The sequence below is a fragment of the Pezoporus occidentalis genome, unplaced genomic scaffold (assembly GCF_034315485.1).
Source record: "Pezoporus occidentalis ecotype Australia unplaced genomic scaffold, CSIRO_AGI_Poc_V1 ctg12, whole genome shotgun sequence".
NCBI lineage: Eukaryota > Metazoa > Chordata > Aves > Psittaciformes > Psittacidae > Pezoporus > Pezoporus occidentalis.
The window spans coordinates 1,602,703-1,737,737 of NW_026912994.1; the positions used below are offsets into that span (position 1 = coordinate 1,602,703).

The 135,035-nt window shown below is 40.2% G+C and overlaps 4 protein-coding genes and 1 long non-coding RNA gene across 8 annotated transcripts; 3 read left to right on the forward strand and 2 right to left on the reverse strand.

Annotated features, from left to right (window-relative positions):
• Positions 1–21,353: 21,353 nt before the first annotated feature.
• DARS1 (aspartyl-tRNA synthetase 1) lies at positions 21,354–62,073 on the forward strand. Its single transcript, XM_062606157.1, has 16 exons — positions 21,354–21,488; positions 22,697–22,754; positions 28,896–28,988; positions 33,848–33,950; positions 41,577–41,679; positions 42,858–42,938; positions 43,467–43,526; positions 52,102–52,213; positions 54,178–54,312; positions 55,492–55,639; positions 56,542–56,688; positions 57,689–57,731; positions 58,404–58,484; positions 59,140–59,251; positions 60,072–60,143; positions 61,850–62,073. Exons 1-16 carry the CDS (start codon positions 21,417–21,419, stop codon positions 61,939–61,941), a joined length of 1,512 nt encoding a protein of 503 aa, XP_062462141.1. The 5' UTR covers positions 21,354–21,416; the 3' UTR covers positions 61,942–62,073.
• A 4,462-nt stretch (positions 62,074–66,535) lies between these two features.
• MCM6 (minichromosome maintenance complex component 6) lies at positions 66,536–80,663 on the forward strand. The gene is made up of 17 exons (XM_062605981.1): positions 66,536–66,697; positions 67,418–67,564; positions 68,103–68,213; positions 68,719–68,968; positions 69,658–69,823; positions 69,911–70,056; positions 70,848–70,998; positions 72,478–72,619; positions 73,545–73,686; positions 73,822–73,929; positions 74,534–74,689; positions 75,742–75,870; positions 76,940–77,101; positions 77,918–78,053; positions 78,308–78,475; positions 79,403–79,542; positions 80,167–80,663. Exons 1-17 carry the CDS (start codon positions 66,594–66,596, stop codon positions 80,278–80,280), a joined length of 2,472 nt encoding a protein of 823 aa, XP_062461965.1. The 5' UTR covers positions 66,536–66,593; the 3' UTR covers positions 80,281–80,663.
• Positions 80,664–85,794: 5,131 nt separating this feature from the next.
• LCT (lactase) lies at positions 85,795–108,242 on the forward strand. The gene is made up of 17 exons (XM_062606266.1): positions 85,795–86,642; positions 88,532–88,611; positions 89,813–89,896; positions 90,851–90,953; positions 91,540–91,615; positions 94,675–95,362; positions 95,735–96,380; positions 97,531–99,090; positions 99,433–99,701; positions 100,152–100,442; positions 100,964–101,162; positions 101,856–102,058; positions 102,413–102,522; positions 104,695–104,829; positions 105,814–106,037; positions 106,893–107,129; positions 107,859–108,242. The coding sequence occupies exons 1-17, from the start codon at positions 85,979–85,981 to the stop codon at positions 108,065–108,067; spliced, it is 5,778 nt and encodes a 1,925-aa protein (XP_062462250.1). The 5' UTR covers positions 85,795–85,978; the 3' UTR covers positions 108,068–108,242.
• Positions 103,547–104,741, reverse strand: LOC134157396 (uncharacterized). Its single transcript, XR_009962310.1, has 2 exons — positions 104,655–104,741; positions 103,547–104,541 (listed from the first exon to the last, which is right to left on the reverse strand). It is a non-coding gene; the product is annotated as an uncharacterized LOC134157396 (long non-coding RNA).
• A 414-nt stretch (positions 108,243–108,656) lies between the features above and the next one.
• UBXN4 (UBX domain protein 4) lies at positions 108,657–123,289 on the reverse strand. Of its 4 annotated transcripts, none has more exons than XM_062606129.1 (13): positions 123,135–123,289; positions 117,887–117,989; positions 116,982–117,010; positions 116,033–116,151; positions 115,264–115,432; positions 114,744–114,831; positions 113,174–113,228; positions 112,854–113,018; positions 111,961–112,088; positions 110,892–110,994; positions 110,431–110,562; positions 109,924–110,132; positions 108,657–109,288 (listed from the first exon to the last, which is right to left on the reverse strand). In XM_062606129.1, exons 1-13 carry the CDS (start codon positions 123,214–123,216, stop codon positions 109,150–109,152), a joined length of 1,521 nt encoding a protein of 506 aa, XP_062462113.1. In that variant the 5' UTR covers positions 123,217–123,289; the 3' UTR covers positions 108,657–109,149. The 4 variants fall into 4 exon arrangements, with proteins under 4 accessions (XP_062462113.1, XP_062462105.1, XP_062462127.1 ...); XM_062606121.1 differs by having other exon boundaries at positions 114,744–114,846; XM_062606143.1 differs by having other exon boundaries at positions 114,744–114,846; positions 117,940–117,989; positions 123,135–123,288.
• Between the last annotated feature and the right edge of the window lie 11,746 nt (positions 123,290–135,035).

The window sequence follows — 135,035 nt, forward strand, 5'->3', positions numbered from 1 at the left end:
TGCGGCTGCTTTTAATGCACTAAAGGATAGGTTGTTAACTTCATCTTTTATTTTACTTTTGAATACATTATTTTTTACTATACCTTTTTCTTTTTTAATATTTCTGCTACTTGAATAGTTCAGGCTCTTTCCTTTGCTAAGCCTATTATCAGTGGTAACATGTTAATTCAAGTATATGTTTTAACAGGATTCCCAAGCCCTAACAACCATTACTTCCTGCATTCATAATAAAATCAGTGTGAGATGGCTATGTTCTCACATATCAAACAAAACTTCAGGACAGCACAGTTAAATGATTTGCCAACATACAACTTGATACAACACTAATACTTTCCAAGTCTTTCTCAATTATCCACATAGCTGTTCAGGACATACCAGGTTAAATGCTTATCAGCACTACTAGTGTTTAAATTAAATAAGTTGTTCCACGTTTTGAAATAACTTTAGTATCTTAACTTAAGATAAGAGGTTGAATGATAGGAAGCATTTTTTTTAAACAGTTTACCAAACCTTAATGTGTTTCTTTACAACAACATATGGTATAGTCATTGTTTAAAGGCAGGTTCTTAGCAGTACACATCTTTCACTATAGGGATTGAAACTGGGAACCCATCTGCTCATATCTATTACATTCTCAACACAATTTCAAACATTTGCTGAACTGATGACACTTTCAAATATGGTAAATTTTGATAACACAGGTAAATAACATGAACACGATTTCACTCTAACCAAAATAATCTTAAATTGTTGTTGGAGAAAAGAAAAAAGGGAATAAACAGCTGCAGTACTGAATCACATTAAACACAATGACAGGGCTGTGTAATACAGGCTCCATGTTATAAAGCTTTCTTTTTTCCTTTAAACTGAGGAACGTATAAATGGTAATCACACTAGCTCAACAGAAAAGCACTTTATAGCACAGGCAAAAATGTGGAGGTGATCTCTTTTATTGGGGAGCTAAAAATATAAAGAAGAGGTCTTTGAGAAATTTTATTTTCATTTGTTTTATCAGAGCTTGTAAGCAGTAAAAAAGAAAATCAAAGGGCTGCCTGTGTGGTGCCTCTTGGTAAAATAATCAGCTTTGAAGTTATTCTTTGGATAACACAAGACACTGGGTTAAGTAAGGGGCACCTCCTTAGGATTTACTTCCATTTGACACAGCATTGCCAAACATATGTAAATTTTATACCAAACTAAATGTGAAAACATGTATTATACTAAACAACCTTATAAGCACCATGATTGTTCCCTACATAACTGTGTGTCTGGGAAAAATACGGAGGAAAACACAGGAGAGTAAAATCAAGGAAAATCGGGGGGGGGGGATGGAATATAAAATGAAAGAAAAACGGAATCATTGATCCATCAATACTCCTACACCAGCCAGTCCCAAGCTGGAGTAACACATTGCAGCTCAACAAGTCATCAGCTATGACAACTTAGACAGTAAAGGATCTGTATGCATAATTAGATAATGAGATTTGTTCTTAATCTGATAGCCATCATATTTTGATAGTTCATTATGCTCATTTATAGAAACACATCCCAATTCACAATAAGTAAAATGCTCACAATGACCGAAAATCTGTTAATATTTAACCTTTTACGTTTATTTTCTGTTAATTTACTGATGTTATTGTCTAATATGAGGAAGAAAAAATTTAAAACAGTGGGAAAAAGAAAAGGAAACAAACAGAAAATAAGAACAGCAAAATGAGAAAAAATACAGACCTCCTCAAGGCAGCAGTATCTTGAGTACAGGATTATAAATACACATACAAACTCAGTCTTTTCTACAGAATTTTTAAATTGAATATATTCTACCTGGTACCATAATTTCCCATAGCAACTTGCAATAAAAACCTGCATATACTGGAATTGCCACCTTGATAAAAGCTAAGGCCTGGCCTAAACTTCCTCATAGAAATAAGATAGATGTTCAAAGCAGAACAATTACTTAAAAATTCCAGAAATACAAACCCTCTATGTATAAACATTCCAGAATAAACCTACCCAAGAATGGCAGTAGAAATCAAATCCTCAGAAATTGTTTTAATACAGTTAATAGTTTGTCTCCTGCATAGAATCATAGAATCATGGAATGGTTTGGATTCAAAGGCACCTTAAAGATCATCTAGTTCCAATCTCCCTACCATAAGCATGGATACCTTCCACTGGACCAGGTTGCTCAAGGCCCTGTCCAGCCCGGCCTTGAACACTTCCAGGGAAGGGACATCCACAACTTCCCAGGGCAACCTGTTCCAGTACCCCACCATGCTCACAGTGAATGTCTTTCTAATCTAAATCTACCCTCTTTCAGTTTAAAGTAACCCCCCCCCTTGTTCTCTCTCTACATGCCCTTGTAAAAGTCCTTCTTGGCTTTTTTGTAGGCCCCTTTCTGGAAGGCTGTCCTAAGGTCTCCCAGAGCCTTCTGTTTTCCAGGCTGAATAACCCCAGCTCTCTCAGCCTGTCTTTGTAGACACTTCACAGCTCTCTGATCATATTCATGGCCCTCCTCTGGACTCACTCCAACAGGTCCATGTCCTTCTTATGTTGGGAGCCCCAGGGCTGGATGCAGTGCTCCAGGTGGGGTCTCAGGAGAGCAGAGTGCTCCCTCAACCTGCTGACCATGCTCATTTCTGATGCAGCCCAGCATAGAATTGGCTTTCTGGGCTGCAAGCACACACTGCCGGATCATGTTGAGCTTCTCATCAACCAACACCCCCAAGTCCTTCTCCTCAGGGCTGTCCTCAATCCATTCTCCGCCCAGCCTGTATTTGTGTTTGGAATTACCCCAACCCACATGCAGGACCTTGCACTTTGCCTTGTTGAACTTTATAGGGTTCACACAGACCCACCTCTCCAGCCTCTCAAGACCCTCCTGGATGGCATCTCTTCCCTCCAGCAGGTCGACTGCACCACACAACTGGTGTTGGCAAACTTCCTGAGGGTGCACTCAACCTCAATGTCCATGTCACCGAGAAAGATTATTTAACAGCACTGGTCCCAGTGATGACCCCTGAGGAACACCACTCGTCACTGGTCTCCGCTTGGACCATGAGCTGTTGACTGTAACTCCTTGAGTGTAAACATCCAGCCAATTCCAATCCACCAAGTTGTCCATCAAATTTATGCCTCCCCAGTTTAGAGACCAGGATGTAATGCAGCACAGTGTCAATGCTTTGCACATGCACAGGTATATGACCTGAGCTGCCTTTCCTTTATCCATCAATGCTGTAACCCCAGTGTATAAAGCCACCAAATTTATCAAGCACCATTTTCCCCTAATGAAGCTACGTTGACTGTCACCTCCTTATTTTCCATGTGCCTTAGCACAGTTTCCAAGAGGATCTGCTCCATGATCTTGCCGAGCACCAATATGAGACTGACCAGACTGTAGTTCCCCAAGTCGTTTTTTTTCCCTTTTAAAAATGGGTGTTAAGTTTCCAGTCAGTGGGAATACCACTGGGCTGCCACAACTTCTCAAACATAATGGTCAGTTGCTTAGCCATTTTCATACGTCAGTTCCCTCAGGACCCACAGATGCATCTCCTCAGGTCCCATATACTTGTGCACCTTCAGGTTCCTTAGTGGTCTCAAACCTGATCTCCTACAGCAGGCAGTTCTTCATTCAGTCCCTGCCTTTGTCTTTGTGACTTAGGTGGTGTGGCTGGAGCACTTCGCAGTGAAGACCAACACAAAATGGTCATTGAGTACCTCAGCCTCTTCCATGTCTCAGGTAACCAGGTCTCCCATATGTGTGAACCTTCTGAAAAAAAAAAAAATTACAGCTTCTCCCACACTGTTCAGGTAGCTCAACAAACACCATCTGTTTTTGTTCACTGTTCATTTGGAGGCACTGAACATTTGCAAAAGGTGTGACTTTTCAATGCTGGTATGGTCATAGTTTCCTCCCAATACTTCCATAATATCTCATTACTGAAATTAACAAAATGTAGCTTTTGCTTGACATGTCTTTATTACCAGTTGACTCTATTTATCATCACAATATAATTACTGGGTGATTATATTAAATTCATTGAAAAATTTTGTTTCTTGATAGCAAATACCATAGGAAAAATATATGGAAAATTATTATTTGCATTTCTGATGATATTTTGCCACTGGAATATGGTATAGTAGTTCAAATATACCATGGATTTCCAATAAAGTAATCTCAGAATAAAACAGCATGGAATTCCTCAAATTAATCTAGATGATTTTTAAATGCTATGTAGGAATGATACCATGCCAAAACGAAGGCAAGCATAAGAGGGAGTCAATAAAGAAAAAAAATCTAGGTGTCAAATCATATTTGTGGAATCTATGGAAACCTCATCAAAGTGAACAAGAGATGTACCAAAAGCATTTCTTGTGATGTCCAAGTGAAATTGAGTAAATGTGCTTGGAAATCTATGTCTTGACAAAACTAAATAGCTCAGTGTGGGTCTGTAAAAGTTAGACTAAAAATTGACAGCACAACCTCCAAAACTCCATCTGGCACTTCAGAGCTTAAAAGACATAACAGAACGATCAGAGGAGGTTTGTAAAAGATGGAGAATTTCAGAATTGAACACAGGCTCTCAGCTTTGAATGTTGTCTCTAGACATTGAAGAAGAAAACCACTGATGCACAAAAATATACAGCAGTTAAGTATTGCAACTAATCTATTGCAGTAACATTTCCTTCATTTTGGTAGTGGATGGGATTATTAAGCTGGGGCAGATCACTGAAGAATTATTTTGTACAATAAAGATCATATGTAATAGAAAAGTTTTCAGAATACTTTCAGTTCTCTGCCACAGACCCTTCATCTTTTGATAACATTCTGTTTGTTGAGTGAAGATTTTAATGAAAATAGTATTTCAGAACTTCCTTCCTATGTGAGTATATGTCCTCACCTTAACCTTATTTTAACATTGTTTTTTCTGTGGGCGTTTATTGTATTGTAGAGTATGGCAAATCTGATAAGAGAAAGGCAAAGACTGAGCCCAGTCTTATTGTATCAGAATGGATGAAATAATTACATATCCTGGAAAACCTGGGAATTTCTGATCCTACTTTCAGACACAGAATGGATACAGAAAATTCTCTTGCAGTCACACACAAAGCCAAACTTCAGTTGTATTCTCTGATGAACAATCAACATGGCTCATTTCCTGGGCTTTGGGAGAAAAACTGTTTCTTGTACAATCCAGTGAACTGAGAATAACAGGAATGATATGCTTGATGACAGCAGCAACACAGAATCTAAAAAATAACCCAGAAGACTGCACTTTTGAATTAAACTATGAATGTCATAGGGACATCTTACAGGATGTTTGATCCCAAAAGATTAGCTTCTTTCAGTGCCCTATAAGCTACAACTGTAACTGTCACAATCACCCATTACCTGGATAGTCAATTCTCTCCAGACCTTCTAACTTGTTTCCAAAAGATAACAAAACCCCACTAATTTACATTCTGGTTTCCAAAGGAAACAAAATTCTTTTCTTTACCTACATTTCATTTTACTGCAGCTCTTCTTCATGCCTTATGATGTAAAAACCCCCCAAAAAGTCTAACTGTCTGGGTTTGTTACCTCATAGGACAGAATTTGTCAGATATAACGAAAATACTATTCCCAGTTCTTTGGGTATTTTTTGCAAATAAAGTTTCCTCTGCACTCACCATAAAACATCAACCAATTACACAACTCAGAAAAGATGTGCTGTTTCCAGCTCAGTCGTTCATATAATTCCTCAAATTCAGAAGTGGTTGGCTGCTGCAGAACAGTGGCCTTCACACAAAAGGAATGTATAACAGCATATCCATATTCTTGGAGGGTACATTCAATCCCTAACATCTCATCATTCTCAAGTACAATAGTAACTGTCCAATTAATTTGGATATATTAAGCACATTCATACTACTATCCCTAAACGCACCTAGAGGACAACCAAAGAAGATTGAGTAACTTAGTGTGAGCAGGGTTCCTGGCAGCTTGCACCATAGAAATTGCTCACTGTAGAAAAATAATTCAAATTTATAATAGATGCATTTGTCTTTAGGAACTTACAGCTCTCCAGAGTTCTTATAATGACCGATCATACTGACATATATTTTCTTTAACCTTTACATTTAAAAAAATAGTCCTACCATCAATAGATTACAGTTTGAAAGAGACTCCCTTCACAGGCAATCCTTTTAAAAATTATTCATAATATACTTTCTTGTGCCTCTGGTAACTGTCAAAAATTGGCTTCATATCAGATGGAACATTGGTCTGATTTAATCCAGCATTTCCTGTTTGGGTATTTACCTAATTCCAGTATTTTCTCCAGGGCTTGAGTTTTCACTAAGAAAGCATACTGCAGTAGCCTCCAGTGAAGCCTGTTTCAGCACTCATTTCCTGCATGTGATCTTGACTTCTGCGAGGATTAACCATTTAGTTCAGTGAGATGCTAACACTTAAAGTGGCCAAGATATCAGTTTCACAACTATTTACTTCGCATCTCTGATGATAGAATTTAGTTAGAATCATTTGTAACCTTGTTCCATAAAAGGACTCCAAATTTCCAAACTGTTAATAACTGAAATTTCTGATAAATATTCCTGCATGTAAAATATGAATACTCCACAATTATAAATGAGGAGGAAAAGAGACTTGGACAACAAACAATACATTTAAGCTCCTTTGGAAACAGCAAGGCTCCTTAGACTCAGCTCATTAATTTTCCCTGGGAGATATGCAATTGAAATTCAGTGAGAGTTAAACACTTGACTCCCTTAGGTTTTTTAAAATCCCAGATGAAGTGATATTTAACTAATTCCCACACTAATAGAAATTAGTCATTTGGCACAATGATGCAATCTAATTGTTGGTCACTATAATAGATTCAGTCCCCACCACGGCATTTAATAGTGTCATTATAGGAGTTCACATGTCCTGTCCTGCCAGGCCTGAAAGCCCAGTCACCTGCAGCTGAACACAAGGGAATTAGTTGCAGTGAAGGACGCCTCTCCTTACCTGCAGCTAGATTGCGTATGCTCATTCAGCTTTCCACCAAGCACTTTTTGCTTTTAGAAGCATGCATATTCTACATATTAGAAGTAATATAATCTTTGGTTGTGACCATCCTCACATGTTCTATAAAATCTGTGAAATTAAATCCCTCTCTGATATGTACGAAATAAAATTAGACATCTCTGGAGAGATATGCTCTTGAATAGCAGGAGTTTTTCTCCCCTCTCCTACTTTGTTTTTCCTCTTTCATTCTTGGCGTCCTCGCTTTCCTGCCAGAAATTTCCAAACTGCTTAGCTCACTCTGCCCCCTCCTCCTCCCTGTCTGCTTTCTCTCCCCGTCTCTGCCGTGCCGGGTGTCAATGGGCTCCCGCAGCCGCTCGGGCGGACAGCATTCCGTTGCCGGGCAACTCCCTGAAAAGAAGCACATGCTGCTGCTCCACAGACAGAGCGTGCCCGTCTGCTTCAGTGATGCTGTGGCCTAATTTCTACCTCTCCTGTGTTAAGATACAAAAGGGAACATCTCAAGAGTAGAGGGTTAGGGAGTACTGAATTATCTGCACTTTTTTGTTGTTTTTTCCCCACTCTCCTGTTCTGGTGCATCCCTTTCCACCTCAGGGCCCCCAAAAGTCATGCGTGTCTAATGCATGTGTTTAGGACTGTTCACTTGGCTTTGTAGAACTCTGACAATTTTCTGTTAGCTTTTGGCTGACTTAATAGTACTTACACAGATCTGTTAAGCTTTCCTGTAGCTCTCCCATAAGGGCAGTTTTGCATGTAAATTCTCAAGGCCATTCATCTTTTCCTACCTGACTCTTTACTGCCTGGGTGTTTGGTTTGTATTTTTTTTTAAAAAGCCTCTTTAGGAATGCAAACATAGCCTTTCTTATTTTCCCTCCTTTCAATGTGGTTTCCTGAGAACAAAGAACAGCAAACTTAAGAAATTCCTTTGGTTTTTATACAGCCTGAAGAAAGATCAATGCTTTATCCATGGATTTAGTTTTGGAGTGCCTAATCTTCTCAAAAGGCAGACCCATAAGGATTCAGATTTTGTGGTTTGAACTCAGCTCTGCAACCACAATCCTTCACTGTCTATTACAAACCGAATTGTCATTAGGCAAAAAAACAGCAGTCAGAATCAGAAGCAAGCTTCCTTGCTTTTCTTTCTAGCTTCCTTAAATTCATTGTTAGCATGATTTTAATATGAAGGCTGCTTATGTCAGTTGCCTTCTGTCAGTTCTGGTACCAACTCAGAAGCTCATTTGGTCTACAGGCAAACCTGGACCTCAGGGAAAAGCTGCACTGTATTCAGCCTGACAGAGTCTAACACTGCTATGGTGCTCTGGGTATTCCGATGATCCTCCTCGCACTTCTGGACCAAGTCTGGAGTCCCAGTCCTCATCTACAAATCCCTAATTTGGTTAGTGTTCCTCTACTTTAAGGGCAGCCAAGAATCTTCATGCACTGATCCCTAGAGTCAGCACTACATTACAAATTCCTGTCAGCACAGCTATGTCAATGCAAACTGTGAAAAACATGCAAATTCCAGCTGACACTGTACCAGTAGATACCTGGTTCAGCTTCCTTTATGCCATCATGCCACCAGGACAGCACATTCATCAGCTTAGCTTGTGCCTTCAGTAATGTGCTGTAATTAAACAGGCAAAATCCACAGCAGCATTGGACAAACATGGAAATCACAGATGCCCTGTAACAGGTAAGACCAGGGCTGTGAACACATTACAGTAAAGACTTTGCAAGACACAAAGACCCGTAGCTCTGTAGAAGAAAGGTCCCACCTCAAATGTTTCAATTCTTCCCAGTGGCACAGTATGTAGGAGTTTTTTTGCTTATCTCCTACACAAAGGATCAGAATTGTTCAAATGTGTGGTAGCCATAGTTCTGCAACACTAAACACAAATGTGGTGAAGTCTCATCCTTTTGGAGCAAAAGGATATTTGGGTCCTTGTGTGTTTCGTTTGCTAGGCAATCACCACATTACTTGCAAAACATTTTGAGACCTTCTGGAAAGAAAGGTGCTCTATATGGGCAGAACAACAGTTAGTACTTGCACGAGTCACATATACATACAACTTTCAGTATTATACAACTCCTCAAACATTCCTCCTCCCCAAACACACCTTCTGTAAGATGAAACATGTGGGACTTTCCTCCCTCAAAACCACAACTTAAATAGCACTAAAAAAGCAACAGGATGTCTTAACATTGCATTAAAAATTCACACTCCCATTTGAAGTCAGTTTAAAAGAGAAAATAAGGCCCCATAACTGCTTATGGCCACGGCAAAGCTAATGGAAAAAAAAAATAAATTAGGTGATCCGTTGCCAAACAGGTAAAGAACTGAAGAATAACTACATGAGCCAATTCACCATACAGATACCAATTTCTTCTTGTCCAGAGGCAGTCTATGTGTTTATGTGGTTTTGGATCTTGCATGAGTTCAAGATGATACTATAGTTTGGCCCATAGCCAGAAAGTGGCAAGTGAAATAATGTTCCAGTACTTGCACTGTGAAAAGACAGCTGGCTTCAAAGGGAAATGGACTAATCCTACTTCATTTCCCTTCTTCAGTATGTGTTTAAAGAGCTTTGGTGCACTGAAGGAAATCAACCAGAATTCATTAGTTCCCTTCTGATTCAGCTCATTGCTATTGGGAAGGGAAACAGGTTGGGATTGCAGGATCCTACTCAATTTCCTTTTGAAGCAGTCTTGAAGCCAATTCTGCTCTCACTTGTACACACAGATCCTCACTAATGATGCATGTATTTAAATGCCATACCTCTACAAGCTGACTAAAACATAAAGATTACGAAGGGAAGAAGAAATATTAAATAATATATATATATTTTAAAGATACTCTATTTGACTTCATACCATTGAGAATTTTTGCCTGACAGCATTCCCAAGAAACAAGCTCAGAAAATCGAGAGGGGAACTTCTTGAAAGAGACACAGGAGAAAAGAAAGGAGGAAAAAATCACAACTGAGAATAGGAAAAGATCACAATGAAAGAAAAGAATAATTTTGTAAATAGATCAAAAACATTTTCTGCTATTCAATGAAAAATTACAAGAAACTAAAACACTGATGCAATAGCTAAAGCAAATCCTAGGGATCATTTTTATCTTATTTGGAGGTGGTTTTGGAAATGGAGACATGAAGCTTAATAACTTGTTCTGGACCAAAAATTTTTCTTCCCATTCATAATCACATCTCTCCATTTCTCCCTCTAGAGCTCATGACACACTTTTATGAGCCCTTTCAAGGTTACTGGAAGCAATAGGATCTCAACAATTCCAGGTAATACCCTGTTCAGTTTTGAGACCACTGCTTTTGAGACAATAAGCCAGAACAAACACTCTTCCAAAGCAAACCTACAATTAACCACCTAAGCAGAAAGTGGCTTGTGACAAAGCAAGCAAGCGAGTAGAACAGAAGAAAGCTATAGGATTCATGATGGGACCATGGCTTCGCTTGAATCGAATGAGCACAACACGTAAAAATCACTTTTTCATACTGTACTGAAGATAAAGAATTATTATTGCTGTAATGAACTCTTTTTTAAGCTTGAACTGTGATACTTTAAGTGGTGAACAGCCTTATGAATTTGGTTTCCATACTAATTACAAATCCACACACTTGAAGCAGTATATAGGATAGAAAATGTGTCATTAAGTTGGAATCAATAAAAAGCCTTTAAAATAGCAACACCCTCTGGAAAAAAAAAGAAAAAGAAAAAGAAAAAAGGAAAAAGAAACAAAAAACATGGTCAGTTCCAAACCCCTTTTGTTTTAGAATGTTTTATTGTCTGAAACTGTAGAGGTGACTGAGAAGTTCTATGGGACATTCTTAAAATTTGATTCCTCACCAGTTAACTGCAGAAATCTAGTACAGACACAATTTATATCCTGTACTAATAGCTTCTCAGCGCAAGAAAATGAAGGACAATTAGAGAGCAAGTAATGGCTCAGAGATTCTACAGAGCACTGGACCACCTACAGAGCAAGCTAAAATGAGATCATTTTCCTTTACTCTTCTACCATCAACCTCAGTTTACAGCTTTAACTTTTATCACTAGACCATAATTTGAAATGTTATTCAATGCAATCTAGAAAAAGTTATAAGCCATTTAAAACTTCCAAAGGCTGACAGCTTCATACAGAAGCACTGGGACAGACATAGCAATAATAGAGATAATCTGTTCTCTTTGCATGTTCAATTTATTTTCTCACTCCAAAGACAAAGGTTGAATGTCCCGTCACTCTTTAGTTGTAGTGAATGGATATTGTACAGGAAGAAATCAGTCACCGCTTGTAGATAACATCACAAACAAATAAATGCATGAAACAAAGGCATTTCACAGCTCAAACGTTCAAAGTCAAACTAGTTTACTAGATATTTTTCTCATTTTTGTTATTTAATGTTCTTCAGTTTCAAAGTGCAAGACAGTAGATCACACAAAGGCAATTTTAACCCAATCAGTTCAGCAAGTGTAACTACATTTTTTAATCCTTTCCTGTTTGCCACATTTAAGTCTCTGTTATTATTATTCATTTGCTACTCTGATTACACAAAAGGCTTTTCTTTCCTATTCCCTTTGCAAAATCTGCATTCTCCTTCTTCCTACCTGCACAGTTTTGCTCTCTTAAAGAACCTTTTCCTTTTTTTTCATGCTGTGCATAAATATGACTTAAACTTCACTTTTGTGTCATCTCAGGATTCAAATTTCCCTCCAATTTGAGATAAATTATTCTGGATAAAACTATATTCTAAATGTATCCAAGCATTTAACAGAGAAGAGAATTCTGGTTTTACTGTCAGAAACATTTCAGCTTGCAAAACATATTTCAGAAAAACTCTCCCTTGATTCTTAATGTAAAGAGCCATAGGTTGCTTTTCTGAAAATGAAGATGAAGTGCAGAATGAGGAGTGTAGCTCAACAACCTAGCCAACCATGGAGACAGAGTTACTATTTACAAGTGGGAGTTAACGTATGCAAGGAGAATTGCGCTTTTGAAGACATAACAGGAAAATAAAACATCCTTTGATTTACATTAGAGGTGTCTCTTGGACTTCAAATGGGAGTGTGAAATACTGAGGAAGAGAGATTAAATACTGTGGCAAGAGGTAGTACACAGTGACAGAGTGTGCCCTTACTGCCATTCTTTGACAGGTACCAAATGACCATGTTTGTCTGCAAGCAAGATTTAATACACTGTGGAGACCAACACAGGCTGCCCAGTGGAGGAATGAAAGGGAAAGGAAAGTGATTAGGGAACCAGGAAATACCAAGTCCTTCCACTATGCACTGCACATACTGCAGATGTTGTGCAGACCACCCTAGACAATAAAGTCACTAATATTGTTTGAACAACTCATCCTGTTACTGATGCACCATTACAGAAGGAGAGATAGGGATCATGGATGCCACATAATCTTCCAGTCACCTTGGTAATAGGTAGTCTGGAAATACATGATGGTTATTTCAAGTTAGAGACAGATATACCACCCGTGCTTGCCAAGAATACCTCCTGGTCCCAACACCTTTTTTAGACATCACAAATTAAGAAGAGATAAATTTTATATGTGCAAATTTATTCTAAGACATTTAACCTTTCACTTGTCAATATTATCCCATCTCTTTGATTCTTCAAATATAGAGTATCACAAGCCACGAGCAATTCAACATTCCCTCTAATACAGCCTCCTAAGCATGAGGTTCAGAATCCTGACATTACGTAAAAAAAAACACATATTTCTTACTTCATTGAAAAATATATTTGCTATAGTAATTGTGCCCCAACCAGGAAAAATGAGAGCACCTCTTTAACAGAAGCCCAGCAGCTAAACTCTAAGTGAAAAAAGGATGTGTCAAAACCTTCTTCTCTCCAACCTTGTATTAAGCAGTCGTCTATTTACCAGGGATTTAGAAAGACTACAGATAGAATGTGGCTTATTATTATGCATTGAAAAACGAACTTTCTGTATGAGAATGCCCTCACTTGCCTCACTGTACCAACTCAAAATATGTGATGTGTAGCTACTGAGAAATTGGGAGAAAACAATCCACTGCAGCTATTAGAAAATGTTGTGTTTAACACTAACCAGTCCAGCTGGCTGGCTTCTTTGCTTTCTCAACAGCCTTCGTGTAGCTTCCTTGAGCTGTTTTCTAAGGTCTTCCTTTGGCTAGTCATGTTTACAGCACTAGGAAAGGAAGAAATAAAGCAACTGTAAAGCTTGTTAAGAAGTAGTTCATGTGCTATTAAAGGTGATCTTCCCAATTCCAGTTCTATTTGGTATTCTTCCTCTCTGAAGTGGACCAAATCTTCCAATTTAAAATCTAAGCACTCTTCAACAGTCAGGCCTCTGAGAAAAGCATTCAAAGCTAAGTCCTGAGATGTTCTGAACTTCTATAAAGCCTATTGCCATATTCTAAGAAAGTGACAAAGGATGACTTCTATAGCAGGTTGAAATGCACCAATATATTAGAATACAACACAAGTCTAAACAGCCTTCATGCTGGATAAAAAAGTCATAGCAGTGCAGTAAGCATAGCGGTCTCCAGATGGAGAAAACCCAAGACGCACCTCTTCTCATAGTGATTTACAGTATAGACAAACATGCCTTTGAAACCTGCAGTACCATACTGCCCAGTGCATCTTCCTCAAATATTCATCAAGGAAAACATTAATCCTTGTCTATGCAGTCTGTCTAGAGAGCATTTCCCATTGTGTTTCAAGTAAAGTCAGGCAGGTTAGATTCACACAGAGTTCATGGATTACTTTGTCTGAAATGGACAGGGGTGCATTTACAGGAGTAGTTCAGTCTGAGGGTGTGGCTTCACTCTCAAGTTTGTGTAAATGCAGGTTACTGCAGAAGCTAACCTTTAAGACAATACTGTGGACAGCCAGCCTCTACTAGCTCACTGGTAGAAAAGACCATTGTCCCTGGTCATTGGGAAAAATTTGCAGATCCTCAGATTCTTCATCCACATGATCTCTGGGTTTGTTTTTTTCTTCTGTAGCTTGATCCTTCAAGCAGTAAAACCTTGCACCCAGTTCTTCAACCTAATGCTCAGCTTTGCCAACTCTACCTCCTCAAAGAAGGCAGCAGAGGTTTTGACCTTGTGCTAGTGTCTGTCTTCAATTGCCAACCAAAAAAAGGGCATGCCAGTCTTTATTAGCAGAATACCTACAACAAACGTGAAAACAATGAAAACCTAGATAACTGATACAGCAAATTGAAAGATGTACCTTTTAAGTGTATTTTGCAAGGTATAACATAGCATCTTTCATGTCTTATTTTCCAGTTAGGCAGGTTCAAGTCTACGGTTCATGGAATCTGGAATGTAACTACAAAACTATGAAAAACTAACAGACAGACCTGGACAGCCACATAGTTAAATCACATACAGCAGCCAAGCAAAATTAACAGGAATGCCTTCAATAATTAAAAAAAACCCCAAAAACGAGTAATGTATAAGGGTCTGAGAAAAAGAATCTTCAGGAAAAAAACACAAACCACCCTGCTGTCCAGTAATGCATTTAGTCATTCTGAATGAAGGACAGTTAAAACAAAAAAACTGTTACCATGTAGATTTGCATTTTCATTTGTAAAAAGGAGATGGGATATGCCAGGTTAATCACTCTGTTTATCCATTTCTCTGGTTCCAGCTGTGAACCATATACTCACCTTTTTAAGTCTCAAAAAAACAGCAAACTGTAGAGGGGAAGCTCCCATAGCAGGATAAAGAACTAAACTAGCAGTTGCACTCCCCACAATCTTGAACACCATAAAGTTTATAAATGCCTACAAGTTTTGCCCAACAGACAAAAGGAGAAAGAAGTACAACGGTGAAAACTAGCTGCAGTTTGCATAGCATGCAGGTCATACTGGTGTCCCCAGAATGGTACTGGGCTGTAAGTATGCATGTCATTTAATCACATTAGTTGCTCAGAGTTGAAAATTGGCATCATATTCTTCCTGCTCCCTCTAGAAGAAACGAATAAAACACATTTCTAGAACTCGAGACTGAATCACATCAAAACATGACATGTTAGGTTAAGCGAGGTTAAGTGAGGTGTTCAGAATGAAGGCCCACATCTTACAAAGACATGATAAACTTGGCATAGTATGTAATGCCACTACCTAAAAATTAAAGAAAATTTAATTTATAGGTATTTAGGCGTGTAGAAACTAAGTAACTTCAACCCAAAATGTTACATTTATCAATCTGTTTCTGATCAATTTTAAGACATTATTTCTTAAAGTGGGAGTCATCCATAAAGGACCATCAATACAGACATTTAAATTATAAACACATGCTTTGATTGTTTCCCCAAAATGAAAATGACCATCCTCCTCCTGTCCAAAAGTCAGGAAAAATACCTATAAGCTCAGAACAAATATAAGCAAAGAAAAAAGCCTCTCCAAATGAAATCTTAACAACGAAAATAAAATTAGAAAAAATGAGTACAATCTTTATAACAGATTTTGCTGAATATCTTTGTTGAAATCCCCTAAAAGTTAGCATTTGATTTTCCTTATGATGGTGAAGGCAAAGGCTGAAGTCATACCTAATTCAAATCACACCAATCTAGTGAGATGGAACTATCAGTTTACAGGAGAGGTTTGATCATAACAGTGTTTGCCCAGCAGACCTGGTAGAGAAAAGCTTATGCTATAAAGACAGAGTATGTAGGATGATCCCCATTACCTTTTGGCTAAGTACTACTGTAAGAAAGTTTTATTAATTTATAATTTTTATATGGTAGTGATGACTTTTTTTCTCAGACACAAGGAATTATGTTTTTTATCAATGGTTCATGCCAAATCCAAGTCCTTAAAAGAAATCAGCCCAAAGCAGGTGCACAGATCTGTCAGACCTTGAAATTTGTTTTGAAACCAACCACCTGTTAGTGTAATTGTGTAGCTGTTTTTCCTGGCTTATGGGATTTTAGTTCAGCTGTTGTTCTCATGCTAACGCTTATTTCCTCTAGGAATCAGTCTGTCCATTTATACTAAGCTACAAATTTCTATGTGACTATATTCACCATCTGATTCAAGGTATATATTCAGAATGTCTTGTGTAGCACCCTTAATTAATAACACATTTTGTTTGCAAAATAGTTCATCATTGCTGTAGAAAAATGTATGAAAAATAGTATTTAACATCTGCTGTGTCACATGTAATCATTTCGATGACTCATCTCTGTTTCTTGTTTATTTCAGACAGCAACAAAGAACATTTACTCTTAGAGGACAGTCTCAAAGATCAGATTTACTGTTGGTGCCTGAGTCACATTCTGCTGATAACAGAGCACTGTTCCTCTCACTGAAGTAAACTCTGAGTCAGGGTTCCCATTAAAACCTTCTATTTCTAAAGTTTTATAACTTCACCAGAAGTTGACTGTGGGTTAGAGTTTAGCAAAGACACTCTGAGTTCACAGGAACCTTTACGTGAAAGATCTGAAAGAAAAAAATCTGTCTACACATGAGATAAAAGTGTAAAAGTTACAATCAGAAGGACAATGGCTTAAGATGCTTTTTGCAAATGAGAAATGGCATGTAAGAAATAACAATGCGCTTGCGCTTCAGGGGCCAGTCAGAACTGCAGTCTCTTTAATCTCCAGGTTGCTGGTTTTGGCATCCTTTGGACATAAGCCACCCCAGTAAAAGAACTGGACACTTGGGTGAGAACAATAGTTGAGCTGTTCACAAAATGTCTCCTGCAACAGTCAGTCCCTGTCATCCTGCAGCTCCACACTGCCCTCCAGGGAGGCCTGACAACAAAGTTACAGTGTTTCCCTCAGTTTACCTCTGACAGGAGATAATTCCTTGGGAGTAAACACACAAACTGAGTAATATAGCTGATACAAACATAAAAATATTCATAAGATATTTCATGACATAAAACCAGTAAAAGATAAATTATAAAGATTAAATATTCCATGTGCTCTTATTCATGCAGAGATAACTGCTATCCAAATGACTTTTTCAAGCATCACATAAGGGAAACAATAAACAATTTATGGGTAACTGTTCATAAATATACGCAGCAGTGTATGTCCAATGTGCATAGATATTTCATTGTGTAAGACATGATTACTAGGTTTGTGCCTGATAGGAAATGTGAGTTGTTTGCAGCTATTTAAAATCATTTTGGAACACAATACACTGTTGACAAGATACATCCTGTTTAAATGTATTGCCCATCCCTGACTGTAGAGCATGTGGTCCTGAGATTATCAGAAGGAACACTTCTAAAATGCATTGAAAAACTCAATTGTTATCATTGTCATAACTTAAAAAGACTACACCTTTGTATAGAGATCTGTTAAAAGAAATCCTGCTGCTTATCATAAGCACGTACCAAAGTTCCTGTTTTTTTTAGAAGTTTTATTAATTGCAAATGTTGTTTACTAGAGAAAAACCATGACTGAAGCTCTAAAACAAAGAGAATAGTTGTAACTTTAATCCTTTCAATAAGCCTTTGTTTCCCATTGACTAAAAACTTCCTAAAGGAAGTAGAGCTGCGAAAATCCAGGAAGGAATTAGATTTGCCAAATTCTGTTCCTACTTGGATTTAGATGCAAAGGCTTTGTTACTCATTGTACAAATGTTTGAGTAAAAAAAAAAAAAAAAAAATTTAAAAAATGCATTTTTGCCAAGGTTGAAAATTATTACTTGAAGAGCATTCCTTATCAAGGAATGCACATTATGAACTTAAATAACTTAAAAAAATAAATAATATATTCATCTTTTGGCTGCTGCTTTTTGTTCAGTGGTGTTATCTTTTTTCTCTTTTTCTTATCTAAGGGGAACTTGGATACCAGGCTGATGATTGTACAAAAAACTAGGTAAGTAAACAAATATGGAAAGAAAAAATCAAACACAACTTCTTACTTAAATTAAGCATGGTTTGCAGCATCCAAAAAAAGAGAAATCTTCAAAGTCTCTTTCCATGACAACGAGTAATTGCACACTGGAAAGTGTACTATTGTGGCAATAAAGGTGAATTCCCTGAAGACCTTTCAGACACAACCAGATTGTTTTGTATTTTTTTCCATATGCTCCTTTTCACTCTGTACCACTTCATGCTCTCCAGGTTTTCACTAGCCAAATATGCGGAGACTAGGTAAATATATTCTTACTTATTCCTTAGGCCAGAGGTCCTTTTAATTTCTTATCCTAAAATACCTTAAAGACAACTGCCATCTCCTTCCCATCAACACTGTATATTTTAACCATTCATTTCTTCATCAACAGCACATTGGAAGATTGAAGAATATTTGAGCCACCATTTTTTTAAAGTGCTACATAAGAATAGATAATGGATGGTGATGACTGCTTTTAAAAACTCATGGTTTCAGTGGAAGTGTTGTTTAGCATGTTGTGGCACCCAGCTTTCAAGTAAAGCCAGCACTGTAATTTAACAAATGTCAAAGGTCTGGCCTAGCTTAGCTGGGCCACTGAGTTGGAAAAGGGTATGTTCTGAGTTCCAGCAGCCAACAGCAGGCAACAAAATGGTGTGGTAACATCATATTTAGTCCATATACTGCTAGCTCAAAACCATCCAGAAAAGAGGCTGACTGGGAGTGATCTTCAGCTGAAGCACAAGCAAATGCCTCTGGATTCCTAATGACACATATTTACGACTCTGCTGTGGAAATGCCCATATATTTGTAATACAAATAGACATATGACCAAATTCTGGAATAGCTTCGGTTTGGGGATATTACAGGTGCTAATGCCTCAGCTTCAAGGATATACAGATATCATTATTCATGGTGACTTAAAACTCCCCCTAAGATTTTCCTGTTAATAGAGATACATGGAGTACATCTCCAAAATCACTAAAAAGTGTTTTCATTAAACAGGAGAAAGGAGAAGAGAGGGAAAGGGAAAGGAGATACCCCACCCCCAAGATTTCTGCATTCTACTTTTGTTCACAACAACTGACAACCCCCTTCCTCCCTTTAAGATGGAAAAGCCAGTTTTAATTTAAATTACAAACTCTTGACCAGGCCTCAGCTTGGCTTTGCAATTCACTATATGCCTGAGGGATAAATTATTTAGCATTAGCACATGGTATGTCATGTCTTGTTACTTAAGTGGAATATGGCTTCCATCCAGCTGTACCCCCGGGGCCCCCCGATTGGCTGCGGGTGATGTCATTTCCATTTGGTAATCCTCCAGGAAGGCCCAGGGGACAGAGCTAGTTGCCCTCCCCCCAGCAGGTCCCTCAGCCCCTCTGCCTCCCACCCAGGCCCAGCGCTGGCTTTGCTCATACTTATCACTCTAAGGTTCACTGCAGGTACTGCCCCAATTACACTATTTTCAATAATAGTGCAATGAAACAGAAGGTGCAGCAGATGAGCTACATCATCTGCACACAGCATTTCATTTTCTTAACAGAAGATTTGTAATAATCTTTGTGAGATGGATATAGGAAAACGATTTTTTTTCTGCAGTCCCAAATTAAATGGAGACTTTTGAGAGGTTTATGTAACCAAATATGAAATAACTCGTCAGTAATTCTTTATAAAATTAATTTATTTTTCTATTTTCAGTGTATTGCAGAATTTTGTTCAAAAAACCTGTTTCTGCACTGCAAGACAAAGGGATACTGGACAAATGACCTGAGAGCATGAACACTGGAAAATTCCTCTTCTGAAAGTTTGGCAATGGAATAATTAGCTACATTGCCCTTTAAACGGCCATATTTTGTTTTCAGTTAACACCCTCATTATATTAAAAGGGGTTTTCCTGCAGAACCACCTTCAGGTCATTTGCCCCCGAGGAAAGAGTCATTATGCTACTCACAGTGGAAGGCTCCCAGCATAAAAATAGGAGTTACTGGGTTGGTTTGTTTTGATTGAATTTCACAGCAAAGTCAGTGAAATGGCGAGAATTACAGGGCATTCTGTTGTACAGATGGTACTGTCTACTCCGTGGTGAGGCACAAGATTTGCATATGCCTGTTAGATAAGGTTCAGCAGTGGTTCTGCTCAGCCTCGCGTTCAAAGTGACAGGTAACAGAAAAGACTTAACAGTATGAAATCCACGTGTTTTGTTACTGTTACATTACCAATTAAGTACGGTCTGACACCCGACTGCCAGAAATTTGTTTCATGTGGTGAGGAGGTATAAAAACTGTGATTTCCTTTCTCTGTTACTGGATCTTAGTTCTTTGCAAGTGTTTTGAATGAGAAGAAAGAATTTTGTGAGAGCTACGTGGTCTTACAGTGAAGCACACAATTCTCTGAGGCAGACGCAGAAGGGGAACTTCGCAAGGGGATTCCCACGAGAAGAGATGCTGAACCAATGCAGTACAAAGTGCAGCAAAATAAACAACTCTAAGACAGGAAATTAAGAACCCTAATTGGTACCGCAAGAGGGATTAGTCAAATGTGAAAATTCAAAACTGTTTAAATCAGGACAGCTAACTCCTTCTCATCCTGCACAAAATAACAATTTATAGTCATAGGACTCAACAGCTGCTTGCAACTTTGATTTCTGCCATTTGAATGCTGGCACCTGCAGCAAGCCCAGACCTCAATACCGTGGCATTGATTTAAGCACCCAGCTGGAGGGAAACACCTGGATTTGCACTAACGTTCATTTTCTGCCGGCTACCAGCTCTACTCTGGGCTTTAGCTAATAATAAACTCTGGAACTGGCAGGGGTACAGGAAACTAAACTGCTATCAGGCTGAGGACTGGCAAGCCAGATTTGCCAATAAAATAGAACAAAAGTGCACTCTGGTTCGGCTACCAAGCTATGCCGAGCACATTAGTTAGCCACCTCACAGTCCAGCACGTTACCTCGGGCTGTAACATGCCACGCTTAGAAGCAGGGCTAGCGAGAACTGCACTGCCCAGTCTCAGAACAGAGGCCAGCACATCTCCGCTTTTCCCCTCAGCATTAGAGCAGGCCTGGAGTCACCGAGCTCGTCAGGGCGGCCGTACTACCGTGGGAAAGACCGTTTCAATTGCCGCCCGCCTTCAAAGCAGAAGGGGCGGGGCGGCAAGCAGCAGCACTGCCCGCCGCAGGGAGGGAGGGAGGGAGGTAAGCAGGCAAGCAAGCAAGCAAGCGACATCTCCCGACCCTGAGGCACCTCCCGCCACACCCAGCACCGCTGCCCCAGGCGTTAGCAGTACGCAAGCTGCTTGCCGTCAGGCACAGGCCCAAAACGAAGGCTCAGCTCTCGCGATAGCAAGAGCTGACAGGCAGCGCGGCGGGGGGAAGGCCCGACTCTCTCACGCTGCTGCTTTCGCTCTCGCGAGAGGTGGATGCGCGGAAGCGGCGTGTTGGAGGGGGTTGTGCCGTGCCGTGCCGTGCTTTGATTTCCTGTACTGTGCTTGAAAGTCCGTGCCGGCTGCAGCAGGATGCCGAGTGCCGCCGGTCGCGGTCAGGGTCAGGACCGCCGCCCGGAGAGCGACGAGTCGTCGTCAGCTGATGTGGGTCTCCGCAGGGAGGGGGCGGGTGCGGCGCGGCGTCGAGGCTGTGCGCCCCGACAGAGGGAAGGGGTAGGGTTCGGCCTGTCGTGGGGCTGAGGCCGGCGCGGAGGCAGCAGACAGCAGCGTCCCCTGTGGGGTGGGGAGGCCTGGCCTTGGGGGGCCTGGCCCGGCCCGGCCCAGCCCGGCTCCAGGGCAGAGCTACATTTTGCTTTTGTCCCCCTGGCCGCCTTCCCCTTCCCAGGGCTCAGCCAGTTAGTGATCTACTGAAGTGTTCTGCCTCTCTCCGTCACACGGCGTTTGCAGAGTCTTGCTGGAATCTGGTCTCCGCGTGTGCGGGTGGAGGAGGCCCCGCCTGAGCACTGAGAAGCAGCACAGCCCTGTCCCTGTGCCCTTCCCCCTGAGGGACTGTGCTGCTGCTCCATAGCAGGCTACTGCTGCATGGGTACCGGTGGCGCCTGTTGGTCTCGCACGTGTTTCTGTCTTGCACTTGAAGATCGCAGATCAGTGCTGACCCCCCCCCCCCAAGCATCAGTTCATTTTGTTTCGATTTGCTTGCTGTTGAAAGGCCAAAAATGCATCAGCAGTAAGGAATTCTGAGTAAAGATAGCTTCTGTAAAATTATACATGGGCTGTAATTCAACAACAGCAGAGAAGTGAAGACCGCCCAAAATATTCAGAATTATCTTAGGTTCATATATTGAATAGAATAAAATAAATAAACTATAATGCCTTTTTGTTTTAACTGAGCGTGCCTAGTTGGAAAACAAAAATTGTGATATTTTTGATGAAAAGGCTGCATCTCTCCTACACCCTGTGTCTTAACCTAGCAGATTTTGTTAGCAGTCAGTCGAGTTTGCTTTGCCAGTCATAATGATATGATCAGCTGGATTTCTTAGTGTGCCTGGGTATGGGAAGGGAATACTTAGCAATGGACCTACTTCTGTAGGACTTGAATGTTTTTTCAGGGGGTAGGCTCTATATAGGACTATTCACACTAACTTCTGTGTAGAAAATCATGATCTTAATGTTTGCTGTTGGATTTTTTTTTTCCTTACATGGCACAATTCTGTTGCATATCTCAGAGTCTAAAGCACAATTTCTTTATTGTTACGGCTAATTGTTTTGTATTGCCTCAATTAACTTTGTAATGATTTTTTTCATCTTTTTGTGTATGCTTCTTTGATATATTTTTCTCACCTCCATTTTAGGATTATGCTAAGGAAAGATATGGAGTGTCCTCAATGATACAATCTCAAGAGAAACCAGGTCAGTTAAAAAACAAGAAAAGTTTTTTAAAAAGGGGGGAAGAGAGAAGGAAAGTTATATACTTGATATCTTCAGTACTTATTTAAGAAATAATTTATCATACATTTTCATTCAAACGTTGCTGGCATTTCTTTTATTTGAATGCATTTGGCTGTCTTTGCAGTGCTATGTCCAGTTTTGGGCTCTCTGGTGCCAGGAAACTGAACATTTTGGAGCCAGTCCAGTGGAGAGCTACCAAATTGTTCAAGGGACTAGGGCACAGAATCTCTGAGGCGAGGCTGAGGGAACTGGGCTTATTCAGCCTGCAGAAGAGTAGGTTGTGGGGTAATCTTATTACTGTTTAAAGCTTCTGAATGGAGGGTGTAGAGAAGACAAAGCCAGACTCTTTGAAGGTGTGTGGTAACCGGACAAGAGGTGATGGATACAGGTGGGAACACAGGAAATTCTAGTTACATAGAAGGAAAAAAAGTTGTGAGTGTGGTTGGATATTGAATCTGGGTCCAGAGAGGTTATGGAATTTCAGTCTTTGCTATGCCTGGATCATGCCCTACACAGCTTGTCAGCTGTTGTCTCTGTCCATTACTGCAGGCTTGACTCTTCTTGCTTTAGATTATAATTATTTGTAATGTAACGAGTCAGAGTTGTCATTTTTTTTCTTTGCTTGGGGTAAGTTCTGCTATGGCTTGCTGCAACAATGCTCTGAGTAGGATAGCTGTCTGCTTATGTCACCTTCATTAGTCCTGCATATGAGCACCTAACTATTCTATGATTCTATGATTATTCACACCACTATGAATTCAGGAAATCCTTATTTTCTACTGATGGGGAATTGGGATTCAGAAAGACTTGTTAGAGAACAATCTCATCCCAAGAAATATTAATCTTCTTATTATTCAGTGCATGAAACGGGCGAGGGAAGGTAATAGATTGGCTTCTTGTAACTTCTTCGTAATGAAATGTAAAAAAAGAGCATCATCTGTGATTGGGTGATTTTGTTCTTCCCCTCTGAATTGTTTTAGTTGACCTTCCTTAGGAAGGGAATTGCAGAATGTAGAGAAGAAGAGAAGCCACAAAAGCTATCATAGGTGGAAACCAGCTGAAGGGGAACATTATGTCAAGAGTGTAACAGGACAAGAAGATCACTAGAGACTGTATTCGTAGTCATTATTGAATAAAATACATATTAGCTGTCAAAGGGAACTAAAGTTGAAATCGCAGTGTAAGCCAGCCAAACTGCTGGCGTCTGTGGTCTCCCTGATGCTGGGTCTTCTGCTGATCTGTGTCAACATGCCCATAATGACAGTTTGTTTAGCCAGCCTAGCAAAGTGAAAGAGGCTGGCTGGGGGTATGATGACTGGTGGAAGAGGCAGGAATACAGCCATCCATAGTTACATGTAACCACATAACAGTCCATAAATTGGTGTGTAGTTGCAACCTAGAAGGTATTCTGTTAAGGAAAACTGGTAACTCTCAGTTGGCATCTGAGTGGTTAGCCTCCATTGCTGACTGCAAGCTGAAAAAATGTCCTATTGGATCTCTGTTCCCTGCACTCTTCTGTGATGGCGTTTGGATCACCAGAGTTTCAGCAAGCTGTTTACTCTGCCACTTTCACACCCTGTAGCAAACAACTATGTGAGAGACCAAAGCTGGCAGATTGAGATAATGGATCAAATCCTAGTCTCATGGAGAAAGTGCCCCTCCAGTTGTCTCACAGTCAAAAGAAACACTCAAAAATACTGTGGAGAAAAAAAGAATACGTTGAGAAGGAAAATTGGTGAAAGCTACAGGAAATGATACGAGAAGGGCAGAGTGCTGTGTTCAGATCTGTTATCCCCTTGACACTCGATCCTTATTTAAGAAAAAAAAAAGTCTTAGCCAGTGTATGGGTAAGATTGAATAGGTTTTCATTAAAATACAATAAAATTTCATTTTCGTTAAGGTACAACTTAAAACACTCTTGCTGTTCCATTTTTTAGAAGATTATTATCTAGAACACCAGAATTAGGTAACAGTGAACACCAAAATACTTCTAACAGAAAAGTTCAGGATCAGACTAGTCCCCTTCTTGATACTAATGCTCTCTTAGTTAAAGATTCAGTAGTTCCTGCCAGGGAGAGCTCTTATCAAAGGGCTCACGGGAGTGAGGTGAAGTCATCACTCATCATTAGTAGTGTGTATATGCTTTTCCCCCAAAGTATTCTGCTTGCATTGAGTGTCTTGGAGAACTACTGCCTGGGGCAGGAGGTTGCAGGGGAGCACAAATGTGAGTGTTCGTGCCTGTACTGTGTTTATTTTGTTTGTTTCTGAAGACTGTGGGTACATGCCATTTCTAAGTCAGAATAATGAATTGTGATATGACACATGCAGCTCCACATACCATGTGGTAACTGCAGCCAACAGACAATACCGCACAGTTGTGGGTAGGAGATCAGTTGTACTTCTACAGAACTGTTGCTTTTAGGCTTGCTGTGGTAATTGCACTCTCCTGAGGACACTGGCAGGACATGGGAAGTTGAAAAGCTTGGAGTGTTCAGAGCTAATAATTCTCTCTTCCCATGAGTAGGTTTATTGTCCTTCTATCATACTCGTAGATTCTTGTTCCTCTGCAAGCAAATTAAAACCCTTCACATGTTCACAGAGTTGTTGCATAGATGCTCCACCTTGCTCTACTGATCTCATGCACGCTTGTGCCTTCATTCTTCACCCACTTCAGCCTTTCTTCTGCTGATGCTGGCTGTGCTATGTGATGTTCTCACTTCCTGTTACATGATGTCTTCAAATCCTTCCTGCATGCTTGAGGCTATGATTGCTAGTAAAACTTCATTTGCCTTGCCCTTTTTCTCCCTTCAGTTCCATTACTTTCACCTCTACCTGGAAGCTGCTTTCATCTTATACTGCTTTTGGCTTTCAGGGTTTTTAATCAAATTTATATTCTCTTTTTCGAATTTATCCAACATTGTAAGGACGCTGGCACTTCACATAGACAGCAGAAATATTGATCATACTGTTCAAAACTCTGTGATGCAAGCTAAATGAGCAAACTGGGGTATGGGTCTGGGGGTGGTAAAGTGATTGTCTTGTATAACCCACACAGCTTTTTGGGGTTTTAGCCTCTTCTCTCATGTTTAGAAGAGGTTAGAGTTCTGAAAGTTAAGGATATTTAAATTGTTGAATAGAGGAGATTGTGCTATACCTGAAGAAAATAAAAAAATAAAGTTTCCCCATAAACATGATTCAATTTGGCAGTGAAGGTGAGGTAGCATGAATGTTGAATTGGGGCTGGAAGTGTAATTTCAGACTGAAGAGTGTTTTGTTTGAATTTTGTTTAAAGTCTTTGTTCCCTTCATGGCAACTATAGCATGGTTTAAACATCTATTTTTGCATTATTTAGTTGTCTGTGTTTATGTGGCAAGAAAATGTAAGTATAGCTTGCATTTCTGAAAGAACATGTAGGTGACAGGCTGAAGAGTATGGTTTTAATAGGACCTTAAAAGTGAGAGCAAGAAGCTGTCACTTTTTCATGGAAGAAATTTTTTTTCATGGGAGAAATTAACTGAAAGGAGTTCCAGGTGGATTGATACATGGGAGTAAAGAAGAAAGATTTGAGCTATAGCATGTTGGTTGGACAATAGAAAAATGAATGGCAAACAACTGCTTACCCTAAGAAATGCAGACATCATGAGCTACTGGCATTTTAGAAATGAGAGGAAAAGCAGAGTAGAGTGGAAAGTGTTGAAGGAGGGAAACAAAGTGACATAATAGTTGCTACATCTAGCTGTTTTCAGTGATGCCCAGTGGCAGGACCAGAGATGGGCACAAACAGAAACAGAGAAAGTTCTCTCTGAACACAGAATCATGGAATCATAGAAAGTTAGGGTTGGAAAGGACCTTAAGATCATCTAGTTCCAACCCCCCTCCCGTGGGCAGGGACACCTTACGCTAAATCATATCACTCAAGGCCTCATCCAACCTGGTCTTGAACACTGGGAACATCTTTTACTATGAGGGTGACCAAGCGCTGGCATAGGTTGTCCATGGTAATTGTGGAGTCTCCCTTCATGAAGATATTAAAAAAACATCAGAATGCAGTCTCGGACAGCTGGCTCTAGGTGGCCCTGCTTGAGCAGGAGGTTGGACCAGGTGACCTCCAGAGGCCCCTCCGAATCTCTGTCGTGCTGTGATTCTGCAATCTGCTTTTGGAAAAATGGTTTTATGATGTCTCTTTTGATACTGTTTTATTACCTGTATTATGAAAGGTGAAATAGCTTTTAATAATTCATACCAGGTAACATTTTCTGTGTTAAAGGTGTCTTGTTTAGTCTTGATGAAATATGAACCATTATGTATACAAAAGACTTAAAAAATATTTATCTAACACAGATGGTTCCTGAAACACTAAGGATCCATAAAAAAAGTAGCGCCTCATTCTGTCTTTATGCTCGTGCCTGGAAAATGTTTCTAACAATATAGTTTTAAGCTGACTGAGGTAATTTTAACTGTCTGAATATCAAACTCTTAGATATACTAAAGTGTATGGGTTCTACTGGTTGCTTGTTTCCTCTAGAACTGTGCTGTTAAAGTTAAATGTCAGAAGTTGCTGGCAAGTGATAACATCTTTATTCCCTTTTCTCCCTTCTGCAGTGCACTGGTGCATGTGCACACACACACATTATTAATATATTTGAATCAATTTCTCATCACATTTCTCTGTGCACTTCCATTCTATTTTGATGTTTGCCTGTGAAGGAGAAACTGCACTGCTCTGAGCATAAGTTAATAAACATTTTCAACCCCTTAAAATTTCTACTGCAGAATAATAGGCTTGGAGGGCAAGCTGTGACTGGTATTCAGAGACAGAGGGAAGGAGCAGATGGTAACCTAGGGTAGGCAAACTTTGGAAAAGTTCTGGCGGGAAAAGTCTAGAGTGGAAGTGTCTTGGGAAATTTAATGTTATTTTGAAACAATGGAGAAGTCTGTGATAAAACGAGAGTGAATTTGCTTGTGTTACATGTCATAGACTCATAGAATAATAGAATACCTCAAGTTGAAAGAGTCCCATAAGGATCAATATCTCCCTTAGAAATTTTTCTTTTGTCTACTAAGCAGTGTTTTTCCCACATGCGAACTGTAAATGAGTAAGTAAAGCTGCTAGAAATATGCTGTGTATACCCTCTAACTCATTTGTAGATACTGTAAGAAATAAGTGTTTGAGACCATGCAAAAATACATTTGACTAGAAAAATTACAATTAAACAAGTACTTCTCAAGGAATAGTGTTATGCAGCCAGCATATTGGCAGTTCATAACTGCCCTGATTTATTTAAAAATATTTTCCCTCATGACTTATTTTTCCTTTGCTATCCAAAATCCAACCTTTCCGGATCATGCCTTCCTATTGTTGTTTAGCTTTCTTGGGTGTATAGAATTTAAAGGGTTCTTTCTGGCTTGTACAATGATAGTAGTGCTTGATCAGGTTGTCAAAGAGATTCTCCCTGAAAATAAATTTTACTGGTTTTACACAGTTATACTCTTGTTGCTCCAAAACATTATTGTTTTTATCAAAATATTCTCATTTCTAATTCACATTTATTTATGGTTTCTTTCTCTTCTAAACAGTAATTACTGTGATACCTTTCTACTTACTAGATACAGAGAATAGTCATGTCACCTCTGAGCCTTTGATTTGCTGTGTTCAACATACCAACTTTTACATTGCACAGTGGAGTCAGGCAGGCATCACTTAGCTAGCAGAAGTTCAGATTAATAACTGCAGGCAGTACAGTTGCAGTACAGGGAAATCCTATCAAAAATACTGTAGTCAGGCTGGGTTCTTCCATCTGTGAACTACAGTAAGTCTTGCTTTTGGTTTAGTGCAGTTTGACCCTGCTGTATAAGTCAAACCATAAACTTGAACCGATTTAAAACTACTTGATCAAGTGCAATACACTGAGAAAGGAAATACCATCTTGTGTGTTTTCAGTGTGTCTATTATCCTGTAGATACAAAAAATATTTTCAATTTATTATGTATTTTAGCAATGATGGAAAATGTCTTTGGAATTTAAAGTGAAAGATGTTTTGCTTAAAATTTATTTTAAATTGTTTTTAAGATTGTGGTGTTGTTTTTTTTTCTGTAATTCAGATAGAGTTTTGATTCGAATAAAAGACTTGACAGTGGAGAAGGCTGATGAAGTAGTTTGGGTGCGTGGCAGAATTCATACAAGCAGAGCTAAAGGTGAGAAGCCTTCAGGCTTTTATTTCCTCATATTTTGGCTGAATGTTTATTTTGTTGTCATGACCTATTAGCTATGTCTTGCATACCAGAAAACTTTACTACCTGGTTACTACTCAGTGTTCACTTTGATTGGTTATTTTCTTTTTTTCCACCTCTCTTTTCCCAAGAAGGCAAAAGGAAATTTTGTTTTCAGCTGAGTGAAAGTAGGGTATTTTAGTAAAAGTGAATTTTAGTTTTATCATATTACTAAATAATGTGTAGGCAATTATGAAAGGAATTTTAAAATATAGTCATTCTCCTTTGGGTGTTAACAGTTGTGAGATGAAACAGTTAACAAACTTCTCCTGTAAAACGGACTTTTATTGTAAATGTATCAGTTGCCAGGCCATATTTATCCTGCTGCATATGAGTATTTTCACTATACCTATACAGGAAGCAAAAATCTGTGTTAAAATTTCAGAATTTTTACTTTTCAGTTACCAGTATCTGGTTATACCTATTTGAACTTCAAATAAGAAACATCATCTTTACAAGGCAAAGGGAAAATCCTTTTATAGGTTCTGAGTGGTATGGGCTGTCATACTTGGCTCTTTGACAGCCATATTTCTTTCCTGGAATCAGAAGTTCTCTCTGGAGATCAGTTTGCCATATGCAAACTTAAATAGGCTTTGGCCTTTTCAGTTGACATCAGAGGCTGACAACTGTTGTACTAGTTTCAGTTATGTTTGGCAGTTCTGTAATGAGATATAAATACCTTGTCTTCCTAAGAGTTGAATGAAAAGAGCATAAAGAAATTTTCTTCACAAGTGAAATTTAATGATAGTCTCAGAATTGAAAATAAAGCAAACTGGGGGCAAGAATCCATTACAGAATATTGTCACAGATACCAGATTAATTTTTATTTTTGAGGCTTCATTAGAAAAAAAAAAGTCCCTCTTAATGTGTCTGTACTGCAGTCAGTTAAGGAACTGCATGTAAATGTATACATATAATGCAAATTTTAGTTTGTATGAGTATCTTTACATTTGGGATGCCTTCTGTGATTTCCTCAGTAGTTTTGTAGTGGGGTCTTACATGGAAGTGTCTCTTTGCTATTTATAGAAGCCGTCAACCCTAAAAGGTGTGAAAGCCTTGGTCATTACAACTTTAAGTTGTTCAGACAGGAGAAACTCTCTAATTTTAATATTAACATCAATATATGAATAAGGGTATCCTTATGGCTTTTTCTTTTGTGGCTATAGGAAGAATTCAGATTATTAAGAGAATTTAGTATTATTAAACACAGATGTTGTGTCTGTGCAGACCTTTAAAACAACATAAAGCTCAGTAGTTGTTCATTACTCTCTCTGTATTGTGTTTATATACAGTACCTTGCATGATATATGCACTTCAATCAGAGTAATATATGTGTAACATGGCAATATTAGAAGAAGCTGGTTGTCATCCTTCACCTTTGACCTCAAGAAAGGCTATCATTTTTCATGAAATAAGTGCTTAATTTCAGAACTCTTTTCACACAGCCTGATGAATGAAAGCAAAGGAGTTAATGATGGGCATGAAGTGTTCTCAATTTATTGATTGTATTTCTTGTTCCCTCTTGGTCTGACAACACAGAACAATTCTGACATTCAGGAAATGCCATACCCTTGTTTACATAATCTTTGGGGGAAAGAGTCTTTCAAGAAAAGCAAATGTTTAAAAAGTAGTATTAGGCTTTCCCACACACATCATGGTGCTATTCCTACTATTACGGAAAGTCTTGCAGGAAAAAGGAAAATCTTATGCAAAAATAGCTTTAGTTTTTTTCAGAAGCTTGAATTTGACTCCTAAATAACCAGCATATCCTTTATTTAATTCTGTCCAGTTCTGACCAATAAAGCAAAACCATTGAATTTGAACAACTGCAGCATCCAGCTGTCTCATATAGCAAGTCACTCATGAAATCTGATGGAAATTAACTGAAGGATATGTAAAGAATGGGGTGTTGGGAATTTCTGTGGGTTGTACTGAAATTAAAGTGCTTGAGGCCCTGTGTTTTTCATAATAGATTGAATAAATGCTATTTCTGGCTTTATTTTAAAGCCAGCCTAAGCTACTGTTTGCTTTTATCATTGAAAAGCAGTTGGGAAATCAGCCTGGGTTCTGCCAGGCAGATGGCACTCGAGCAGTATGTTAGTCTGGAACTTGGTTCTGGTTTATGAACGCAGAGGTTTATAAAACATTGAAGTCGTATGTCTGAAAATAAGAGTTACCAGCAAGAGCAAATTTTATAATAAACCATATACCTTTTTCTCTTTGCTGGCAGATGTCTGTAACTAGCAATGTATTAATTTGTATGCCCAAACATTTTCTACTCTTTATACAAATTCCTTCCTTACATCCTTTTCTCTTGAAAGGTCTTGTGTCATTTGATACTCACATACAAGGAAGGAAATGGATTCCTTTTTGGTTTTATGTCTTTCTTTTGATGGGATTCTCTGTGTGGGGTTTTCTCTTATTTGTTCAGTGACTAAAAGTTCCTTGCATTAGACTGAGTCAGACCTTTTTAAGCAAATTTCTTTTGAAGCTTTTCATCTTTTTGAGCAGTCTTGCAGCTCAAAAAGTGTTGGTTTGTTTTATAGAAACTTAATTTACTGTTTAATGAGAGTAAATTTGGTCTTACACTTTTCACTTAAATGCCACATAAATATTCTGAAATACGTGGGAGAACATCCCATAATCCCTCTTTTTTTTCCATCTCTTGATCTGGAAAGGCATCTAATCATAAAGTAAATTTGATTATGGCTTGCCTTTTTGATACTTTATTTTGCATGCCTTTGGCCCTTTTGGGAAAAGTTCTGTTTCCTCCTATAATCTTTGTGGTATTTTCACTATCTCTGTCAGTGAGTGTTTGATCATTTATCTTCCGTTTGATTAGAAATAGTTATATTCTACAAAACATCCTTTTTCTTCATGAAAACAACTACTGTTACTCATGGCAAAAAGATTTGAGTCCTTTTATTATGCGGATACTGATCAGACTTCTGGCTTTTGGGATTAAGAGCAACTTCCAAACTTTTGCTTCTGATTATAGTATGATAGCAGGTCCCTCAATTTATTTCACTGTCTTCTCCTTAAATATTTAATAATTGAATGACGTTGTAGCTGTCTGCAGCTGCGTATTTTTTATTTGAACACCTAACACATCATTGTTGAAACTTACGTTTTGCTAAATTATTTGTGACAAAAACCATGGAGACAGATATTTTTTTTCTAGGAAACACTGTATCAAACTACATTGTAAGGAAGAAATACCGAGATGTCACTGATGTGAGATATGACTAGCTTCCCTGAAGAAACATAGTGTATTGTGTCCTATGGAAGAATTGTGTTTGATTTGTTGACTTGCTGGATCTGAAACACAGCCTGTGCTTTTCTAATTTAAATCTCTAGTTTAATGTTTGCCTGCAAGAAATACGTACATCCATACCACATTAGCTTCTTTACTTAGATATTGTAGCCTCTGGATTGCAGAAATAGCTGTACTCTGTTTTCTGAAAATAAGGAATTAATTTTTTTTGCATTTCTGAAATCACAGTCATAGGAAAAGGTTAGTTATTTTCAATACTTATAATCTTGGTTTTTAATAATATTTTGTACTAGTTTTATATGTTTGCTTTTATTTCCATCAGATTGTTTGCCAGATGTTCTGCATTTTATCTTCTGATACTGTTTAAATTCTCTGCAGCTATGTGTCAGCAATGGTGATCTACATAATTACAAATGAAAACTGCAACTGGCTTTTCAGTTTCAGTGTTCAAGTTAGATACATGTTGATTTTAATGTTTGATAATCTAAGTCAACAATAACTGGGAAATAGCTGTTTATAACAAAGCTTTGGCTTCTTCCTATTCTTGCCATTTAATGGAAATGTTACAATGTTATGAGTCAGAACATGGAATTAAAATTACATTGATACATTTTATCAGATACTGGTACCACAGTGAAGTGTTTGTTGTTAATTTCTCTCTCTGAGGAATAAGCATTTAAAATCACTGTATTTCCTTAAATCTGTGTTAAAGAGTAAATGGTTATTAGAGATGTGAAGAGTAATATTAAATTAGTAACTGTCAGCTAAATGAATTAGAAAGAGGTTTGTTGACTTGGAAATACACATTTTAGAAGTCAACAAAGTGTAATATGTTCTTTGTAAATTATTATTAATTCCTATTAACGTCTTTTTCCTTAAGATGTTCATGAATAAATTGCTTTTACAAGAATTTTTAATTGGATCTTTTAGGTTCTTGTCATTCACCGGAATCAATACTCCTTTTGTTCCCTTCATTCTGAATGTGTCGTGTATTACAGAATGAACATTGTTGGTTTAGTCTCTGTGGTGCAAAATGAAGCCTGTTTCTCTCAGAGGGGCTTTGTTTAATTTGGGAAGATGAGAAAAAAATTCTTTTAAAATAATGTTGAGTTGAAGTAGTTGTGAGCAAAGCAAAAAGGAAGAGTACGGTTTACTTCTTGCAGTTGAAGAACAATGGATATTTTAAAAGTCACGATTTCTAGTTTTTGTTTTGCCTAGATATTATTTCTCTTGGAAGGTTTATGTTATTTTTAGAAAATGTCCATTCACATGCTTATAGATGTAAGGCAGAATTATTTGGTTTATATCAATATTTGGTGTGTGTGTGTGTGTACACACACTGACTAGTTTGATGTAGCTACTGGGTGGGGAGAGTGATGAGAGGGATAGATAAAACCCCCTACTTAAAATTTCAGCTTACTAGTAAGGTAGTAAAGCATTTTTTTCTCATTCACAAAGACCTCGAGTAACTTGTCCTTAATACACCTGTGTTGTTTTCCTTTGTATTCAGGGAAGCAGTGTTTCTTAGTCCTGCGTCAGCAGCAGTTTAATATCCAGGCTCTTGTGGCTGTGGGACAGCATGCAAGCAAGCAGATGGTAAAGTTTGCTGCCAAGTAAGTAAGCAATTATATCCTGTTGTCAGAGTAAACAATGGTGGGAACCAGGACTCCCAGGGGTTGGGACCATTTTCACACATTAACATCAATGCTTCGTTTGTTTTAAAATGTAGTTATTTAAATTGTCAGCTCTCTACTGCATTGAATACATTACACTGACAAAAGCTAAAATAGAGAACAGGCTTGAAATTCATTCTGAACTGCTGAAGCAGCATTCTTTCACCATAGACAACCTACATTTACTTTCAAGCCAGCTAACAAAAAGTCTGGTGAACTGAGCTTAGTGGGACACTTCATTCTGTGCGTGGTCCTTGTGTATGTCTGCACATGTTCAGGGTTTTTCTTCTACAAAATGTGCAGCATAGTAGTAAGTTTTATAGCTAGAACTGACATGGAGAAGTTCCATATTGCAAGTTGAAGAACGAAGAGTAGCTTCTGTGCGCTGAATTAATCTTATTTACACCTTATTTTTTGGCACTATAATGTTTAAGGAAAGATATAAGTTATTTCTTTAAATATTGGGGGAGGGTAATAGGTAGGCTTGCCAGTTAAACAGGTGTTTGTTGCTGTAATTTAAATTCAGTTATTTGGTTTATTTTGCTCTTAAAGATAAAAAAATCACCTTCCCTAATGCTTGCCTCAAGATTGTGCTTTCAGTTTGTTCAGTACTGAATATGCTAGCATGATAAAGGTGTTCTTATAGTAGAGATTTTAATCATGTATGTCTGCTTGTTCATAAATAGAAATGTGGATCAGTTCAGTGCAATAATATGTTTAACACGTGGCACTTGAGTTGCTTCTGTGTAGTTCTTGGCATTACTCTCATGTCTGGGAAGGGAGCCCCCACTAATTAGCTGCGAAAGTGCTACAGCCTTCAACCTTCAATATGTCAGGGAGAGGGGGGATTCATTATAGTACAGACTTCCAGAAGCCAAGTTAAAAGGTTAGGATAATGCTTCTGCTGTTGAGATTCAAGGCAATGGGAAAACAGAGCCAGCAGTGTTTGTTGTTTGGCGATGCTTAGCATTGGTAGTGCCAGTGTGGAGCATGCTGTTTACAGGTGTTTGTGAGCCAGAGTGTAGTGTTTTGTTTCATGAAATAGTTTGTTCTCTCCAGTGCTTAGAATCTTTGACAAGAATTAAGTGTATAATCTACTTGTTCCCTAATTCATCTCCCTCTAACCTACCAACAGTCTGCCTGTACTCTCTCAACAAAGTTGTGTTACCAAACAGTGAAACAACTATTATAGTTCTGATGCTCACTCTCCTATTATCTAGTTCTCTCCAGCACCTCTCTTTTTCAGTTTTCTTTGGAGTTCTTTCCTCTACAGCTGAATTTCTTCATGAGTGGCAGAGCTCAGTGGTTACGAGCTCATGAAAGGGAAGAGTTGTAAGAGTTGTAGGAGTTCCATGATTATATATATTTTTGTGTGTGTGTGTGGATCAACTTATCTTTTTTTACTCCATTACTTTTTTTCTGTCAGGTTAGTGATTAAAAGTAGATCATGGAGGTCCAGAGCTAACAAGGAGTGGTAAATGGGGGAGACTCTGGAAAGAGTAGAGGGCAAAGCTCCTCTCTTCTGGCAGCAGTCAGCTGTTAAATCAGATGGAACCTCATCCTTTGGTTCTTTCCAATTCCCTGTCATCTCCCCACTTTTCTTGACAGACCTGAGTAGGCAGACTCATGTTTGTGCTCTATTTTGACTTTTCATTCTGCTCTTTTTTGTGACAGCATTTGCTAGCTAAATCCTGATACTTCAGCCTCTCTTAATTTATAGCATGCATGTCTTATGAATTACTTGTGCTTCTGAAATGCTTTTATGTTTATCATCACATTCTTTGAATGATAGGCTATTCTCTGCTGCAGCCCTCTGGGTTTTCTTTTGGGGGTTTTCTTTTGTTTTGACACCATTAATGCAATCATTTATCATGATTCCTTCCCACCAACAAACATATTTCATTAATATCCTGCCATGCTGTTACTTTTTCCAGTGTTTTAGCTTCTACAATTTTGTCTGATGTTGCCAATGGAGCTGCCTTGTCTCCTTCAGAGGCTGATGCTGTTCCCTGACTTGTGCACTGTGGTCTCTGTGCCAGTAACACCTGAAGCACAGCAACAGTACGTGCTTTGTCTTCAGGCACTTTCATGCTAGTTTTCACCTGTTGTAGAATAAAGCCATTGTTACTAGTAGATGAGACTGGTCTTAGATGTCTAAAAATAACTGTACTGTTTCTCTGCCTTTCTCAGTGTCTTTTTTCATCCTCTCCTTTTGTTTCTGATACATTAAATGAGGAGACACACATTTATTGATGAAAACATTTAACTTAAAAACCTTACATTTCATTAAATTTTTTTAACTAAACTTTTTCACTGGTAGTCCATAAATTTTATTTTTCATGTACTACTTTATCATATTTTGATATTGGGTCCAAAATGTTCTTTAAAATACTTTGTGAAATTCTGGATATTGAATTTTTAATGAGAACTGATTAAATCATGAGCATTTTTTCTACAAACTTTCATAAATAATAAACTAGTTCCTCTTTTAGATATTGGCACATGGAAACCAAGAACTTTCATAACCTTCTGTGGTCTAGCAACATTCTTATACTAATTATCTCCATTGTCATAAGTATGTGAGTTCTTTTTAGTAAAACATTCTTAATACTGGTTTAACTCAGTTTTAGAAAGAAATTTTTGTGAGTTAATCTATGAAAATTTTCTAGTTGAACTTCTAGAACATGCATAGTCAACACCATAGAGCCACTGGAGATACTGGATTGGCAGTTACGGAGTCTTTCATCAGAAAAAAAAACCCTGCCTAGTCCTGCAATGGATGCTGTATAAGAGAAAGAGTTGTCACCTCTACTGGCTGACAGAGACAAGTGATGCAATTAGTAATTCATCAGCCTGCTTTTTTTCTGCAGTGTATTGGGTGTGGTTGGTTTTAGTTTTCTTTTCTTTTTTTTAGATCAGCATTAAGCTTCCTCCTTTATCCCCCCTATCCATGTCATATGATTCAGCAGTTGTGAGAGGTGGTTAACAGATTCTAATTTAGCTGCCCAAATATTGTGCCCTCACTCAGGAAGTAACTTGATGGCTCTTTATAGAGGCTATAGAATGGAAATTCAGAAGAGAGATTTAAAGGGGGGGGGGAGAGGAAAGATAGGTAAGCATTTATGAAAATACTTCACAGTGTAGAAAAATACACATAAGTTCATCACCTAGATAAATTGGTAATACTAGGAAAACTGCTGCATGTTGCAGAAATATTTAAATATTTTCTTTATCCATTTCTGTTTAACTTTTATATCGGTGATCTGGAAGAAAATGTTAAATCGCAGCTGTTAAGTTTGCTGGCAACACAGAAATTGGAATGGTAAAGTGGGGGCTAAGAGTATATAGTAACCAGGGTTCATTTAGAATAATTGCTTTGTCTCTCCTCAGTATGCATTTTGTATCTTTGTGATCATTAGTTCAGATTCTATGTATGTTCAGGATTAATATGTAGGAAAGTAAGCGATGAGAAATGTAGGATAACTGACTTAACAGGAGCCCATGTGGTTCTCTTGGCTACTATACCAGGAGATTTGAGTTTTGAAAAAGAGGACTAAAATGCCATTAATGCAATATATGCCAGTTATTAGACTATTTCTGAAATATTTTGGCCACTTTTGTTATCTTGTATAGGAATATATGTCAAATTGGAAAAGGTTGATGGTGAAGCTGCAAGATGAAATGATATGCAGTCGGGCAGATCTGCCTTCCTGTGAGACTAAAGAAAACTCCCTATTCTATTGAAGGGATTTTAGTGATGCAAATTCCAGTCTGATGGTATCTATGCAAGAAGATTTTCTGCCTGTGGAGGGTTCTTTACATTGCAGATACAAAGGTATGACACGATGCAGTGAACAGAAGCTGAAGCTAGATAGGGAAAGGGAAATAAATTGCCTTTTTTTTTTTATTTTCCCTCAATACAAATCATTAAAAATGTGTAGTGAATTTTGCTGCTTAAGATCTTTAAAAGAAGATAGATTTTACAGTTGCTCTTAACTGAGTTGATATAAAATGTTTATACTTTCAGTTATTTACAAAGTGAACTAATTTTTCCAAAGTAAACTATTACCTTCAACTTTCACTGACATTCAGATAAAGAATAATTGATTATTGGTTTATGACAATTGTTTTAGTATTTTTAGGTTTAATAATGGATAAATACAATAATTTGTGTAATCTGCTTACAGAAACACACCATTAAAGAAAAAAAAAAACAAGAAAATTTCTGAACAAGTATAGATGCTTCCAAGAAGTAAAACATTTTCTATGTAAAGTCTATAAATAACCAAGTTTCTTTCAGTTCTTCAGACTTTTGATCAAGAAAATATGGATTGTGATTCACTTAGGGAGGCCCACAGGGGGTTCAGCTTGCAACATGGAGCTGTTGATGAAAGATGTTGTCATACAGACTACAATAATGCAATCCTGTGGTTAAAAGAGAAAGTCTTGGCTAATAGACCTGCAGATAATTAAGAGGGACATAAGGCATCTAGTGGACGTTCTAGTAACTATAGTCTTGATATTTTGAAAGAAACATTACATTTAAAGAAGCAGTTTGCTATACAGAGGAATCTTTTAGCATTGGACTTTATACTAAAACAGCTTTGTTAAGGATTATAAAATGTAAACGTCATCTGTTTTAGTGCATCATGCACCTAATTTAGTTGCTAGTCCTTTGTAATATTAATTACAGTTAGAAATATTGTTGTCTTGAATGGAAATGGTGATAGCTTTGGCATGCTTTCCTGGTACTTGTTCACTTTTTGTTTGTTTGGGGATTTTTTTTAGCCAGGGGATTTTCATCAAAAAAATCACTTAGATTACTTAGGCTGCTGCTGCTGTGAACAGCTTGCTATAGTTACTAGTATTCGATTAAAGCATCTTGTTTCTTCTTGTAACTTGAACTGAAATTATAATTTCAGTATAATTCTTGGAATTCCCTGTTGGGATCAAAGCAGCACCTTCTAGGTTTTCGTAGTTTTCATATGATGCACGAACATCTACTTCCGTACCAGGTTAAATATGTAGTCTGAAGAGGAAAGGCATATTTTCTAATTATCAAGTGAAAGTCCAGAGTAGATGATGAATATCTGTAAAAAACAAAGATGCCCATGTGCAGTAGAAAACTTGGTAGTGCTTTATGTGCCCAGGCTGTATGCATACTTGGATACAGGGATCTACATAGGTAGGAACTGAGTTGAAATACATCTTAAAATTATGTCAAATTTAATGACTGCAGGTTGTTACAGTTTTAAAGTGTGCTCCAGATGAAGATGCATACTGTTTTAAGTGCAACTCCAGTTTAGAGACAGAAAAAGCACATTTAATCACAAGTGAAATGTTTAAGGTTCTGCTATGCAAGTTTGCGAAGCAATATTACAGTTACAATGATGTGAAAGTCAGTTTCTGCCTGTATTTTTAAACCAGTACCATTTTACATGTCTTGCATTCCATGTATGTTCTGACCAAAGCTCTGTAATGACTTCACAAACACCAGTTCTTAGTCATGGGATTGGTAATCTGATGATGAATCCATCATACAACATAATTTAACTATTATTTTGTTTTTCATGGTGCAGAGAATTTGCTTCAGTAAGTTTAAAACTTTTTTTTTTTATTTGCTATTACTAGTGAGAGGGTTTTTACTCAGCAGATTAGAAACTTTTCTTTTCAGTGAAGACACTGCTATTCATGTCATTAGTAGTCTTTTCTGGGTATTTGCCAAAATGCCAACATGAAAAAGGAGGTGGGGAAAATAGAGGAGAACTGTTTAGGGAAAAAAAGTTAGCATAAGAGTAAAGCTTTAATTCTTTTAAACACCACTGTAACTTTAATATGATCAGATTTTTAAAAACTTTGAGCATTTAAATTCAAAACTTATGTTGAATAACTTAAATCTGAGCTCAGCTTTATAACATGAAAAAGTTTGTCCCAAGTTTGAACAAAGATCTATGTAGATTTTCTTAGGGCTGATATGGGTGCTTCAGGAATACTAGAAAGTCATGCAAATAAGCAGTTATAGTTGGCAACACTTGGTGATTTGTTCTCAGCTCCTTCTGGGTCACACCACTTGAGCTTTATCAGAGAAGAAAACTTAAAATTTCCCTTATCAACTAAAAGAATAAACTTTATTGTTTACCCAGGTAAATCCTACTTTAAAAATGTGAGAGGATGACTAATTCCAAACATAGATATTTCTAAAGAGAAACTTCTCAGTCCTAGAAAGTTTCTCATGTGGTTTTACTGTAGCTGTATGTACAAAAGGACTGTAGGGCTAGAATACAGAGGTTTTATTCCCAGCTCTTAGACTGGCTTACCCCAGGTGGTGCTAGACAAACTGATAGAGATACAAGTGGATTGTAGTTGCCATCAGCAGTAGCTTGTACCTGCTTGTATTCTGTCCTTACCTCCTTTAACTGGGAGTTATTGCCCCTCATTAACACCTGCTGTGCATATAAATCTTTTATTTCACCACCCTCCAACTTAGCTGTATGGGTTTTGTGGGTTGTTCTTTTTCAGGAGCATGGAGAAGGGTTTAACTGAAAAAAAAAATAAAGAAAAAAAAAATAAAGAAAAAAAATCCAGCCTTGTAAACTTGAAGATTGTTAATTGCTCTTTGCTTTACAAGATCAGTAGTGTCCAGTGACGCCCTTGCTCACCTCTTACTGTTTGCAGTTAAATTGTGGTTCTGCTACTGTCCTGCTTTCTAAGGGCTTATGTAGTCAAGTGACGTACATAAAGTGCTTTCCAGTCTTCTCAAGAAGGCCAGGGAAGTGAAAGGTGAAGTTAATGGTAATAGTTATTTTTCATAAAAAGGAAAGAAATATTTTCTAATACTTGGCTTTTTGTAACCAAGCTAGCAAAGAGACAATGAAAATGTATTTCCAGTGGGGTGAGATTATCTGTAGAAAATCACTGGTTTCAAGTCCAGTACCTTAAATACCTAAATAAAAGCTGCTTATCCAAATTATTTTCTTACCTATGACTCTTGAGACTTTTGTTATTGTTTGCTTATAGCACACTAACTTTATATCATATTTTTGGAAGACATTCAACAAGCAGTATAGTGTTTTAATGTTCTATTAGTGACTGTTAGCAGAGAGCAATTAAGATGTCTCCTGAAATGAGAGAAATGACTTACAAGCGTCTTGCATCTTTCAGTAACAAGCCCTGTATTTTAAACAAGCTCAGACTTCCTTTCAGTTTGTTGCTCTGCTGGCTAAGACATGTCTTTCAGATAACTGCATCAGCTGACACATAGAAGAATGTATTGTGGCCTAGAAGAACTATGCAACTTGTCAGTTTATGTATATACACACAAAAACTGAGTGAGCACTAATTCTTTCACTCCCAAGTTTTTTATCCTAGTTTGAATTTATCATGGCTGGGAGTATTTTAGCAAAGTCCTTAATTACTCAGTTATTATATATATAATAAGTAACTTTTCCTAAATCCTTAATTCTGTTTTGCTGTTCCAATAGTCCAGGCAGTACATGAACTCAGTACTGAGTCTGGTGCAGTGTGCAGTGAAATTTAGTAAACGTCCTATCCTATCTTTATTGACAGCATCAACAAAGAGAGCATTGTGGATGTAGAAGGCGTTGTGAGGAAAGCACATCAGAAAATTGGAGGTTGTACTCAGCAAGATGTTGAGCTTCACGTTCAAAAGGTAAATTTGAGCAAGTGGGGCACTGGTTGATTGTTTGAGAAATCATCTGTCTAGGTTGTCAATCTGCAGCCCCATACCAGAGAAACAAAACTGCTTAAAACTACAAATTCAAGTGTATCGTACATAAACAGGAAACATTTCTGGGTTTAAGACATTTGACTTTTAGAATTTTCTATTTTTATCTGCCATTTGAATTACAGTACAAAGTAAAATAAAGTATCTCACTGGAACAATTGGGCTAAGAATGCTTGTAATTCTGGATTTTTATTCATAACTGCAGCAGATCCTGTAAAAAAATGTCTGATTCTTTTTAAGTGCAAGTCAGAAGTTTCTTCTTTATCACAAAGTTTCAATCTTCCCCTTAGTACAATCGAATGGAATACCTATCTCAGCAAAAGTAGAGCACTGGCTGAACAGTATGGAAGCTCTTGAAATCTGAAATTCCTGTAGCTTGTGTTGTAGGGCTGGAGGAAGTGCAACTTTATAATTTGTTTAAATAGAAAGCATATTTAAACGTTTATGTAATATCCTTTCCTTCTGAAGGTTTTCAGCCAAACTGTATGCCTTCAACACAGCTGAAACAGTCACCTTAAGAGTTGAGTACAATGGCTATTATAGCAGTAAGGTAAATTTTAGGTAACAGTGTTGGGGAAAATCTGCAGATTTTGAAGAAACATGTTTTAATATATGTGCAGATTATCATATACTTGATTTCTCTGAAAGAATAGCAAATTTACTGCACTGTGACCACACTGTAAGGCAAGGTGGTTTTCATTCTCTGATTGTATTTTAGGTATCTCATGAACTTTCAGTATGAAATGGCTCTTTCAGATATTTTTTAGATGGTCTTGCTGTGATCGGAACCTGAAACTCTGTGAGATCTAATAGTTTCAGACCTGGCATTCATGCCAATAGGCTTGTCCCTCAGCGTGTACTTGCTCAACTCAGTGCTTCCCAGAAGAAAAAAAAATAATCTTTCAACAGGAAAACACCTAAACACTTCCAGTATTGTCATGAGAATGCACCCATGTATTTCAAGTATTTGAATAAAATCACTGTGTTACAGTTAACAGCCTATGCAAACACTGTTTCAAGTCTGTGCCAGAAATATTCTTCTGGAAATCACACCTCCTTTTGAGCTGATTCTTATGCTATTTCTGTTCCTGTCTCAATTTCAGATCTATGTGATCAGTTTAGCTGAACCCCGACTGCCCTTACAGCTGGATGATGCTGTTCGGCCAGAAGTTGAAGGAGAGGAGGTGAAACTTTGTATCCTCAGATACTTTTGTTGTCTTTGTAATTAAAAAGCATCATAAAATCCAGGCAACTTCCTTAATGCAGGGATTTGGGGGTTTTGTAAGGCTTGCATTTTAATTCCTTTTTGTTACTCAGAACTGGGTTAGAAATCTCCATAGCCTTGTTACCTGCTGAACTGCAGAAGGTCAAAACCAGAGAGTTTGTCGTCTTCTGTGTGTGTCTTCTAGACTGACACCCCCCACCCCCTCCGAACTCATAGCTGGGTTCTGCCTGTGACCTCTGGGAGAAGTTAGACCTTAAGGTTTGCTGCCAGTTTCTAGAATGATCTAGAAATTCTGCAGAACATAGAAGTAGCCCTTGTTTTTTAGCCAGAGGATGTTTTTCTATGTATTTTGTTTTGTTGTTCTTGATTTTGCTTTTGGGCTTGGGATTTTGATTTGGGTGGGTTGTTTGGGTTTGTTTTGTTTTTTGGTTGGTTGGTGTTTTTTAAGATGTGTGTATTCATTATGTATTTTTGCACAACTGTTCAGGATGGAAGAGCTACTGTAAACCAAGATACAAGACTGGACAACAGAGTCATTGATCTGAGGGTAAGAAACGTGCTGTGTTGCATGCTTGCCTGCAAGTGTTTATTCTTCATATTTCTAATCTGTAAAGCAGTGAAAGTCAAGGATTTGATGGAAGTGTATTGTTGGCCAGAGGAAAAATAGACAACATATTTTTTATTTGTTAGTGACATTGTGAAAACACAGGGGTTTTTAATCCTAAATGTTCACCTTTTGTGACATTAATCAAAGAACACATATTAGTAGTTTAAAGGTGAACATTCAGGATTTGGCATGTGACCATGTACATCTGGGCTTTTATATTTACAAAAGTTAAGGGTGATTGAATAAGGACAATTTAGAAATATTTCTTCTCAGATATACCTAAAATCTGTAGTAAGAGCTCAGTTTTGAAGTATAAGATGTAAGTTTTTAATTCAGTGTTTAACAGAGGTGCTGTAACACATGTCTCACAAGTGAAATTGTACCGGGCCGTGATACCAATCTCATTCTCCTTGTTTCTTCCTTATGTTTTGCTTTTTTCTTTTCTGAAACACCTTTCTTCATTCCGGTCATAGAGACACAGCGTTCTGTGAATTCATACACCTCCCAGATATTTACTCTTTCAGATCAGCAGCAAAAAAATATCTACTAAATCATAGAATCATAGAATCGTTAGGGTTGGAAAGAACCTTAAGATCATCTAGTTCCAACCCCCCTGCCGTGGGCAGGGACACCTTACGCTAAATCATATCACCGAAGGCCTCGTCCGACCTGGCCTTTAACACTGCCAGGGGTGGAGCATTCACAACCTGCCTGGGCAACCTATTCCAGTGCCTCACCACCCTAACAGGAAAGAATTTCCTTCTTATATCCAACCTAAACTTCCCCTGTTTAAGTTTTAACCCGTTACACCTTGTCCTGTCACTACAGTCCCTAATGAAGAGTCCCTCTCCAGCATCCCTATAGGCCCCCTTCAGATACTGGAAGGCTGCTATGAAGTCTCCACGCAGCCTTCTCTTCTCCAGGCTGAACAGCCCCAACTTTCTCAGCCTGTCTTCATATGGGAGGTGCTCCAGTCCCCGATCATCCTCGTGGCCCTTCTCTGGACTTGTTCCAACAGTTCCATGTCCTTTTTCATGTTGAGGACACCAGAACTGCACACAATACAATCACTTACAGAACTTTTTTTCTTGTTTTGAAATAGCAGCTAACACTAAGCATGTAAGTAACAAGCCGTTCTTACTGACATGAGGCTTTCTGGTCTTTTCCCATATTTGGCTCTCCACAGTAAATTTTGTATTAACTTTTCATTGAATGAAGAACTTTGCTCATTTTCACGGTGTATCTAGTACTGCATTCAAAGTTCTGCTAATGAACTCAGTGTATCAGTAGTAGTTCTCGTTATTTCAGTCTATGAACCTGGGAAATAAAAGTCATTTATTTACTGGAAAATTTATTTATTTGGAAAAATTGACACTAAGACGCTTAAAGCATTTGAATATCTGATCTGCATACTTCAGCAACTAAAACTACATGTGCAAATTGTTTTACCCGGACCAAAGTTGATTGCTTTTCACTAGACCTTATGTATAATATTGAGCAACTTCAATTTGTGATAACTTTGCAGGATACTCAGTATCTCATCATACTGGTCTCTTCATCTGTGTCTTAAATCAAGCCTTTGATGAAAAGAATTCTATATTAATGGTTGAAAGTGAAAATCATTTAAAGGATCAGCAGCTTATGGTAGTGGTAAGGCAGGATACTAAATTGAAGGGAGAACTCCATGATGCTTGGAAGTGAAAGTTTTAGTTGAACTTCTGGTGATAAAAATACTCAACAGCACTCCAGAGAAACTTAAGAAAATCCATTAAATTAATGACATACCTATATAATAAACTGTAAAGAGCCATGAACCCCAAAGAGAACAGAGAAATACTACAAAGGGAATGAGAGTTAAAAATACTAGCTGAAAATAATGGCATGAAAGTATCCTTGGCTGTAGTTAAGATGAGGGCATCTGCAGAGTAAAACCTAAGAAGGCATATAGTAATGGAAAAAGAAGTAAGACTGTAATGCCATAAGATGGAGCAAAAGGTGTGGGCTAAAATTCTGTCCCTGTACACAGTCAGTAGTCCAGCATGACTCTCCCAGTACTTCTTACAAATCTCTGCTGGTACAGTAATAGAAGATTAGTTAATCAGTATTCTGCCTGGAGGGTACAGCTGGTGAGCTAAGTGGATGCTGCTGTGGCCTTTTATAACTTGTATGTCCCAACCAGTGTCAGTACACTATCTATTCAGCAGTATTTGGCACCTTGTTTTGAGGTCTGAACCTTAACTCTGCCTTCTGCAGAGGCTGTTTTTCTCATTAGCTCCAACAATTGCCGCAGTGTGGTGTGAAACAGCTACTTCATGCTGAACAGGAATTCACGATAACTTTTTATGAAATTGAATGAAGGATGAAATGTCAAATCTCAGTACTTCAGTGCTTTATGTCTCATCCTCTGCATGCACCTGTGGCTGGGTGTAATCTGGCCACAGCTTTCCCTAAATTAGGTGAGGTATCTATCTTAACTTCCTCCTATGTACAGGAAAAGTTTCTGTCTCTGACTGAGGAACATTTCTGCATGTTTGTTTCACATTTCATTATTTGTTTCAGAACAAAAGCAGATTATTTTGGAACAGTAGGCTCATGCGTATTCATGCTTGCTTTGTTTTTTTTCTGCAGAAGGTTTGCTTATGCAAAAGAAGATTCTAAATAGTAATGTGTTACTTTGACCTGTGTTTTTAAAAGGGAGACCTGAATTAGTAGACAAAGTATTTAATGGAGAAAGGGGAAATTCCAGTGAGAACGTATGCTTATACTATTACCGTTTCAAGTGCACTGCATAAGTAGGCATGATCTAAGGAGAATTAGAAGACACAATATTTCAAAAGCTCAGAGATATCTGAAACCATTGGTAGCCACTGCTGTCCCATACTTCTTCCTTCTAGGAAAGCCAAATCATGGGTAGGAGGGAAGAAATGTTAACAGAGTGGTTCTGACATAGATACTGAAATGATCTGTTCCTACAAGTGCGGGAGGAAGTCCAGCCACAGGTACATGTACCATCTAGTTCTGATTTCCTCAGTGCCCCAGTTTCTTAAGGAAGAAGGAGGTAATCGAACATCAAAAATAGAGATACTTTTTTTGCTTGTTTTTTTAGAAAAATTTAGCAAAATAAATGCATAGATCTTGGCAAGACTTAGACTAAAGAAAGTCCTTAAAGAGAACTAAAATTATTGTCCATTTAAATACAGTATTTAAAGTAGTTAAGTAGTTTATAAAGAGTTCATTAGATAGGGCTAAATCGTGATAAAGTGGAGCTGTGACACTCATTGCATCAATGAAAGGGACTGGATTTCAGAAAACAGCATTACTCTATCCAGCTATGTTGTATAAAAAGGAGAGTGTGATTATGATGCAAAAGGAGTGCAATTAATAATAAGGAGATTGCATTAATGGAGATTTAATACGCAGAGTATTCTACAAAGATTGCAAGACTTTCATGCTTGTGTACATGTGAAAATAGACCAAGCTGTGCCCTGTATTTTAACAGTCTTGCATTTTGTTGCTGACAAAGGTCTCCCAGAGGTACCTGATAGTTTTCTTTGAGGTTAAGGATGGGAAGTACTTAAATGCCAAGATCCCAAGCTATTGCTGTAGTTGTTATTCTGATGGTGAGGTAAAACAGTGATTATTTAAGGTGGAGGGGCTTAAAAATCCTTTCCAAAGAATGATGACTGAGAAGGAATGAATTTGTTCCTGGTGGGGTAACTCATAAAATACGGATCACAAACTTGTGGAGTAGAAAAATCAGGGGTGTAGAGATAGGAGAGCTGGTAAGAAGAAAGAGTCCTTGTATAGACCAGATTTTCTTTCAAATAACCACAAGTGACCAACGAGGAAGCCACGACCTACGTATCTGTTTTTCATGATAGCTTAATAAAAGTCAAACCGGTTGATTCTAGAGCTGTTTGATTTACCATTCCTTTATTGAAACAATTAAAAAAGGCAAATTGGAACACTGGTTGTGTTTTTAGATCTTTCCTTCTATGATTCTGATGTTCTTAAGTATTCATTTCATGAAGATCTGTGGTAAGTGAAAAACAAGAAAAGATGAAAAGTGAAACACTGATTTTTGGGCTTAGCTTCTTAGTTTGTCTTCATCTGAAATAAAAATCAATTTGGGTTCATCCAGTTTTAACAATGGACCTGACTGATTTCCTTATTCTGTCTTATTTTTTATGTCCAGTAGGGTTTTTATCTTAACAGTATCAGTCCAGATTTGATTTGAATTATGCACGTTATGCAGTCCTGATTCTATAATTGTGTCTGCTAATGCACAGCTCATTGAGACCAAAGCATGGTCTTTATAGGGTCAACATTATCCTATTTAAACTGCTCAGGGCAAAGCATAAACATTAAACTCTATCTCTAGTTGTTATATGATAATCCAGCTGTACACTGATCTTAATGCAATTTTGCTTTCTTTTTTTTTTTTTTTTTTTTTCCAAAATACTTGATTACTTAAAGCTTGATTTCATTGTGTTGAATTCAGTTTACTAATTGCAAAAGCTGTGTTTTTCCTGACTGAATTCAAGCTGTAATGAACAAGCAGATGTACAGTTTATTTTATTGTGGGTAGTGATTTGGTACTGAAGACATAACACAGTCCCAGTCATTTAGACAACAGACTTCATGCTCATATCTTCTTCTTGTACTATAAGTAATATTGAAATTTGAATAAAGGTTTACGTCAGTCACTTTGGGGTTAAAAAAAAATGTTACTTAACAGAAATCCTATTTCCTAGCAAAACCTTCTTTTCTCATATATAGTAGAACTGCAAAAATATTTACATTATTTAAAACAATGTGTATTACTTAAAAGAATATAGCTTATATTATTTTTATTTAGCCTACTTAATGTATTTAGTAATTATTCAATGCAGAAGATAGCTAGCTAACAGCAGGCATGCACAAAAGCAAAACTGAGGTGAGAGTAGCTGACAGCTGACAGGAAAGTAAAAAGAAAAGTTCACAACTTTGCACGTATGTGCCTCAGTCACACCTCTTTGAGATAGGATCACGTAAGGTGTTAACTGTCCTCAATTCTGTTGAGCACATTTGTTGGTCTCTGGCAGCTTACATGGCAATTATTCTAACACTGCAGCTTGTGCCAAATGAAATGAGATAATTGTTTTCGTAATCTTGCTTTTAGTGTTAAAATACACTCTGTTCTATTATTATCAATATTTTCCTTTGTGATACTTAAATAACAAACACTGGTGAAATTGGAGTGAGATTATAACCAAAACTCCTATTTCAGGTTTGTTAATTACACTTTTTTTTTTCTGTCTGCAACAAAGGCGATTATTAGAAATAGTGAGTTTTCCTGTAAAATCATCTTCAGTTAAGTGACATAAGTTTATTTCTGTTTCTGCTTAAGTCTTGAAGGAATATTTACTGTATTTGACATAGTCTTAGATGAGATGGTTTGTCAATACGTATGTGAAAGAGTTCATTAGAGTAAACACTACAGGAAAAGAATAAACACTACAGGAAAAGAATGTCAAGGCAAAATCTTTTTAAGGCAAAGGTAAAAATGGATTCATTTTGACAGCTGTTTCTGTCTTACAACACAGTTTGCTGTGTTGTACCCAAGTGTGGTAGCTCACATGGTAACAGTGTTACTTACCATGGTACAAAACTTTGTAATACACATACCAGCATCTCATTTAAAGAGATCATTTAAAGAGATGCCGGATAGACGAGATAAAAGCTTGAATTATTTTCTTCGGATAAATTCACTCTCTTTTTGTCCTAAACATTACACCAGCGCAAAGGATTAAGTCTGAAAAATTTTGCTTCATGTGTAGATACAGAGCCATCTTTGGCAAGCTGTAGTGGCACATAAAACTTCTGAGGTCATGCATTTGGCTCCACTGCACACTGTGCAGTGCTTGTCTCACTTAGGAGCTTGTCTCAGACGTCTTATTGATGTGTTTCTTATCAGGAGACTGCAGTAGAATCATAGAATCAACTAGGTTGGAAAAGACCTTTAAGATAATCAAGTCCAACCATTACTGCCAAGCCCACCACTAAACTGTATGACTTAGGGCCTCGTCTACACATTTTTTGAATACTTCCAGGAATGGTGATTCCACTACTTCCCTGGGCAGCCTGTTCCAATATGTGGTCACCTTCTCTGTGAATAAATTCTTCCTAATATCCAATCTAAAAAATCCCCTAGTGCAGCTTGAGGCCATTACCTCTTGTCCTATCACTTGTTATGTGGGAGAAGAGATTGACACCCACCTCACTACAACTTCCTTTCTGTAGTTGTAGAGTGTGATAAGGTCCCCCCTGCGTCTTCTTTTTCTCCAGACTGAACAATTCTCTTAGCCATTCCTCGTAAGACTTGTTCTCCAGGCCCTTCACCAGCATCACAAATTCTCAAGTTGCCCTTGTTAGTCTTTGAATGAACAGACGCTGAAACTTAGCTACCTTGGGTAGAAAGCAGAGTCTAGACTTGTCAGGTCTAGTTTAAGGTATGGAGAATTGCTGCTTGTTCTTAGTCTATAGTTAGATGAAAGCTTCAGTGTCCAGATCTGTGAATTTGTCTGCCTTCATAAATCCTATTTTTTAAGCGTAATATATCATTATAGATGGGATTAGGAAGACAGAGTCTTTGCTCTGCATTCTCACTAAGCCAGGAGGAATTAACTACTGTTAGTAGGGAACTGTGTTCGTTATTGACTGGCTGTGCGCAGTTGTAGGTCAGACCAAGTAATTGCATTTAGATTGGGTATAGCAACCAGTTTTCTTTTTCCTAGGACTGTATGATTTAGGACTGCATTCTTACCTGCTCTGGCATAAAACTTGGTGTTGTTTTATCAGAAGGGGAGAGAAGAAAATATTACTATCCTACTTTAAATAAATGTGACACATTTTCTGAAATTCATCTAATTTATCAAAACCTGTATTGGTAAACCAAACAAGTTGTCATCTCTTGGAAAATGTCTTTCATCTTCTAAGTAGGAGATGGTTAAAAAAAGAATTAAAATAACCAAATAACCCTTTGAATCATTCCAGTGCTTCCATGTAGTACTAGCAAATTATGCTCAGAGCTCAGGCAAAGTCTTAGCATATGTTGGATTCTGGGAGAGCCATATAGAAAAGGTGAAAAAGTTTGAGGGTACTTTTGTAACTGCTGCTCAAAACCTCATTGCCTTCATTTTGAAAGTAGTGGGAGTAGTGGCTGTGGTTAATGCTATCAGACAGTGAGAGCTGCTAGCTGTTATTTACTAGTCTGAACCACTTATACTCCTGAGATATTTTATCAGTCAGCTAAAAGTGCAAATCCCTCCAAATTACTGCAGATCTGCAGCATTATTACAGTTTTCTCTTTTGGTTTTTCAGTGAAGCACTATCTTTATCTTGCAGAGACAACAGATGTAGCTTTATTTCAACATATCTGCTGACTGGCTGTCTAAATTTGGATGCTTATATAATTTGTTTTGGTTGGGGGTTTTTTGTTTTGTGGTTTTGTAGGAGTCATGTGAAAAAGCCCACAAGGCTCTTCTTACGCTAACTGAAAAGTCAGGTACCTTTCAGAAAGGAGAAGTAAACAGTGCTATGACGCAGATTGTCATGAAGAACTGCTCTTAGTTGTTTGCAAGAATTCGGTAGGTTTTATATACGCTCCTGGGTTGCTAACTGTCAGGTCTTAAATGCTGCAAGCACAAAATCAGATATGGGTTCAGTGTTGACATATTGCAGTGTTTTCAGCATTCATTAAGGGCTTTTTTTTTCTTCACGCTGAAGCCTAAGAACATTATAGGAACATTTAGTGTAGGCATTTATTAATGAGATTAAGTAGCTTAACTGTGTCATATACATAAACAAAAAGATGATGATCAATTCAGCTAAATCTACCTGTTTTTTTTCCCAGCTAAGTGTACTTTGGGAGTAAATTCTGAAAAGACAGAACTGCAGTTCACATGATCAGGTGTTTTGTGGACTGCTTTAGATGCTGAGAGTTTAGACCTTGGATTTGGGATGGTTTTGTGGAAGTGTTGTACATGGTTAACATGTGGCTGTTTTTTTACATGCAAAACGTTGTATTTGATAGCCTTTAATAGACACAAATGTTTCTACCTCATGTAAGTTACTGATGGCTTTGCCTTTATCGGATGCTGTATATTACTGCAGCTGCTCTAGTTCAGTGTGCTGAAAGCTTTTTAATAGGTTTAGTGGTTTTGTTCAATTTCTCACTATAAAACCTTTATTTGCAGAAGCACATAATAAGTGATTATATAAATGTAAAACTGTCCATAGTGTCTCCTTTATAACTGAATATGCCATAAATTGAAATGAGGGGTTTCTCTTGTTTCCTTTACTGTTTGTTTTTGTGTAACGAACAATTACCTGTTTGCACTTCTCTCTGTTTAGGCAAATATGTTAATCAAGTGTTCCTAAGACAAGAGATTCTTCCTCTTACTAGCTCTCCAGAAAAATTAACAGAGTCCAAAAAAACTAACTTAGGATTCATTATTTTATCTTCTTCTTATAGACCTCTACCAGTCAGGCAATCTTCTGCCTCCAGTCTGGAATTTGTCAGCTTTTCCGAGAAACTCTTATTCGCAAGGGATTTGTGGAAATTCAGACTCCCAAAATCATTTCAGGTAATGTATATGTGATCCAGAAGCTACAGGTCATCTTTTTTTAGAGTTGCTCAGCATACCTGTCAAAAATTTAGTAAGTTTTTATGTAAAGACCATAAAATTCTGTTTCTAATTTAGATGCAACATAGCAAACTTCTCCTAATAGGTATCAAAGTTGTTGTTTACTTTTCTGCTGACTTCAGATGTTAAAGGAATGACAAGACAAATATATATACCTGATTTATATACCTTGCAGTGCATTTAAAGTTTTAATTTGGTTAAATACAGATGTCTGATCATATGCATTGTTCTTCAAATCAGTGATCTCGATGTTGAATGCTGCCAGTTCCATACCCAGTATCAAAAAAAAAAAAACAACGCTCCACTCTAATTTAGATAAAAAGTAGCTTCCATCATAAAGAAGTTACAACAAACGTACCATGGTATAAAATACTTTACAATATGTCACTTCTTTAGCAATGAGCATATGGCTAAATAGAAGGTGGTAGATTATTTTTGTGAAAGTGTGGCATAACAGCTTCAGCCTGACCTAAAGTCTGGAAATGTAGATTCTGCTTTTAGTTCTAGTCCTAGAAATGTAGATTCTGCTTCTAGATGATCTGCTGTATTGTTTTAAAAAGTTAAATTACTTGATTTACTGATGCATTCTTTTTCCCATCTTACTGGTGTTCTTTGAGGTTTTGTTGATGTCGCTAAGACATGCATGGAAAACATAGGGGAGAATATTTGTATTTTTGTATGTGCATTCATTCTATGCATACGTTTTGCCTAATGAATTTTATACTGTATCTTTTTGAAGACATCTCTTGATTGAGGTAAAAAAAAAAGGCTTTTTAAAAAAACATAGGTAAGCAAGTATTCTTTCAATCTGGAAAGTATTGTTGAACTGTAAGATCAGATAACTTTTTTCCTGCAGACAGCTGAAACAGCATGAAATATTAAAGACTCCCAAGTAGTTTATTTACGTAGGATCTTTGAGGAAGTGTGCTATTCTCACTGTGCAGTGTACCATTGAAAGCAGGCAGGCAAGCATCCTATTGTTTGTATGAGGTCATGTTTTGTAAAAATAAGTTGGTGCAATCCTTACTAAACTTCCAATTTAAATATCATAGAAACATTTGTTCTAAGATTCAGTATTTTAAAAGTTACTTGTATTCAAATATAGCTGTAAATATTCACTGAAACCATTTCAATGGGAGTAGTGGTAATGACAGAAGCAGCATTAATCTCAATTGAATGGTACTTAGAGTTACCTTAACATTAGAACTTTCAAAGATATTGTTAGCAAGTTAGGCAACTATAACTCTTGTATCATGCACTGGGAAATGGAAACATAAAGTGACTCAGCTGATAGTTTGGGTAGGCAGTTTGCAGTAAGGGATTCAAATGTGTGTATTCTTGGTTCCTGTTCTCTAAAGGTAACCTTCTAGGAAAACTGCCTCATACTGAGAAAAAGCTTTATACCGTTGGCAGGTGTCCTCTGGTAAATCTAGTTCTGGGTCTGAGAGGTATTTATGCCTTCAGTTAGAGAGGATGATCCTGGCAAAACAGGATATGCGCTTTCATCTCGGCATCTGCAGCTAACCCCTGGAAGTCTACGTCACTGGTTTCCACAGAAATGTTGGGCTGCAAGTAGATGTGGTGATACAAGCATGCATTCTCTGCTGTTCTTACTCTAAGATGAAGGACAGCTGGGAATAGGTAACATTTTAAACTACATTTACCACATTTACATTTTACTACATTTTAATCTAAATTTGCAGTTTTGCAAGACAATGTGTGACAGTCCTGAGCTGCAAAACTTTCTTAGAACCAATGGATGCACTTATATCTTTTTCCTCTACTATGCTTTGGGGAAAATTCTCCTTTGATCTCTAAATGTAAGACCAGTAGTCAATCAGTCTATCTCAGATGCATTTTGTACATTTTTATTTTAATAATAACTGCAAGCATTTGCTTTTCAGCTGCCAGTGAAGGAGGAGCCAATGTGTTTACTGTATCGTACTTCAAAAGCAGTGCCTACCTGGCTCAGTCTCCACAGTTGTACAAGCAGATGTGTATATGTGCTGACTTTGAAAAGGTGTTTTGCGTTGGGCCAGGTAAGAAAAGCATTGATTTATCCAAAGCGTGAAGTGTGCAGTGATGGCTTTTAGCAGCTGGGGTACAAATAAGATAACACATGCTGAAAGCTTTGAATGGTTTCACTTAATACAGTTCACTTAAACATAAATTCAGCTGGGGCACCTAATAAGAGCAAAGTTGATAGAGAAGTTCCTGGAACAAAACTAAAATACTGGAGTAAATGTAGAGAACTCTTAACCAATGCCTGCTGTTCTGTGAGGATAAAGGCTATAGAGTTACATTGGAAATTGATAATATGATGAAATTAGTAAAACATGGAACAACACTGTGATCACTGAAGCCATAGTTTGCTATTAGTCATGCCCAGTAATAGCCTAGCTGGCTTTAGTTGCCCAGTAGTAAGCAGTTAAAACAAGCAAGCTAGGTTTTATGTGCTTTAGGTTGCATATTGACATATACTTATCCCTTGCTATTGTATATGTTCCAAACAGCTTTATTTAGAAGACATATTCTTTGTCTGGACTGTCAGTAAATAATAAAAAAATCAGTAATAGGTTCTCTCTTTCTGAAAAGCTGGTAGGACTTGGCCTTTTCAGGTGGTAATACAGCTTTTAAAATTATTTATTTATTTTTCCTAAGAATTCAAAGACCAGTTCAAAGATATGTAAGCAGGAAATGCTGGAAAACAAATCAATAATAACAGTTTATGCAATTTAGAAGAAAAAAAAAAAGGCAAGTAATTTGGATGATCTTAAATTTCTTGCTAATTGCTAACAAATGAGTCATGGTTTATAGGAAGACATGTTTATATTAGACTCGTACATCTGGGAAAACACACGTGTACAAGTCCGTTTCCTCTGAAAATGACAGTTTTCAAATCTGAAAGTCCTTCTGTACCTGAAAGCTTGTCTGTTTTTACCACTTCTGTCTGTTGGTCTAACAAGAGATACTGCCTTTCTACCAGTCTTGTCTGTCTCGTATCCTTTGAGCACCACAGCTACAATAATGTTGTCACTGTTGTTACAAATGGTGCTCCGAGGTAGCTAGTTTTCTTGTTGATTTTCAGTGAGAACTGTCATGTCTAAAGACAGCATTGTCTGTCTAATCCAAATGCTGATGTAATTGACAGTGTTATTTTTTTCAAAGTGGAATGATAATTTCAGGTCAGTTAGGATTTCCATTGTTTAATTTTACAGTATTTAGAGCTGAGGACTCCAATACACACAGACACCTGACTGAGTTTGTTGGTCTGGATATTGAAATGGCTTTTAACTATCACTATCATGAAGTGGTAGATGAGATTGCTGATACCTTGGTGCAGATATTCAAGGGACTTCAGGAAAGGTAATGAAAGCATTTCAATTTCATGAGCAACTTTGGGATCTCTTGCATTGTGGTATGAAATGGGTGAGTGTTTTATTCTGAGCTTGTCATGTAATCAGTAGTAACCTGATTTACAACAGAACTTCAAAACATTTTTGCTTTACGCTTAACTAATTGTTTGTGCCTGACTTAAAGTTCACTCCAGCCATAGGGCAGTAAACTATTTTTAGCCCAAGCTGCATCTCCTAGAATATGCTAACTTGCACTAAGAAAACTTGTTCACTGTTGGACTTCCTAACAGAAATGATCCATCATTAATTTAAAAGATCCTTCCTTTTGGGCCACTACAGGTAAACTGATTGTTAGATTTTTAAATTAATATTTGCTGTCTAAGAAAGTTTTTCTGATTTAAATTTATTGTAACAGCTTGCATCTCTTCCATAAAAGCAGCAAAGATTATTTTCCATTATTCACAGTCTAACTTATTGAAAAGTCAGGTCAGAAGTTTAGGAGGTGGTTTTCATTTGCTTACAAATAAGCCTATCTTGCAAGCAGAAGCGCATATCTTTTCATCTGTGTGGAAGGAATTTTCTTTTTTATATTTAAAACAGGATATTACTTAAAAGAGGACTTTACTGGGAAAATTTGACCTAGTCAGTTATTTCTTACAAAAGGTATAAAATGGAAGTAGTAGTAAAATATTAATGTGTATATCATTGCAGTAGATGCATTAATTTACATGAAGCATTTCATTAGGATTGTTTAGTTTCTCCAGAAGTGACTTTAAAACAGTTTTTTATGTTGCAAGAGGGACCTCTTGTGGCAAAATTGTATTGCCATTGCAAAATCATTATTGGATGCAAGGAGAGTACATTTCTTGACTGTTTTGTATTTTGCTTCTGTTCTTGTTTCCTTGTATATAGATTCCAAACTGAAATTCAGACAGTGAACAAACAGTTCCCCTGTGAGCCATTTAAGTTTCTGGAGCCAACTCTGAGGCTGGAATACCGTGAAGCTGTGGCCATGCTTAGAGAGGCTGGTATTGAGATGGGTGATGAAGAAGATCTCAGGTACTTTGGCAGTACACAAATGTGTCAGTCTTGTGAAAGTGTCAGTTTTGTACGGTTCAAGTGACAGCCCTCAAGAAGGAGTCACAAGCTTATAGAGGAATAAACAGTACTTGTATCCAACTCTCTTGACAAATAAATGAAAAGGATATGAAAATAGACCTTCTTTTTAACGTAGACTGTATGTACAAACTCTGAAATCCAAAATAAAGTAACTTAAAACATAAAGTGAGAGTAACTTGACCTTCTAAGGATAAGAAGCACTTGTTTTTCTAACAGTTGTGGTCCTTCGTGTGAGTTGTCACGTCTTTGAATAGAATTAAACAAAATGATTCTTCAGTCTTAAGGTCTTTCTTGTCAGTGACACATTCCCACTTCTTTCCACCTCTTAGGAAAAAGATTAAGCACGTATGATTGCATTCCCATTAGTTTACCAGAAGATGGGTTTAACTAACTGATTATATACAAACTTTTAAAAAGACACTTAATAAATGAAAACATTTCTGTTCTTCCCTGTAATATATCCAGTACCATTAGGATAATACATGATTTTACAGTTAAATGATCTGCATGTTGAAGAAGTTTCAATCATAAGAGTTTGATAGAGCAAAATAATTTCTTCGGCAACTGCCTATGGTATTTCTCAATTAATTGTGCCTAAGAAGAAATGGCTGCACAAGGTGTATGCCAATAGGAAATAGAGTACACAATTCTTCAGTAATCAGAATATTGGTGATTAGGAAGTAGTCATATTAAGAGCAAGAATATCTTTAGGTATCAGTTAATTTAAGGGTTTTCTAGGACTAATACAAAATATTTTGGAACAAAACAAATATCCTTTATTTCTGAAATTTTTCTGCACAATCCAAAGCATTCAGAAACAAGTACTAGAGTTTCTAAAAGGTAGGGTGCATAAAATCCGTAGCTTGAAATCTTTTTAGCTTTGTGGAGCATATAATCAGCCCAAGTTTAAATAATTTTAATGGTGATAAATCTTTTTCAGCACACCTAATGAAAAGCTCCTGGGACGCCTGGTAAAGGAAAAGGTAACAATTATTTTAGAATAAATAAATTTGTGATTTAATGTGAAACCTGACGTCTTGAAGTCATTGGGTTGGGATAAATGCCTGCGTCATGTAAAACAACTCTTTACACACTGATCGAGAATAAGGTATCTCAAAACACGTAGAAGTTGTGACGAGTTTGTGATTAGCATAAACATTTTTTAATTGTTGACTCATTCCCATTTTGTTGCTGCTTAGTTAATCTACAGACAGTTTTGTCTTAAACATAATAAGCTGTTTCAAACTATTTTCAATCTTTTATATTTATTTCTATCATCTTTTATACTGAATACACCAAACAGGATAGTATGTTCCAAACCCAGATCTCAACATAATTAAAACCAACCAACCAAGCAAACCATATTCTAACTAAGTTTACAGGAGATGGGCAAGTACATGTTACTACAGAAAAACATTTTACTGCTAAACATTTGTAAATTTACACAAGTAGTACTGGAAATCAGAAAAATAATATATGACTTCTATTGATAAGTATTATCTTTTTAAGGTAATAGTGTTAAATTTGTGGAAAGATATTGGAAGATCTTTTTTGCTCTGTTTCAAAGATTCACAACACTGGTTATGTCTTCCTCTTTTAATTTGTTCTTTACATCATTTTCTCTTGTACTAACTGTTTAAATTACATTCTTTCAGTATGACACGGACTTCTATATTCTTGACAAATATCCTCTTGCTGTGAGGCCTTTTTATACAATGCCAGACCCAGTACATCCTGTAAGTAACATTATTTGTTGTTGTCAGTGTTTTTTTTTCAGTTTAAATTATTCTGTGTGAATAATTGATGAAATTAAATAAATGATGAAATAAAGTATATTTCTGTGATCCACTGTTAAAGTTCTGATAACAAGATTAGATCAGTGTTATGTGATGTGTAAAATATTTATAGTTACTCTTCACTGGTGAAAACATACTGGAAAGAAACAAATCTGGCTAAAGCTAGGAGAGCTTTATGTAGAGATCTCCATGGTCAGAACAGTGCTGCCATCACTGAAAAGAGGCAAATACATTCTTCTAGGGTAATAGACACTTTAACAGAAAATATACTTTTTTTAAATTGTTAGGAATTCCCCAGTTCATTCCTAAATCTGGGGTAAATATCTTTAGAGCATCTTTTGCTGGGATAACTACATGCAAATATAATATTTTTTCAGAGGGCATGTGTATAAACTTCAGTTTTTAAAATCAGCTCTAGTTTAATGAGAGGAGCAAAAGGGATGTAATTCCTGACCAGACTCCAGATACATTGCAGTCTTACTGCACAACTTTGGATACTTCACTTCAGATAAGTGAAGTTATTGAGAGGTGCACATTTGCCACATAAGGATGGAGCAACTGTACGTGGGAAATAAACTCATCTTTGTTTTTCCAGAAAAACTCTAACTCTTATGATATGTTCATGAGAGGGGAAGAGATCTTGTCTGGAGCGCAGAGAATTCACGATCCTCAGCTGCTGACAGAAAGAGCCCAGCATCATGGCATTGGTAAACAACATGAAGCTGAATTTTTAAGAGTATAAATCACGATTGGATTTGTTTCCTTTAAAGGAAGAATTTGGGGGAGAATTTATTACAAGGTGGTAGTGCTAAAATCATCATGCTGTTTCATTCTTAATGCATCTAATTCTGTTTCACCATTTTAATCTAGAGTGGGGCTATTAAGAAAATGGTTAGTTTCCCACCAACACGTTGATGAAAAGGAATTGTTTACAAGGACTTTAAGAGAATGTAATACAGGAAATATGTTCAACAGAATGAGGGTAGACAAACAAGTCTACTTCGGTCACAGCTCTCTCTACTGAACTGAGAGCAAATAAGCAAGTGTCCCTTGGTAAAATTAAAAAAAAATAAATAAAATCTCAGCAGGTACAAGGCCAGCTAATAGTAGAAGGGTAAGAGTAAATCAGGTGATCACAAGAGTAAAATGTAGGTTAAAACTATTCTTTCAGTGAATGGCAAAAAATGAGTAGCTCCCGCTGTACCAAGATGGAAAAATAGTTGCAAATCTTTACTTTCTTACTGCAGTTTATTCAAGAAATCACCATTTTCTGTAAGTCACATGAACAGCTGGGCCTAGCTCTTACTCAGTTCTACAAATTCTTCCCAAAGTTATTAACAGCATTATAAAATCAAAACTGTTATAATTTCTAAATAGTCCTGGATAATTTACATGTTTGATGAGTAAAACCACACAGTTTGTACGTTAACTGGTAAATATTTTGTTGTGTTTGCAGTTCTCTAGTCACTTGTATGTTTGGCTTGGTGTTCATTAAGCAGGTGAGAAACATGTCTTTTTCCTCTCTAGATTTGGAGAAAATAAAGGCTTATATTGATTCCTTCCGTTTTGGTGCACCTCCACATGCAGGTGGTGGAATAGGTAAGTGTATGTATTTTAATTTTTATTATTTATTTTAATTCTATTATTTATTTTATTACTTATTTTATTTTATATTATTATTTTTTATAAAATGAGAATAGTAGCCTTATTAGGCAAATGCATGGGGCTGTTTATGATGGAGAATTTAAATCATAATGGCATGATCTGGCAAGTTTAAAAAGCAGGTGATCACAAGAAAAAGTGTCCATTTATTAGCCAGGCACATCACTTTCAAATTTGACCAATGAGGAGAATTTAAGGAAGCAAGAAAATACTGCATCATGTATGGATTTATCATTGCTACTAATACAAGAAGCCACTGGTCTCTTAGTGCATTTGATGAAGCTCTTATGTAGTGAGGAGAAATAATTGATTGCTTGTCATCTTCAGCGATTTGACTGAATATCAATGATCAGTTTGGGTCATGCTAATGGTTTTAGCAAAGGTACTGAGTCTTTGTGTCTTGGCTGTATTTTGCATATTAAAATGAAAAAAGATAGCGTTTAGGTATCTTAATTATAACAATTTACATTGCTTCCATTAGCAGGATGAAGCTGTTTGTGCATGTGGAAATAGGACACTTTGTAGGTCCTCATCAATAAACACAATTATTTATTTGATTCAGTCTTTCTGCATTTGCCTTATTTTTGTAAAGTAGGTTTAGTACATTCTGAGCATGTTCTCAGAACAACTAAGTTTGCCTTCAGTAAATGCATTACATCTATGATACGCTATTGAGACAACTGTTTTGAAATATCTACAAGATGATCTACATCTACCTACATCTATGATTATGCAGTACTTGGGAGCCAGAGGAGATGCAGCATTTGCAGATGATCCGAAATCATTTAGGCCAGTAAGAACTAACATCAAGGAAACTGAAGTGACATCTCTTCTGCACAGTAAATGCTCCACATGGCGCATCCCAGAGGTCAATCCAAGTACCAGCCAAACAGGAGATGCTGAGAGAGTTAAGGCTGGTTTCTAGCTGTTTCAGATGGAAACCTTAATACAGGAGGGCAGTGCGTGAAAACCAGTGTGTGTACGGGGATCATCATAGTGTGCCTGGGATGTATGTGTAGCCCCATAAGTTAGGAAGTTTTTCCATGTTCCACAGTACATACATAATAACCTCTAAGATTTCAGGAAGGAAGAAGACAATCACTAGTGAAATATTTATTATTATAAAAGATATAAGCAGATAGTTTCACAGATACATATTGCTGAATCTACATTTTTTACTGTAGAGAGTTTGGAATAAGCTTCCCCAACTGTAGTTTTTTTTCTGTTTTTTTTATGGCACTTAATGTCTCTTACTCTGAAGCTGTTAAGACTGGTTTGGGCTATGCTGCTGTTTACTGTATTCAATATATGGTTCTCCCAGTTACCCACTCCCATTTCAGTGTTCTATACCATCTTTCTTAAAAGTCCAAAGTGATTCAGGGTTGACCATTGCTTATTGATACACTTTCCAAATGAAGTCTGCATCATAGTATATAAAATGCCTGGCTTTGGTTCTGCTTTCTGTAGTCAGAGATGCTGGCACATACATGCCAGTATTTGGTCACGCTACTATGTGAGGCTGACTGTAGGTATAGAGTACCAGGTTGGAAGGGACCTCATCTGGTCCAAATACCTTTAGCTTTTTAAGAGTTTCAAACAAATGAGTGACTATGCTGATGGTTTTTTTTTCATTTTTTTTGTAGGGCTGGAAAGAGTAACCATGCTGTACCTAGGGCTGCATAATGTTCGTCAGACCTCCATGTTTCCACGGGATCCCAAACGACTGACACCGTAACATGAGCTGCTTTTGAAAGTTTGAGATGATTTGCCCTGCAGATATGATACAATTGAAAGTATTTCTGCTGCTACTGATGAACCTGTATTGATTTGAGTATTGTAATACACAATAAAGAAAAAAAGAACATCTGATTTCCTGAAGTGCTATAATATTTTTTTTTATCCTTAACTCTTTATTTAAGAGACAATACTTGAACAGATCAGGACTTTTTGTATTGGAAACTGTGCATTGATTTGAGCATTGTAATATCCAATTTTTTAAAAAATTAAAAAATCTCATTTCCTAAAGTGCCACAATTTTTTTTTTTTTTTTAATCCTTAGCTGTTTAAAAGACAATATTTTTACAGATCAGGACTCTTTGTATTGGAAACTCTGCATATTTTTAATGAAAATGTGATACACTGAGTTAGTATTCTGGTGTCACATTAAATTGTATCATGTTTCTACATTTTAATAAATTATGCAAGAAAAATTCTGCTGTTTTAACTTATGTCAGCAAAATTGAATATTCTGAAGTAAATTTCTAAATCGGGAGGATGGCAGCCAGTTGTTAATTTACATGAGTGTTACGCAGAGAAGCAGGTGAGAAAAGGAACAGTCTTACAAAAAATACTCATGAAATTGTGAAAAGCAATTGCAATAAATCTCTCAAACTAAATTAGATGCAGTCTGTCTTCATGGCTTTTGCTCTGTATCCTCACAAGATAATAGTTGATCAAGAGTCAGTTTGGGTTTTTTTTTTAGGCCTGTTCTTTATGTTACTATTTGAGAATGGACAGAAGGTTACACACACTCATAGAATACACAAGGATATGTAATACTCTCAGAAAATAACTGAAGGGTGAGTTTGAGAGCAGGTCAGCCTCTAGGGTAACAGACAAAACAAATCATCAAGCATTTAATGTATCTATTGCCAATGAAAGAAAAGCAAATAATGTAAGCCAACCTATTTCAGGTTTTTTTTTTTTTCACTTGTAAGTGCTGTGAACGGCCCAGTTGTACATCTAGAGAGCTGAGTGTTTCTGGAAGTCAGAGTACTTCCAAAATTCTTTCTGGACATCCTTTTTCTCAAATGAACCACTTACTTGAACCTCCTCAATTTGCAGTGATGTGCAAGGCTACTACTCTTCCTCCTCCCAACTAGACATACGTGCCCTGCGTTTGGATAGGAACCAGTGTCTGAACTTTCCTTTTATAGACCTCATCTGATAGTTGTTTTTCAAGTTTAAAACGTTTTTGTAGGTGTGGCTGCCAAAGAGCAAAGGATTAAGTTGCTTAGTTGGGCATTGCAATGGAGTTACTCTAATATTCATACATATTTGTAATTCCCAACCTAATTTTTGCTTAACATGTTACATGATAAAATTTTCATTAGGAGGTATGGTTTAGAAAGTCTGTGTTATTGTTGCTACCTTGATTTTTAAATGTCAGAGAAGTCACATATTGGTTATGCTACAAAAAGGTCAGTGAGGCTGTGTATAAATTGTGTAGAATTTCACAAAAGGGCAAATCACCTTTTGCAGCTGCCACTGAACAAGACTTAATTTTAATGTTTTCTGACAAGAGTTCTCCATTAGAAAACAATCATACTAAAGGTCAGTTACGTAAAGTAATGGAAATGTCAAAGTTAAACTTACTTTAGAAGTCACACAACTCAAGGAATAAAATACTTTGCAGCTCTGCTTATCAGTCTGATGTAATTAATTTACCATGGAATATTCCCCAAATTATTAACTTTAAAATCTTAACAGTGTACCCAGATGTACTTTACAAAGTTAAGTGGATTACAAACACGTCTTATCACCACAGACAACTTAGTGATGAATCCAAGCTTCAGAACAGTTGTTTTATTCAGCCAAGCCAACTGGAATTAATTTAATTACCTTTATTCATACAGAACCAGCAGTGTATCCCACATCGGCAGTGCATCCTTCTAATAAGGAGCAAAATTACTGACTTACATTTCATGCCAAGAAAAAGACCTGTTTTCTTGCTCTAAATTTGGCAGCAAGTTTTGTGCATACGTTCTTGTAACAACAGTGCTTATCCCCCATGCAAGAGTTACTTGAGCTCATGTTGTAGTCTGATTTATTCACTTTGGCTGCACAAGAACGAGAATTCAGATGGAGGCCCTAATTCGTCTGTATGCAGAATCTTTTCATGCAGTTTTTCTTAGCTAACTGAAAATAATTATGATCATAAATCAAAATGCATTTGTCCTTAATGGGATACTTTAGTGGGAGCTGCACATTGTTAGAACTCTTTCTGAAATCTTCCAAATAGTAATTTCAGAACTTTATGTTGCTTCCATAGGTGGCAACTCTAGTTTGGTAGTTCTGGAAAAAAAATCAAACCTGTATAGTCGTGTTTCCAGCAAGGTGCAGGAAGTTAAGCATTTTACATGGAGTCCACATTGCTGCTGCTTCTCCACCAGTTAAAATGTTTTTTTTATCTCTTTCATGATCTACAGTGGTAATTACACTTGTGTAATTTTTTTAAACTAAGGAACTATGAAGGATATAGGCAAGGGAGTCATCTGCTCAAAACAAACACAAAGCTTCAGTCTGCTTCTGAAGTTTAACTACATTTTCCTGTGGAAACCTGTCTGTGTTCACTGAGCTGTCTGAATCTGCCCAGCAGGAAGGAGGACTTGGGCTGTTCTCCTGGCAGCAAAGTGCAGGACTGGCTCCAGTTGGCACACAGCTCATGGAGGTTAACCTTGATGGGCAGCTTAGTACCACAGCTGCTTGCTCCCTCCCCACTGGGCCAGGGGAAGAGAAAGGAATTGTAAAAGCAGAAAACCTTTTGCTTCAACCCCAGGCCTGTCAATTCCAGGTGTGTCGGACACCCCTCCAGGTAAAAGCAAATTGTGGCCTGCACTTTGCTGCCAAAGGGAGGGAGGGGAACGCATTAGCAACATCCATTGTGGCACACCACTTGGCTGCCTTGGACTCCAGTGCATACTGGGTTTCCAGCATGTCTCATGGAGTGGCACAATTTCATTCAGGCCACAGGAGTCCACTGCCAGCTTCCACCCCATGCACCCTGTGTCTGCCATGGGTCCCCTTTGAGCATGTTCCTATGTGCCAAAAAGAGCCTGGAAAACCAGCATGTTTTCTTGACAGCCATCTCTAGAGTACACAGCTTGTCCAAATGCATTTTAATTACTATTTGTTGTTTGTGTTTTATTTGCATGCATTTTCTATATGCAATTTATTCACTGCAACTTTTAAAAATAATTTAAGTTTAACTATTTTCTTATTTTCTTTGGATTTAAAAGAGCATGCAAGCTTAGGAATAACTGTAACCAGTTGTGCAGTTTTTCTTTTACTTTGCTAACTTTTTAAACCGTAGCTATCTTGAAACAGAAAAAAAACAACCAACCAAAAACCTCCAAAAGCTGTAATCATGCACTAAAGCCCAACAGTCTGCATTAAAATAATACCAGCTTTAAAACAAAAAGACTAATCCAGCCAGAAACTTTACTCTAACCTCCACAACCAGAAGCGAGTAAATCATGCAGAGCTGAATCTTGCTACACCCCATAAACCCCAAATTGCCAGGCAGCCTTTCCATTGTGCAGTTAGAAGTCTCTGTTCACTAAATGGCAAGTGCACTGCAATATGAAATAACGGTACTGCAGGAAGCTTGTGCAGCTAGGGCTTCTTAAAACCTTTCAGAACTGAGAGTCAGCCCTTAGCTGTGGTAATTACAGCAAAGTTCCCAGTTAGGCAGAGACTAATGACTTTGCAGGTGGCAGAGCAGTTCTAAGCAATTTTTCATAGATACTGAAACAGTTCCTGCTGGCAGGCAATCATGTGCCACCAGCTGCCATTCGGTAATGGCTGTCAGCCATGACACCGCTTGGCATATGCTACCTTACGCCATCCTACTCATGAGCCTGTTACGAACAAGGAGTCAAGTGTCCAAACTCGAGCCCGACCCTCACCTGGCTTAATTTGCGTCATGCTCACCTGAGGCTGGTCCTTTAAAAGCTGGAGGTGCAGCCTAACCAGTGGGTCTTTGTCAGCGAGACGCTGCTCAAAACACCTCCAGCACGCAGTTTAGGGGCTTCATAGTTCTGAGCCTCCTCAAGAGAGTGCTGGCTGTGCCAGAAGTTGTAACTTCCGTTATTGTACCTGGCCTGCTTCTCCAGGAAACTAGCAGCCTGCTCAAGTTCACTGCAGCTAAAGACTACCCTGAGACCCCCGCAGCAGACACCTGCATGTTTATGGGACACCTTCTTCTACCTGTGGAGGTTAAAGTCCTCCACAGCACCGACAAGCTTACAGACAAAGCTAATCAACCCCTCCAGCAAGTAGTGGGAGACAAAGACCCGGCTGGGATCAGAGTGCTGATGGCCGGGGCTGGTGCCTAGGCCACCTGACGCTTCCTGCCGCCATCCACCCGCTGAGCCTTTCCCCTCGCGGACAGCACTCTACCGTCAGCCCCATCCCAGACCGAACCCCAACTCCGGCACACCCCGCGCTTTTGGCGCGAAAAGGCGCGTGAGGGGAGGGGGAGCTAGGGCGTCGGGGCGGGGCTCTGCTGGACGGCAGTCGCCGATTGGCCAGCACAGCGGCGCACGTGGGGTGCGCTGTGGCGCGAACCGCTGTGGGGCCGGGCTGGTAATCGGAGCAGCGGTCGGGATGGATCTGGCGGTGGGGAACGCGGGCGCGGCGCAGCAGCAACAGCAGCTTCGCGATGAGGTGGCCGAGAAGTGCCAGAAGTTGTTCCAGGACTTCTTAGAGGAGTGAGTGGAGGGGCTGGGCCCGGCGGAGGGCGGGCAGGGCCGCCAGGAGGCGGTGGGCCGCGGCGGGCCGCTGGCTCCTCAGAGGGAGCCGCCATTTGGGTGAATGTTGTCAGGGCCTGTCGCCACAACCCGCCGTGTTTCAGTCGGGAAAGCTCTCCCGTCATCTGGGCCCCCTGCTGGGACACTCCCCTGTCGTGAGGTGTCTACCGTGCAGGAGGTATAGGAAAAGAGCACGGTGCTCCCTTGGCTGGCAAAATCTTCCCCAGAGAGGTTTTGCGGTCACTTTGTTAGGTGCGTTTGGTCCCTTCCAAAGACGTTTTGTGACAGCCAGGTTGCAAATCCCTTTCAGGGCTCGAATGCTACACCTTAATACATCTGGCTTTCCACATTTTGCTTCCCCAGGGACCTATTAGCAGCAAACAAGGGAACTGTTAACATCACCTTGAGGAAACAAAACCCGGTTTGCTGGTGCAGAGTTGTTGTTAAATCATAAGTAAGTTTCTGTGGGGCAAACCTACTGTATGGAGTGCAGACCCGGTGCGTCTGTGCTGAGCGGTTGATAGATGCAGCAAGGGACTGTGGGATGGTGTCATTCTCTTGCACACTCCTCAATGCCTGTGATCCTTTCACTCGCCTTCTCTCCTGAATTCAGAAGTATCTGATTGCATTCGATTGCTGCCTGATGTGTAACTGTGAAACTCTTTCCTGAATCACTTTCAGGTTCCAGAACAGCGATGGGGAGGTCAAATACTTGCGTGATGCTGAAGAACTGATTCGACCAGAGCGGAACACTTTGATTGTAAGCTTTGTGGATTTGGAGCAGTTCAATCAGCAGCTTTCTACCACTATTCAGGAGGAATTTTACAGGTAAGGTGTACCTGAGAACTTAGCAATGCTGTGGTCTCGTGACATCTTTTACATGTTATATAAAAAATGAAAGGTTTGTCTGCTTTTGTATCCTGAAAACACACTTAAGATTTTTTTTTTTTTTTTCTCTTTACTGGATCAGAACTTACTTCTCAATGGATTCCTTTCTGGATACTCTTAGCTAACTAGGCAACTGCATTTATGATGATAAAGAAGTAGGTGGTCAGTACAGGAATAAGGAATAAACTCTAGAACTCCTTGTTCTGAAAATGTGAGCCAGTGGCTTATTTTGAGAATCATCTACTTAATACAAGGATAACAGTCATAATATGAGACTTTCAGACAATAAAGCAAATGGCATTATTATGCAGTAATTGCATACTTAGCGCATTTAGATTGGATTTTGTGTGTTCCTACAGTAATGGGGCAATAAAAGCCAGAGCCTGGAAATGTATGATAAAAGCCTTTGGTGTAGTCTAAAGCGAAGAAGACATTTTGATAACTTCTTTAAAATTTGAACTTCTTTTCTGTATTTCAGGGTGTACCCTTACCTCTGCCGAGCAGTAAAGACTTTTGCCAGAGACCATGGAAATGTTCCTGCAAACAAGGATTTTTATATTGCATTCCAAGATCTACCTACCAGGCTCAAGTAAGATGATTACTAATTCCGAAAACTTGTACATTTTTACTAGTGGAAAAGAAGTGTCAAAACATACTGGAACTGTTTTGGTAATACAGTGTGAAATGTACAGTTGACCAATACAATTATGAAGAAGTTTCCTGGTCTTGTGGAGGTTATCTTTTGAAACATTTTTTCATTTGTGAAACATTTCAGATACTTGCATTCATCGCATTCATCAAATTCCTCAAACAAATGTAACTTCTTGAATCTAACTGTAATTTAGAGTATGTTGCTGTTGAAGTACCAGTGAAGTAGCTTTTGCATTGGTTTGACCTTTAGTATTAATCCAAAAGTTTATGTAAAATCATAAAATGAGAATATATTCTAGTAACCTTGCTTCTTCTGTCTGTTAAAACTGCTCTTTAGTCACAGACTGAAGGAAACTAGTTGCATGTTAGTACTTGGGTAGTATCCTGGACCTAAAAAATGTCAACTCAATAATTTAATCTTTTTGAATTTCTGTTTTAAACAGAATCCGAGAGCTAACTTCGGCAAAAATTGGTTCACTGATGCGTATCAGTGGACAGGTGGTGCGTACCCACCCAGTCCACCCCGAGCTTGTAAGTGGAACCTTCATGTGCCTCGACTGCCAGACAGTGATTAAAGATGTGGAACAGCAATTTAAATACACACAGCCAAACATCTGCAGAAACCCAGTCTGTGCCAATAGGAGGAGGTTCCTGCTGGACACAAACAAATCAAGATTTGTTGATTTCCAAAAGGTACAGTGGTGAGGTCGGGGGGCGATGACAAATACAAATGATGTTTCTGTGGTAGTTGAAAGGTGTTGCTTGTACTGCAACACTCTGAAGACTGTTAATTTTGGTTCTGTCAATATCAAGAAAAGACTTCAAGAGAAAGCACTGGAATTTATGCAGATAGTTTCTTTCTTTCTGTGGAAGGCTTATGTTTAAGCATGGGAATTATGAATGTAATCAAACAGGTTTTGTTGTATGATGATGAAGTAAATCACTGAAAAAACACGTATTCGAGCCACTGCTAGTTTCATGTTGCAGGTACATCATGTCTAGTTGTTTCTTAGGAAAAGATGTGTCTTTTAGTATCTGCATTGTTTTACTCTTCCCAATTGACTTGCTCTACCAAATCCTCAGCACTTCACATCTTGCAATGATATTTTGTGTCAGTCACATTAACCGGGCTCTTCAAGTTGCTTTTCCTAGCCCTCAGAATTGCCATTGTGGCCACTGTGTATCCTCTTAAGTTTCTCCAAGGCTCCTTAGATACTGATTAGTGAAGGGATTTTTGATTGTTTGTCTTACTGTAGGAGAAATTTCACGGTTGATGTGGATGGCAGCAGTCAAAGGCTACTTACTGTCTTTGTTAGCTGCTTAGCTTTAGAAGCATTTTCAGATTTGGTGACATTTGCTAAGTGCTTAATATTCTCTCTCAGGTTCGCATTCAGGAGACGCAAGCTGAGCTGCCACGCGGTAGCATTCCTCGCAGTGTGGAAGTGATCTTGCGCGCAGAAGCAGTGGAGTCTGCTCAGGCAGGTGACAAATGTGACTTCACGGGGTCACTGATTGTTGTGCCTGATGTGTCCCAGCTCTCAACACCAGGTTTGTTGCTACTGCTCGTGACCTTGATGAGGTGTTCTTCCCACTTGTTCTGGGAACTGCTGTTCTGACTCCCACTCTTAATGGCAGGGGTGCGCGCAGAAACCAGCTCCCGGATCAGTGGGACAGAAGGCTATGAAGCTGAAGGTGTCCGAGGACTTCGTGCCCTTGGAGTCAGAGAGCTGTCATATAAGCTAGTCTTTCTAGCTTGTTATGTTGCACCAACAAATCCACGGGTGAGTCTGGGGAAAAAAATAATTTTTAAAGGTATTGATGATTTGCGCTGTTATGGCTTTACCTCAGATTAGGGAGTGGGAATAGGTAAAGCTAAGTACATATGTGTATCGCCTTCCTGTGCATTTGACTGTCTATATACTGATTAGATTTATACAGCAGGTTTTTTTTTTATTCTCCTCTTTATTGTTCATAGCAGTTTTCACAGATGTGATTATTTGCCAACGCTATCAGTGTATCAGTTCTAAAGAGGTAACTGATCCATTCATTTCTGTTCAGTTTTCATCCATTTCTGCAGCATTTGCTTTTCCTCCAGGAAATCCTGGAGGTTTGTTTCATTTTGTCAGAAGGAAAACAGTGATCCTTGTTCCCTCTTGTTTATCACATCTTGGAATGTTACTACAGCATAATGAGTAATATCGACTGTGGCTGGGTTAAAATATCATGGTATGATATTTTAATCTACAGTTCTGCTAGCAGCTTCACCATCACATATGATGAAACCACTTTTCCAAGTGTAAAAGTTTCCTGCCTCGTTCTAGAGGAATGAAGACCTTGTACATTCCAGTTATTGAAGAATGCTTACAAAGGCAAATTTTAGCCAGAGGAAGCAGTACTAATTTACTTGCTCTTTACTCTGTGGACAAAGGTGTCTTTTTGGTTTTCAAAGTAACTGAAGTTGCATGCTTTTGATTTTGGTCCCTAGGAAATTGTATATTTTTAAAGGTATAAGGCAATGAGCTCTCATTTGGTAGTGACCACGTTACTACTTTGTTTATCTCCTTTTCTTTAGTTTGGTGGAAAAGAGATCCGAGATGAAGAGCAGACTGCAGAAAGCATTAAAAACCAAATGTCTGTGAAAGAGTGGGAAAAGGTGTTCGAAATGAGCCAAGATAAGAACCTTTACCATAATCTCTGCACCAGCCTCTTCCCCACTATCCACGGTAAGAGTCCATTTGTTGCTTCTTTGAGGAAAGATGTCTCTTGTGAAAATACAAACTCGTTTTGCTGTCTGTGTACTGCTGTTTGGGAAAACTTGAGAGCTGTATGCCAACTACCATAAACTCTCTCCTCTAGCACTGGTTTTGCTGGTAAACGAGAATCTATTTCCTGAGTACTTGCTATGCTTAATCACACGCTTGTGAGTTGGGCTGATGCCAACCTTATGAAGTTTAACCATAACAACTGCAAGGTCCTATACCTGGGCCTGAGCAATCCCAGGCACAGCTACAGGTTGGGCAGGGAAGAGATTCAGAGCAGCCCTGCGGAGAAGGACTTGGGGGTGTTCGTTGATGAGAAAATGAACATGAGCCAGCTTCAGTGTGCGCTCACAGCCCAAAAAGCCAACCATATCCTGGGCTGCATCAAAAGGAGCGTGACCAGCAGGTCCAAGGAGGTGATCCTGCCCCTTTCCTCTGCTCTTGTGAGACCTCACCTGGAGTATTGTGTGCAGTTCTGGTGTCCTCAGCATAAAAAAGACATGGAACTGTTGGAACAAGTCCAGAGAAGGGCCATGAGGATAATTAGGGGACTGGAGCACCTCCCGTATGAAGATAGGCTGAGAAAGTTGGGGCTGTTCAGCCTGGAGAAGAGAAGGCTGTGTGGAGACCTCATAGCAGCCTTCCAGTATCTGAAGGGGGGCTATAAGGATGCTGGGGAGGGACTCTTTATTAGGGACTGTAATGATAGGACAAGCGGTAACGGGTTAAAACCTAAACAGGGGAAGTTTAGATTGGATATAAGAAGGAAATTATTTCCTGTAAGGGTGGTGAGGCACTGGAATAGGTTTCCCAGGGAGGTTGTGAATGCTCCATCCCTGGCAGTGTTCAAGACCAGGTTGGACGAGGCCTTGGGTGATATGGTTTAGTGTGAGGTGTCCCTGCCCACAGCAGGGGGGTTGGAACTAGATGATCTTAATGTCCTTTCCAACCCTAACTATTCTATGATTAAGGCCTTCAAGATATTAGTCAGAACAGTTGGCTTTGCTATTAGGTGATCTGCCAGACCCTACATAAAGTTGACTGTTGGGTGTGAGCTCTATTTTATATGGGCTTCTTTCAGAAGGTTTAAGGGTTCCAATAGTTGTATGCTGTTGTACATGTATGTGTGTGTTTGCAGTTCTTTTTGGCTCAGAGCTAGTTTGAGGACTTATGTTGTTTATATCTGAAAAGTTTGATCAGCTGAATTTGGTTCATATTCTGAGCCTCTGTAGCATCAAGCAATTCAGCTGCTTTCTGAGTCAGTCTGCCTTGAAGCTAAATCAAGCCCATAAAGGCAGTTATAGAGGATGTTTAGCAAATAGGTAAATCCTGAGCAGATGTACCCAAATGCTCTAAAATTCTAGTGGGGTGAAGTTTCTTTTAAATAGGAAGAATGTGGTGTGTTCTTTTGGATTTTTAATTGAGTTGTCTGTTCTGGGGCAGGTAATGATGAAGTGAAACGTGGTGTCCTGCTGATGCTTTTTGGAGGAGTTCCTAAGACCACTTCAGAAGGCACGTCATTGCGTGGGGACATCAATGTTTGTGTGGTTGGTGATCCAAGTACAGCCAAGAGTCAGTTTCTGAAGTAAGCATCTTACTAAAACAAAGTATTTAAGCATTGTCCAGAGTGACAGGAGCTATACATGTGAACTGTGCTTTTTCCATGTTAAGGAAAAGGAAGTAAAACATTTGAGAATATTATCCAGGAATTGTTTGCATGTGGTTGAAGTATTTGAACAGGGCTGAAGCAAACTCAAGTTCTTGTGATAATCACAAAAAATGAAGTATTAATTTCTTAAGTTTTTCAAATGACATTGTATATTAAAGTACAAAATTTATTTCCCATATAAAATATCAGGCAAATGAAATAATTATTTCTGCCCCCTCCTGCATTTTTTAGTTTAGTCAAAGTGGGTAGGTTTCAGCACTTTGAACAAATCGACAGCTGCTAGCTCTGAGAAATAATTATGAAATAAATAATTATGCTTCTAATGCTTTTTAATTGGAAATTTTATTCAGTATGGTTTCATTTTGCCATGCTGTTCATTGACTTCAGCTTCATGGAGAACAATGCAGAGGTCCTTGCAGCATGCACTGCAACTCAGAAATCTAGAGGCACCACAAAAGCTGCCTTAGGCTGCTTGTGGTCAGTCTCACCACTTCTTTCTATGAAGCCATTTATTCCTTTTTGCTGATTTTTTTCCTATGGGCTATGTTAGCTTGTGAAGTCAGCAGAAGACTCGTGGGAAATGGTCCGGATTATTTTTTCTGCTAATGTAACCACAGGTAAATAACAGACTTGTGAGAGACTGCAGTTAGATAAGGGTTAGTTTCCAAGGTTTGCTCAAACATCATTAAGAGGTGAGAAGGCCTACCTAAATATTAATTGCTTTCTGAAAGAAGGAGCAAGTCGTTTCCTGAGAGATTGAAAACAGCTCTGTATTGCAGCTATCTTGTTTCTGCAAGATTTAATTGGACTTTAAATTCCTCACTGTTACTCCTCTCCTTAGGCATGTAGACGAGTTCAGTCCTCGTGCTGTATACACCAGCGGAAAAGCCTCCAGTGCTGCTGGTCTGACAGCTGCTGTTGTGAAAGATGAAGAGTCTCATGAATTTGTCATTGAAGCTGGAGCACTGATGCTGGCGGATAATGTGAGTCCAGGAACTAAGGTTCCTGCATCCTGGAGTGGTTTTGATTAACGGCAGAGTGCCAAATTGTCTTAAAGATGCTTTTTTTCCCCCCAGAATGATTGAACTGGGGTGACATGATTTTTTATTGCACTGCAGGGGGTTTGTTGCATTGATGAATTTGACAAAATGGAGCTGCGGGATCAAGTAGCCATTCATGAAGCGATGGAGCAGCAGACTATATCCATTACTAAAGCAGGAGTAAAGGTAGTTAGCGCTATTCCTCTGATTGTCTAGTCTGTACTATCACTGGACTGTTTGTTACATGTACTGATCTAGCATCATCTGTCAGATTCTCATGTCAGCGGCCTCACTGTAGCAAGACAGAGATCACTTGCCTGCAAAGCTTTTGTCTCACATACCCCCGGAAAAAAAAAAAAAAAAAGATCAGAAATGTTACTGAAAGGGGAAAAAAATGTAGTAGAGGACAGGAAACAAAACGAGAAAATCCTAACCTTGAAGTAACCCTGACAGAGGATATAGATCTGTGCATGTTTGTATAAATGTGTATTTGCACTGTGAGAAATGGAGTGTTGTGAGAAGCAATTTTAAAATTTTATTTCAGTATTGTTGGCAAGAGTGTGACAGAGTTAATATATTGATACACAAACTGTTTCTTGGGGCCAAGACCTGGTTAGAAAAAGCTGGTTGGAAGAATCTGGGTTCTTCTGAGGAGTGATGGTTGTAATACCTCCGTTGAAACATTATCTGAAAGATATTGTGCTGACCTATTCAAATTGCAGTGAGCTGATTTAGCAAGTGGTCACAGACATTCTCTTCTTCTCTTTTTATTCGTATTTTTCACTGCCAGGCTACCCTGAATGCCAGGACCTCCATTTTGGCTGCAGCAAACCCAGTTGGCGGGCACTATGACAGATCCAAGTCACTGAAACAGAATATAAACCTGTCAGCGCCCATCATGTCTCGCTTTGATCTTTTCTTCATTCTTGTGGATGAATGTAATGAGGTAATTTTAAGAAACTGTCAGATAATTTATGTCGGAAAATATCTCTTGAGGTTTCTAGTGTAACTTCACACTCAAGCAGATCATAGAGAACAGGTTGACCTGGTGAGTTTTGAGTATCTGCAAGGATGGGGATTCTGCAGTCTCTCCAGGCTCCTACTGCAATGTTTGACAGCTCTCACTCATTTAAAAAAATAACAACTTTTATATCTAATCAGAATTTCTCATGATTCAGTTTGTGTCAGTTGCCTCTTGTCAGTCTGTAATTCTAAGAACAATCTGGCTTCATCACATCTATACTCACCAATGAGGCTTTCTTTTCAAGCTGAGCACACCCAGTTTTTTCAGCCTCTCCTCACACATCATGTGCTTCTGCCCTCTGACCATCTTGGTGCCATCTACAATTTTAGGTGAAGCTGATCTAATGCAAGTATCTTGCTTCTGCATTTCTTCTCTGTGTGCAAAGTTAAAAGCTGGCAGTACAAATTTGAACGTGCTCTGTTGAATACAAGGATACTGCCTTTTCATTTTGTAGTGATTTGAGCTGCAAACTTAACACCATTAGTAGTTTTTTAAAAATCACTGGTCGCTAATGTTAAGACTGCTAGCACCTGTCTGTGGCATTTGTCTTGGGAATGCGTGAGAGAGGTTAAAGTTGGTTCAGCGCTATTCTCTCCACTGTTTTGCTCAGAGTGATTATCTATTTAAGAAGGGACTCATGAAAGAGATAGAATAGGCCGAAAAGGAAGAAAGCAGTTCCCATGCTGCAGAGTGCTGCTTTCTGCCTATTCTGTAGCTAAATTGTAACCCAGGAGAGTTCCAAGAGGTTATAAATCCTAAAACTGTCTTTTGTCCCTTCTCCGCTATGTTTCCTTCAATTAAAAACCTCCCTGGCATTCTCCTGAATCTTCTGGGAGAGAGTTTGGCTTCTGGGAAGGCTAGCTCTGCCATGAGGATTGCAAGTGAGGGAGGGGAATGCGAAGGAAGAATATAGCTGCTGCTTTGATATTTGGCTGACTTTGTGAAAGTGATCTGACAGAGCAATAATATCCCAGGTTACAGATTATGCCATTGCCAGACGCATAGTGGATCTGCATTCCAGAGTAGAAGAATCTGTTGATCGTGTCTATTCATTAGATGATATCAGAAGGTATCTGCTGTTTGCAAGACAGTTCAAACCAAAGGTAATTCTATTTTCCTGTATAAGTTGTTCTGTATGAGGGAGATCCAAAGGAACAGTAGCATGCTATTTTTTCTGGCAAATGCAAAGACACTTAGTGTAGAAAAGAGCTCTAAACTCAGTTATTATGTAGAAACATCACATAATTCTGGAGCTATGTACTTTGGGCATTATGTTTTTAACTCCAGTAATCCAGCCAGCCTAGCTGAGACTGTTTCCATCAGTAGTCTTAACTCTGGTGGCAGTTCTTAACCTCTGTCTTGAACAATTGAGGGCTTGTGTCATAGCTTTCACTTACTTCAAGGGCATAGGTTATTCAACACAGCTGCTGCAGAAATTTTTGTGTTTCATTGATGTATTGCTTAATGTCTTTATTTTAAAAGGGTATTGTTCCTCAATATTTGTTTGCTTTTATTGTGGTAAAATACAGAATATGGGAAACTCTTCCAAGTACAAATTTTTGTGGTCTGTCCAAATAGCAGCTTGGAGGGACTGTGTGTTACATTCTTCAGAAGTTCTTTTAATATAGTTCCTCTCAAATGGAAGGAGAGAACACCCTCTCTTACAGAGTTTTGAAAACTCCCATTTCATTCCCATGTGGTAGGGAGTTTGTTTTCCAGCTGGATCTGTGTATGTGCAGATAGATTCAGGCAGGGAAGTGTGTACACAAAGCTGTAGTGAGAGTTAGTATATGGAGTGTATGCTTGTATGTACATTTGCATGCAGAACGAGAGGTAAAGAAACATAGAGCAATCTAGTAGAGACAGACATGAATTATACCCAGAAGCAAGTCAGTGGAACAGAAAAATAGAAAATATCAAAAATCTGCTGTAAAATAATTAGTGTGTCAGTGTACTTACTGTAATATCATTGTTGCTGTAATAGTTATTGCAATATAATTTTAACATAATAAGATTGTCATTATATTTATCTATTATAAATATAGCATAGAATATTTCAGAGAAAAGAATAGCTACTACAAAAACATCTGGGGAGTGCCAATCTAATGCAAGAAGAATAAGATTTAATACTTTTAACATGGCAAACTGTCATATTATCTGAATGTCACAAAGATATCTAAGGAGTCCGAGGACTTTATAGTGGAGCAGTATAAACGGCTGCGGCAGCGTGATGGCTCTGGAGTGACAAAGTCGTCCTGGAGAATCACAGTGCGACAACTGGAAAGCATGATTCGGCTGTCTGAAGCTATGGCCCGTATGCACTGCTGTGATGAGGTACCATGATGAAAGTTTGTTTATGATGAAAGTTTGTGTAAGTGTTTATATAAATGTTGTGGGAGCTCTGGCTGTGCTGTTTGGCTGTGGTAATGTACATATGCAAATCCTGTGGGTGAAAAGGAGAGCTTGGATCATGTTTTCACTTGTTGTCACACTCTGAATTTGTATGCCAGAAATACTGGTTTTAAGGTATGTCTTGTAAAACTGAGATCAGCTGGTCCAAACTGAAAACTTGCATTTTTTTGCAGTCTCAGCCCGTTATCTGTCAAATCGTGGCAAACAGGGGCTATGTGACACATGCAGTGATAGAAACTTGCTCACTGGTTATGTAAGAAGGACACCCATTGGGTTCTTTTTAATTAAATTCAGCTTATACAGAAATAGATGGCTTTTAGCTTACGGCTCAGCTAGAAATGATTTTTCCAGTTTTTGCTTCTAAATTTTGGAGGAGAGTTCTCATTAATTACATGGGGTTTTTTGTTTTGTTTTTTTTTCCGTGTTGCTTCTGTTCGGACCCATTTCTTTCATGTTTCTTGCTTCACTGATCTTCCTTCAAAATGTTTTTGGCTTATGTAAAATTTTTATCAACTCCACATGATTGCTGAAGCCTGAAAGAGTCATCAAGTTTCTTATTCCCTCTTTAACCTTGTGTGAACTGAGAGGAGTTGTAGTAGGATATAATTTGACTTGTAGAGCCTTTGTTGCTTAGGATTAATCAGGTGAAATAAAAAAATCCTTTGTCAGAGGTGAGTTTCTGGAGCTGTTGGGGGGAGGGGAAGCTTTAAATACTTCTTTTAATCAAATCTTACCCAGGTTCACCCAAAGCATGTGAAGGAAGCTTTCAGGCTTTTAAACAAGTCCATCATTAGAGTTGAGACTCCTGACATCAATCTGGACCAAGATGATGAACAGCAAATGGAGGATCAAGAGGAGCAAGATGGAGTCAATGGTAAACTACTTGTAGAGAATTTTTTCAAAGGGGAAGGTGCTTCCAGCCTTTTACCTTTTTTGAGTATGCTTCTTTTTGGTTTCTCACCTGTTTCTCATCTAAGGACTCTTGACTTCTACTCTTAACTCCCTTATTTCTTCAGCCTCCTTGTGGGTCCCCTCACCTGATTGATCACTAAAACACTTTTCAGTGGATCAGAGTATTAAACAGTTAAAAGATGTTACAGATTTAAACCTGAGCATGTATCCAAACAGGTGAAGCAGAAGCTCCAGCTGGGGTCAGTGGTGTAGTGAATGGGATCAACGGCCATTCTGAGGATGTGAACAAGGATGTTGCACCCAAAGCTTCTCTTAGACTGGGCTTCACTGAGTATCAGCGAATTTCTAATCTCCTGGTGCTGCACCTTAGGAAAGCAGAGGAAGGTAAGTATTTTTTTATTAAAAAGATGGCAGACCCTGATTTCAGGGAGCAACTGTTACTGCATCTCATGATGTTGCATTTGGGATTTTCACTCCTGCTGAGACCAAAATTGTTAGATCAGGTGTGAACCTGTACATGTGGCAAAACTACATCTGATGATACAGATAAAACTCCTAGCTCTGGTTCTTCAGTCTTTTATTGAAACCCAGGAAGTCAAGTAGCATGTCAACAGAGCAGATCCAGGAAAGAATTTGTAGCATTTACTGGTTTAACCTAACTAGAAGAGTCAGCAGCAGTGAAAATTGTAGCAAGACCTTTAATGTGTGCCAGCAGCCACAGCCTAAAATATATACTTAACCAAATAGCTGCAATGTGCCAAACGGCTGCTTCATTCTTGAGAAGATGAAATATTTCTTTTGCAATGAGGCTGTTGTGAAATGCAGCAGTTGTCTCATATTATAAACCAATGCTACAAAATTTTGGAAGGGTGTGGAGACCACAGTACATGTTCAGAATGCTGAGTACATGTAGAAGGATGACTTCTTCAGCATTGTGTGACAGTGATTTTATTTTGCCCTCACAGCATACTTGTATGAGACCTTACAACTGCTTTTTCTTGAAGCTGAAGGCTGAGGTGGTAGCTAGGCTGCTCACTTGATTTGTAAGGTACTTGGATGTATAGACCTGAAAGCTTCAATTCTCAGTCTAAATGTCTCTAATTAAACCATAATACAACAGCCTCCTGTACAAAACATGATGTTTTAAGAAACAGAAGAAAGTTTGAAAAAAAGCATGAAGTTTGAAAAAAAGCATCTTAAAAAGCATGTTTCTCTTTTCAGCGTTGTAAATGTTAACATATAAATGCTTTTCTCTTACACTTTGAATGGTATCTTACTGATGCTATGTTTATGCAAATTATTTCTTTGCAGAAGAGGATGATTCATCGTTAAAGAAGAGTGAACTTATTAATTGGTATCTGAAGGAAATTGAATCTGAAATAGAATCTGAAGAAGAACTAATAAATAAAAAGAAGATCATCGAGAGAGTCATTCACCGACTGACACATTATGTATGTATAGAAATGTGTGGATAATGAAAAAGGGTTTTAACTTACATGGTGCAGTGATTCATTTTTAATAGAATACTTTCCTAATTTGAGAAAGGTGTTTTGTGCTTTTGTGTTATTGACCGATGCAGTATAAATACCTTATTTGTTTAATGCCTGCTAAAATAGAGAAAACGCTGAAATAAGTTAGAGATATGTACAAGTAAAAATTGAAACCGCCATCTTATGTCCTTATAGAAGTGGAAGTGATATTTTTCTGTATTTCTATGGTGTTAGCTATACATTAGGATACAGCAATACAAAAATTGAGTTTATTCAATGGATGACTAAATCATGGGGGCACTAGGGCAGTTTGGAGGACAAAGTATGAAACTGTAAAGTACGTCTCACTTTTAAAGACACAAACCCACTTAGATTGAAGTGTTCCCAGAAAGCATACAATATGTAAGAGTTTTCCACTGAACATAATTGTTAAGATCAGGAACCTGTTAAAGAGGGAGTTCACAATTAAAAGGGCTAAATAATTTATCAGCAAGAGCTGCTACTAAAATAAAAAGGAGGTGCCTTTCAAAAAGTGCAAACAAACCTTTCTGTTCTTGTTTGAATACAAATTTTTGTCTGTTGCAGGACCACATTCTGATAGAACTGTCCCAGTCAGGACTGAGAGGATCCAAAGAAGAGGAGACTTTTGATGAAGATCCATACCTGGTTGTCAACCCAAATTATCTGCTGGAAGACTAAGGGCTGAACTGGATTGTAGAGCTGCCTGGTTACTTGTTGGAAAATGCATTCTTTGCTTTCAAGGGTTGCTATACTATAGCTAATATCCTCAATTCCTATGAATGCTCTACTGTGGAATGTGCCAGTGTGCGGTTAGTAATACACGATTGCTCATTGACACTGAGTATACCTGGAAAGTTTTTAAAGAAATTACACATATATTAGGTTTGTCACTAATTCTGGGTTTCAGTGCCATCATCCAGATGATAAGGACTATCATGGAGATGCTTCTGTTTTAAGCAAGAGGAATTTTGCATTGTTCTTCTATTGTATTTAGTAGAATTTCTACGCTATCGGTTTTTACTCTTTTTCTTATTAACATAAATAAAAGATCATAAAATGTCTGGAGATGTCTGGGGGTGGATTTGTTGTCACATGTGGGATTGCTATTTTCTATGCTTATGCTTTGAGGCTGAAAAAATAGTGATGTAAATGTTTAATGTCTTAAGAAAGATTACATTTCTTGGGTGACAGATGCTAGTTTTTATGAAGATTTTTACCTTCCATTAATGGGTAATGAGAAACTGATTACTTCTCTTTTTTTTTAGATGGACTAAAGGTGTGTATGCTCATATTGCATATGTAAAATAGAAAATTGAAAATAGCCAAGCCCAAAGCAAAGCTTAAGGTCAGGAGGTCAGAAACCCTCATCTTGATGAATGTCTGGACTTGTAAGTGAATTGAAAACTGCCATCATTTGTGAGGGAAATTTAAGACTGTATATGTAAACTTGTTTGTAGATTTTTCTATAAGAAATTTTTACTTAAATTTCTGTTGTAATCACTTATTTGCTGTATGGTATGTGATTATTAAATAATCTATTAAGAATTAAAATACCTGAATATTTCTCTTAGCCTGATACCAGAACCTAAGACACATTTTCTAATAGCATGAAAGATACCAAAGCTGTGTATTTTAAGTATAAATAGTGTGAAATAACTATTTCTGAAGCAGGTCCAGAAATGAAGCTGGTTCCTAAGAGAGTTGTCTTTTTCCTGTTAGTCTCTCCCAGCTTTGGAGAAATAGGCCTTAGTCTAACTAAGCATATCATTAAGGATAACAGTTATATTTAAGGAATGGAAAGAATCATAAATATTTATTACCACTAACTCTGGCTGCAGTAACTTCACTATTTTTTCATAAACTGCATCTTGGCAAATGCTATATTTTGTTAAAAGTCGCAGCCCACCTGCAACGACAGTTTGATGTTATTCTGTATTGCTCATTTACTTTCAAAATAAGGACAGGAAGATGTTTGTGCTTCATTAGGTATTTCTCCCTTCCCTCCCTGCACTTTTAGTTTGATAATAAATACTCTTCACATGGGAGAAAGTATTTTTCCTGCTTCTCTTTCCCCAGTTCTACGTATGTGATTCATAGGCTAGAAGGGGTGTTTTCTTTCTGAGTTTACACTACTTTACTGAATAAGCAGCAGGTGGTGCTGTAAAGTTCCTGTTCAAACTTGTTATTCGAACATGGGGTGGGAGAAGAGAGTAACTAGAGAGTTGTTCAGAACACTAAGCACGTTTCAGCAGTGTTTTTCAGCATTTCAAGAATTCCTAAAGTAAAGTCTGGGAATGTGGGAAGGAATGGGAAGATTCAGTTCATGAACAATTGGCTTCGAGACTGGTGCTACAGGCAGGGCTTTGGATTCTTTGATAACAGCTGGTTTTATAGGGCACCAGTCTGGACAATGACAAGTGGGAAAGGTTTGTCTCACAGAGGCAAAAGGATGCTGGGGCACGAATTAGCAGGGCTCATTTGGAGAGCTTTAAACTAGATTTGAAGGGGGATGGGGTTGTAGCTGGGCTCCGGAATTAATGAAGACTGGGAGGCCTCCTATAATCCTAGGGTGAAATCGGTGTGCTCAGCTCGCTCCCTGAAATGTCTGTACACCAATGCGCACAGCATGGGAAATAAACAGGAGGAGTTGGAAACCTGTGTTAAGTCAGGAGACTATGATCTGGTGGCAGTTACAGAGATGTGGTGGGACAGCTCACATGACTGGAATATAGTCATGGAGGGCTATGTCCTTTTCAGGAAAGACAGGCCAGCCAGGAAGGGTGGTGGGGTTGCTCTTTATGTGCGGGAGGAACTACAATGCACCGAGTTCTGTCCAGGGACAGATGACGAGCGAGTTGAGAGTCTGTGGGTGAGAATTAAGGGGCAGGCTGGCAGGGGGGATACTGTTGTAGGTGTCTGCTACAGACCACCGGATCAGGGTGAGGAAGTTGATGAGGCCTTCTACAGGCAGCTGAGAGCAGCCTCACAGTCACAGGCCGTGGTCGTCGTGGGGGATTTTAACTTCCCTGATGTTTGCTGGAAGGACCACTCGGCAACCCAGCCGCAGTCCAGGAGGTTCCTCCAGTGTATGGATGATAACTTCCTCCTGCAAATGGTGGATGAGCCGACCAGGAGAGGAGCGCTGCTGGATCTCATCCTCACTAACAAGGAGGGTCTGGTTGAAGCAGTAAGGGTTGAGGGCTGCCTTGGTTGCAGCGACCATGAGATGGTGAAGTTCAGGATCTTGTGTGGTAGGACTAGTAGAATACCAAGTAGAATTGCAACCCTGGACTTTAGCAGGGCAAACTTTGGCCTTTTCAAGCAATTGCTAGGGGAAATCCCATGGGCAAGGCTGCTTGAAGGTAAAGGGGCCCAAGATAGTTGGTTGATATTCAAGGACTGCTTTTTCTGTGCTCAAGATCGGAGTATCCCGACACGTAGGAAGTCAAGGAAGAGGGCCAAGAGACCTGCGTGGCTAAATAGGGAATTGCTGGGTATGCTCAAGTGGAAGAGGAGAGTTTACCGGTCATGGAAGGAGGGGCTGGCCACTTGGGAGGAATATAAGGCTGCTGCTAGAGGATGTAGGAAGGCAGCTAGGAGGACTAAGGCATCCTTAGAATTAAACCTGGCAAGAAGGGTCAAGGACAGCAAAAAGAGCTTTTTCAAATATATGGCAGACAAAACTAACACCAGAGGCAATGTAGGCCCACTGATGAACGGGATGGGTGCCCTGGTGACAGAAGATGCAGAGATGGCAGAGTTACTGAATGCCACCTTTGTCTCTGTCTACTCTGCTGCAGGCAGTCCTGAAGAGCCCTGTACCCCTGAGACCTTAGATGAAGTCAGGTCAACGGAGCGACTTGCCTTAGTCGATGAGGAATGGGTTAGAGATCAGTTGAGCAATCTGGACATCCATAAATCCATGGGTCCAGATGGGATGCACCCGCGGGTGCTGAGGGAACTGGCGGAAGTCATTGCTAGACCACTCTCCATCATCTTTACCAAGTCTTGAGAAACGGGAGAGGTGCCTGAGGACTGGAGGAAAGCAAATGTCACTCCAGTCTTCAAAAAGGGCAAGAAGGAGGACCCGGGTAACTATAGACCGGTCAGCCTCACCTCCATCCCTGGGAAAGTGATGGAACACCTTATCCTTGGTGCCATCTTAAGGCATATCAAGGATAAGAGGGTTATGAGGGGCAGTCAACATGGCTTCACCAGGGGGAAATCATGTTTGACCAATCTCTTAGCCTTTTATGAGGAAATAACACGGTGGATGCATGATGGCAGAGCAGTGGATGTGGTCTACCTTGACTTCAGCAAAGCATTTGACACAGTCTCCCACAGCATCCTCACAGCTAAATTGAGGAAGTGTGGACTGGATGATCAGGTAGTGAGGTGGACTGCGAACTGGCTAAAGGAGAGAAGCCAGAGAGTTGTAGTCTATGGGGCTGAGTCTAGTTGGAGGCCTGTAACTAGTGGAGTGCCTCAAGGGTCAGTACTGGGACCGGTATTATTTAATATATTCATCAATGATTTAGATGAGGGAATTGAGTGTACTATCAGCAAGTTTGCTGATGACACTAAGCTGGGAGGAGTGGCTGACACGCCAGAAGGCTGTGCTGCCATCCAGCGAGACCTGGACAGGCTGGAGAGTTGGGCAGGGTATAACTGGATGAAATATAACAAGGGAAAGTGTAGAGTCCTGCATCTGGGCAGGAACAACCCCAGGCTCCAGTATAGGTTGGGAAACGACCTGTTAGAGAGCAGTGTAGGGGAGAGGGACCTGGGGGTCCTAGTGGACGACAGGAGGACCATGAGCCAACACTGTGCCCTTGTGGCTAAGAAGGCCAATGGCATCCTGGGGTGTATTAGAAGGGCGGTGGTTAGTAGGTCGAGAGAGGTCCTCCTTCCCCTCTACTCTGCCCTGGTGAGACCCCATCTGGAATATTGTGTCCAGTTCTGGGCCCCTCAGGTCAAGAAGGACAGGGAGCTGCTGGAGAGAGTCCAGCGCAGGGCAACTAAGATGATTAAGGGAGTGGAGCATCTCCCTTATGAGGAAAGACTGAGGGAGCTGGGTCTCTATAGTTTGGAGAAGAGGAGACTGAGGGGTGACCTTATTAGTGTCTATAAATATATAAAGGGGGAGTGTCACGAGGATGGAGCCAGGCTCTACTCAGTGGCAAACAATGATAGGACAAGGGGTAATGGGTACAAACTGGAACACAAGAGGTTCCACTTAAACTTGAGAAGAAACTTCTTCTCAGTGAGGGTGACGGAACACTGGAACAGGCTGCCCAGGCAGGTTGTGGAGTCTCCTTCCCTGGAGACATTCAAAACCCGCCTGGACACATTCCTGTGTAACATTATCTAGGTGTTCCTGCTCCGGCAGGGGGATTGGACTAGATGATCTTTTGAGGTCCCTTCCAATCTCTAGCATACTGTGATACGGTGTGTAATCAACCACGGTCAAAGTACACAAATTGCAATCCCTGTGTAAGCTATGATTTGCTATTTGAGTAACAGGGAATGTTTAGAGATGTTTTCTACTATAACTTAAAGATAATACCGCTTGACAGAGCAAATAAGTTGCCTAGATGATTCCAGGTAAGTTGTAGATAAAAAGCCAGTTATTAAACTTGGAGATGGAACTGATTTTTCAATATAGTTATGTAGAATTTTGTGTTTAGTTGATCTAAACATGTTCTGTATTTTGGCAACATGTTCTCAGCTCTTCAGTTTTGCTGTATTTGAACGTGGAAAAGTCGAGTTACCTCTTCCCGGCAGCAGTTCAGGTAAGTGATCTACCTCAGGTATATCTCCACCCTGCTGAGAGTGCATAGGTTTTCAAGGCTGAAAGAAGGAGTACTTTGGAAAGCAATAAAATGATATTCGAGTTCCTTGACGTCATTGGGACGCACATTGTGGCTGCTGCCTGAATTCACGTAGTACCCACTTTTCCAAGTGGGAGAGCTACCACATCTCAGATTTCCTTTATGCACCCAAGAATTAGAGCACAACCTGCATCTTGCGATCCTGCGCTCTTTGAGCTGTGATGAAAAGCATTCTCTATTTATTTTATCTTCCCCCAAAATGGAGGCAGTATCAGCACATGCGAGTTGATGTCAAGTTTAAAGGAGAAACTGAACATTTCAGAAAATGTTTCCACATGTTCTTATTTCAACTCATTGGCAGTGTTTTTTGTATTCATCCATTTGTGCATCTGTTGATTAAAGGTCCTGATCTGTTACAATTTGTTACCATATCTAGTGTCAGCTAATTCTGGGAACATTTATCAGTGAAATAGATAATTTCAGTTAAATATTACTTGTACTGTAATATAAGTAGTGTGGGCTAAGTTTCTGAAGCAGATGCAGAAATGGAGCAGATGTGTAAAACAGTCTACTTCTTTCTATTAGTCTCTCTCAGCCTTGGGACAGATGGGAAATTTGCTCAGGGTTTTATCGCCATTGCAGGACCTCTACCCAGTGAGTTTGTAAATAGATTGTATTTGCAAGACCAAGTCCTATCCAAGAAAGATCAGGGCTCTGCTGTGGCTGAAGCCCATGGTTACCTTTGCCAGCAAGATCTTGTGGCTTCTGAGCTGCCAAAGTACTTCTCCCACCTTCGTGAGATCGGGGTGACACACTACAAAGTCTTCCTTCCATGGGCACACATTCTTCCCAAGGGGGATGCCAGGAAGCCGGATGAAGCTCAAGTGCAGTGCTACCAGAAGCTGCTTGAGACCCTGGTTGCCACAGAGCTCAAGGGAGTGGTAGTTCTGCATCACCAGCATGTCCCTGGTGCTGTGGCTGCGCAGGCCATGGGTTGGAAAGCCAATGCTTTTGCTGACCTTTTTGTGGAATATGCTGAGTTCAGCTTCCGTGTTTTTGGGGACCTGGTTGATGTGTGGCTCACCTTCAGCGACCTGCCAGATGTCCTTAAAAGCCTGCCTTATGCTGACCCCCAGTACCGAGCCTGGGCCCTAGCTACAGCTCATCAAAGAGCTTACACCATCTACCATGAGAAATATGCGCCAGCAGGTAAGGAGAATGTGGAGAGGGATTGTTTCTATGCAACCTTTTCACAAACATTTTGTGATGGGATAAAATGGCAACTGCTACATCCAATCTTTGTGTGAATATGCTATCAATGGTTTCAGAATTACACAGAAATCCTTGAATAACAGTCCTTCAAATCCCTTATGTTGATAATTGGTTTATAATTCACTGGTAATTGCATTTTACTGGAAATTTTTGCCAAAGTAGCTGGGGACAATATATATGTGTATGTGTGCATATTTATAGTTAATCTTTTAAGCATCAGGGAAGCTTTAAATAGCCTCCAGTTAATTTGAACAGCAGAAACCAGTACTTCAAACCGACACATTATAATACTTCTCTATGCTTTTTCTCAGTTTTTCACAGTTGTCCATGTGCTCTTAATTTAAAGACCAGCAGATGCACCTGATTAACTGTTCATGTAACAACAAATGTGTTGAATAATAAATGTGGGACGGAGACTTACGAAGAATCTTTGATCCCTGCCCAGTCATCTCATTTTTAAAACCTTATTTCAATGTCATTGAAAACTGGGATTGCAATTGCTGCCATTTTAGCTAAGAGGGGAAGATCATGCCATCAGTCAGCAGCTGTGCTATAATCTCTTATGTGTGATGGATGCAGGCTTTTTCATTAACTTATGATGTGCTCTAAAGGAATACAGCTTTGGAGGTCAAGATCTAGCTGAAGAGTCAGGTCAAATTCAACTATCAGCCTTTCTCCCAAAGCATGGAAATCTTTGCAAATTTATTGATAAAATCCACTTAAACAAAACTGATCATGGTTTAAAATTGTGTTTCACATTTAATCAAAGGGAAGTTATTTAACTTTAAAAAGTTGATTGAAAAACTTAAAGCAACATGAAACACAGTATTTACTTTGTTGCTTAAAATGACAATTACCTCCACCAATCAGTTGCAAATTATTTTAAAATTACTCAAATCCAGCCTTACTCTATTTTTTTGTGTGTGTGCATGTATGATGACAAAGTCATAATAATCTGTTTTGTAGATAAGAAAGTATTTTTGTGTATTTCTTCCTGACCCACAGAGGAAAGACTAAAAAATTCCTAAATGTACCTCAGACCATGAAGAAACAAGGCACAGTAAGTCTCCTGTGAGATAGCAGTAGTGTGAGGAAATCTGCAATGTCCTTTGTTTGACTTTCCTCATTGCAGACACTGGGGTTTTAAAGCAATTAAATCTTAACTGTGCCTGCGTTACACAGAGCAAGAGAATTTCACCTCTCCTGTGGATGCCTGGGATATTCGAACCTGCTGTCGTCTGAGGAGTGCCTCCTTCAGGGCTGGAGTTTTTCTGTCCCAGGCAGATAACCAGTAGAGCTGGCAGAGTCATTATTTACAATAAAAATAAATAATTTATTTTTAGTTCTTACATTTGTCAGGAATACTTCGCGGTACAGCTCACACTACCTGGTGATAGCCCTAAGAAGTTGTCCAGCTTTGCTCCCACAATATGTCCCCCCAGGTTCCCAGCATCCAGCACAATGGATATAAAAAGTAACCACTGTAGAGCCACCTCAAAGGCATGAAAATAAAAGATATTCCTTATAATTATGCATGGAGTGGAAGAGCACCCACTGGAGAGCTGTATTCAGATCCACCTTCCTGCAGCCAACAGTGCTCAGATGAGCAGCCATGATAAGATTTAGTGATAAAGACTCCTTGAACTCTGCCTTTGAATTCCTACCATCTTCAAATCTTTAAAATCGTAGTGGGTATCTGAAATCAACCACCTATGGCACTGTCTGATGTTCCACATCTTTAAAAATTTCCAACTGTTTTTAAAATAACTGAAGTTTTTTATTTTCCCTTATCATCCTACTAAGGGACTGCCTCTTTCTTTTTCAAGATGGAAAGCTGTCCATTGCCTTAGGAATAGGTCATGCCTTGGATAGCGCTTCATCAGAATTGCTTTCAGTTTCTCTTCAGGTAATACCTCAATAGAAATTATTTCCAGAATTTTATGAATTTGATTTGATTTGACCTGTTTTTGCATGTATGGGATCAAGTGACCTGTGGCGAATTAAAATTTTAGCAAGTTGACCAACTGACCAATTTGTTCAATTTTACTTATTTGATTAGCTCGCTGATTTTAAAAATGACTTCAGCATCCTTTCTTGGCTAGTAAGCACTGATTAAAATATATGGAGACATATTTGCTCTCATCATTGGCAACTTTAGCAGTATCCATGCTTAAATGACAAGGTGTTTGCAAAAAGTGTAGCCATTGTAATTTTCTTTGCAAGTCTACTTAAAGCACCAAATACTTTATTTGAAATAACTATTTTAAAAATCTGCCTTATTATGTTAAAACACAGACTGAGCTGTGCTAAAAGTGATCTAGCTGATGGGTATAGCATGAGGAGACCATAATCTCTACAAAGATCATGACATCCTTTCTATAAAGACCAAACTCATTGTTTGTAGTTGTCTTCACCTGGAGGATGTTGATGTAGGATAAAGTGAACAAATGACAGTACAGGATTTTTGCTTTTATTCACAATCCTTCAAAATTTAGCAATATGGTAAGCAATGTTGTAGGCATGCTGTTGCAAGGATGCCAGCAAGGTGTGGTTTGTAGGGAGAGGGAAAGGTGTATTAGGTGGGCTGACTAAATGAGAAGAAAACCTTGGACTGAAAAATAAGCTGAAAGTTTATCAGGTTTTTATTTTCCAGCTTCATCAGATGGCACAATCTATTCCCTTGAACTTGATGACTGTTAGTGGGATAATCCTTGTAGTTTGGAATGGTTAAATATTTCTGCAGTGGACTTTCCCCAGAGGATTATTGATAAGGCCTATCTGAATCACATACTTGCAAAGGTTTCTCTGTCTGATTAATCATAGACACTCTTACTAATTAAAAAAAAAAACTAAAATATTAACATTAAATTCATAAAATGCCCTCAAAATTTCACTTAGCTGTTTAAATTTTACTTTGTTCAGAAAGATAATGCATCTTCCTGTACAGTATCCAGTTTGTACTCGTCATATTGTCCAGAGCTCCCCTATAGCTGTATGTGTTCTTCAGCAACATAGCTTTATCAGACATTTCACAATTTTATATGCTTTAATACCTGCAAAAAATACATTTTATTTTAGGATGGTTCTTTTCCTTTTCTTGTTTCCAGGATTCAGTAGACTTTCTGTCTCTCAGCCTCCAGTATGGTTGTGGAAACAAAACAGATTTCTACAAGAAATTGAACAAATTCCAGGTAACATTATGAATTGTGTTAAATTATAGTAGCAGATGACCATAAATATAAGGGGGATTTCATGTTTCTTGATGCATGTCTAAACACTTCCAATTTGCTGCAAGAGGTCAGACAACAGCTAAACTAGGGAACAGCTTCATAGTGTTCGCTTGCTTCTCTGTTGTTATTCTGACTTAAAAATGGGTGTTCAAGAGTGCTGAAAAGGATCATCTTGGTCAGTACTCATTACTGATGCATTAACAACTAGAATGGCATCATTGTTTTGTCCAGGTCTGAAAAACCTCTCTCACATGGTGTTTTAGAAGCTGCTAATACCTATGCACTTCGACGCTATTGTATGCCAGCCTTCTGCAGTAGTGCCACCAAACTTCACAACTCCAACTCAGTAAAGGCAGTGCTAGAAATGTTCGTGAAGATGAGTTTGTGAAAGGATTAGATCACAGCAACAATGTCAGTTATAGGCTAGTACCTAATATTAAATCTGTGGTAGTTTAATAGATGAGCTGCATTTTTAATCATTAAGACCAGAGTCATCCAGCAGCTGTTCAGCAAGAATGAGGAGCTACCCATGTGACTCCTTCTCTTTAGGGTCCCAGCATGCTGCGGTTACTCAAAAACCTGGAGTGGGCCGCTTATGGCAACAGATTCTTACAAAGTAAGCTTCCAGAAAAGGACATTGGTCCTTGTGCCTTTTAATGACAGGTCAAACCCTGTGGGTTTTTGGGGTTTATGCTTTGATTTGCATTGGGCATTTTTGAACCAGAGAAAAATAGTAGGTGGTAGTTAATGGTTACTCTCTTGATTTATTAATTTAACTTCAAAGAACTTTATGACCAATTGTCAGTCTTCAAAGTATTTCCTATTCTGTGTTGAAAGTAACAAATACCAAGAGCATGATTTTACTAGCTGGCTGATGCTTGTTTTCAGACATGTCTCTGACTTCTGGTTTTGCAGAATGTCTGGAAGGACACAGACGTCTTGGTTTTTAGTCTGAAGCTCCTTGATTGTGTTTCCATGGAAGAGAATCCTTTCATACCAGTAGCTGCCATTGTCACAGGTGAGTGACGTATTTTGAGGAGGAGGAAAGGTTTTTAACTAAGCTCTGCATGGCAAATTATAGAGGAAACTAAAAATTGTTCAGCCCCAAACTCTGCTATTACATGAAATAACTCTGGTTTCTTTCATTGCCTTCTTGGAAAATTAAGGGTGAATGGTGGGTATAGAGCCAGAAGCTGGAATTTTTCTCCCCCAAAGCTCTAAATCATTTTCATCAGCCTCAGAAGTTTATATTGGATATTAGGAAAAAATTCTTCCCTGAAAGGGTTGTCAAGCTGTTGGAATAGGCTGCCCAGGGAAGTGGTGGAGTCACCATCCCTGGAGGTATTTAGATGACATGTAGATCATGGTTTAGGGACAGGGTTTAGTGGTGGACTTTTTAGTGCTGGGTTAGCAGTGGGACTTGATCTTTTTTTAACATGAAATTGTAAATATCCAATAGAAACTCAATGTGTTTGTTCTGAGAAAAGTACTAGTTATGAAAAACGATGTTGTTTCTAAAGGTGTAACTGTATGTGCAAGTAGTGTCATGCAGTTCATGGCATCTATATTGTGACTAAATCTGTCATTTACCTTGTTTTTTTCAGCTATTAATAAAGAAAAGACACGTACAATTGGGTATGATGTTACTGAATTCTTGAACTTCTCATCTCATGTTTTAAGGTACAACTTTTGTCCCTTAAATCAGATGGTCTTCTCTAGAAATGTGTGTGCAGGCAGACACAACACAGTTTTAGTGGTAAAGTCATAGATTTATAGAATCATAGAATAGTTAGTGTTGGAAAGGACATTAAGATCATCAAGTTCCAACCTCCCCGCCATGGGCAGGGACACCTCACACTAAACCATCTCACCCAAGGCTCTGTCCAACCTGGCCTTGGACACCACCAGGGAGGGAGCATTCACAGCTTCCTTGGGCAACCCCTTCCAGTGCCTCACCACCCTCACAGTAAAGAACTTCCTCCTTGTATCCAATCTAAGCTTCTCCTGTTTAAGTTTTAACCCGTTACCCCTTGTCCTATCACTACAGTCCCTAATGAAGAGTCCCTCCCCAGCATCCCTATAGGCCCCCTTCAGATGCTGGAAGGCCGCTATGATGTCTCCACGCAGCCTTCTCTTCTCCAGGCTGAACAGCCCCAACTTTCTCAGCCTATCTTCATATGGGAGGTGCTCCAGTCCCCTGATCATCCTTGTGGCCCTCCTCTGGACTTCTTCCAACAGTTCCATGTCCTTTTTATGTTGAGGACACCAGAACTGTACACAGTGCTCCAAGTGAGGTCTCAGGAGAGCAGAGTGGAGGGACAGGATCACCTCCCTCGACCTGCTGGTCACGCTCCTTTTGATGCAGTCCAGGATACGGTTGGCTTTCTGGGCTGCAAGCACACACTGAGGCTGGTTCATGTTGATTTTCTAACGGACCAACACCCCCAAGTCCTTCTCCACAGGGCTGCTCTGAATCTCTTCTCTGCCCAACCTGTAGCTGCGCCTGGGATTGCTCTGACCCAGGTGTGTAGGACCTTGCACTTGGCATGGTTAAACTTCAGGAGGTTGGCATCAGCCCACCTCACAAGTGTGTCAAGGTCCCTCTGGATGGCATTCCTTCCCTCCAGCATATCAACCAAACCACACAGCTTGCTGTCATCAGCAGACTTGCTGAGGGCGCACTCAATCCCACTGTCCATGTCAGCAACAAAGATGTTGAACAAAACCAGTCCCAACACCGATCCCTGAGGGACACCACTCGTTACTGGTCTCCAGCTGGACATTGAGCCATTGACCACAACTCTTTGCGTGCGGCCATCCAGCCAGTTCTTTATCCACCCAGTGGTCCATCCATCAAATTGATGTATCTCCAATTTAGAGACAAGGATGTCGTGTGGGACAGTGTCAAACGCTTTGCACAAGTCCAGGTAGATGACATCAACTGCTCTACCCCTGTCCATCAGTTCTGTAGCCCCATCATAGAAGGCCACCAAATTGGTCAGGCAGGATTTCCCCTTAGTGAAGCCATGCTGGCTGTCACCAAGCACCTTGTTGTTTTTCATGTACCTTAGCATGCCTTCCAGGAGAATCTGCTCCAAGATTTTGCCAGGCACAGAGGTGAGACTGACTGGGCTGTAATTCCCTGGGTCATCCATTTTCCCCTTCTTGAACATGGGGGTTATATTCCCCTTTTTCCAGTCGTTGGGAACTTCACCTGACTGCCATGATTTCTCAAATATGATGGCCAGCAGCTTCGCAACTTCATTTGCCAGCTCCTTCAGGACCCGCGGATGGATCTCATCCGAACCATGGACTTGCGCACGTTCAGATTTTTAAGATGGCCTCGAACCAGTTCCTCTCCTACAGTGGGCACAAGGTCTTCATTCTCACAGTCCCTGCATCTGCCTTCCAAGACCTGGGTGGTGTGGTCAGAGCCTTTGCCAGTGAAGACTGAGGCAAAGAAGTCATTCAGAACCTCAGCCTTCTCCAAATCCTGTGTAGCCAGTTCTCCCGAGAGCTTCCTGAGGTGGCCTACATTCTCCCTAGTCTGTTTTTTATTTGCTATGTACCTCAAGAATCCCTTTCTGTTATCCTTACCCCTAGCCAACTTTATTTCTTACTGGGCCTTAGCTTTCCTAACCTGGTCCCTAGCTTCCCAGACAACTGGGAACTGTACTTTTCCCAGGTCACCTGTCCTTGCTTCCACTCTTTATAAGCCTCTTTTTTCATTTGAATTTTCCTCAGGAGCTCCTTATCCATCCAAGGAGGTCTCCTGGCCCTCCTGCTGCACTTCCTTCTGGTTGGGATGCAACACTCCTGAGCTTGTAGCAGGTGATCCTTGAATATCAGCCAGCAGTCTTGGGCCCCCCTGCCCTCCTGGGCTGTATCCCATGGAACCTTACTAAGTAGGCTCCTGAAGAGGCTAAAGTCTGCGCTCTTGAAGTCCAGGGCAGTGAGCTTGCTGCACGCTCTTCTCATTGCCCTGAGGATCTCAAATTCGACCATCTCGTGATCGCTTCAACCCAGGCTGCCCTGGAGAGTCACATTTCCAACGAGCCCTTCCCTGTTGGTGAGCACAAGGTCAAGCGTGGCACCTCTCCTTGTCGGCTCGTCTATTACTTGCAGAAGGAAGTTGTCTTCCACACAATTGAGGAACCTCCTGGATTGCTTGTGCCGGACTGTACCGTCCTTCCAACAGATGTCAGGGTGGTTGAAGTCCCCCATGAGAACAAGGGCCTGTGAGCCTGAGGCTGTTCCTATCTGTCTATGGGGTGCTTCATCCACAGATTCCTCTTGATCAGGCGGTCTGTAACAGATCCCCACAGTAATGTCTCCCATAGCTATATTCCCTTTAACCCTGACCCACAAACTCTCTGTTAACTGATCACCTGTCGCCAGACAGAGTTCCATACTCTCCAGCCTATCCCTAACATAAATAGCAACTCCCCTTCCTCACCTGCTGGGCCTGTCCTTTCTAAAAAGTCTGTAACTTTCCATTCCAACACTCCAGTCATAGGAGCCATCCCACCATGTTTCTGCGATGCCTGTTATATCATACCCCCATAGACGTGCACACATCTTCTAATTCCTCTTGTTTGTAAATGAGCTGAATGTAAATGTAAATGTTCGTAATATGAGCTGAATGGGAAGCAAACAATTCTTTTATCCTCTGTGTTTTCAAGTTCTGTGGCACTAGTATCCACCCTGGAGGTTTTAACTTCTTTCCATTTTGTTTGCAGCAAAACAAATGCTCTACAGGAGAACCCGGATGCTGTTCTTGCCCCTCGCTCCTCCTATCAAACAGTTTGGGAAATGTTTGCTAAGCAGTCTGAATTGGAGAGGGATTCTTTTCTGCAAGATGTTTTCCCAAGTGGTTTCCTCTGGGGCACATCCACAGGTGCCTTTAACATTGAAGGAGCTTGGGCAGAGGATGGGAAAGGAGAGAGCATCTGGGATCAGTTTGGGCACACAGGTCACGTCTACATGAACCAAACAGGAGACGTGGCATGTGACAGCTACTATAAAACCAGCTATGATGTTTATCTACTTAGGGGTCTCCATCCCCAAATGTACAAGTTTTCTGTATCCTGGCCTAGAATTTTTCCTGATGGTACCAATGAGACCATCAACTCCAAGGGTGTTGATTATTACAGCGAATTAATTAACAGGTTGCTGGACTCTAACATTGAGCCCATGGTGACTCTCTTCCACTGGGACCTCCCACAAGCCCTTCAGGTTCTTGGTGGCTGGCAGAATGACAGTATCATAGATACTTTTGTAAACTATGCAGACTTCTGCTTTTCCACTTTTGGGGATCGGGTCAAGTTCTGGATTACTTTCCATGAGCCTTGGGTTATCAGCTATGCTGGCTATGGCACCGGAGAGCATCCTCCAGGAATCACTGACCCAGGAGTAGCATCTTTCAAGGTAGGAACACAGGAATAACTGGGATACCGCAGCTGCCATTGTTGTGTTGTTTTCCTCTAATGGTTCTGTGCTTTAAGCCTGATGTGGCCTTTGAGACAACTATTTGCTTGTTGGATTTATGATGCTTGCAAAAATTTGACTAATTATGCTAGATGGATGCTAGATGGCATCATTTTTTCTATTGGGAAAGCTGGTGTTGATGGATAGTCAGGTTCTTCTGTTTATTCCAGATCCACTGCACTCTCTGGCTATGGTTGTTTTGTCAAGGTTTTTTCTTTTGAATGGAGATAACATTATGTGGCAATAATCTGAATGCTTAAGAGTTCTTGTGCAAAGCAGTGTGACACATATTCCTCTGTGTTCTTTCCCCAGGTGGCTCACACAATTCTCAAGGCTCATGCCAAGGTCTGGCACTTGTACAATGACAAATACCGTTCTCAGCAGCTGGGAAAGGTGGGGCTGGTGCTGAATTCAGATTGGGCTGAACCAAAGACTCCAACCAGCTCTGAGGATGTGAGGGCATCTGAGAGGTACCTGCAGTTCATGCTAGGCTGGTTTGCTCACCCTGTATTTGTTAATGGTGATTACCCAGATATCCTGAAGTCTCAGATCCGGGAAGTAAACCAGCAGTGCTCCACAGCAGTTGCACAGCTACCTTTGTTTACAGAGGAGGAGAAGTCCTGGGTGAAAGGGACTGCAGATTTTTTTGGTCTTTCCCATTACACTTCCCACCTGGTCAGTGCTGTGACTAATGGGACCTGCACACCAGACTACAAGAACATTGGGAACTTCTCCTTGCATGTAGATCCTTCTTGGCCACAGACCGCCTCTTCTTGGATCCATGTGGTCCCTTGGGGATTAAGAAGGCTGCTGAAGTTTGTGTCCCAGGAATATACAGGGTCAAAGATCCCAATTTACATAGCAGGAAATGGTATGCCAACAAAAGACTCAGGGGATCTTATTAATGACACTCTGCGAGTGGATTATTTCCACCGGTACATCAATGAGGCTCTAAAAGGTATGGAGAAATCTAATATACATACATCTTTTTAAATGGCAGCTAGTTATTCTATCCCTTCCATGGTGGTTAACTTTAAAATATCACTATTTGAGCAGTGATATGAGGTCAGCTGCCTATTTTGTATGTAGTGTAACCTTATATACTTCATCCTATCTGGTGTCCAGGTATGGAACTCTATTCTGTTAGGTATGGGAGTAGGTTTTTCATATATTTGGGTTAATGTAGCCTGGACCCTAAAATCAGTCCCGCTGTGAGAACAGCATTTATACTTCAGCTTCCCTGAAGATGATTTGCCAGCAGGCAGGATCTCACCTGTAGAGATCCTATAGGTCAGGACTGTCTTTACTGATTAAGTAGATCTAACTGGCAGCATCCTGTACCATTTCAGGTTAGATTTTTTTTTAGGGAGATATTTATATCATCTCAGTCATTTTGAGCAAGGTTCAAGGTATGCTTGTGTCATTGCAAACTGTGCATCAATTGATGTAAAAATAGTATTGTTGACTCAAGTTCTGGACAGGTATAGAGATTTGACATTTCAAATAGAGATGTGACTGACTGATACTCTCTTGACATACACAAACCAATACTGATGGGAAGAATTCATTAAATATGCTGTATCAAATAAGTTGGTGATCAGGATACAGCATTTGATCTTCTTGATCTAGTTCTCAACATGCTGATAGAAGTGTTAAAAGAGCTACAGAAAACACAATTTAGCATTGTTATGCATCAGAAAAAGTAAAGAAGACAGATTGCATACGGGAAGTGAACTTTTCTGGATTGAGAGCGATTCAGTGCTTTTTTTGTAGGCAGTGTGAGGCTTGACTTGCCTCTGCTGCTATTAGATAGGCTGTTCTGCTAAAAGAAGCTCTCCTGTGCTCAGGGAAGATAGACAGACACTAAATACACATACTGTTTAACTATAGTGTTAAATGTAAAAGTGTACCATATACCTGAATTAATGGAATGTGCTTGAAAACACAGGGGGAAAGGGATACCAGTGGTGCAAGTTTGGTGGGGATTTTTGCCTAAAAGACCATTTGTAGATGTTTGGTTTAACAGTTACCCTCAGTTGTGGTGTTTATGTTGTGCTGTGCTGTGTTCAGAAGATCAATAACAGTGTCTTTAACTGTTCCTGTGACAGCGGTAAAACTAGATGGAGTTGATGTTCAGTCATATATGGCTCGATCCCTCATCGATGGCTTTGAAGGCTCAGTGGGGTACAGCCTAAAATTTGGGCTGCACCATGTGAATTTTGAAGATAGCAACAGACCAAGGACTCCCAAGGCATCTGCTTATTTCTATTCCAGGATTATTGAAAAAAACGGTTTCCCACCCGAAGTCTTGGACAGATTTACTACACCAGCAGTGTTTGACCTACCTGTGCCATCCAAGTTGCCAAATTTATCAGCATCAGAAGTTCCCTCCAAGGCAAAAGTTGTCTGGCAGAAGTTTTCATCTCAAGCAGACTTTGAAAGGGACACATACTTTTATGGGACATTCCCAGAGGACTTTTCTTGGGGTGTGTCTTCTTCTGCCTACCAGATAGAGGGAGGTTGGGATGCTGATGGCAAAGGACCCAGCATTTGGGACAATTTCACCCATATCCCAGGGAGTATCAAGAATAATGACACTGGAGACATAGCTTGTGATAGCTACAACAAGGTGGAAGAAGATATCTACCTGCTGAGAGCCTTAGGGGTAAAGAACTATCGTTTCTCCCTGTCCTGGTCTCGAATTTTCCCCAGCGGAAGGAACAACTCAATAAATAGCCATGGAGTTGACTACTATAGCCATCTTATTGATGGACTGCTTGCAAACAACATCGCACCAATCGTCACTCTCTACCACTGGGACCTTCCACAAGCTCTCCAGGACATTGGTGGCTGGGAGAACAGCACACTGATTGACCTGTTTGATAGTTTTGCCGACTTCTGTTTCCAGACCTTTGGGGACAGGGTGAAGTTTTGGATTACGCTTAATGAACCCCAAGTCATTGCATGGGCTGGCTACGGCCTTGGGACATTTCCACCCAACATCAATGACCCTGGCAGTGCTCCCTACAGGGTTGCCCACATCTTACTGAAAGCTCATGCCAGGGTTTACCACACATACGATGACAAATACAGAGCAAGTCAGGGAGGGGTCATTACTTTGTGTCCCAACATCGAGTGGGTTGAGCCGAAGACACCAAGCGACCCTAGGGACATAGAAGCTGCAGACAGGTACCTGCAGTTCCTGGTGGGGTGGTTTACACACCCAATTTTCAAAAATGGGGACTACCCCGAGGTCATGAAGTGGAAAGTTGGGAACAGGAGTGAGCTCCAGAACCTGCCATCATCTCGCCTACCAGTTTTCACAGCAGAAGAGCGTGAATACATGAGGGGCACGGCAGATGTGTTCTGCTTCAACACCTACACCTCCAAAATTGTAACCCATGCAGTGACCCAGTTGAGGCCCTTCTCTTATGAGTATGACCAGGAAGTCTCAACAAGTGTTGACAGCTCCTGGCCTTCCTCTGCTATTTCTGACCAGCGGGCTGTGGCTTGGGGGCTGAGGAGGCTACTGAACTGGATCAAAGAAGAATATGAAAATCCCCCAATATATATAATTGAGAACGGGGTGGGGGTAAAGACCACATCAGATGTTGATGACAATACCAGGATATTTTACTACAAAACATACATTGATGAAACTTTAAAAGGTACCTGTGTTTTGCTATTGTTCTGTTGGTGTTGCATATGTAATCACCTCTCTAGATTCCTGCTTACTTCATTCCTCTGAAAAGTAGTTTTAAAAAGTGGTTGATGTCAGCCTTCAAATATTCTGAACATGATATAAACATAGTGTTTCTTTTTCTGATCTCCTTTGCATGGCCATTTATATTTTGTATCCTCCAACTATGAAGAGTCTCTTAATGATCTTAGTTGATGAGTCCCAGCTTTATGAAGCTAGAAGATGGATGTGCTTGCATGTGAATTCTATGGAGTTCGTTTAATGTATGATTATACCACTGATGCTTTTCTGTTTGTTTCTGATCTTTCAGCTTACAATTTGGATAATGTTAATCTGAGAGGATATAATGCTTGGTCTCTTATGGATGACTTTGAATGGCTGAATGGTTATGATCCAAGATTCGGATTGCACCAGGTTGACTTTGACAATCCCAACAGGCCAAGAACCCCAAAGCGCTCTGCTGTGTACTATGCAGAAATCATCCGCAATAATGGTATCCCAATGCCAAAAGAAGATGAATTTTTATATGGAGAGTTTCCAAAGAACTTTTGGTGGAGTGTAGCAACTTCAGCATATCAGGTTAGGAAATGGAGATGGATTTTTAACCTGTCTGTGGACAGTTAATTCATTTTGTATGAGCACCTACAGCTTTTTTAACGTTAAGTTTTACTGTAATTGAGGGTTAGTGTAGCAACTGCTGTAAAAGGGAGGAACTTGGAGATGTTTATAGGGCATAGTTATACCACAGGAATTGAGACAGCAGCATGGAATTCAGAAGAGGCAGCCAACATGGAGCAGCAGGTGAACTGAAACATTGCCCGGTCTGTGACATTGTGCTTTGCTAATATGTCTTGCCTTGGGGCCCAAGAGGTCTTACTAGTTTGATACAGCAAAATCATTGCTATTTTTAGTCTAGCTGATAAGTCAAAATATTGTGTAATGCCGCAAAGACTAGCAGGCTGAATACTTTGTTGAGCCAAGACCTATATTTGGAGTTTACTAATAATATTCCCCTATCTTCAACTACAGGTTGAGGGAGGGTGGAGAGAAGATGGGAAAGGACTAAGTATTTGGGATCAGTTTTCTCACACTCCCTTGAAAATCAGCAATGGTCACACTGGAGATGTAGCTTGTGACAGCTACCACAAAGTTGAGGAGGATGTGGAAATGCTGAAAAGCCTCAAGGTGTCTCACTACCGCTTTTCAATCTCCTGGTCCCGCGTTCTCCCAGATGGGACCACCAGATACATCAATGAAATGGGACTGAACTACTATGAAAGGCTTATTGATGCTCTTTTGGCAGCTAACATCATGCCTCAGGTAACTGAAAATGGAACTTTCAAGTAACTAAAAGATGGCAGAACCCAAGTCTGATGCTCAGAGCATGTGCATGTGTTTCCATCCGTCCCTCAGATAATGCCTTATCAAACCTGTGCCTTCATGGCAGTACTCTAGACTGGTGCAATGGAGGTACCAGACTGCACAGGTGTTCTATGGGATTGTATTTCATCAGGGACTTGGTGCAGGCACAGCAGTTCTTCACTGACACATTCTTGTGATCACAAGGTTGTAGCGGTTTTTGGTAAAGGCTTCATCTTCACCATCAGGTAGTCCTTAGGCTTCAAGTAATTTCCTCACATCCTCAGGAAACTGAAACACTGGCAAGAAGGTATTTTATTTGAGCACACGAGTGATTACTGCAAACTCAAACACCGTTAGGAGCAGGTAGCTGCAGATCAAAGCACAGTTTATTTATGTTCTTACGAGGCTAGATTGCTGTGCTTATTTCAGAAAGTAAGAGTGACTGATTGAGTCCTTTATCTTGCTGTCTTTCACTTCAGGTAACTATCTACCATTGGGACCTCCCACAGGCGCTGCAAAACGTTGGTGGGTGGGAGAATGATACCATAGTTCAGAGGTTTAAGGAATATGCTGAGCTCCTTTTCCAGAGACTGGGAGATAAAGTGAAATTTTGGATAACCCTCAATGAACCCTACAACACTGCATATTTTGGTTATGGCGTTGGAACAGCTGCCCCAGGTAAGACCACTGGGTATAACCTCAGAGCCTTCACAGCACTGTAGGTACAGCTGTTTTTTGCTGCAGCAGAGTAGATGCTAGGGACTTGCAAAGGCAGAGCAAGAAAGACGGTGTGGTAGGGATACATGGGTCTGCTGTGGTGTGGTGAAGAGGTCCTGCTCTCACTTTGCCTGACACCTCCTAGACCCATCTTCCTTCCACCCTAATCCAGTCCTCCTCTGCAACATCCAGATTACACTTGCTGCCTGGAGCAGACCCATTTTCAGACCAGCCCCAGGGACTGTGGAGATGGGTTAGGGCTGGAGGAAAGCCAAGCTTGGCTGTAGGATAGAAGGATGTGGAGGGACAGGAGCTGGCCTGAACACACAGCTGTCTGCTATCCATACTGGCAGCAGCAGTGTGTTGCTGGGGCTGGCAGCCCTGCATGGGCAGAGAGCTGAACCAGCCCATGTCCCACTGCAGGGGGAGGAAGGGGCAATGGCGGGGTCCTGCACAACTGCAGCTGCATCTTCAGCTGTCTCTACTGAAGCACTGATTTCATCCCAGGGCTGGGCTTAAGGGCACCAGAGGCTGCACATTTACTTGTTTACTAGTGGGCAGTTCTGGCTGTCCTGGGTGTTGTGTTGACCTGGGAAGCAGCTGATGAGAACGCTGGGAACTGCTGCTCCACCGCCTTGCTGTCTCTGTCTGCAGGCATTTCCATTCGACCAGGGCGAGCTCCCTATGTTGTGGGGCACAACTTAATAAAAGCCCATGCAGAAGTCTGGCACCTCTACAATGAGACCTACCGGGCAAAGCAAGGAGGTTTAATCTCTATCACTATCAACTCTAACTGGGCGGAACCAAGGAACCCACACAACCAGGAAGACATCAGTGCTGCCAGACGATTCTTGCAGGTACAGAGACACCTGGTCACAGCTCTTCCTGCTCTCCTGGGTTTGTTCATGGTGACACCCCATCTGTGGGTGCTGGAGATACCCAGAACCCAGGTTAGCATCTCACTGGAAGAAAAGGGTGAGCCAAAGGCATCACTGCAATATATCATCCTCTTCTAGTGGCCAGTAAAGCTGCAACAGAAATGAGACAAAATATGGTCGGAGTGACAAAAGCACATTAAACTTACTGCCATTAAATGGGCATCCCTGGGTATCTCTATGTGCCTGTCCATTATAAATTCAAAAGCAGCACATGAAAGAGAAACCTCTTGTTTTGATACATAATTTATCAATCTCCCTTGTTTCCTGGCTTAGTTTTTCTTAGGTTGGTTTGCTCATCCCATTTTCAAAACTGGTGATTATAATGAAGTGATGAAAACAAGGATTCGGGAACGCAGCCTGGCTCAAGGTCTGAGCCAGTCCCGGTAAGAGCTCAGGCACACACCTGCTCCTCTTTCACCTGCTGTACTGAAACCTGAATTACTGGTAGATGGGCTGAATTTCAATGATTCTATTGCAGTATTACTGTAGCTAACTTACTGTATCCTCACAGAAGAACTCTAGTGTACATTTTTCCTGATCCTTGTCTTTACGTCCCTTGCAAACTAAATTTACTAATTGTCCTGGGTTCAGCAGTAGCAGTCATTTTTCTCCTTCTTAGTAGCTGGTGCAGTGATGTGTTTTTGACTTTCAGCCTGGGAACAGCACTGATAACACCGATGTTTTTAGTTGCTGCTCAATGATGTTTACTCTGACCAAGGACTTTCTGAGTCTCATGCTCTGCCAGGGAGGAGGGGAAGTCAGAAGGAAGCAGAAACAGGACACCTGACCCAAACTGACCAAAGGGGTATTCCATACCACAGTACATCATGCCCAGTATATAAGCTGAGGGCAGTTACCCGGAAGGCCCAGATCACTGCTCAGGTTGGGCTGGGTATCCGTCAGCGGGTGGTGAGCGGTTGTATTCTCTGCCCTTGTTATTTCCCTTATCATTATTATTATTGGTGGTAGCAGCAGTGGTTTGTGTTATACCTTAGTTACTGGACTGTTCTTATCCCAACCCGTGGGAGTTACATTCTTTCGATTCTCCTCCCCATCCCTCCGGGAGCTGGGGGAGGAAGAAGAGGGGAGCGAATGAGCGGCTGTGTGGAGCTGAGTTACCGGCTGGGCTTAAACCATGACACTAACATAACCTGTCTCTGGGGTAATAAGTTGGCAGGTCAGGAAATGCTCTGTATTAGACACAGTGCTTTACCTGATGACTGTGGTAAATGCATTTTAACTTTTCTTAAAATTATGTACTGAATTTGAGCACTGAGAACTCACTGGTCCCTCTGAATTATGTTTCTTATTTTGCAGTCCCATAAATTATTCTTTATTGTGGTAGTAGTGCTCCATCATGAATGTTTTTTCTTTTCTCTCCTTTCAAGGCACACACAAGGAAAGTACTTTTTTCTCTTAACATTAATAGCAATTTAATGGGGTGTATTAGATCTGGGCTATTCCTGATCACTCATTTGTGCAAATGGGAATGACCACTTGTTTTGAAATGCGGGAGATGGTAGAAGAGTCAGTATGTGCTCTGCAGCAAAGGCGGGTCTCTTCAAGATTTGAGTTATGCTTTTGTATATGCCTTAACCACTTGCATTCTTAGGCACTTTTTTGGACATGCTATTTCTTCTCTGGTGGTTGCTGCCATTAATAACAGAACAAAGTCATGTTTGTTGATTTATGAGGTAACATGCCCAAGTATCTCAATATTCTAGAAGAATTATGGTACCTTGCCTTTCGCTTGTGGTGCTGGTACCAGGTATACCAGCATTACATGAGGTGTGTTCAAAGTGTGGATCTCTGAGACAAAGCTCACAAGTTTTGTTTCCTATGCAGAAGCCAGAGTTTATGAGACAACACTGTATTATCCTCCGCCACAACCTACCAAGTGCTACTACTGACACACAGAGAAGAGCTCCTCTTGCAGCAGATGCCTGTTCCCCGGCTGCTGGGAAGCACATGTTAGCAGAGCTGCCTGGCTGTATCTTCCGTATACACAAGCAGGAGTACAGTGTTTTGATGGGCTCATGACAGCTCCCCTGAGCAGGGACAGGAACCCCTGGATGTCACTGGCTGCTAGCAGGCACTATTTAATGCTTACTTCTGTCAGAGCCAGTTGTGATTTTGCAGAAGAGTGGGCTTGAAACTGGTCACTTGTGAACACTGCAGCTCTGGGTTCTCCATAGGGTTTTGTGACAAACTAAGTCCATAGGTGACCATGTGACAATCAAAATGATTATCACCATTTCCTCCCATTTCCACACTCCTTACTGGGCAAACACTGTTTCTTGTCTTATAAAGTAGGATGTTGGTCAAACTTCTTGTGTGATGTTGAGCAGGACTTCTAGCCATCAGGTGTCTCTTTTCTGGTCAGAGGAAAGTCTGTTCTTCCCCTGAAGAACATTAGAGCAGGCAGCATGAACTGCATAGTCTAGCAAAAGCTAACTACACAACAGTGCTGGGAAGGAGTAGAAGCAAAGGAAGGGGAAATCCTGAGAAGATACACAGTTTGAGGGGTTTATGCTTTTCTCTGTTTTCTATTGCAGGCTTCCAGAATTCACTGAAAGTGAAAAGCAAAGAATTAAAGGCACATATGACTACTTCGGCCTGAATCATTATACTACAGTATTGACATACAACATGGACTATCCTGCTGGTGTTCTGTCATATGACTCTGACAGGTAAGATATGCCCATCTGGAGCCTGGGCCAACTGAACAGTAAACTATTAGCACATAATGCTGTGAGACAGGTATTTTAACCAATGCTAACAAAAACATCCACGAACAGTACATGTGGTACTGTTATTTTCACAAAAGGCCAGCAACAGCCTGTTTTACAGACCTGATGATAAATATGAATGCTAAAAACAGGACAAAAAACATTAGAGGATCTACTAAGGGAAGGAATCTGCACTTGTGAGTCTCCCAGTGGTTTGGGATCAGCTGTCAACCGTATTTATCATATTTCCTGCCCCCAATCTGCAGTTTGATTATCCTGGGTTATTGATACTGCTCCATTTGCTGTTAAACAGTCATGAGTTCCCTCACCACAGCAGATAAATATAAGTTCAAAGCCTAAACGTCTGAGTCACTTCATAGTTAAATATACATGAGTCAAGGTATTTATTTAGGTAACAATTTCTTTCCCCAGCTTAAAAAGATAAACAACAGGAGCTCACTTAGTTTTTCCTATGAGAATGGAGGTAATGGTGGGACAACATAGGCTGTTTTCTGAAACCTTTCCATAGAGAATAAATTAAATAATTATACTTTCCCTTTGCTGCTGCATCCCCACTCCTGTGGTTTAGTCCATGTAGGACACTGAGCTCAGTTTTACATTCCTGTACATAACTGTAAACAGCAATTTTGTGGGCTCAAAGACTGCATTATACACACCACAAAGATCTGGAGTTAACATCACATCCTCAGCCATAGCTGGTTTAAGCAGAATACCATTGTGAAGCAAAGTATCAAAGTGTTGTCTAGAGGCTTGGGAGCTCCAGCACCACCTTCACCTGCTGTCACAGCCTAACCAACTTGCTACAGTTTCCCTTTTGGTTCAGTGTTCTACAGAGCTCTGTTTCTCAGCCCTGCAGCAAAGAAGTGCCAGGTGCAGTGGCAGGCACTTGGGACTGGTCCCTTGATCAGCATGTCCTCCTTGCAGGGGTGTAGCTTCAGTAACAGACCGCAGCTGGCTGAACTCAGGTTCCTTCTGGCTAAAGGTGACACCCTTTGGTTTCCGAAAGCTCCTGAGATGGATAAAGGAAGAGTACAACAATCCTCCCATTTATGTGACTGAAAATGGGATCTCGGAAAGGGGAGCCTCAGACTTCAATGACACTTGGCGAACACATTACTATCGGAGCTACATTAACGAAGCACTGAAAGGTGAGAATGACTATTTAAATCTGATCATCCAAATCTCTAGAGAGCAGCAGTGTCTTGCCACAAGACTGATGTGTATAAAACAAGTTGTGAAGAGCTGAAACAGCACTGCTGTTACCCCTCACACAAGTTTACTCTCTATCTGCTTCTGAGAGCCTTTGGGTTTAGCAGCAACTGCCCATGGATAGCCAAGAGATTGCAGGGAAAAGGTGGCCTGAGGGAAGAACAAACGCTGGGTTCAGAAGGGTAACTGCAGCTTTGTTGCACAGCTGCATCTGGCAAGAGAAGGTGCTACTATTACTTGAGGAATACCTATTTTGATTTCTAGCTTGACTACTGCTGTGTCTAAAAATTTCAACCTTTTTAAACAAACAGTTTTCAGTTACAGCACTGATCACACATACAACACTGGAGAGGGGCTTTTCTAACATACTGGGTGCTGCCAGGCAGATATTCAGAATGGGGTAATTTCCCGTGGTTTAGCAGTGAGGCCCCACAAGCACTTAAAACAATACTTGGATGCTGGTGGCTTTTCTCCTTTGTTTCTAAACTTTTGTTCATTGGACACAAGCTTTGATTTTTGGAGGAGGTAAAAGCAGTCTCCAGCACTGGCAACTACCCTGGTTGCTTGTTAGCCATAACTTGGCAGCTGACCTACCTCAAATCAGCCAAAAAGCAACACAAGAGTGGGGAATGGGGACACAGCGAAACCAATGGTACCAAAACAGTAATAACCCCACTGTGCTTGGCACCCTGGTGCTGTGTAGAATCCTAAACCATATCACTGCTTGTCGAGTGGTGACATCTCCAGTCACTTGGTTGCACAACCAGTCTCTTCTTTCTGGTCCTGGTTAACAGCCATTGTGCTTGATGGTGTTGACTTACGAGGCTACACCGCATGGACACTGATGGACAACTTCGAGTGGGTAGTGGGCTTTGATGAGAAGTTTGGGTTCTACCACGTGAATTTCACAGACGCTGACTTGCCGCGACGCCCCAAGGCCTCTGCCAGGTACTACTCACAGATCATAAACTGCAATGGGTTTCCAGACCCAGCAGCTGGCCCACATCCTTGTCTGGAACTGGAGCCTGAAGGTAAGCGACACAGCGGAAATTGTGCTTTTTCTGGTTTGTATGTGCATCTGATTCCAATCCCAAAAGATGTCCATTATCTAAGGTCTTTACAACACCACCATTTTCTGCAGTATTCTTTTTAAGGGCTCCAGGGGTGCACTGACTGATAACTGGTTTTGTTGTGACTGAAGACATTCACATGGAATTATGGCACTTTCGCATGCAAAACCAAACGACTAAAATTTTGTGTGATAGCTCCTCGAGACATGCAGCAAAATAAGTTATTCCATTCCACAAGTTATTCCACATTCCACTTTAATAAACTGCCCAAGATGTATTCCAAACCAGACACATTCAGTATTCCCATACCATGTTTTCCAAACAATTTTGAATGTTTTATGTCAGTGTTTTGGCTAAGCCTTTGGAAATACTGATTCTTTTGTCATTTACATTTTTCTGAACTAGAGGTGTGCACCAAACAGCAAGCACTGTTAGCGTGGGCTTTTGGGGATACCATGGCTGCTGAAGAATACTCACCGCTCCTGGGGTATTGACAACTGCACTCTTGGCCCCAGCTATTCCTTTACTCTGAGCTAGAACTCTGTCAGTCACTGATCCACACCATTATGGCCACGGCCACAGCACTGAGTCCTCTGTGGAGGCAGGAAGTGGCCATGCACATACACACATGCATGAAGGAGCTCACCCAGGCTGTGTACTAACACCTTCTCATTGTTTTCCCATGGACAGTGCCACCAACAGATGCCACACCAGGACCAGCTGCCAGTGTGCTCTTCTTGGGATTAGAATTAACATCACAGAGAGCAGAAATAGCACTGTATGTGCTTTTTGCTCTTTCAGGAGTTGGAGCATTGGGCTTGGCTCTTTTTGCATATAGGTATGGAAAGTTATCTAAAAGATCCTGTAAAAGATCACACATGGAACTTAGTAAACTGTAAAGCTTCCACTTACTTATTAAAGTGCTTCATCTTTTATTGAAAGTCTACAGCATGAGGGGAAGAAACCTAGTGCTTGTACTGCAGCAACTGTGATGTGCCCTAGAGACAGCTCCCCATCATTTTGTTGTTTGCTCACCATCTTCAAAGTACAAAAATAAAATATAAGTGGCCCTAATACTGTGCTTTCATATTTGAACACTGTGGGATAATTAGATTTACTTTAACTAGGAATGTGAAGCTGCATGGAACACCTGTAGTATTTAGGTCTCTTAACACAGAGATGCACAGCACATGGTACAGGGGAGAGAAGGTGATGCCTATTCCTCAACAATAGCAGCTACCAGGCCCTTGTTTTGCAGCCCTATGCAAATTTTCCATTCTACCAGATAAAGACCCATCTTTTTTCTTCCTGTACTACAGCCTGGACCCCAAACCCCATTTCAGACCTGTCTGATGAGATTTTAATATGAACAACTCCCAGGTAAGGTCATTTCAACTGGAACAAGAAGAGTTCCATTTTAAGTACGATCCTAACTGCTTGCTTCCTTGTGACACAAGTACTCCTGAGGAACTTTGCAAGGGAAGACAGTTCTGTTTTCTGGAAAATAGTTTATTGAGTGCTTGGGAATTAAAAACTACAAGGTTTTACTTGCAGTTGCAGAAGCAAGAACAAAGTTAAACATAAATTAGTTATCTGATTTACTACCTATAGTGCTTTTGAAACCCTCATTTTAATCAGTCAGTACCATGACCTTTATATTAATATCTGGCCCTTAAATTTATGCAGCAGAATATTTATAGATTAAAAAGTGCCTTTCTGTGGCAGTAGGATAATGATTATGAAAGCTGATGGACATTCTCAGTCTTTCCAACTTCTTGCTTCTAGGCCTCAGCTACATCCACTCAATTTTTCTGACTTAGGTGACTTTATTCCATACTCCACTGCAGGAATAAGAATGAAGTAACTCAGTCAGGGTAAAATTAGCCCCACTTGACCTGAAGCTTTAGTTGACTTAGGTCAAATAAGGGGAGAGAGGAAAAATAACCCTAAAACAGACAGTGATTACTGCAGTTGCTCAAAACTACATTTGTTGTGTAGAATTTCCATTCCAAGTATTGTTTTCATCTTCTCCATCATCTTGAGTCCTCAGTCTATATATTTTTCCTTCTTTTTTGAAGTCTTCCCCCCGCTTTTCCAATACTCGTTTCCTGACTGCTTGCCTAGGGTACAAATGACAGTGAGGTCTGACAGTTTCACTGGTAGTAATTACACAACAGAAGTGAACGCAATAAACAAAAATCACGTACCCTCCCTTCCCTGGAAAATACCCGTCACTGAAGTGCTAGGTGGCTGCTTCATGCGAAACAGCCCAGCAAACCAAACTACCAAAGCAAACCCTGAACTGTCAAAATCAGCCTTCAGCTGCTCGAGTTTTTTTTACAACCATGCTATAACAATTCAACATCCAATTGTCAAATTTTTTATCTTCCAAACACTATCAGCTGAAGTGGAGACATTTGTCATTGCAGCTGAATTCCCTATTCATAAATGAATGCAAGGCAATACTTTTTCTCTCTCTAATTGGAAATCGAAGCAAACAATAAGGAGCTCGCTCAATCACACACGTAAAAGCCAGGAAATCCTGGCTGGAGGTGCCATGCAGTTTACCAGACACCAGGTTATCCCTTTTAAGCAAGTGGAAGGGTGGTGACCAGAAACTATAAGGAGAGGGCAGCAGTTAAGAGACAGACAGATATACTTTAGTGAGACAGACACAGTTTAGTTCCCCACTGCACTATGAGAACGACTCCAGCAAGCAGTTTGAGAAATAGCTGCCTTTGACAGTTTTGATTACCTGCTTTGCTCAAGGCTGCTGGATGCTGAAGGATTGGGATGGTCTGGCTGATGAGCTGATCTCACAGCAGACTGTGAAGGGGGTGGACTTGTAAACAGGAAGTTGCTAATAAATCTCCAAACCGCTAAGAGGGGATAAAGTATTGTGCCCAAGAACTTCCAGAGATCACCGCCTGACGCCTGAACCACAGAAGTAGCAGGTCTTCCCGCCTGGTCACCAACACATAAAAGCAATCTTGTCAGATATCAAAATCGTGTTCTTTTAGACAGAGTATTTCATCTGTAACTTAGATGCAGCTCAGCAGACACAAGAGAACTCCTTTGGTTACACATTAGAAACATATCTATGCCAGTGCTTATTTGCTTCAGAAAAAGTCCTCCTCCAATTTAGTTCTGACAAAAATTAAAAGTAATTTTGCAATCTGTCTTAGACACAGAAAACACCAAAATTCAAGCCAGATTGCTTGTAAGAAAATGAGAATCAAACAAACCAAAGGCCAACACCTACCGGCAGCAGCACAACTGAAGCACTGGGTGCTAACTCTAGTTCCAGTAATGTCTTTCCGTAATCTTCTTTGGTAAACTCCCTTCTGGGAAACATTGTCGCCAGTGAAAAACTGCCATAAGCATTACCAACCGTCTGTGAAAACAAAGAAATCTTTATAACAGTTCGCTTTCAAACAATTGCAGATCTGCCAGTTGAGTTACCTTGCCAAGAGCTGTATATCAAACTATCACTTGTCTTCATAGAGAGCAATGACGGATTTTTTGCATCCTGCTATCTTACTAACAATATACTGCAGTGATACAAAGGCAGCTGGTGGCACTAGAGAAGGCTGCTACCAAAACCCCCTTCAAATAAATAAAAAAGGAAAGCAGCAGATGACAATTCCACCACAATCAACAACTAGTTGATGCTACATCAAGTTGTAAACAGCATGTAGCTGAGAAAACAAAGCACCAGTTTACCTGTGCAGCAAACTGCCTTGCTTCTTCTAGCCGTGCTTCAGATGGGAACTGGTTAGTAAAGGAAGATCCATCTGGAAGGCGGAACTGAATCCTGGCTATTGCACTGCAGAACACATATCGGAGACAGTCAGCAAATGAACAGTTACAGACTGAAGCTCCAGAGGCTTTAGCTTGGTAGTACAGAAGTGTGGAAGAGACAGCCAGCCATCCTGCTTATGGCAGTGCAGATGAGTTTTAAGTTTGGATCCACAGTTGATAACTACCTGTTTGTATCTTACAATTCATTTCCTCTGGTTCTTATCAGAGTCCAAGGCCCATCACCATCCAAACAAAGTGTTTACAATAATCATACCAAAAAATGAGAAAGTTAACAAAATACAAGCCATCTTTTCTTTGTGTAGTCTGTATTACTTTTGATCCTTTATTTCAAGAGGTTGTACCATGAGGGCACGTATGTTTAGTCTGGCTTGGTAAGTAATTCTATACTCAACTAACTATGGCCCATCATTACTGTTTAGGTTTCAACAAAACCCATGCTTGCTGTCTGTTCTGGGGCAGAACTAGCCTCATAGTGGCTCCACAACTCAATGTAAGGTCTCTTCTAATAGGTTAGAATATTTCTTATATCAGCAGCACTGGGCAAAGCAGAAGGCAGCTCTGACACAAACAGCTGTGAATCCAAGCCACGCGTACACACACCATGCACCCCAACGCAGTTCTGACATTATCTCGTCTGTCCAGTCATTATCTACCACACTCCCACCACACCGTTTCCCACCGAGCCCCATTATATCCGGTATTTACATCAAAGATCAGATAGAAAAATCTCTAACTAAAATAACACACAAGGAAACTGGCTAGTGTGACATTATTAGGGTTGAAGGATGAAAAGAGAATATTCATGTAAACAGCTACAAATAAATATTATAAAAGAAAGTCAACTTTTTACATCACTAGTTAAAACAGTTCAACATGGCATCCATAAGAGATTAGAACATACGTGAAATCTCTTTAAGTTTCTTTACTTCTTTTCCCCAAAACATACACTTCAGTCTCTACAGCAACTCACCTTCGCTCCTTTTGAGCTGCTTCTTTCTTGGCCTCTATTTCAGCCCGACTAGCCTGAAGAGCTGCTGCTTTTGCAGCTTCTGCTTCTTCCTTCGATTTTGCAAAGCGAGCTGCTCTCTCAGCACGATCCTGTGAAAGGACCAAACAAAAACCTTAACTTTTAGAAGAAACTGTTGTTCAAGTTTATTAAAACAGAGAGCTACGAACTGTAATCAGCAGACATAAGCAGGCCATGTGGAGAAAAGACAGTAGTGCTGCAAAGAATCGTCCACTGCCAAACTGCACAATCTCGTGCCATTAGCCAAGATGACACTTGACATTAGCCAAGATGAGACTTTTCAATGAGACACTTTCTGTTACTGGATTATCTTCCCATGCAAGTTCAACAGACAGTGAAGATAAAGAGAAAAGTCATATGACAAGTTACATAATTACAATTCCAACTGTTCTAGGCCAAAACCTCATAAGGAAGAGGGATTCAATTTATTACAAACTGTTTACATCCATATATACATATACACATATATACAAACTTAGGAAATAATCCTCCCCACCATTCTGAGATCACTGTTCTTCTGCATGTTCCATCATTAAATATTTCCTGTGCTTCCATTCTAGAGCCATGATTAAACTGCAATTATCTCAAGTAATATGACAGAAAAGTTGGTATGTTCATTCAGACAGATGAATATGAAAGCAGAAGTTTCATTTTATACATCAGAAATGCTACATAAGCCTCAAACACATAAATGGTTACGTTACAAAGCCACAGGGCTCCAACCAGAAAAATGAACAAAGTTTCATCAAGTGAGAAAATTTATCGTCTTTGTACACTGGTGACCATTGTGAGAGAGAGAAGCAGTAACAAGCTATCCTCCAAAATTAAAAAATTACCATTGCAATCTGTTGTCTTATACGCTCTCTCGCAGCCCTGTCTTCTGCCTTTTCTCTGTTCCTTTCCTCTAACATACGTTTTGTCAATTCTTCTTCCTGTCGCCTTTTGTACTCCAACATTTCTTTACCAGTTTTTCTCCGTTCAATTTCTTTCTTAATTTCTTTCTGAATAAACAACAGAGACATTAGAACTGGACCCACAAAACTGCCTCAGAGAAGAGTAAGATGAGACTGAACTACATTAGTTTAAAAAGGAATTAAGCATTTACTCAAATAAGGATATAAGAAAAATAGCAAGTGGCTTTACATTTTCATTTTACCTGTTCTTCTTCTTTCCTTTTCTCTTCTCGTCTTTCTTCAAGCTTTTTTGTTATTCTAGATTTAAAAAATAAGTGAAAATTCTTAAAATTGCAGTATCTTATTAACATTTTAAAATGTTAATAAAGCATCTGCAAACACAGAACAAGAGAAAACACAAAAATGAACATGGACTGTAACATGGTGCTAATACCTAGTGTAACAGTAAGGATTCATTCACATGCCAGTGTACCATCCATAGGAAGATGAGTTGGTGATCACCATATCAACACCTACTTTCCAACTTTAAATAAATTCTGATGTATTCTTTCTGTCCTTTTCCACTCTATAAAGGAAGAATCTTACATATTCTTACTGTTGAACCAACTTGTAAAACATACAAGCAAATACTACTTATGATCTGTGGTAACAGAAACACCAAATGCTTCTCTCTTCTTAGCTATTTAAGCCATCTGGTTTCTTCTGCACATCACTTCCTAAAATGGAAAGCAGGTAATATATACCGTTGACATAGTTACACATGCACCCATCTCATCTATCCAGAAAGGCCCCTTAGAATAAGGACTGACTTAAACTATAGCAATTTACAACGTATTTTAAGTCTGGGGAAAGGTCAGGGATGACGAAACAGCAAGATAAGTCAGCTAATCAGAGAAATTTTGTTTGTATGGTAGCTGTTGTGCTTTTTTAAAAAGAAAATGGTAATTGCCAAAGAGCTTTGCCTCATTTTTCCCCTAAAAGAAATGCTGCAGATATATGCAAATATGGCATAATTTAAAATTAATGCAGATTTTGGAAAGGAACTTTGGCATTTATATTAATAGAGTCCATTTTCTTCTTAGCTGTAAGCAAAAATTGTACTTACTTATTGTCTAAATGAAAACTGAAATTAAGCATGAAAAAGTTTTAAAATAAGGATTATTTACACTGCTAAACCAACTTACTAAGTATATGTTAATGGGTTTAGTTAGATAGGACATTACAAATAGTGTTTTTCAGCATCTGTAAGACTGACAAGTTTATACACAAGTCTTTAAAAGTCTATTCAAACCCAATCAATTTAATGAATGAACTATGTACCAAACTGGAAGTTTCTGGTCACTATACTTCAAAATACCAGAACTAGCATTGCTCATCTGACCTCATTACTGTTCACCGATCAAAAGAAGTCTCAGAATAGGATTCCTCTGGCTTTTTCAATATCCCAGACTACATGCAGTAATGAAATAAGCAAGAAGAAATAAATCAGATCTCTGTACATCTCTCTACAAAACATAGGTTAGCACTTCGTTACGCCTGTTTCAGGTGCTTTCAGTTCAATGTTCTCAGTCATTCAAACATTTGCAGCAAGTGTATTGCCTGTATTGAAGTTATTTTAAAGGTGAACTTTTACAGATTTCCATATTACCTCTTTATTTCAGAGTATGCAAAAACCTAGAGTAATTTAAAAGATAGTTTTGTATCAACCCTAGTATTGTCACAGACTTCTAAAGAAAACTAGGGCCACATAAACGTGGGATGATAACAGAATAAGCACCTTACAATACATCAGGAAGACTGCAAAAGACTTACCTTTCTACTTTGAGTGCAAGATCATTCACAGGCTGAGCTTCACTCACTTGTTCATCTGAAGAATTAGTTGCTTCCTGGCTTGTTTGATCTGAATTTGCTCCATCTTCAAGTGATTTCCAAGAAAGCGATGTGCACGAGGAAAAAGGAAGAAAAGATAATAAAAATTTCTTAACATAAAGTATTAAGCAACTTGGACATCTCAAGGAGGAGGTTCTGCTATTTAGAGTTTCCCACCCCCCACCAACAATTTGGTTTCAGGTTACTAACTTTTTCCACTGAATCCTTTCTCAAGAAAGTGTACACAGGTTTTGTTGTGTTATAAACCATAGCTTTCTCTCTCATTAAAACTGATCAGAATGACAAGTTACTCTTCCCTCTAGACTTGCAAGAAGCATTTTGGAATACCCATGTTTTTCCTTAACAATTCCACTCAATATATTCCCTTCATAGACTATAATAAAAGAACTTACAAAAAAGATTTCAAAAGCAAATTAGCTATTGTTTGGGTAAAAATACTAACCATTACTAGCAGAAGGTCTCATTGTCTCAGATGTGACAGACTCAGGGGAGTCACAAAACTCTGCTGCTCTGGATTGTGTGTTTTCTGGAGCACCATCAGATTGAGAGGAGGGACAGGGAGCAGAAGAATTACTTCCATTTTCAAAAGGCTGCCCTTTTACTGTGTGCATCTAAGAAATTGGGGGAAAAAAAGCAACCCTATGAAATTTTCAATGTTTTCCACCGAGTCAAAGGCCAAGACTTAACTATTTTTAGAGTATCAGTCCTATTTAGAACTAAAATTATCACATATTGTTGATGCAAGCATGCATTTAATATTTTTTTCTAATTTTAGTCTTACACTTGAAATCAAATTGGTAAAAGAATTTACATTTATATATATACATAATATATATACACATATACATCGCATAATTTTTATAAACCCACATTACAAAACAGTATTACAAAACCATGCGTGAACTGAAAGAGTAATCGGTATGTTGTTCCAGTTCAGAGTTCCTGACATATTTCTTCAATGTTGTAGGTGTTACACAGATGATCTAAAACAATCTGTGAAACAAAACAACATAGCACTGCCATATGGTGCTTTCAAACCTCTTCAATTAGTGTACTGAATTTAAGTTTGCAGGTTTTGCTATTGGCAGGATATAGAACCAGTAATTTGTACTTCCCCAAAGCACATGTGAAGGGCCAGGGACATCGTCTATCTGGAGCCTGTGAGCACACCCAACTCAGTCTGAAAGATGCAGTCGGTTAGCAAGTGTTACCTGTTTAACTTTATGGATTCTTGTAACAAGCTCTTCAACTGAAATGCTGCCGGCAATTACTTCCAAAGGGATTCCATTGTCTCCTATAAAAAAACTGGATGGAACGCACACTACAGGATCTGCACAGCAACAGTTAAGGGCAACAAATGACAAAACTTTATAAAGTGAAAAGCAAAAGTCTTTCTTATAGAAGCATCTATTCCACTATTTTACCTCCACCTGGTCACCAGTTGTCAGTACCAAGGGAGGAAGAAAAAAGGACACTAACAAAAAAGCTAGAAAATATTACATAAACTGATTGGTATTTCTTCTTTTCTTTGTAATGGTTTAAGCCAAAATATTTTTCTCCAACACAAACATATCCTACAACTGCTTATGTTTTGACTTGGAAGATTTTGTTTTAGTGTGAGACATCTTAGACAATAAATAATTCTTTACATCATCAAGAAAATCCAGTTAAGGTACTGAATTCCCTTTATCAGCATCATACAGGATTCCTGCGCTATATGCAGCAACCTACTTAAGACAGGCAGACATTCACCTAACTTCATACCTGTGTACCTGATAGCACCCAGTCCACTACCTGTTCTTTCTCCTCTTTAATTCTGAACTCCAGCTAACAATTTATACACTGCTTGTTTTCTAATGCTGATTAGTAATACCAAAGGGTTAATGTGTTTACACAAAGCTTTGGATAATCTTCTATTTGGAGAATTACACAGGATTAACATTAAACCCCCCCCAGCTTGTTCACTCTCTCTAAGAACTGACAGGAAGCTGAATGCTAGATGGTATTTTTTTAACTACACAGCTTATTGCATATTTTTGCGCTTTGAGAAGTGGTTTTAATATCATTGCTTGTAAATACTTATCTCAAGAACAGTATTAACTTGTAAAGAGCAATTATCTATAATCATAATGCAGCATCTAAATTGATCTCGAAGGATACAAATTTGAGAAAACTGCAGGCATGCTTCACTGTTTAAAAGAAAAGATTCATTTATGAGGAGCAATCACTTTGCAATAACTTCAGATTAAGTCTTTCATCATAAAAATAACTGTCCTACTACCACACACAAAACTATTTAAATACTTGAGAAAACACTAAAACCAAATTTGCATTGCATCTTCTCATTAACATTTTGCATAAGTGTTCACATGGTGACAATCCCTGGTTATCCCAGTTGACTACATAAGACAGCACTAAGAAGCAATTCAGAAAAAAATACCTGCTCTATGGATTGCAAATAATATAGTAAGTCTAATAAAATGTCTGTAGAGCATTTCAAAGTAATACCATTTTGGCAAACGTCAATGCACTTCCTGCATATGGACTGGAATGCTTAAATGTAACAAAAAATAGCTCAAGTAATTTACCTAGGAACTTCAATGCTTCTGTATTCTATGTGTTACAATAGAGACAAACATATTTTCTCTAGGGCTTTACAAATTTTTCTCTTTTTGAATTCCTGAGTTTTAAATCCATTATGTAACTTGGTCAATCAAGAACTGCCTCAAGAGTAGGCAGTTGATTCTATCTTTTTAGTTTGATTCTAGCTTTTTTATATAACTTCTGTGTCTCTTTCTGTTGCAAAAGGATAACCTCAAGCATTCTTTTACTGGTACTGAAATACAGTCCAAAATACACAATGAATATTCTCAGAACACAACAGTAAATTTTGAAATTTGGGATTTTCCCAGGTTCTTGTGGCTCCAGGAGTACTGAACTCATTTATGCTCTGGAACCTTTTATTTAGACTACTTCCAAATAAGGCTGAGGACTTCAAAAGCTTCTTACTCCTATCATCATCAATGAAAGACTCTGCAAGAGACAAAACTAGGACAGGATCAAACCTTTTGGTGTCAATCTTAATAGCAACAAAACCATCTGAGGCAGCTTCAGTCACCTTCTCATCTTCCCACCTTTCAGCCATCTCAGTAGACTGTTCATCCTCACCTGCAAGATAAAGCACACATGTGAAGCTAAGGCCACCACAAATTACTGGGTTTGGTCCAATTCTAGCTTTGCTTCAACTGCTTAAATCACCTATGAAAGACAATTATTTTCAAATCAGTTGGTTGTTTTTTTTTTTACATAACCTGGAACCAATTCACTCCAGCTGATTCACCTCACTAACAGGCCCAAACCCTAAATTACCAAAAATCCTTCCAAGCCAGCACGTACAGAACTTTTGCAGCAATTCAAATACACGGTGAGCTGGTCCAAAGGAGCAGAAGCAACTGGACCACACACACAGAACACTGACAGAGGAACTGGAGATGATGGCAAGTCCAAAGACTGGCTTAACTGCATCATCTCATTGCACAACTACCAAAGGACCTCATTTTCATGTTACAGGGAGTATGTTTATGCTTCAGTGTTTTGCTTCAGATTACTCATGATCATAATATGCAAGGAGATCCCATGGCACAGAGGGAACCACTGCTTCTCCCCCGCATGAAGCTTGACCTGCTAACATGCTAAAACTAACTGCTTACCTCTCATTATAAATTTAATTGCAGCTGCTGGGAGGTAAAATTATATTTCTTGCTTCTCGTAAATACATAATTCAGCACAAGGTTGCACAGTTCAATAGTGTTTAAAAAAACAAGCAACAAAACCAAACAAACAAATAACAAACCAAAACCATTTATTTGCAGGATTATTTGTAACTTGGCTTTGTATTCCAGTCCTAATAGTAGCAGTATGAGGGTAGGAAAAGGAGTGAGGAGCACAGAGTATCAAGAATAACAGAAAAGGAGGTACTTAAGAAAGGAAAGGTGAAAAGGTCATATTCAGAAGTGTTATTTTAATCAGATGAAACACGTCAATCATATGTTTATATTCCAAAGCACCAGCTCAGTAAGGATGCGGGTTAGTGAATATTCTGATGATTTACCATCTTTCGAAACTAAACTGGCCTGCAATCCTTACTTTATCTTCAATCTGTGTTAATTCCTAGTAGCTTGGAATGTACTCTTGCAGAATTTGGAAATGTATTCTTGCAGAATTTGAGTCACAAGTATAGAAGTATAGTAGTCCATTATTCAGTAACAACAACAAACCATTTGTTTCTTTCATCTCAGTTGCCATTTCGCACAGTATTTTTCTCTTATTATAAATCAGGAGTCAACATGCAGTCCGCCGGTGAAGCACTGTTGCCTTAAGGCCACGACTGGCCACAACGCTTCTCAGAGAGATGTGTATCAGAAATATACCAATTTTGGAAAAGTGCTTTACAATCATATGTATTGATTTTCCCTGGAAGTACTAGAGCAAGTAAGAAAGTATTGATATCTACTACTACTACTCTAATAAGTAAATATCTGGAATATTTTATGTAGGAACCTTTGCTCTGCCTCCAAGTGCAATACTTCCAACTGTGGTCAAGGGATGCAGCTGTTCTGCCAAGAGTGGTTGGGCCTCCTCCACCATTTCCACATTGCTCACAGACAGCTGCTTCACTGCACATTTTCAAGAGGACATATGCTCATCAGATTAGGCTACTAAAAATATCTAAATACCTGCCGAACACTAAATTCTCCATACAAAAAACTGCTGCAGAAGAATGCCGGAAGACACAAAACAGTTCAGAGACTGTTCACCGTACAGTCAGAGAGATGTGATCCATGAATGAAAATGCTGACAACTCACATTTTATAAAGCTCTGTGCCATGAAGCAGTTTAATATTGTGACTGCCCACAGAATACTTGCTTATTCTCATACACGTTTTTGTTTTGATAACCCTTTCTCATCTGGGGATTAAGGTTCATTTATTACAGTTCTGCAGTAGTAATTGTATCCCAAAATGACCACTGGAAAAGCAGCAGCAAAGTCAAGAGGCCAAGCTGAACAGAACCTGACAAAATTCGTAACTCTGCTAAACACTGAGTGCCTCAGAATTCTAGTTCCCAAGAGTCTCCATTTCTTATGTTGCTCAAACAAAAGCATCACTTTAGCAGAAAGACCTGTATATAATTTGCAGTCATACTTGCTTATCTCTTAAATTTGGTAAGATAAATTTAGATATCCCATGAATTCAGCAGGATCTTTCATATACTTATACAACTGCATCACCAGAATTTTGTTGTGAAGGTTTTAAAAATGGAGCCAAAACATGTTAGGATTATAGCTGCAAACAAAATGTTAAAAAACCTGGTTGAACAACATGCAATTGTAGTCACAAACACCACCTCATTGTTAAGATAAATAGCCACATTATTCCTTGCTTGACTGGAAAATACTCCAGAATCAGAAAAATAACCCAGGTTTTAATTTGCTAATGTCTGTTTAGACAAGTGCAGTGAAGAGGGACTGACAGATGGCAGTAAACCCCACACATTATTCAATAATTTGTGAAGTCTGTATCTAATAGCTACCCTCCACTGTAGGCACCCTCAAATTACAGTTCATTTCCATTTTCTGTTTCACTATTTATTTTTAATTAACTTATTGTCCCCATATACATTACTGGACAAAGTATACAAAACAAAAACACTGAGCACTTCCACAAGCATGTTTTCCTGCTCAGAAAGCTGCCCTCAGATGCTGGTCTCCAATGTCTGTGGGCAAGCGTGTAGTGCAGGGACTCAAAGTTACTAACAACTGTGCAGTTTTAAACATGGATCTACCCAAAAAACAAACCCCATCCCTCTGGCATAAAAATAGACTCTTCTTTCAGCACTCGGCATCCTTCAGGCACACCTGCTTCCACACATAGTGAGAAAGCGCGTTCTTAGGCTTCCCAATTCCCTTTCCTAGCAGGCATACCAGAACTGCTTGGCAACCAGCTCCATCACAGCTCACAGCTGCCCTGACTCCACTGTTCCTGGGACAGACCAGAACTTGTCAGAACTCTCCAAGTCTTTCATTTTGGAGACATGGCCATTCAAAGTAACACTCTCCCTTTTCCAGAGCTTGTAAGATCAAACAAAACAAAACGAATCCTTACAGCATACTACATCATCGAAACTAGGTTACATTCCTGCAACCATAAATTTACCGCTATGTATCTACGTATTCCTACATCCACCTAGTTAACATCAACACCTAAAAGAAAAGGCCAGGTTTGTATACAGTATTACTTTCATAAAAGATATTGGAAATAAGTTACAAAGTGCACTTCTCAACCCCTGAAACATACATATCAAGTTCAAAATACTCACAGGTATTGAATTACTACTAAAAAAATCTTTGTGGTGGGTTGACTCTGGCTGGATTCCCAGTGCTCACCAAAGCTGCTCTATCACTGCCCTCCTCAGCCAGACAGGGGAGAGAAGAACAAAAGGCTGTGGACTGGGGGAAGGACTAGGAGAGATCACTCACCAGTTATTGCCATGGGCAAAACAAACTAGGCATGGGGAAATTATTTATTACCAATCAAATCAGAGCAGGATCATAAGAAGTAAAAGATAAACCTTAAACCACCTTCCCCCCACCCCTCCCTTCTTCCTGGGCTCAACTTCACTCCTGATTTTCTCTACCTCCTCCCCCACAGCTGTGCAGAGAGACAGGACAGAGGCGTTGCGGCCAGTTCATCACACCTTGTCTCTGCCACTCCTTCCTCCTCAGGGGAGGACTCTTCACACTCTTCCCCTGCTCCAGCGTGCGGTCTCTCCCACAGAAGACAGTCCTCCATGGACTTCTCCAACATGAGTCCTTCCCCCAGGCTGCAGTTCTTCATTGAACTGCTCCAGCACTGGGTACCTTCCATGGGGTGCACCCTTCAGGAACAGACTGCACCAGCGCGGGTACCCAAGGAAGTTTCTTGTTTACCACATAGCTTTCCATTTAATTTATATAACATGCTACAATCATTTTATTATTGACTATGAAGGCAGAGAGCTATCGGGTAGACACCACAGATAAACACACTGAAGTGTGTTTATTAAGAAGGAAAATAAAATTCAAAAATCCAATGGTAAAAAGCTTTCACACCACAGCACCCACCTGCCATCATGATTCATGGGCTTTAAAGAGACGTCTTAAAGCCTGCACACACTACCCCATCTTATACACCATGACATGACCATGACATGGCCTGACACGATCTTGATTTCCAATGTTTACTATCCAGCAAAAAAAACCTTTCTCCAAGTATAAAGAGAGTTGTGTCAACAAAGGAACTTAACTACACTTTCCTGTTCATATCTCCTTTGGGACTGAACTTTTCTTTGAAGCCAAGTGAATCCCACGGTCCAGTAATTCCTCAGGGAAAAACACTGGCCACACATTTAGAGTGGGTGTTTTTTTTTTCCATGAGGCATCTGAAAAACTTCAAGCCACGAGCACTTAAGGCAAAAGTAACAACTCAAGAAACAACATACACAGGTACATAAAAACAAAGAAGAAAGTTAAAAAGCCTGTCTAATGTCCCTCCTTCCCTATCCTCATTTTCCAGGCAGAAAGGCAGCAGACATAAAGACAATATGAGTTTCTACAGCTTTCAAACACCATTCATTTACAAAACAAGCACTATAGGTAAGCCGAAAGAAAAAGGACACTGCACAAACAGCTGAGTAAGTTCCAGCAAGTAAGAGCTGAATGCAGGTTTATGCAAGGGTATAACAAAGGGAAAAGCGAAACATGTGAGCGACTAATTCCGCTGCCCTAGAGTGGTGCATAAAGCCACATGTGCTACAAGGGCACGTCTGGAGAAGGCGCTGGGGCACCTCCACGGCGGGCCACACACAGCCGGGCCCGGCAGCAGGACTCGTCCTGACACAGCAGAAATCACGGCTCAGCGGGAGGCGGGGAAGCAACAGCTGGCGAAGGCGCTGCGGAGCCTCACGCAAGCTCCGCCCGGAGGAGAGCGAACAAGCAGCGCCGCTTGACAGGGCCGCGGCGGGCTGACAGGGCCTTCCCCGCGGGGAAAGCTGCGGGACGCGGTACAGGGCAGCGGGCGGGACGGAACAGAGTCCGACTAGGGCGCCGCCGCAGCCCGGGGCCGGCCGGCCCGCCCGCCCGCAGGGACGGCTCCGCAGCCCGGAGGCCGGCCTGAGCGGCGGTTGATCCGGATCCCCTCCGGACCCGACCGTGCCAATGAGGAAGCGTGCCGAACCCGGCACCCAGCAGCACTCCCAGCCGCGGCCTGGCCATACCTGACACGAACACGACGAAAACCGAGCTCCGCTGCTTGGCGGCGGCGATGGCGGCCGGGATGGACCCTCCGAACCACATCATGGTGCCGCCGGCCCCGGGCGCCGCGAGTCGCTGCCACGCGCATGCGCAACCACACCGCCAACGGCTGGCCGCGCGCCTGCGCTGGCGGCCGCGACCCGGCGTCCCGTCAGATTGGAGCCTGCGCTCTGCTCCCGCCCGCCCGCCCTCGACCACGCCGCAGGTGCGGCAGATTCGCCGTGGCTGGACGCCATTTTGGCTCGTCGGCGCCTCGCGCGTCCCCAAGGTTTAGGCGCTGCCGCCCCTGAGCCGTGCCCGTCCGCAAAATGGCGGGGCGGGCGCGGGACGGCTCTGGGGAGAATGGAGTCTGCACAGTGCGGTGCCTGTGAGGGCAGGGTAGCCACAGTTAACCTGGCCTCGGCATCCCCCGGGAAAGTCAGCAGTGTGACAGCGGGGGAAAATGATGGGGAAGGCAGCAGGCCGTGCTAACTACGTCAAAAACTAGAGTGTGGTGTGGACAGGCCTTCCATGGAAGGCCAGGGCTGATGCGAGGAATAGTAACGGACTAAGGAAAGACTGAAGAGTTTTCTTCAAACCGTACATTGTCTTAACTTAGAATAGGGAACAGGTATGTTCTTGTTCTTGCCAGCTAAGCTATAACCCAGAATAGAATAGGTAGCCAAAACACATTTAAAATCAGAGACCCTTTTCCCTCAAGAAGATGAATGACTGGCAGGAATTTGTTTCAACTAGTTTCTATAAGACTTGAGGTTGCCAGCTGCGGAAACCGTGCCAAGGGTGAAAACTGCACCATGAGGAAGACTGCTTACTTCATCTTGAAGACCCCATCGGAGGGCAATGCGCAAGTGCCAAAAGGGAGGAGAGTTACGATAATGAGTACCTAAACTAATTATAATATCTCTGCCGAACTTCCGGGAACCTAATGAATATGTATGTTTGTGTATCATAAATATCCAGCTTGTTGAGCGAGTTAGGAGGAGCAATCCCCCTCGCATCCGCCGCCACAATAAACATACCTGCTTTATAACTGTTTGTGAGATATGAAGTTCTGTTCCATAAATCAGGACACCTTCCATGCTCCCTAGTGAGTCAGGTTGTGTGAGGGACCGTGATGAGGACAGTGCAGTGTTCACAGCACAACCGTACCAGGGACACAGCCTGCAAAGGCAGCCAGCCTCTTTAGAATCATGAGACAGCTTGTGCCCAGGCAGGCATGAAGGCCAATGGCATCCTGGCCTGTATCAGCAATAGTGTGGGCAGGAGGGCCAGGGCAGTGATCATGCTCCTGTACTCAGTATGACAAACACAGAAATGTATTGACTTTCGCAAATCATAGGTGTTGCTATGTGGATATAACTGAGTTTGCAATAACAGAAACAAAGCTCGCTAAAGACACAAGATTAGACAACAAGTTGAAAATGGCCAGAACTCTTGAGCAAAATGGAATCACATAGCAAAAGAATGTGTAAAGGTAAAAGAAAAGGGAGGGGACAACTTGATATGAGGAAAGCTAGTGCCTGGCAAACATAGGGTTAAAGTAGCTTAACTTAGGTCGAAGATAAAGAGCAATGTTTGTGTTGCAAGTCTGTGGTGAGATAACAGGATTTAGTGGCCCCACTAAACATGAGTGAATTATTTCTTCCCATCCTTCTACTTATCAGTGCCTCCCAAACATCTGATAGCTTTGGATACGCCTTGTCTGTATGTCCAGTTTTGCTTGCAATAAGTTTTGTACAAAGGTCATACTGTTCTAAAACAATCAGAAAGTTATAGATACGGCTGGTGTCAGCTAGTTTTGTGATTACTGGGGCATCCAACTGTGCCAAAGGTGACAAGTACGCCGTGAGGAAGACTGCTTACTTGATCTTGAAGACCCCTGCCCACATGTGGAAGACTGCTTACTTCATCCTCAAGACCCCTGCCCATGACCACACCAGAGAGCAGTGCACAGGCGCCAAGAGGAGGAGACTTACAATAGTAAGTTCCTGGAGCTAGTTATAATGTTCCCCACCTATATGCAGGAATTATAAATATGTATATGGCTAATGCAATAGTGAAAGTATATAAACCTGTAAGGAGTGCTAATCAGTGCACCTCTGGCTACAGTCACATGCCCAGCGCTTTTGCTTTATTGACTTTGTCCCTCAATAAAACCCTGTTATCTCGATTAGAGGATGTGGAGATTGATGACATGGACTCTGGCAGGGTATAAGCCAAAGATCTTTATTGCTTCACTAACAGGCTTTTTATGCTATCATTCTACAAGCGTGTGTTGTCAGAAACATTCTGATAGGGTACTGCCTTGTGTTCACACGCTTCTACTGCTATACTGATTGGTTCAGTGCTACTGTCCATGAGCTCCTTCAGTTGCCAGCCAAGTTCCTTCCTTCCACCACAAGCCTCCTCCTCTCCTGCCCTCCTCCACTTCAAGGACACAATGCCAGCTCATCAAGGTTAAACTTGCTCTGGCCCTCATACTGTCCCACAAGAGGAGTGAGCTCGTATTTCACACTCAGCCCTGGTGAGACTGCACTTCGAATCCTGTGTTCAGTTCTGGGCCCCTCACTACATGGAGGACATTGAGGTGATAGAGTGGGTACAGAGAAGGGCAACAAAGGTGGTGAAGGGTCTGGAGAATAAGTACATTTGACAGTAATGAGCCCAGGACGATTTCTTTCAGGTGCTCTGATGATAACATTTTGGGAAGTATGCTGCACTGGAGCTTTTTGTGAAACAGATCTGTGACTCTGTATTCTGTGGAAACACTGAAGATATTGTCAAACATCTGAAGGCCAAAAAATACCCAGTCTCGACCTGGAAAGGTTTTCACTGTTGTATTTTGTGTGACCTGGAGTTTAATTAGAACTAGGTCACTGGATAATAAGAACTGAAAAACCTACAAAGGTATAGAAAAAGAGAAAAATCAATGTTAACAATATGCAGAAATTATTTTACCACTTAAGATGCAGCATGTAGAAAATGTGTCACAGTAACCCTGCTAACTGGGTAAGCTTTGCATACACATACCATGCTTCTGCACGTTTCTTAAAGAAGTAACCATCAGAACACTACAGCTTTTCTGCCAAGATGGTATTTTTTAGAATCATAGAATCACAGAATCCTTAGGGTTGGAAAGGACCTTAAGATCATCAAGTTCCAACCCCCTTGCCATGGGCAGGGACACCTTTATGCTAAACCATATCACCCAAGGCCTCATCCAACCTGGTCTTGAACGCTGCCAGGGATGGAGCATTCACAACCTCCCTGGGCAACCTATTCCAGTGCCTCACCACCCTAAAAGGAAAGGATTTCCTTCTTACATCCAACCTAAACTTCCCCTGTTTAAGTTTTAACCCGTTACCCCTTGTCCTATCACTACAGTCTCTAATGAAGAGTCCCTCTCCAGCATCCCTATAGGCCCCCTTCAGATACTGGAAGGCTGCTATGAGGTCTCCATGCAGCCTTCTCCAGGCTGAACAGCCTCAACATTTTCAGCCTGTCTTCATAGGGGAGGTGCCCCAGTCCCCTGATCATCTTCGTGGCCCTCCTCTAGACTTGTTCCAACAGTTCCATGTCTTTTTTATGTTGAGGACACCAGAACTGTACACAAAACTCCAGGTGAGGTCTCACAAGAGCAGAGTAGAGGGGCAGGATCACCTCCTTGGACCTGCTGGTCACGCTCCTTTTGATGCAGCCCAGGATACGGTTGGCTTTCTGGCCTGCAAGCGCACACTGAAGCCAGCTCATGTTCATTTTCTCATCAACGAACACCCCCAAGTCCTTCCCTCCAGCATATCAACCTGAACCACACAGCTTGGTGTCATCGGCAAATTTGCTGAGGGCGCACTCAATCCCACTGTCCATGTCAGCAACAAAGATGTTGAACATCACCGGTCCCAACACTGATCCCTGAGGGACACCACTCGTTACTGGTCTCCAGCCTGACACTGAGCCATTGACCACAGCTCTTTGTATGCGGCCATCCAGCCAGTTCTTTATCCACTGAGTGGTCCATCCATCAAATTGATGTCGCTCCCATTTAGAGACAAGGATGTTGTGTGGGACAGTGTCGAACGCTTTACACAAGTCCAGGTAGATGACATCAACTGCTCTACCCCTGTCCATCAGTTCTGTAGCCCCATCATAGAAGGCCACCAAATTGGTCAGGCAGGATTTCCCCTTAGTGAAGCCATGCAGGCTGTCAACAAGCACCTTGTTTTTTTTCATGTGCCTTAGCATGCCTTCCAGGAGAATCTGCTCCAAGATTTTGCCAGGCACAGGGGTGAGACTGACTGCTCTGTAATTCCCTGGGTCATCCATTTTCCCCTTCTTGAACATGGGGGTTATATTTCCCTTTTTCCAGTCATCGGGAACTTCACCTGACTGCCATGATTTTTCAAATATGATGGCCAGCGGCTTAGCAACTTCATTTGCCAGCTCCTTCAGGACCCGCGGATGGATCTCATCCGGACCCATGGACTTGTGCACGTTCAGATTTTTAAGATGGTCTCGAACCAGTTCCTCTCCTACAGTGGGCACAAGGTCTTCATTCTTACAGTCCCTGCATCTGCCTTCCAAGACTTGGGTGGTGGGGTCAGAGCCTTTGCTAGTGAAGGCTGAGGCAAAGAAGTCATTCAGAACCTCAGCCTTCTCCAAATCCTGTGTAGCCAGTTCTCCCGAGAGCTTCCTGAGGGGGCTTACATTCTCCCTAGTCTGTTTTTTATTTGCTATGTACCTGTAGAATCCCTTCCTGTTAATACCTCTAGCTAAGTTTAATTCTAACTGAGCCTTAGCTTTCCTAACCTCGCCCGTAGCTTCCCGGACAACATCCCTGTACTCTTCCCAGGTCACCTGTCCTTGCTTCCACTTTTCATTTGAATTTTCCTCAGGAGCTCCTTATCCATCCAAGGAGGTCTCCTGGCCCTCCTGCTGCACTTCCTTTTGGTTGGGATGCAACACTCCTGAGCTTGTAGCAGGTGATCCTTGGATATCAACCAACAGTCTTGGGCCCCTCTGCCCTCTAGGGCTGTATCCCATGGAGCCTTCTGAAGCAGGTTCCTAAAGAGGCCAAAGTCTGCTCTTTTGAAGTCAAGGGCACTGAGCTTGCTGCACGCTCTTCTCACTGTCCTGAGGATCTCAAATTCGACCATCTCATGATCGCTGCATCCAAGGCTGCCCTGGAGCGTCACATTTCCAACGAGCCCTTCCCTGTTGGTGAGCACAAGGTCAAGCATTGCACCTCTCCTTGTCCGCTCCTCTATTACTTGCAGAAGGAAGTTGTCTTCTACACAATCAAGGAACCTCCTGGATTGCTTGTGCCGGGCCGTACCGTCCCTCCAACAGATGTCAGGGTGGTTGAAGTCACCCATGAGAACAAGGGCCTGTGAGCGTGAGGCTTTTCCTATCTGTCTATAGAGCACTTCATCCGCAGGTTCTCCTTGATCAGGCGGTCTGTAACAGATCCCCACAGTAATGTCTCCCATAGCTATATTTCCTTTAACCCTGACCCACAAACTCTCTGTGGACTGCTCACGTGTCCCCAGACAGAGTTCCATACTCTCCAGCCTATCCCTAACATAAAGGGCAACTGCCCCTCCCCGCCTGCCAGGCCTGTCTTTTCTAAAGCGCCTGTAACCTTCCATTCCAACACTCCAGTCATAGGAGCCATCCCACCATGTTTCTGTGATGCCTATTATACCATACCCCCGTAGACGTGCACACATCTCTAATTCCTCTTGTTTGTTCCCCATGCTATGGGCATTTGTATGGAGGCATCTGAGCCGAGCTCCAAATGAAGCCAGCTCATTGGCTGGAGCGGCTGGAATATCTCTACATTGCTCCAAGCATTTATTATAGGTTCTGGCAACTGACTGGGAGTGTTGGAATGGAATGATGCCCCCCTCCCCCAACACATCTAGTTTAAAGCCTCCTTGACCAGTCTGGCAAGCCTCCTACCAAAACTGCTCTTTCCCTTATCAGACCAGCTCCACCAGCCCCCACTAGACCTGGCCTACAAGCTTGGGTCCCACGTTCAAGACACCCAAATCCCTGACTATGACACCACCCTTTTAACCATTTATTAACCTGGCCAATCCTCCTAGCTTTTTTTAGGTCCTCCCCTGTACCCTGGAGAATTGACGAAAAGACCACCTGAGCTCCAGAGCCCCTAACCACCTCCCCAGGGCTCTGTAGTCCTTCTTTATGTTCCCCAGGTTACTACTGTCTATATTCCTGGCACCCACATGTATCACCAGGAGTGGGTAATAGTCCGTGGGACTTACTAGAGCAGGCAGCCTCTCTGCCACATCCCTGATCCATGTCCCCTTTAGGCAACACACCTCCCTTGAGACCGGGTCTGGCTGACAGATGAGTGCTTCTGTCCCTTTCAGTGTAGAGTCCCCTACTACTACAACCCGCCGCTTTTTCCTAGCAGCACCAGTAGAGATCTTCTTTAGCAGTGCATCAGCCGGCTGTTTCTGGCTCAAGTGCGTTTCCTCATTATCCCCCTGCAGGACAGCAAAGTGGTTCTGCGTGGAGACAGGGGATTTAGGGGGAAGCCCCTTGCTTTTGGTTGTCCTTTTCCTTCTTTTTATGTTGTTGTTTTTTTTTTTTTTATCACTAATTCCCAGCTTCCCAGGTTAACAGCCTCCTTCTTTCCTTCATGGGCTAGAGGGGAAGCTTGAGGCCCCTGCACAGTTTGGGCCGGGAGCAAGCATTTCTGTTTCCTCTCAGCTACCCTGACATCTCGCAGTCTATTGACAGCATCCCGCAGCTCAGCCCCTGCTGCAGGAGGACCTCCACCAGGGAGCACCGAGTGCAGCCCTGCCCATTGTGCACCCTCCCCTCACAAGCCCAGTGCAGGCACTTTTTACACCCCGAGCTCTGCACTGCAGCCTCCCCTTCATCGGCGCTGTCTGTGTGCCTACGCTGGCCACCACCGGGGCAGCCAGAGCGGAGCTCCTGGACCGGGCCCTGCTCATACGGCGAGTGCTCACCATCCCGCTCGAACTGCCGCGCAAACTGCCTCGACCCGCTCTGTTCATCGCGCTCCCTGGGCCGGCTTTTACCCACTCAGGGCTGGTGCCGCTGCCCCTGGCTCCGCCCCCTGTGAGTCAGCTGCTCGCTCTCGTCAGCTGAGCTGCCGGTTCCTGGGCAGGTCCTGTCGAGGACTTGAGGCTCCCTCGGTGGCTCTTGTGGCTCTGAGTTGAGGCTCCTGGACGCTGAGCTTCCCCCCGCTCTGGTGTATTTTCTTTCTTTGTGGTACAAAACAGATTTAAGAACAGTGGATGTTATGAAATTAAACTATAAATCTTTTGCAGATGAACAAAAAATGCCTCTTATGCATGTGCACATAGAGGAACTGCTTTTTCATTGGTTGGTTGGTTGCCGGTTAGCTGTCAAGTAATTTTGGAAAATCAAATGTAACATCATTTGGGGTTGAAGCAGTCCATTTTGCAGCCAGCTTCTAGCGTGCCTTCCACCTCTATTGTAGCTGTGTCTGAAAAATCTCACTATGGTCAGCATGGTGTATTATCTTCAATCCTTAGCCTAATTCATCTTCTCAGTTAACCGGGGCATGGGAACTGAACTAAGAATAGACCTCACTGTTAAGCATTATCCACAGCAGCGCAGTTTATAATTTATACCCATTTTAAAAGCATACAACTATCAGCAACATACAGATTTTTCTATATAGCTCTTTGGTTTACAGCGCTAGTCTTATCTGACAGTCACGTTTCTTTTCAGAAATGCACAAACAGTTCATTACAGTTGCATGCATCCCATAGAATGACCAAGCTCATGTGCTTTACCAGCGGGACTGAAAAATGAAAAACGCTGCAAACACAAACATGTTTGTGCCCTGGACCAAATTTTACTGTTTAATCATCTCTTCAGCAAGATCCATTTTCAACATGACAAATTTTGACAAACAGCAAACACCGCAAAACATCGAGGAGTTACAAACAGGGTAAAAAAACCCTTGTTATTAAGGGGCTGCTAAACAGTCAGGTCTAAACTCCAGCCCTGTGAGCCTCAGCACACAAGGCAGACATTTAACTAAGAGGAGGCTCATACACATTGTAATAACATAATTGCCTACATTTTCAAGAAACAGCCAAGAAACAACTTAATTTACACTAGATCTTGCATCTAAAGTTTCCAGACGTGAATAGTGACTTTGGTCACAGGTTCCAGAATTAGAGAACTTAAAGGAACTTAATTTTCTGAATGTTCTGGAAATTAGGCCATTTTAAAGGTTCTGGTCTACACCCAAGAAATAAGGCTTCCAAAATGAAGTCCCATTGACATTGTGCGCTTTTATACTTCCTGACATTACTAGCCCAAAATACTCAAAACCAAAACCTTTTAAATGTGAATAGGAGCTGGACATCAAAGAGAGGCAGCACATCAGCCTTTGTGAAGACTGAGCTGTAGAAACATTGAAGGGATTTTAAGTAAGTCCTTTCTCAGCTGGAAATTCATAAAAATTCCAGCTATGATAATTTTTTTTATCACCTGTATCTTAAAAGCGGTTTGATCAGTTTTCTCCAAAACTTCATACAAACATTATTTCCCTCAGGGCTAAATACAGGAAATTATAGCCTGCACCAATTTTCTAGGGAAAAAGTACCCTGGAGCTATAATAGCTACTTATAAAAGAAGTTAGTTACTATTTTAATTAAGATTCCCTTTCAGACATCCAAACAATTTAGGACAAAATCAACTCAGAACAAGTCAACTGTGAAGTTTTAAGGCACAAATGAGTGTTCTAGCATGATAATACTACCATTTATTTCCCCTTAAGAAGGAAATGGCTTGCTTTACTAGACAGGAAATGGGCACGGAGCTGCTTGAATAACCCAAGAGAAAAAAGGTCTTAATGTGAAAGGCATGTTACATATTGAAGAATCTTACTTGATTCATTAAGCTAAACAATTCTTCTCATGCTCTGACAAAACTGCACTCAGACATCTAAGTAGGGCTGTTCTGTTCCACCTGGATCCTCAATCATAGTGTGTGTTCTGCAGAGGGCCAGGATGGTTGCAGATCGGAACACCCAGACACTAGTCTCCAGTATACTGCAGGGCTAGACTGATTTCTTCGTAAGTGTTCTGCTACTCTTCTTTGGATGTCATCTTCTAAGTGTGTGTGAGTCATAGAAAAGTATTTCAGATTACAAGTTAAATTTGCTCAGGGAGGTGTCTCAGATAAGGTGCAAGATGCCCATTGCCAAGGTTTCACTTCATCCAGACCTACTGAAACATGACATAGTTTGGCAGCCATGTGGAGGCTACAAACAGATTCTCAGGTGTGCCTCTGATCTACCTGAATCTGACCTCAGGTCTATGTAGTTTTGAGTGTTCCCAGAGTATGAAGCATAAATGTCTTAATTTGACACTACCATTTTCACTGTAGTATCACAAATAGCATTGAAGGTTCACAGTGCAGGGATGCATTTTACACAGTAATATAACTGCATTAATTAAAAATTGAAATCAAAAAATAGCAGCCCTTGGTGTAGTAGGTAATAGATTTTTTCAGCTTTTCTGGTTATTCTTCCTGTGCTTTTTCCTCAGCTTTACAGGTTAGGTATGTTCCCAACCAAATTAAATGTATCAGATTACTGCAGTTTAAGTTCCCACTTAATTCCTTTTGCCACTATTCCCTTTAAAAATGGCTTTAATGTTCAACCACTAAAGTACTAAAGATTGAGAACACTTACACTAGTTTTACATGTTTATTTCATGCCATAAAGCACATTTATTTGCTTTCTAGAACACGATCCAAATCTACGGAACTGTCCTGGGTTCAGCAGTAGCAGTCATTTTTCTCCTTCTTGGTAGCTGGTGCAGTGCAGTGTTTTGACTTTCGGCTCGGGAACAGAGCTGATAACAAGGATGTTTTGGTTTGGCCAAGGACTTTGTGAGCCTCATGCTCTGCCAGGGAGGAGGGGAAGCCGGGAGGAAGCAGAGACAGGACACCTGACCCAAGCTAGCCAAAGAGGTATTCCATAACACAGCACATCATGCCCAGGATGTAACCGGGAGTTAGCTGGAAGGGCTGGGAGTCTACAGGGTTGGAGGAAGTATCGGTCGGTGCTTGGTTGGGCTGGGGGGGGGGGGGGGGGAGTTATCCGTCAGCTGGTGGTGAAGTGTTGTATTCTCTTCCCTTGTTATTTCCTTTATCATTATTATCACTGGTGGTAGCAGCAGTGATTTGTGTTATACCGTAGTTACTAAACTGTTCTTATCTCAACCCGTGGGAGTTGCGTTCTTTTCAGTTCTCTTCTCCATCCCGCCGGGAGTAGGGGGAGGGCAAGAAGGGGGGAGGGGGGAGTGAGTGAAGGAGCTCTGCCTGGTTTTAAACCATGACAGGAACAAATCTTGTTGCAGGGTTTTTGTACAGTTCCTAAAGCTTGTGTGTTACAAGGAACGAGAAGGGGCAGAAGTATAAAAGCCAGGAAGGTACAAATGGCCTTGGTTAGGTGAGCTTACGCCATGTTCACTTACTAAAGACTGTGAAATGGCACAAAATCAGGAATGAGCAAGACTGTGAAGCAGAAACACTTGAATTCTGTGCCCTCTGTAGACATCAGAGGCCTTTGATGCTTCCAAAGTCATCTCAGTTGTATCTGTGTGGCTTGTATCAGCATGTCCAGATTGAAAAAAAGTCACTGCTACCATTTAACATGAAAGAAAATGTACTCAGAAAGGGTGACCTGCCCGTAGTAATTGTCGGTATCAGATTCAGGATTAGACTACAACTGGCTTATTATGTTCTAATGTTTATTTGTAGAGGAGTTCACGCATTTACAACTTACTTGATAAGAGTTCAGTATTTGCTGGGCCTTGTTCCTCATCAGTAGATCCCTCTCCTCTTTCTGTTTGGATTGCTTGTGTTCTCCATGCCCACCTCTCTCATTACATTTTCTTCTCTTTGGTTATTACAGATGTAGTTTACCAAATGAAGCAAGTCATGCAGCATCCTTAGGAAATGGTTTTATTTAATGTTGGATTTAGTTCTTAGGTTATGTCAAAAAATATATGGAAGCTCTCAGCTATTGTTTGCTCTTCTACATCTGTGAAAACTCCTGTACCTGAATGTGTTAGCCACTGGAGGCAGTTACCCTCTCTGGGCTGAGACACCTGTCAGTACAGACCTTTAATCTGTTAACCCCTTTTACGGGGTTAAAAACCATAATCTTGAACAGAAAAGCAGGAGGCAGTGACAGACCCTCTGTGTTAGCTGTGTTATCTTTATGCTGTTCAGAGGAGGGAATACTGTAATCTGCATAAGATGGGTTCTTACCATCTTTGGCTCTGGGTGCAGTAAATGACAGCAATCCAACCTGAGGAGGAAATATATCCCCTTATTCAAGTAGTATATTCAGTCTAGTAGCATAAAAACTCAAATGCTGAGAAGCACCATCCTTTTACAAGAGTAGATAGGGATAAGTAGATTTGTCTTTTAGTTAGGGGCTTGAATCCAAACAACTTCCCCTCTGTTTTACAGGAGTGTGAGTTTACTTTTAGTCTTGTAAATACCTGCTGGTACAGCATTTTGTAGAATCAAGTCCAAAATACCTGATTTATTATGCTATGTTAGTCCCAGACAGGTCAGTTTTCATCCAAGTACTTTGATTCATGAAATGATTTAAGAATTGAGCATACATAGGACTGACTGTTCTTGCCACTTCATGTTTGGTTGCTCAGGGACAAGATTTTTTGTATAAAAGATGAAGATTAATGCTGGTTTAGGCACCTACATTCTTTACTTTTCTTCTGTAAAATATGTTTTTAAACGTAACATTTACCTTAAGTTTCCACTTAAAAAGTTACAAATGCATCTTTCACAGAGCA

Coding starts and splice junctions, on each gene's coding strand:
- LCT (XM_062606266.1), top strand. CDS start 85,979: ATGGAGCAGATGTGTAAAACAGTCTACTTCTTTCTATTAGTCTCTCTC. Junction 95,363..95,734: donor CAGGAGTAGCATCTTTCAAG/GTAGGAACACAG, acceptor TTCTTTCCCCAG/GTGGCTCACACAATTCTCAA. Junction 102,523..104,694: donor CAAGGTCTGAGCCAGTCCCG/GTAAGAGCTCAG, acceptor TTTCTATTGCAG/GCTTCCAGAATTCACTGAAA.
- UBXN4 (XM_062606121.1), bottom strand. CDS start 123,216: ATGATGTGGTTCGGAGGGTCCATCCCGGCCGCCATCGCCGCCGCCAAG. Junction 116,152..116,981: donor CCTGCAGTTTTCTCAAATTT/GTATCCTTCGAG, acceptor GTTGCTGTGCAG/ATCCTGTAGTGTGCGTTCCA. Junction 110,133..110,430: donor CTTCAGTTGTGCTGCTGCCG/GTAGGTGTTGGC, acceptor GTTGGTGACCAG/GCGGGAAGACCTGCTACTTC.
- DARS1 (XM_062606157.1), top strand. CDS start 21,417: ATGCCGAGTGCCGCCGGTCGCGGTCAGGGTCAGGACCGCCGCCCGGAG. Junction 55,640..56,541: donor TTCAAGGGACTTCAGGAAAG/GTAATGAAAGCA, acceptor CCTTGTATATAG/ATTCCAAACTGAAATTCAGA. Junction 60,144..61,849: donor ACATGCAGGTGGTGGAATAG/GTAAGTGTATGT, acceptor TTTTTTTTGTAG/GGCTGGAAAGAGTAACCATG.
- MCM6 (XM_062605981.1), top strand. CDS start 66,594: ATGGATCTGGCGGTGGGGAACGCGGGCGCGGCGCAGCAGCAACAGCAG. Junction 73,687..73,821: donor CACTGATGCTGGCGGATAAT/GTGAGTCCAGGA, acceptor ATTGCACTGCAG/GGGGTTTGTTGCATTGATGA. Junction 73,930..74,533: donor TTACTAAAGCAGGAGTAAAG/GTAGTTAGCGCT, acceptor TTTCACTGCCAG/GCTACCCTGAATGCCAGGAC.